The sequence below is a fragment of the Chanodichthys erythropterus genome, chromosome 24 (genome assembly GCF_024489055.1).
Source record: "Chanodichthys erythropterus isolate Z2021 chromosome 24, ASM2448905v1, whole genome shotgun sequence".
In the NCBI taxonomy this organism is placed as follows: domain Eukaryota; kingdom Metazoa; phylum Chordata; class Actinopteri; order Cypriniformes; family Xenocyprididae; genus Chanodichthys; species Chanodichthys erythropterus.
In genome coordinates, this window is record NC_090244.1 from 4,873,009 (window position 1) to 5,017,187 (window position 144,179).

The 144,179-nt window shown below is 38.5% G+C and overlaps 7 protein-coding genes across 13 annotated transcripts in view; 1 reads left to right on the forward strand and 6 right to left on the reverse strand.

Annotated features, from left to right (window-relative positions):
- The window catches only part of cat (catalase), a 9,352-nt gene extending 8,133 nt beyond the window's left edge, over positions 1-1,219 (reverse strand). Inside the window, exons 1-2 of the mRNA XM_067379459.1 lie at positions 1,014-1,219; positions 1-79 (exon numbers count right to left, since the gene is read on the reverse strand). The exon at positions 1-79 is cut by the window's left edge and continues 93 nt beyond it. Coding sequence (XP_067235560.1) covers positions 1-79; positions 1,014-1,076 — 142 coding nt within the window. The 5' untranslated portion in view covers positions 1,077-1,219. The remainder of the gene's footprint in view (positions 80-1,013) is intronic.
- A 2,238-nt stretch (positions 1,220-3,457) lies between these two features.
- syt12 (synaptotagmin XII) lies at positions 3,458-10,940 on the reverse strand. Its single transcript, XM_067380006.1, has 7 exons — positions 9,773-10,940; positions 9,488-9,681; positions 8,946-9,326; positions 7,108-7,323; positions 6,826-6,946; positions 6,522-6,655; positions 3,458-5,298 (listed from the first exon to the last, which is right to left on the reverse strand). The coding sequence occupies exons 1-7, from the start codon at positions 9,858-9,860 to the stop codon at positions 5,125-5,127; spliced, it is 1,308 nt and encodes a 435-aa protein (XP_067236107.1). The 5' UTR covers positions 9,861-10,940; the 3' UTR covers positions 3,458-5,124.
- Positions 10,941-17,090: 6,150 nt separating this feature from the next.
- On the reverse strand, positions 17,091-31,218 carry prc1a (protein regulator of cytokinesis 1a). Of its 4 annotated transcripts, none has more exons than XM_067379636.1 (15): positions 31,079-31,218; positions 27,095-27,227; positions 26,891-27,013; positions 26,546-26,779; positions 25,424-25,594; positions 24,922-25,071; positions 24,687-24,834; positions 23,030-23,166; positions 22,839-22,934; positions 22,607-22,753; positions 22,391-22,501; positions 21,418-21,516; positions 21,169-21,327; positions 21,047-21,072; positions 17,091-17,686 (listed from the first exon to the last, which is right to left on the reverse strand). In XM_067379636.1, exons 1-15 carry the CDS (start codon positions 31,087-31,089, stop codon positions 17,641-17,643), a joined length of 1,791 nt encoding a protein of 596 aa, XP_067235737.1. In that variant the 5' UTR covers positions 31,090-31,218; the 3' UTR covers positions 17,091-17,640. The 4 variants fall into 4 exon arrangements, with proteins under 4 accessions (XP_067235737.1, XP_067235739.1, XP_067235736.1 ...); XM_067379635.1 differs by having other exon boundaries at positions 17,093-17,686; positions 21,047-21,075; XM_067379639.1 differs by lacking the exon at positions 31,079-31,218 and adding an exon at positions 30,142-30,353 and having other exon boundaries at positions 17,093-17,686; positions 21,047-21,075.
- A 233-nt stretch (positions 31,219-31,451) lies between these two features.
- Positions 31,452-37,243, reverse strand: ubap1la (ubiquitin associated protein 1-like a). Of its 2 annotated transcripts, none has more exons than XM_067379641.1 (6): positions 36,878-37,243; positions 34,868-35,000; positions 34,115-34,777; positions 33,867-34,034; positions 33,686-33,787; positions 31,452-32,091 (listed from the first exon to the last, which is right to left on the reverse strand). In XM_067379641.1, exons 2-6 carry the CDS (start codon positions 34,997-34,999, stop codon positions 31,957-31,959), a joined length of 1,200 nt encoding a protein of 399 aa, XP_067235742.1. In that variant the 5' UTR covers position 35,000; positions 36,878-37,243; the 3' UTR covers positions 31,452-31,956. The 2 variants fall into 2 exon arrangements, with proteins under 2 accessions (XP_067235742.1, XP_067235741.1); XM_067379640.1 differs by having other exon boundaries at positions 31,453-32,091; positions 34,868-35,003.
- Positions 37,244-38,628: 1,385 nt separating this feature from the next.
- On the reverse strand, positions 38,629-87,884 carry peak1 (pseudopodium-enriched atypical kinase 1). The gene is made up of 5 exons (XM_067379634.1): positions 87,695-87,884; positions 51,309-54,554; positions 46,496-46,713; positions 42,886-43,619; positions 38,629-42,037 (listed from the first exon to the last, which is right to left on the reverse strand). The coding sequence occupies exons 2-5, from the start codon at positions 54,464-54,466 to the stop codon at positions 40,871-40,873; spliced, it is 5,277 nt and encodes a 1,758-aa protein (XP_067235735.1). The 5' UTR covers positions 54,467-54,554; positions 87,695-87,884; the 3' UTR covers positions 38,629-40,870.
- Positions 74,712-75,953, forward strand: LOC137015553 (E3 SUMO-protein ligase ZBED1-like). The gene is made up of 2 exons (XM_067380601.1): positions 74,712-75,169; positions 75,256-75,953. Exons 1-2 carry the CDS (start codon positions 74,732-74,734, stop codon positions 75,643-75,645), a joined length of 828 nt encoding a protein of 275 aa, XP_067236702.1. The 5' UTR covers positions 74,712-74,731; the 3' UTR covers positions 75,646-75,953.
- An 8,481-nt stretch (positions 87,885-96,365) lies between the features above and the next one.
- On the reverse strand, positions 96,366-103,773 carry hmg20a (high mobility group 20A). Of its 3 annotated transcripts, none has more exons than XM_067379524.1 (9): positions 103,457-103,773; positions 102,146-102,221; positions 101,856-102,065; positions 101,385-101,517; positions 101,140-101,177; positions 99,313-99,385; positions 98,553-98,768; positions 96,845-96,977; positions 96,366-96,771 (listed from the first exon to the last, which is right to left on the reverse strand). In XM_067379524.1, the coding sequence occupies exons 2-9, from the start codon at positions 102,209-102,211 to the stop codon at positions 96,768-96,770; spliced, it is 873 nt and encodes a 290-aa protein (XP_067235625.1). In that variant the 5' UTR covers positions 102,212-102,221; positions 103,457-103,773; the 3' UTR covers positions 96,366-96,767. The 3 variants fall into 3 exon arrangements, with proteins under 3 accessions (XP_067235625.1, XP_067235624.1, XP_067235623.1); XM_067379522.1 differs by having other exon boundaries at positions 96,368-96,771; positions 99,313-99,388; positions 103,457-103,769; XM_067379523.1 differs by having other exon boundaries at positions 96,367-96,977; positions 99,313-99,388; positions 103,457-103,770.
- Positions 103,774-144,179: the final 40,406 nt, after the last annotated feature.

Here is a 144,179-nt window from a genome sequence, read left to right on the forward strand (position 1 = left end):
GCCCACGCGGACCCGCCGTCATCGAGTTTAACTTGTCCCCAACGGGGACTCCGGCTCCAGTGGTCAGGACATCTGGCCGCTGAGAAGAAAAAAACCCAAAATGAGACAGAACAGTCAGGTAAAATTCAAATAAATCATTCTATTTATTAAACAAACACAAAAAATTTGTATTTTATGATTATTCAACCCTTTCAAATCATGTCAATAAATATTAATCTATTATTATATTGTATGAATACATTATATTATTCAGTATTTTATATTTAAATTGAATTAAAGGTGTGTCACTGAAGTAAACGAGTTTTATAAAGCCATTCTGGCCAACAATAAATATTATTTTATAGGCATTTGGGCTTAAAATGGTGATTAAATAACTATAACGTTATCTATCTACTTATCTGGGTAAAGTTAAACTATCGCAGAAGTAACTGAGCTTATCTATCGTGTTCTCGATAAATAAATAAAGGGAAAGGGGCCTATTTCGCATCCACAACATGACAGGCATTCTCAAATGCGATTCGCTGAGCGAGGTGTCAGTCATGCTATTGACCAATCGCGTTAGAGAGGAGTGGGATGGGGCAGGGGCTTGACCGTCTTCCGTTTAAATATGTCGTTGACCCACTTCAACTACGAAAACAGTTCACCTGAGAAATTATATAATAAACCTGATCTCTTTTGTGCATTCACAAATTCAAAACAATCCACCATGCAAAAAAATAAAACCGTAGGGGATGTTATTTTCAAGCAGCAACTGACTAGTGTTTTATGCAATTATATATAAAAATATTACAGCATCTACTGCATTCATGCGTGACAAGTGATAGATGTCATAAATGCGTTGTTTAGAAACGTTTTGCACATTAAAACCCGAAGATATAATCAAATCCTTTCGTGTTTGTGCATTACAGCCTTGCGACCTTTGGCACAATTTCTCACAGCGCAATACAGCATTAAAAGAAAGCCATTTAAATACACAATTTTCAACATAATATAGCATAAATTCTGCAGCAGACCTGAGAGCCTCGACCCTGCTTCCACAGTTTCATCTGATCCGTCGCCTTTTCTCTGTCTGCCATTATTCAGTTCTTCAGTGACACACAAAACGCGAAATAAAACTTTTGTGGATCCAAACCACTGAACTCGGGGTCTGTCTAAAGGGTTGTTATTTATTTAATCTGGTAATGCCCTGATCTTTGTACTTAAACTTGGACTCTTATGTGATCTTCATTTGTCTCCACCCAACTGATATCTGAATGGGCGGGGCGATTTGGCCCGAAAATTGTAGACCGAGCACGATGGGTCTACATAATAATTTTATTTTTTTAACTCTACAGTGTGTATTTTAGTTCAATGTTTATTAAATGTCATCGGTGTTAAGTTTCAGATGTAAAATATTCATCAGCAACGCAGACGAAGTGGTCACGGGAAATACGTTACTTTTCTCAGCGCTGACTATGATGGACCAATCGCAATTTCTGGGAATGTCATCGTTATGTCATTAGTACTTATTATTATTTTTTTTTTTTAAATGATAAAGATATGGCACCGTCAAAATAATCAAAAAGTGCGGGAATATAGTGACATTTAATGCAAGAAACTGCTGGTGAATAGGGTAAAACTTTTAACTAATAGATCACTGCTTTCCCCATTTATAATCACAGTACATAAAAGGGTTCGCCCAAAAATTACATTTCTGTCATTAATTACTCCTTCGTAAGACCTTCGTTCATCTTCAGAACACAAATTAAGATATTAGTGATAAAATCAGCTTTCTGACTCGTCCCTATAGCAATTTAATTACCACTTTCAAGCAACTAAAGACATATTTAAAACAGTTCATGTGACTACAGTGGTTCAACCTTAATGTTATGAAGTGACAAGAATACTTTTTGTGTGCCAAAAAACAAAATAACAACTTTATTCAATGGCCGATTTCAAAACACTGCTTCATGAAGCTTCGAAGCTTTACGAATCTTTTGAATCAGTTGTTCAGAGCGCGTATTGAAATTTCTAAACGTTTCAAAACACTTATGAGGGAAGCCTCGTTTACTGAAATCACGTGATTTTAGCAGTTTGATACTTGCTCCGAACCACTGATTCAAAACAAAAGATTCGTAAAGCTTTGAAGCTTCATGAAGCAGTGTTTTGAAATCGGCCATTGAATAAAGTTTTTTTTTTTTTTTGGCGCACAAAAAGTATTCTCGTCGCTTCATAACATTAAAGGGTTAGTTCACCCAAAAATGAAAATTCTGTCATACTCACCCTCATGCCGTTCCACACCTGTAAGACCTTCATTAATCTTCGGAACACAAATTGAGATATTTTTGTTGAAATCCGATGGCTCAGTGAGGCCTGCATAGGGAGAAACGGACACTTCCTCTATCAAGATCCATTAATGTACTAAAAAATATTTAAATCAGTTCACGTGAGTACAGTGGTTCAATATTAATATTATAAAGCGACGAGAATATTTTTGGAGCGCCAAAAAAACAAAATAACAACTTATATAGTGATGGCCGATTTCAAAACACTGCTTCAGCAAGCTTCGGAGCATAATGAATCAGTGTATCGAATCTGCTGTTCGGAGTGCCAAAGTCATGTGATTTCAGCAGTTTGACACGCGTTACGAATCATGATTCGATACACTGATTCATTTATGCTCCGAAGCTTCCTGAAGCAGTGTTTTGAAATCAGCCGTCACTAAATAAGTCGTTCTTTTGTCTTTTGGCACACCAAAAATATTCTCGTCGCTTTATAATATTAATATTGAACCACTGTACTCACATGAACTGATTTAAATATGTTTTTAGTACCTTTATGGATCTTGAGAGAGGAAATGTCATTGCTGTCAATAGAGGCTTCACTGAGCCATTGGATTTCAACTAAAATTTCTTAATTTGTGTTCTGAAGATTAAGGAAGGTCTTACAGGTGTGGAATGGCAAGAAGGTGAGTAATAAATGACAGAATTTTCATTTTTGGGTGAACTAATCCTTTAAGATAATTGTTTTATATTACCCTTTTTGTAATGGTGTTTAAATAAACAATTGGATTAAACGTGCACTCATTTCCAGATTAGAAATCACACATTTGACCGGTTCAAAATTCTTGATTCATTTTGTTGACATACTAAAGTTTTACAGAGTGGATTTTGAATATCTTTATCATCAGTCCATAAATCAGAAAATACTGTCAACAGCCAGAAAAACCACTATGCTTTTAGGAATAAATGTTGTGTGAAATAAATAGTTATGTGTTTATGTGTATTTGATGTTTTCTTTACACTAGTCTGAATGAAAAAAAGTTATAGAAGCAAAATTTACAAATAAAACATAATACAAATATACTTCTGTCACATCTCACAAGAAAACAACTGACTTCATATGAAACAAACCACATAAAGCATTTTTATTTAAACAATTCATTTGATTGCAGTATGTTCTACATTACATGTGCATGCATCATAAAGTTATGTTTTATCATTCTTTAAATCTAAAGTTCACCAACATCAGATGTACACTGCAAATGAGAATATTGCTTCTATTAGGGTGAATTTGGCACAGAATGAAGTTTAATGGTGACAAGCTTAAAATATTGTTAGTAGTAAAAATGAATCTCGGCATTTGCAGCACTTCATCAAATCAAATGATTTCACTGCAAGAAGCTCAAATCTGTTACTCATTCTACAAAACATTTCAGGTGTTTACGATGTAGGATGTGATTCACAGATTTTGGTGTGAAGTTTTTACATTCTGTCATCATAAAACTTTAATTATTGCGGCAGTTAAAACACTTACGAGAAAACTCAGAGAATGTGAAAGGAAATATATAGTACTTTATACATTTCCAGTTTGATTAATGTATTTTTTTTACGCAGTGTTGGGGTGATGCATTACAAAGTACAAAACTACAAAGTACATGTTCCTGTGATGAAATAACGTAAGGAATTACTATTTATTTTTCAGTAATCCCATAACAGTTACTGTTTTGTAGTTATTTGCGCTACATATATGATATTTATGTACTAAGGCTAATTTAACAACGATATTTAAGGTCCAACAACAAATATACTATTGATCAAAAAGCACTTTCTTTCATTTTGACATGCTAACCAACTGTGAGGATGGCAGAAAAGCATGGCTTTTTTTTTTTTTTCCGAAATGGGAAATACATTGTACTGTAATACGCATTAGTGTTATTAATTCAAACTTATGCCCTGACAAAAACTGCACTGAACAGCACAAGCAATCTGTTGAAAAACTTAACAAATTGGTCACATTAAACTAAGTTTGTATTTTAGAAGTTAATGACTGAATTAATTTATTAATTAATGCGTAATGTTATTACTGTTCAGAGTAACTAGAAAAGTAATCACAATGCAATACAAAACATAAGAGATAATTATTAAAATGCTTTTTTTTAGCAACTTCCCAAACTCTGATTTTGATTTTAAGTACTTGCACGCCAAAATAAATAATTACGGTTTGGTACTTTCATTAAATTTGGTTAACACGAATATCTTAAAATAAGCTGGACAACAAAATTTTAAAAAAGAAAAAGGAAAAAAACAGAGCACCTCAATGCTGCGTCTATGATACGTGATGTGGCTCAGTGGCGCCACTATTAGGCTAATAAGTGTCACTGCACTTGCCTGAGAAAAGGGACAGACAGTCCCAAGGTTGTTATGCCTTAAATTTGTTATTTTACAATGTTTAAGCAGAAAAATAAGCCCATTCAAACTACCAATAATAATAATAATAATAAATATTTATGGCCAAACAAATAATTTCTTATTCCTTTTTTTATGCTGTACGTTTGAGTACAACAGAATGTGGCTACTGCAATTTCCACCCAAAGGCTGCAGCATAAGACCAGCCACCCTGTTATCATATGTAGAAATGAAGTTAACCTGGATAAGAAAACCTGGATTTCAAAGACCCTTACAGATGAGACATCCTGAGCCGCCGATTTCTCTCTCTTTTTTCTCTTTAAAGATCCATCCACCCTCGGGACAGCTGTGACACAAAGATTTTCTCTTCATATTCAAACGTCTTTACTGTTAGGACAGTTAGACAGTAGGCACCATGCAGACAGGAGTCAGAGGTCAGGAGTCGGGACAGGAGAACTTAGGTCCTCCGGAGCGGGTGCCACATTGAAACTGGTTTCCGCAAAGTGGCCAGCATCTGGTTCCAGTGAGTTATTCCCATTCCACTGGCCTCTGGTCCGATGATCACATGACCCACGTTTTCACCACGGCCGTCCTCTGTGCTCTCAGCGACAGTCACTCTCAGAGAGAGATCCTGAAACACACAATCGACCTTACAAACTGAAGATAAATAAAAATATAGAATAATATAACAATAGAAAAATAGAACAATATAACCTATAGACAGATAGATAGTTAGATAGTACAGACAGACAGACAGACAGATAGATAGACAGATAGATAGGACAGACGGACAGATATATAGACAGGCAGATAGATAGTACAGACAGACAGACAGATGGACAGACAAATATATAGATAGACAGACAGACAGACAGATAGATAGATAGATAGATAGATAGATAGATAGATAGATAGTACAGACAGATGGACAGACAGATAGACAGACAGACAGATATATTGTCATGATCACAAGTTGGAGTGCCCTAGTTAGCCACTAGAGGGCACTCCAACCCGGACGATTGCTTCACCACTTTTGTACTTCATTTCCCATAAACCACTTCCCGGACTCATTATCCCATCATTGCATTCAGCTGTTTTGTGTTTAATCATTTGTGTCTGTCTATTTATATATACCCTGTTTGTTTCTGCTTTTGTGATTGTGGTTTCACTTAATGTCACCGGATTCTGTTGTTGTTTTCTTTGTTTTTGTATGGACAGTCCTATGGAGTTTGACCCTTGCCTGTCTTTGGATTTACGTTTTGGATTACCCCATTAAAGCTGCATATGGATCTTACTCTCTCGTCTCTGTGCCTTACGTGACATATATAGACAGATAGATAGATAGTACAGACAGACAGACAGATGGACAGACAGATAGATAGATAGTACAGACAGACAGACAGATATAGATAGATAGATAAATAGTACAGATCGACAGACAGACAGACAGATCGACAGATAGATAGATAGTACAGATCGACAGACAGATAGACAGACAGACAGACAGACAGATAGATAGATATAGATAGATAAATAGTACAGATCGACAGACAGACAGACAGATATAGATAGATAGATAGATACATAGATAGATACATAGATAGATAGTACAGATCGACATACAGACAGAGAGACAGATGGGCAGACAGACAGAAAAGACAGACAGACAGATAGTACAGACACAGACAGATAGACAGACAGACAGACAGACAGACAGATGGACAGACAGACACAGAAAGAGAGACAGATAGATAGTACAGACAGACACATATATATATATATATATATATATATATATATATATATATATATATATATAGACAGACAGACAGACAGACAGATCAGTGTTGTCACCTGCAGAACGATGGCTGGGACTGAGAAGATCATAGCCTCATTGAAGATTGGGTTGGTATCATCCCTTTTTATGGATGTCTTTTTTTTACTGATCTTCCTGCCGTCCTGGAGCAGGTACACCTTAACAAACGGATCTGTTCACGTGGAAAGTGACAACATTCAGTACATGTCTTTCACACAATATAATTTACCACAGTAGGAGATATTCCTGCATTCTGTTCCTGGAACAATATTCCTATTATCTAGTCATTGTTCTAGCCAGTAAGCAGTAATCAGTTGACACAGATGTTGCTCAGCTTCACACCTGCTGTGGTCTTTCCATTAGTCCAGACCAGGTTCTTGGCTTTGGCAATGACAACGGTGAGACGTTCTGCAGTCGGCAAATAACTGAGAGACAACAGGATCTCCCCGACAGCATCCACAGCCTGAGGAGAAGAAGTGAATCAGCTTTTTGTAGTACTTCTATGAACTGAACCCTCTGAACACAACTCATTCTTTCCATTTCTACATATAGGAGGACATTTATTGACTTTCATTTTTTCCAGTTCAGAGGTAGAATGACGCATCCAGACCAGGTGTGATGTACCTTGTTGATGTCCTGCAGGTAGAGCCAGGCGTTAAACGGCCGGAAGGTCAGGTCCAGATCCGACAGTTTAAGTTCTGCCACTCCAGCACTGATGTTCCGTTCGTCTGAATCGACAGCAAAGGTGGAGAATCGCAGACTGTTCTCATCCAGATTTACTGAATCCAAAGGAACAGAAAACCGCTCGTCAAACACCACAGTGAAGGCGTTTCTCTTGACCTGCAGAAGAGAATGACAGAAATAGATGTTTCAGTGACAATGATGATAGATAGATAAAAGAAAAGTTGGTGTTGATATGATAATTTCCTTTACATGATAATTCTACACTCTTTTTATGATCCTAAGAATTAAACTGGACGTTTTTGTAAACCAGGTGGGCTCCAGCAGGTCTGGAGTCCTGGCTGAGGGCCAGGGCGGTGCTGGAGGAATGGACCAGGCGGGCTCCAGCAGGTCTGGAGTCCTGGCTGAGGGCCAGGGCAGTGCTGGAGGAATGGACCAGGCAGGCTCCAGCAGGTCTGGAGTCCTGGCTGAGGGCCAGGGCAGTGCTGGAGGAATGGACCAGGCGGGCTCCAGCAGGTCTGGAGTCCTGGCTGAGGGCCAGGGCGGTGCTGGAGGAATGAACCAGGCAGGCTCCAGCAGGTCTGGAGTCCTGGGTCTGGAGTCCTGGCTGAGGGCCAGGGTGGTGCTGGAGGAATGGACCAGGCGGGCTCCAGCAGGTCTGGAGTCCTGGCTGAGGGCCAGGGCAGTGCTGGAGGAATGGACCAGGCAGGCTCCAGCAGGTCTGGAGTCCTGGCTGAGGGCCAGGGCAGTGCTGGAGGAATGGACCAGGCGGGCTCCAGCAGGTCTGGAGTCCTGGCTGAGGGCCAGGGCGGTGCTGGAGGAATGAACCAGGCAGGCTCCAGCAGGTCTGGAGTCCTGGCTGAGCGCCAGGGTGGTGCTGGAGGAATAGACCAGGCAGGTTCCAGCAGGTCTGGAGTCCTGGCTGAGGGCCAGGGCGGTGCTGGAGGAATGGACCAGGTGGGCTTCAGCAGGCTTAGGGATGGAGCTGGGAGCATGGGTGGAGCAAGCAGGGCAGGCAGCAAGGTCAGAACTGGCTTGGCAGAAAGCATGGGTGGAGCCAGTAGTGCAGACACCAAGGGCAGGGCCTGCTCGACAGGCATCAAGGGCGGCACAGGCAGGGCAAGGAGCTTTGGTGGCGCCGGCAGGGCAAGGACGGTCTGGCAAGCGAGAAACTCCACAAAAGCCTCAAAGGTCAGGTGGTCCAGCCCTCTCATTCTCCACCAGTTGAGGGGCACATCAAGGGCATAATTAAATAGGTCCTTGAGAGCCGCATCATTAAACCCCAGTCCCTCTGCAACACTGTTGAATTCCAGTGCAAACCTCCTTTTATTCATTCCCCCGTTGATGAAGGGAGCTCAAAGCCTTGAACTGGAGAATGTTGTCATAGAGAGGGCTGGAGAGGGTGGAAGCTGGTGGATGACACAAGCCCTTCTTCTGCTGAGTCCTCATAATGGCTGGATCATTCTGTCAGGTATGGGTGAGGGAAGGATGAGGGAGGACTCAATTGCAGGAGAAATAGGCTTTTTATTAATAATAAAAATGAAACAAAAACAAACAAAACTACCCCGAGAGGGAAAACAGACTTGACTTGACTAAAAGGAATCACAGAAGGGAAACATACGACAACAATCCAGCACAGGACTGCAAACACAAGGACAATAAATAGGAGAGCAAACAAGGCAGGTAATGAGGGAGAACAGGTGTCTAGCTGTTTAATATGAAAAGGGAAAGAAAAATCTATATTTTTCATGAAAAGACAGGTGTCTTATGATTTATAATACCTGTGTGGCTCCCAGACTGATCTGCTGAGGGACCAGAGTGACAGTGATGTAGCATCCGGGGAAGTTCTCCTCCTCCTTCTCCAGCAGGTCTTTACCCTGGTGCAGTGAGACGAGCAGAAGCGAAGCTCGAGTGTCCAGCTCCAGCGTGACCTCCAGCTGTCCCACCGTAAAGTCGTGCCCGAAGGTTTGAGCGACGGAAGAGATGGAACACAACGATTCAGAGGACATGGAACGATTCAGCGTACCTCCGCTCTGATCCAGCTCTCGGCTCATCAGCTCCAGCGTTCCGAGATCACGAAGACCATCTGGAGTGTCCAACAGCTGGAGACTCGGCTTTCGGCTCGCAGAGGATGCCCTCCGCTGGTTGGAAGCTGCAACACGCTGCATGAAAAACAGTAAGCATCATATTATAAAGACAATATTTTGTAAATTTAAATTTGTAATATTTTATAAATTATTATAATACTTTTTTATGATAAATTTTCCTTTCTCAGATCTGATGCAGACCCCTTGTAGACCCCAGTTTGAAAACCCCTGCTTACCTTTTGTCTGATCTCAGAGTGGGAGGAGCCATATTTCTCCTGCAGGTAGCGGAAGTGGAAGTTTGGGTATGGAGAGGGAGTCGGGAAGGAGCCGGATTTATATAACTTCCACAGATTCACTATAACCACAGCAAACAGAACCAGGAACCCAAACACATACAAACACACTTCCCAGCCAGGCGGGTTCAGCACCACTGACACACAAACACACACAAAACACAATCAGAAACTCACTTATGAGGGGCTCATATGAAATCAAGAGGCGTATGAATGATGACTGCTCACCGCTCATATGATATTCAGAAATATCCTGACCCTGTACAGACATAGTGCCACCTAAAACACACAGCAAACACATTCTTAAACATGGCATTTATACATTTACCATGGTATAGTTAACAGAATTATTGTTATTACAAACCATAATAACCCTTACAAATAATATACTGTGGTTGTACTATGGTAAAGTAATGGATTCCGGTGGTCAGACAATGGTACTATGGTATTTTTGAATTATAACCATATTCATCGTACACAATACCAAAGCCAGAAAACATGGTATCAACATGGCCCATGTCTAAATATCATTACTATGGTACATATGGCATATGTCAAAAACGTGGCTTCACCATTGTACCTATCCAAGTAATCATGGTTTTACTGTGGTAAATGCCCCCCAAAACATGGTATTACCAAGACGCATGTAAACAAATGTCCAGAAAAACATGGTTTTAACATTAAAATGCCACATAATTACTATGGTACATATCCAAAAATTCTATGGTTTTAACATATCCACATGTCCAATAAAAACATGGTAGTACCATGTCCAAAACATGGCTTCATCATCATACCTATCCAAGTAATCATAGTATTACTGTGGTAAATGCCGTCCAAAAACATGGTATTAATTTGATGCATGTAAACAAATGTCCAGAAAAACATGGTATTACTGAGGGAAATGCCCCAAAAAACATGGTATTATCATGGTGCATGTAAACAAATGTCCAGAAAAACATGGTATTACTGAGGGAAATGCCCCAAAAAACATGGTATTAACATGGTGCATTTAAACAAATGTCCAGAAAAACATTGTATTACTGTGGTAAATGCCCCAAAAATATGGTATTACCATGGTGCATTTAAACAAATGTCCAGAAAAACATTGTATTACTGTGGTAAATGCCCCAAAAATTTGGTATTACCATGGTGCATTTAAACAAATGTCCAAAAAACATGGTATTACTGTGGTAAATGCCCCAAAAACATGGTATTATTACCATGATGCAGTAAACAAATATCCAGAAAAACATGGTATTACTGTGGTAAATGCCCCCCAAAAACATGGTATTACCATGGTGCATTTAAACAAATGTCCAGAAAACATGGTATTACTGTGGTAAATAACCCAAAAACATGGTATTATTACCATGATGCATGTAAACAAATGTCCAGAAAACATGGTATTACTGTGGTAAATGCCCCAAAAACATGGTATTATTACCATGATGCAGTAAACAAATATCCAGAAAAACATGGTATTACTGTGGTAAATGCCCCCCAAAAACATGGTATTACCATGGTGCATTTAAACAAATGTCCAGAAAACATGGTATTACTGTGGTAAATAACCCAAAAACATGGTATTATTACCATGATGCATGTAAACAAATGTCCAGAAAAACATGGTATTACTGTGGTAAATGCCCCCCAAAAACATGGTATTACCATGGTGCATTTCAAGAAATGTCCAGAAAAACATGGTATTACTGTGGTAAATGCCCCCCAAAAACATGGTATTACCATGGTGCATTTAAACAAATGTCCAGAAAAACATGGTATTACCATGGTGCATTTAAACAAATGTCCAGAAAAACATGGTATTACTGTGGGAAATGCCTCAAAAACATGGTATTACTATGGTGCATGTAAACAAATATCCCAAAAAACATGGTATTAACATGGTGCATGTAAACAAAAGTTTAGAAAACCATGGTATTACTATAGTAAATACCCCCAAAAACATGGTATTGCCATGTTACATGTATACATTTTTATTATTATTTATAAATTGAACATATAACTAAATATATTAGTATTATGTGTATTACTGTGATACTTTTGGCAAGTGGCATAATTACATGCTTTCAGAATCGTTCTCTCATTTTACTTTAATTTCTGTGACAGTGGTGGTTAATTGCAAGTTACCACAGTTTGCAATTACTATGGTGTTTTTGACAGAAGCTATGGATGTTACTGTGGTAAATTGTTAAAAGGGTACTGAAGCATCAGCGATCCAATCTTTCAAACCTGGGAAAGACACCTGAATCATGAAAAAAAGTCAAGTTAGATATAAAAAGAGAGAAAGTGAGAGGCGTATGCTGTGAGTCACGCCGAGACTTGTGGGTAATGAGATGAAGGGAGCAGCGGGAGCTGAGGAAGACTCCTGCAGAAGATTATGACAACGGGCCAATTAAAGCATCTGAGACCCGAGCGCTCATGCTCTCAACCGCAGGGTTATGAGAGCTGGGATTCGGAAACAGAATATCTAATGAATATGTGTTGAAGTCGCACTGTCAGGAATGTCAGCAGCTCTATGTAAGTGTGTGTGTTTGTGTAACAGCCCACGCTCAGTCTGTGATGACTACAGGAGCACAGATGGACACACACACACACTCTTGGAACAGTGATACTGTCTGGATGCTGAAGCCAATATCCCAAAATAATTTCCCAAATGGCACATTCACTTGAGCTGTAAACCTTCATCTTGATAAACAATGAATCATGGAGCAGAAATCCCAAGCTTGCTTTCTTCAGTTCACTTTGGCTTCTTTCTTGTCAGGTTGTGTAGAAAAGTGATGATCGCTTCTCTTGCCTTTTATGAGGACGCCATTAGTGAAATAAGATTGAAGTGGTTGCGTAGAGATTAACGTCTTTATCTTACAGACCTAAAGGTCTAGGTTTAAAGGGATAGTTCAGCCAATAATTTATTCAGCCTCATGCAGTGTTATTTTAGTATTATTTACATATTTATTAAAATCCTCAATTAACTTTTATTTGTATTGACCAATCATGATGCAATAAGAACAAATCGAGAAAAATGTAATAGTAACCACAGCTTTAAAGGATTAGTTCACTTTCAAATTAAAATTTCCTGATAATTTACTCACCCCCATGTCATCCAAGATGTCTTTCTTTCTTCAGTCGAAAGTTGCAGTGCCGCTTCAAAGGGCTTTAAACGATACCAGACGAGGAATAAGAGTCTTATCTAGAGAAACCAATTTCTGTTGATGTGAAAAATCATGCAGATTTAGCAATATGGCGGGTGTATGATGTATATTACGATATTATGATGAACTATATGCCTTTCTCCACCGACGTTCTGAGTTGTTCAAAGTGTTTGTAAGGATACTAGTTTGTTAGAAGGCAGCTGTCTGACTAGCAACTGTTTGATAACGTAGTCAAGCTAAAGGCTAATTATATTTATATACTAATTACAGTTATGTGTCCGACATTGTAAAGAGCGATACCATTGTGCAGCGTTTACCTCAGTAAGTTGACCGAGTGGATCTCTGAGCTTGCGTGACTGAGTGGAGGCGGAGCTAATTAGCATATTCATAGATTCGTGTATATTAAATGAAGCAAGGGTGTAGAGTTACATTCAAGCTGTTTAAACTCTTAAATGCTGTTTCGCCAATCATTCGTACATATTCGAGTCTTTATCAACCCGGATCTATATCTAACACGGAAGGATCTCTACCTGTCGCGATAATAAAAAACTCCTCTGATATTAGAGTAACAATTACAGAAGAATAAAATAAATCATATTTTGTTACCTTTTGGAGCTTGAAAGGGTTCAGTTTGAGCAGATTTTTTCATCATCACTGTCTTCGTCAGAGCTCATTTCCCAGTAAATTCAGCAAATAATAGGCTAGTTTTATGTTTGAGGGCACGAATATGAGCCCATTCGCGATCTCAAACATATTCTCAAAACTTTTTGCTTATTCTTTCGTTTCTTGTCTGAATGAATTGTCACTTCATTGTTGTGTATCAGACATTGCCACCTTGTGGAATAAAGGTAAATTGCACTTATTCCATCTAAAATTCAATTATTGTTGTGCAGAAAAAATATACTTACACTGATGCAAGTATATTTTTTTACAAAAAATGAGTACAAAAATAGGCATTCTTTTTTTATAATTTTATGATTTTTTTCTTGTTATATTCTTTATATTGAGGAATACCAAGAAGGTTGATGTCTAACTTTAAAAATGAAAGAGGAGGAGGGTATTGAATGACGTCCCGGGTCACTAAAGACCCGAGGTATGCATTTAAGTGTTAAGGCATGACAATTTTTTTTTTTTTTTCACAGGAAAACCGTTTATCGTTTTGTTAATCATATATATTCAATTTATGCCATTCGTTGTTTAATGGAAAAAGAGGACATTTTGTGTAGGTCTACTAAGGAAAAAAGAAAAAAATCAGAGAAAATAATGACATGATTTTGGGTGAATTATCCCTTTAAAGATCTCTATCTTTCATAAACCCCTAAAGTCACAGTTAATATTCTGTAAAGAGCATCTAAACTGATTCTAAAAAGCTTTAAAAAACAAATTGATTTTCTTCTGAAAGCCACTCCACTAACAAGGACTGAAATTCCAGGAGGCCCAAACCATCCGCGGCCAGCGAAACTAAATCACTAGAGCTAATCAAGATGCTTTAAACGATCCTGTGGCACTAATCATTCAGATATGATTGTTTTCCAGCGGACAGCGCTGCATTCAGAGCGGATGAAATAGTGTCGGTGATCAGAAGCGTGCTGCGGGCGGATGGAGGGGCTCGAGTCTGCACTGTCAGCTACTCTCGTGCAGGACTGAAGGAAGCGAACACTAATAAATCAACCGTCCTTTTAATCTCCAGAATGACTCATTATAATAACACTTTCACTGAAACACGAGAAGCTGCCCGCAGGATAACCTCTCTGGAGAAAGGACCCACACACCTTACAACTCCACCAAAACAACTGACACAAAATATGAACAACGACAAACCACAATAGACACGTTAACTAGAGACTAAAGACGTACAAAACACCTCAGACACACAAAAATGACGCACAACAGACACAAAAGTGTCCAAAAACACTCACAAAAGACATGGCACATTCAGCACAAAACAAACATTTCATTTCGCAGCTGTTTTACAGGGGCTGCAGTGTGTTTTATTTGCCCCTTGGGTGTTAAATTAATGCCCCCATCAGAGGAGGGTCCATCATGATCACCATAACAACCACCCGCGGGCACGCGCACTGCATCAGCACGTGAACGGTGCCGAACTTCGAGTTCCACATCGAAGCGAAACCAACAGGCAGAAATAGGCAACATGACAATAATTCAGCACATGTGTGTCTGAAATACATAAAGCACACTAATAAATTAGATATGCATATAGGATAACTCATTGTGCAGCATATGCACGTGAAATATGAGCGCTCATGTGTTCTTACCTTCAGCAGTGTCTGTTTCTCCCTCTCCTGCTCGCGCACACTTTCATCCATCAATTAACGCGCATTACAGCATCAGACGCACGTGCAGGATTCGATCACATCTGACGCGCGCGCGTTTAGATCAGATCTGAACTGAAGTGTGTCTGGGTTTTCCTCTGCGCATGATGAAGATCTGAATGCAGGAGTCCCACCCCTGCAATGCAACTTCAGCACCAACACACACGCACGCGCAATAATAGAAAATGAAGGGGGCTAGTTGTCACACTGAAATATTCTCAGGGACGACACTAGTGTCTTGGCTGCAAAAAGAGCTAGTGAACATTTCCACCATTATTACCCAAGAAAAAGACACAGCTCATTGAACAAACGTCAGCGGCACTACACGGGGTAGGAACCTGCCATTAAACAAATGATTATACTTAAACAGCAAATGTGTCATAATACAAAAAAAACATGGAAAACATTATTTTGGCAATCAAATATTGCAATTAATAAGTACAATATTTATATAAACAATATATTTGTCCTTAGAACAGCTCTTCTTTAGCACTCTACCTTCATTTGATATAGTGGTATTTTATTTTGTTGGACAAAATTAGCGAAAATGTTTTAATTTATATCGCGAGTTCGGACAGAACGATAGATAGATGATTATAAACACATTCGTGTGCTATGGTATTTTAATTGGTACTCTAGGCCTACTTCTATAGTATTTGAGTGTCTCACACGCCCCCAGTGGCCATAAATAAGAACAACATCAACAAGTTGAAGAAAACAGTAAAACTATTTGCGTTGAAAGTTTACGATAATAAATGACAACAAGCACCAGTTTGCAACAATAAGCACCACCGGAAGTCTTTAAGGTGTTGTGCCGTAAGACCTTCGTTCATCTTCGGAACACAAATTAAGACATTTTAGTTGAAATCCGATGGCTCAGTGAGGACATTTCCTCTCTCAAGATCCATTAAAGTACTAAAAACATATTTAAATCAGGTCAATATTAATATTATAAAGCGACGAGAATATTTTTGGTGCGCCAAAAAAACAAAATAACGACTTATATAGTGATGGCCGATTAAAAAAAACCTGCTTCAGTAATCATGATTCGGATCGCATGTCAAACCGCCAAACTGCTGAAATCACGTGACTTTGGCGCTCCGAACAGCTGATTCGACACAAAAGATTCATAACGCTCTGATGCTTCCTGAAGCAGTGTTTTGAAATCGGCCATCACTAAATTGTTTTGGGGTTTTTTTGGCGCACCAAAAATATTCTCATCGCTTTATAATATTAATATTGAACCACTGGACTCACATGAACTAATTAAAATTTGTTTTTAGTACATTTATGGATCTTGAGAGAGGAAATGTCATTGCTGTCAATAGAGGCCTCACTGAGCCATCGGATTTCAACAAAAATATCTTAATTTGTGTTCCGAAGATGAACGAAGGTCTTACAGGTGTGGAACGGCGTGAGTAATAAATTACATTATTTTCATTTTTGGGTGAACTAACTCTTTAAGATTAGGCAATCAGCGACATCAACGAGGGGGTAATAATATGGCAGGGGGTCGAAATTCGGCACAACACCTGCATCCAAGACCAAGCCTGCATCTCAATGTATTCTAAATAGTATGTTACATTAGTAAAATTAAATACTATTTAGGGTGGATATATGCACATCGGGATGCAGAGCAAGTCCTATATCTGTTTGAATGGCGAAATCCTGAAATCTCAGAAACTGCTTGGCAAACTCACAATTAAATAATATATTTTAAATCAGCAACAAAATCTGACAAACTATCCCATAAATGTTGTTTCATATGCTCAAATAGTGTTAAAAGCGCTTTCCAGGCTAGACGAGCCAAATGCACATGCAGTCCTATAGCGCGAGTCTCAGATTTAGCAAAGCTTCTAACGGCCGCTGCAGTGACGCAATGACTTTATCAATCAGCGATTGGCTCTTTAAGACGGCGGGACATATTCCGCCGTATTGCACATTGCAGTTTCTTCGATTCATAACTAATAGGAGTGAACCGCCTTTGTATCTCTACATGGCTCTGCTTTATAGTCGGTCAGAAGATGTCCCACTACCATAATTCAAAATAATATTCTCCCATTTAAAATTATTATTTTTTTATTGTGTATCTTCAGTTCAACAGCTATTTAAGTTACTCTTCAGGTATAAATTATGAATAACAGACTTCCAAATGCGAGGTGTCCCCATGAAAAACATTTATTTACAGGATGCCAACTACAGTTAGCAGCAATTTTAGGAGTAATGCCAAGTAACTTAGTGTTGCTGTGCAATTACAGAAAATGAAGTCTAAAATGCCATCGTGATGTTAGTGTATAAAAGATAAAATCCATCTCAGAGCCCTAAGATCAGTGTTAAGAGAGTTTTTATAAAAACTGCAATAGTCAAACTCAGACAGAAAATCATTTGTTTGAAACTCAAAAGGAAAATTAAATAAAGGGAAAAAACAAGAGAAAAATTGTAAAAAAGCAGATAAAATATTTACAATTCTGCAACAAAGTCACAATGATTTACATTCAATATCTCCATAAAAGCTCTTTTGTCTTCATTTATGCCCATCAGTTCAGTCGAGCTGCTTCGATCCTCTGCGTTCAGTGTGTGATGGTGGAGTTCAGAACTCCAGTCTTGACGTTGGATTTAGCATTTGAGAGCTCCCGCTGTTGGCAAAAAACGCAAATCATTATTTTCTTATTTAATTCACGCGCCCTCATAATCTTTAATCAATATAACTTTCCCTCCCTCTTGCATCGACATCCTTTTCTTTGATGATGCGTTTACTGTCATGAGGGCGGGGCAACCTGTCACTCACATGAGATCCACCAACAGCAAACCACAACCATTCAATCTATTCCTGATGGACAAATCAAGTACTATCCTACTTTTTTTTTTTTTAATTTGAGAAACTGTTTCACCCAGATATCCGTCACAATACAGGGAAGAAAAGAATTTTGCAACTTTCGTTTCATGCCAGCTCTAAAGAGTTGAAGGAATAGTGATTGTTAAATAATTCAACATTCTTCCCAGCAAACCTGTAAATCCAGGAAACTAAGCTTAACAGAAAATACACATTTCAAATCTTTAAAGACCCAATGAAATGATCTTGACAACATTCAGCTTTTTAACCTGTTAACTGTCACCCACCTTGTCCTTTTTGAGCATATACAGGTGCTGGTCATATAATTAGAATATCGTGAAAAAGTTCATTTTTTTATTGTAAATTATTGAAACTTTCATTTACACTAGATTCCTTACATGTAAAGTAAAACATTTCAAAAGTTTTTTTTTTTTGGTTTAAATTTGTTGATTAGAGCGTACAGCTAATGAAAGTCCAAAATCCAGTATCTCAAAATATTAGAATATTTACATTTGAGTTTCATTAAATGACCATCCCTACAGTATAAATTCCGGGTATCTCTTGTTCTTTGAAACCACACTAATGGGGAAGACTGCTGACTTGACAATGGTCCAGGAGACAATCATTGACACCCTCCACAAAGAGAGTAAGTCACAGAAGGTCATTACTGAATGTGGTGGCTGTTTACAGAGTGATGTATCAAAGCTTATTAAATGCAAAGTTGACTAGAAGGAAGAAATTGGGTAGGCAAAGGTGCACGAGCAACAGGGATGACCACAAGCTTGAGAATACTGTCAAGTAAAGCCGATTCAGACACTTGGGAGAGCTTCACAATGAGTCGAATGAAGCTGGGGTCAGCGCATCAAGAGTCACCACACTCAGACATCTTCAGGAAAAGGACTAACAAGCCACTTCTGAAACAGAAATAACGTCCTGGGCTAAGGAGAAAAGAACTGGACAGTGAACAGTGGTCGAAAGTCCTCTTTTCATATAAAAGTAAATTTTGCATTTCATGTTGAAATCATGGTCCCAGAGTCTGAAGGAAGACTGGAGAGGCACAGAATCCAAGCAGCTTGGAGTCTAGTGTGAAGTTTCTGAAGTCAGTAATGATTTGGGGGGCCGTGACATCTGCTGGTGTTGGTCCATTGTGTTTTATCAAGTGCAAAGTCAATGCAGCCATCTTCCAGGAGATTTTGGAGCACTTTATGCTTCCATCTGCTGACAAGCTTTATGGAGATACTGATTTCCTTTTCCAGCAGGACTTTAGCACCTACCCACAGTGCAAAATCCACTTCCAAGTGGTTTGCTGACCATGATATTACTGTGTTTTATTGGCCAGCCAACATGCCTGACCCCTGAATCTATGGGATATTTTCAAGAGAAAGATGAGAAACAGTCGATCCAACAATATACAGATGATCTGAAGGCTCAATAGTGCCTCAGCAGTGCCACAGGCTGATCACTTCCATGCCACACTTCACTGATGCTGTAATTTGTGCTAGGAGCAAGTCATTTGCTGTAATATGTGCTGCCGACCAAGTATTGAGTGCACAAATGAACATACTTTAAAGAACTTGAACTTTTCTGTTTTGAAAATCCATTTTTTGATTGATCTTAGGAAATATTCTAATATTTTGAGATACTGGATTTTGGACTTTCATGAGCTGTACGCTCTAATCATCAAAAAAAAAAAAAAAAAAAAATTTGAAATGTTTTACTTTACATGTAGGGAATCTAGAATATATCAAAGTTTCATTTTTAAAAATAATTTACAATAAAAAAAAACTTTTTCTCAATATTCTAATGATGACCAGCACCTGTATTTGAAATTAAATGGTTGTAATTCATGCATTTTTTACAGAAGACACTCAACAGATTAATCGTAAACGTGAAAGCCTTCTGAAAGTGTATAAAAAAAAAAAAAAAAAAGGTAATACATTTAGTTTTTTTGTAAGTCCCTAAACATTTTCATTTTATACAAAACATAAATTTTTACAAAACAATTTAGACTAAAACTGCTAGAAAATAAAAGGCATAAATCTAACCAAGCAGTTGATGAAATTTGAAGTAACTATCAAAAATTTGACACTTGGCGCACTTTTTATTTAACGCATTTTCTCATATCACATATTTTAGCAATCATCATAAATTAGATATCATTCAAAAGCTTACAAACTCAATACATCCTATGCAAACTGTTTTGAAATTGGACATTCTGTTACCATGGAAATGGTATACTCATTTCTTTTAGCAGGCTCCTCCCCTAGTGGGCAGTGTCAGGTTTTCATATTACAAACTAGTTTATATTTAAAACTTTTTCGAATCTTGACAAAACACATCATCGGAAAGGTCTGAGTCACAAGGTTCCATATTTGGTGATTGTTTTGTGATAGAAGTGATATTTGGATAGAAATATCAGTATTTTTTACAGGAGAGTACATAAAAAAAAAAAAGACCCCCGTGGATATTTTTGGTACAACGCCTAAACAAAATCTAATGGGAACTTACATTTTTGTGATATCAACTTCAAATTTGGAACACAACTTAAGAGTAAATTATTTTTGATAAAATAAATATTTGATATAAAATATAAAATTTTTAGTACAGTACATTTGATTTACAGTAAATACAAACTTCCATAACTTTTTCATACTTTTATTTTTTATTCACTTCAGGAATAATCTGCTGAGTGTCTTCTTAAAAACAAGACTAACCATATGTCTATATTCCACAGCATTCTTGAATTACAACCATTTAGGTTTGGACAGTGCATTTTCATGTCTATGCTCAAAAAGGGGCTGACAGTTAAAGTACTGTTTTCATGGTAACCCAACATCTAATTTCAAGCTTGAACGATACCCAATTTATGATGATTACTAAAATATGTGACAGGGAAAAAAGGCAATAAAGCACTCCACATCACCGGCTACCAGGTCACTGACAGGTCACTTAACAGGATAAACCACATGAATGCCACAAAACTTCAAATTTCATGAGGTCTTTAAAAACAGCTGATTGGATTTCAGTTGTGCTTGTCATTCTCCAAGTGCTCACTTCACTGTTAGAAGCTGAAAGCGCACACAGACCCTCCTCTGTTAGTCGGGTTAGGTGAGAAGAGTGTGTGTTAGTGTGATGGACAGTGAATGTTCTTAGACATACAGACCTGGACGCTGCAGTGGATTCAGAATCCTTCTATAACAGAAGGCAGAATAAGCACACAGGGATCACTCGATTACATCTGCTGCCTGTGTGTCTAGACTGCTAACGGTAAGATAATGAACTTACTGCAAACTCTGAGTAGGAGGAGGCCACGGACGTGATGGAGTAGTTTCTGTGAGGGCTGGCGGTCATCGTGCGCAAAGCTCCGCTCAGATGAGAAATATTTTCCTTATTCCTCTCCAGACCACGGGGGGTTCGGCCACGAGCAGGTGTTCGCGCACCCAACTAGTGGAGAAGCAGTTTACAATTTTATTGACGATAATAGAAATGAAAGTATAATATATTTATACAGTGCTTAAAAACAGCATAACTCACCTTGCTAGAGGAAAGGGGCGGTCTCATTGAAGGGGTGGAGCATATGGAACGGAGTGTCGTGTTGGGGGTGGAGCTACACATGCTGGAGGTGGAGATCAGCTAAAAAAAAAACAAAAAAAAAAAACATAAATGGTGTGCTTTTTTAAAAAAAAAAAATGAAAATCAAAAGCACAACAGATTTTTGATCAATTTTTAAATATTGTGTAATATTGTATAATTATAATGAAATTATAAACTTTAAATATATATATTTTTATATTTATAATGCATATATAATTTATCTATAAAATAGTTTATTACTGTAATATTTTAAATTAATCTTTTTAATGTGTATTTATTATATGCATATTTTACAAAAAATACAGAAATACATCAATTTTAAACATTGGATAATATTATATACATATTTATGTATATAAAATATATTGTATATATAATTTTATAATAAAATATATGTAAAATGACAAATTTTCTGTATTAAAACATTTATAATGGATATATTGAGCTATAAAATATTAACTGTAATATTATTAAATTATTAAAATGTTAATATTAAATTCTTATTTTAATATATATTATGTATTAATATTTTAATAAATTAATACTATAATATTATATTACATTCTAGTAAATTAAAGTAATATATTACATTTAAATTAATATAAATAAGTATGCATACACGCAAAAAAAGATATATATATAGTAAAATAAAATACAGGAATATTATAAATAATCAATTAATTTCAGTAATTTTATGTATGCATTTAGTGTACATTTGATATTATGAAATTATTTTGTAATATATTACATATTTATTTTATCTGCATTATATCTAGTATTAGTTTCCCTACTATTGATATTAGCATTAGGGGAAATTATAAATGTACATTTTTTTAATAACTATAGAAGCATTTAAATTTAACATTTGATAAACTTAATCTGTCATCAATTGGTACACATATTCCATCAGTACCTTGCGTGTTTTGCTAGGTGTCGGGGTTCCGGCGATTCTCCTCTTGGTTGGGGTTCTGATGACGGTGCCGTACAGCAGATCTTCCTCCGTCTGCTTTAATTTCTTCATTTGCTGCAAAGTACAAACATCATGTCAGAATGATCCAGAACTTCTGAGTAATTATAGATCAAATTAACAATGTCAGGAGGAGTAATTTCAAGAAGAAACCATTCATACCCGTTCCTGTTTTTCTCTCTCTTTCTCCATACGGTGTTGATCCCACTGGTCTTCCACATACTGCAGGAACGCCTGTCCGTTCACACGGAACTCCTTACAGTGCGCCGCTTCCCACTGGTCAATCTGAGACTTCAGACTCTTCTCCAGCTGAACAATCAAACAAAACAAGGACATATTAGCATACAAGCCATTCCAGTCAAACATCAGAGTTTACTTAAAGAGCAGCTCAAACCTTCGGCAAACTCTTCTGCAGGTCGACTCTCTGTTTCTCCTCCTTCAGCAGGTTTCCTCCTCTGTTGTTAAAGCGAGACGGGTCTGTGGCTTTTTTCTGGAGAAAGACGAGCAATCATAATCAGATTTAATTTCAGAAGGCTTTTTAATAGGTTTAGGAATCTTTTCAGAAGATTTCCTGTGATTCCTCACCTCCAGCTCCTGATAGAGAGTCCAGTTGCTGCTCCAGGTGGAAACGGCGTCGTACAGCTCACCATGTTCTGTGTAATCATGCTTCAGTCGTTCCAACTCCAGCTCATGTTCACGCAACACCTCCTCGTCCAGATCGTCTAACAGCACAAAACAACATCAAACATCATCCAGTCTCTGTGTACCTAACACATTACAAGCTACAGCTAAATCCCAATTAACATAAAACCTTTACTATTCAGATTAAAGCATTAGTTCACCCAAAAATGAAATTTCTGTAATTAATTACTCACCCTCATGTCGTTCAACACCCGTAAGACCTTCGTTCATCTTCAGAACACAAATTAAGATATTTTTGATGAAATCCAAGGGTATCTGAACCACAACATAGGCAGAAATGTCACTTTTCAAGGTCCAGAAAAGTAGTAAAGACGCAGTTAAAATAGTCAACGTGACCACAGTGGTTCAACCCTAATGTTATGAAGCGACGAGAATACTTTGTGCGCAAAAGCAAAAAAAAAAAAAACTACTTTATTCAACAATTTTTCTCTTCCCTGTCAGTCACCTACACAGTTGACAAAGTAAACACAGTGCAGCGTTTCAGTTTACATTAGAACGCCGGCTCAGTATCGTCCAACACTGTTCAAGTGAGCAGCACAAGGTTTGCGTGCGATTCAGCCGGCCAATAATGAATCGCCGTTCTGATGTAGAACACAGAAGCACTGAACTGCATTTACACCATAAACGCTCTAAGAGACTGACAGAAAAGAGAAGAAATTGTTAAATCAAGTTATTTTTGTTTTGTTTTTGCAGACAAAAAGTATTTGTCACTTAATAACATTAAGGTTGAACCACTGCAGTCACATGAACTTTTTATCAATGTCTTTACTTCTTTTCTGGACCTCAAAAAGTGCAAGTGATGTTGCTACCTATGTGTGGTTCAGAAACCATCGTATTTCATCAAAAATATCTTAATTTGTGTTCTGAAGATGAATGAAGGTCTTACAGGTGTGAAACGGCATTAGAGAGTGTTAAAAGACAGAAATGTCATTTTTGGGTGAACTAACCCTTTGAAGTCGGCATGAAACGGACGTTTTTTTTTTTTGTTTTTTAAAGAAGAAAAAAAATTAGAGGGCGGGACTTGATTTTGTCCATTTAAAATTGATTAGATGGTTGTTGGTTTGCTATTGGTGGAGCTCATGTGAGTGACAGGTTGCCCCGCCCTCATGCCAGTAAACACCAGAGAAGAGATACAAGAGGGAGGGGAAGTTATTTTGATTAAAGATTACAAGGGCACATGAATTAAAAAAAAAGTAATGTGCACGGATAAATCATTTATAATAAATAACGCAATATTCCATAAACATTTTTTGATTTAATGGTGACTAAGATTAGGTTGGTCTCAAATTTCATACTATTTGCTTTCAAAGTACACATCCATGTTTTCGGGCTGATATTATCCACAAATTCTTTTGCTACACAATTGTATGCATGAGTGCAATGTGGTCTCAACATAAAATTTTAATAATCCCCCTCGATATCATCTTACTACATTCTCAAGTATGTACTTTCCCACCAGCAGCACAGCAGGTACTTTTTGTACTCTGAAGTATGCTAATTGGGATTCAGCCAAGTTCTTGAAAACGAGCCGTTAGCATACCACTGTGATAAGGAACGAAGGCTTGTCTCTGCTCCGGGCTGTAGTAACATTTCTCCCAAAACTTGACGATCTCTGATCGGATTGTGCGAATAACACGCTCAATGTTTTTCTTCTTCAGCTCCTCCAATCGCTGAAGCTCTGCCTGCAGCTGTGACACAGTGAGAAAGTGTTTTATAATTCCAGCAGAAGCTCAAGACGAAACAACATGACCTACTTTGGTGACATGTGTACTTACTGCGTTCAGTCTGCTCTTTGTGCTAGTGCGGCTGTTTTGCATCAGACCCTCTCTTTCTTCCACAGGAATCTGCAACATCTCCCACAATTCCTCAATACGGCTATGGATGGACACACACAGTGCTTCACTTTCAGCTTTACGGCTCTCCAGCTGAAATACAACACACACACACACACACCATTAACCAGTGACATTTCACCTACTGACACTGAAAACCAAACATTGGCATAATAAGGTTCCCTTTATTTTAAGGTGTCCTTGTATTTATACATTTAAATACGGTGTAAAATTAATTAACAACATATACATTTACTTAACAGTAGGGTTAGGATTAGATGCATATATTATGCATAATTTACTGTTAATACTTTATAGTAAGTACATGTAACATTATAAATGTCTTTGCGGTTACTTTTGGTCAATTTAATGCATCCTTGCTGAATAAAAATGCAAATAAATAATTCATAGGAACGGCTGAATGAATTGTGTGAAGAGTGTGTACCTGCCGCAGTAACACTTTAAGTGAGCTGATGTTTTCCACAGAGAGGCAGAAAGCGTCTTCATCCTCACACACAGCGTCCTTCTCAAAGGTTGTGTCAGGATGCTGCTCCAAATCCTCCATCAACACTGTGATCTGGCGCTTCATTTCCACAAACTCGGCATGACGACGCTCCTGTAAACACACACAAGCACACTTCCTGTAACCATTCTGGATATATTTTCACATTCAGAGAGGCAAACTACCAGTATACACTAGCGGACAAAAGTTTGGAATAAATATGATTTTTGAATATATGTAACTCCCGTGACGCAAATCTGAATTTTCAGCATTACTTCAGTGTCACATTATCCTCCAGAAATCCTTCAAATATGCTGATTTGGTCCTCATTTGTCATCAATTATTATTAAAGTGGACCTATAATGCCCCTTTCACAAGATGTAATATCAGTCTCTGGTGTCTCCAGAATGTGTCTGTGAAGTTTCAGCTCAAAATCCCCCACAGATAATTTATTATAGCTTGTCAAATTTGCCCCTATTTGGGTGTGAGCAAAACACGCCATTTTTGTGTGTGTCCCTTTAAATGCAAATGAGCTGCTGCTCCCGCCCCCTTTCCAGAAGAGGGCGGAGCTTTAACAGCTCAACAACAACAAAGCTGGAGAATCTCACACAGACAAAATGAGGATTGTCAGTAACGGTGTTCAGCCTTACATTGATCAAACCGCCATATTCCAGAAGCCAGTCATTATAGTTAATAAAGTTATATATATATATATATATATATATTTATTTTTTTTGTACAAAAATGCATCGCTTCGCTTCACAAGGCCTTTATTAACCCCTTGAGCCGTATGGATTACTTTTATGATTGATGGATGTATTTTTTTGGGCTTCAAAATATTGAGCCCCAATTACTGCCATTATAAAGCTTGAATATTTTTAAATAGGTCTCAGATTGTGTACGTCTCAAAGAAGATAGTTATAAACACCTAGGATTGCTTGAGGGTGAGTAAATCATGGGATAATTTTCATTTTTGTGTGAACTATCCCTGTAATATTGTGTATTACATACCACTTCACATACTAAAAAAAAAAAACAGTATAAAGTGCTACTCAGCTATTTTACCTTCTCCTGGTTGCGGGCGTTGATGTGTTCCCTGTAGTTCTGCAGCTGCTGTTGTGACGGCACTCGTTCAGGATGGATGGGGAAGAGGTCATCACACAGGACATCACACAGATCTTGATCCTGCTGAATCAGAGACTTCAGCTCGCTCTGACGCCCACTCTTCTCCTTCAGCATCATCTTGACCTGCGTACGGAGATCCTTCTCCAACTGCAGCATCGTAAGACCGTCTTCCTCCTGCCAAACATGCAAAATCTCCAATCTGATTGACTGGCTTTACAGAGCATCTGGGAGTTTGAGGGCACCGGTTTTTACCCAAGACTTCATGCTGACAAACAAAACACTCACCTGACACTCCTGCACCTGAAGTTCATCACACAGGCTGGCCACCTCTTTCCTGCATGCTTCAATACTGCTCATCAAGCGTTTCTTCAAGCCCTCCTCCTCTGCGATCATCATGTCCAGCAGGTTCTGAAATCACAATGAAGATTTCACATTGAATCGGTGTCGTCACTCTCCAGTCGATGAGAACCTCACATGACCCGAACTGACCTTGATGTGCATGTGAACAGCGTCCGTGCGCTGCAGCCTCTGGTCCTCTGGGATGCCGATCTCCTCCCAGATGTCCTTCAGCTCACCAAGAGCATTGTTGAGATATGAGACAGACTGTGCAGCGTGGATCTCACTGAAATCACACACATTCAGATTTACACAACTACGTCCTGTTATCTTAGATGCCATTTAAAGGGTCGGATGTCAGACAAATGTAATACCGTAAAAACTTGAGTCTTATTCTTATGGATGAATAAATGATCAAATCAACAGCATTACTCTGCTATTATACTTATTAAATTTATGTACTGCTATTGGAAAAGGGCTTGTTCAGATTATTTATAAAAAAACAATTTGTATTAGTAAATGATCACTAAAAATGTGCAACATTATTGATTGCTGACTGTATTATTGATTAATATTTTCCCCCCAATAAGAGCAGAATTATAATTTGTATCAATAACTGATCTTTAAGAATGTGCAGCATTATATATTGCTGCATAATTATTGATTATCATTGCTATTACAAGAAAAAGGCTTCACAGGGTTTATAAATTAGCAGAATAATCATTTTTATTAATAAATTACCATTAAAATGCACAGCATTATCGGTCTTTGTCAGGTGACGTCACACTCGTGAAAACCGAAGTGCATTATGGGTGTCGCCGCCATTTGTGAGGTATCCAAACAATCTCTGTATCAGTGTAGAGTTGTTTCTTCTTTGGCTTCTTTTCATTGTAAAAATGGCACACTTTTGTTGTGTGAAAAGCTACAATAATATGTCCCACGATAGAAAAATGTCAAAAACTTTACTACGAGATTAGATTTAGTCGGTTTCCTACTTGAAAAAAGGCTGTACGGAGAGTATGTAGAGGCAGTAACAGAGGCGCCGGATCGCATGGGTTGCCGCGGTGAGACGCAAAACATCACTTTCGTCAATATATCTCCATTCACGTATGCTTGCTCATTTTCACAATGGTGAGTTAGAGATTTCTGTTTTCTAAAGTAGCAAACGTTATAGCAACGCATTGTTTGGATTTTATGTGCTATGAAACAATAGTCAATTTAAACTGAATCCCTTTACTTGAATATGTCTACATTTTTTTTTCTTAATTTTGCTAAGGCATTTTTATTTGATATACTTAAGGTACGACATTTTTGCTCTGTATCCATATGCTGATTCTAATTTTCTGACTACTTTTTACAGCGGTGGTCTTATGTTATGTAGCTAAAAACCTTCTGATTTCATTGCAGATCAGCCTGCTTAAAGATTATGGAGACTGACCCAACTGGACACCATCCCTCCCTACATTAAGGCCACATCAGCATTAAACACAGGCTGTGTCTCAATCAGCTCCCTAGTTCAGTAGTTAGGGAACTGATCAGGAGAGCTCAGAGCTGATTGAGATGCACACACAGACACTAAGTAAGGAAAAACAATGCAGTCAGCTACTTGGGTAAAGTTGGTTTTATATTCGCACATTCAGACTTCTGATAAATTCAGACTTTCCAATAAATATGCAATAAATTAACGTTTGCGAATTTTAAGCAGCGACATGATATTGACAACCGACGATTGTCAACTTACTACATTTTTCACAGTCGATCAAAATAGGCAAGTATTGTTTAATGGCATATTTACTTGTGAATGTCCAATGTAGTGTGATTAACAAGGCTATTGAATACGGATGTCCGAATTTGTGAATATAAAACCAACTTTACCCAAGTCAGTCAGCTGACACTATGGTCCATCAGGCTGGAGAAAGTGATCATCTTCACACTGAGAAGATGCAGGAGGCTGGAGGAGATGGTGATCTGCATGTGCAGAAGTAAACCGACTTGATATGTACAGGATGTCTGATGTTTGTTTTGGAGATGATGATGTTAATGTACTATACGTGTCTGCCAAACCTGGGAACCTTTATGGCGTTATTACAATTATTATTATTTTTTTTTTGGTGCCTCTGATTCCAGACGCAACAAATACAAATTTCAAATGCTTTTGTGAACCTTAATGTACCTCAGATTTGATCTGCCTGCACAACACTTCTCATGTTTCCCCTGAGACCGTATACAGAACATTCAATGAAACTGTTGTTTCATATGTGTCATATCTATATGCAAACCTGAAGCTTTCAGCTGTATGGGCAGACAGAGATGATTTGCACAGAAATATGTCTCCTTTGTTTAAATACAGAGTAGCAGAGATTATTGACTGTTTTGAGATTTTCACAGAGAAACCATCCAATCTGACAGCGCATGTTTGAATCTTTTGTAGAATTGTAGTGTAAAAATGTACTTATGCTTTATCCAGTCTTGCATGAACAATAAAGCATGCATAATTACATTTTTCATGCTGATTTGTAGATTTATTTTATGAGTTCACAGGTATATGCACTTATAGTATTAACAGGATAATTACTAATATACACAATCTGTAAACCAGATATTTAACTTGCACGACATATCTTTGTTTTTATTATTATGAAGGCCTTTTGAAGAAAAAAAAAAAAAAAAAAGACCCATAATGTCATTGACCCAGACAGCACAGAGGTAGATGGAGGACAATAATTTACAAATTATTTTGGCTCTAAAAGGTATACTATATCAGAATGTACTATAATAAAATACACTATTAAATTCTACATACATCTCTGATGATGCCTTGTTTATTGGAACAATGTCTATCGTGTTAAATACTGGTTTATGTACTTAATGCAATAAAGAAAAAAATGCATGAAAAAGGGGTAGTATTAGTTCAAAATTCTTCCTGATGACAACACTAAACCATCCTTAATCAGGCACTTATGATATACAGTTAACACAACATCATCATCATTATCGTTTACTACTGTGTTATCGCAGTCCTTCCTTCAGAATATAAATAAATCCTGCACCCAGCGATTAGTGAAATGTTGTGGGTTTCGAGATATTTATAGTTTTTAAATTGTTCACGTATATGCGTTTATACCATAAACAAGATAGTTTACAATATTTAAGTATGATGATTTAGGTAGCAATGCGGGGTCAGCAGCAGTCCAACTTACTGCAGTCAGTTCGTACTGATCTGTTATGAATGGATGACGATTTCTCCAAATAACGGTCCCTGGCATCTTTGGTGAGTTTATCGCGATATGACATTTTAACATTTTTCTTGTGCTTCTTCATTTTTGCGAGTTATTTGCTTGTTATCTCAACTCGCGTAATCTCTTTCATTATCACAGTCAGCAGGGATACCACAAATATGGCGCCGCGGTGACGTCACACACAACAAAATCACGTGTCTGACAAAGACCGATTGAGTGCGGTCTAAATTATTGAACAATAAAATCATTATTCAATAATGTCAGAATTATTGATTATCATCAGAATTATTACAATGTTTATAAATATAAGCAGAATAATCACTTTTATTTATAAATCATCATTAAAAATGTGTATCATTATTGATTGCCATCAGAATTATTGAACATTAAAATCATTACATTTTCCAATAATATCAGATTTATTTATTATCATTGCTAATGATGGAAAAGAGCTTTACAATGATTATAAATAAGGAGAATAATGTGACATTATTGATTGCGGTCTGTATTGCCGAATAATAAAATCATAATTTCCAATAATAGCATAATTATTAGCATTGCTATTACTAAAAAGGCTTTTTTGATTTGACTAAAAAAAGCTTTATTGATTGTTGTAAGTTATATTATTGAATAATGAAATGATTATATTTTCCAATATCATCAGAATTACTGCTAATACTGAAAAGGACGTTAAAATACGCAGTATTTTCATAAATGACATGCTAATGCTATATCCATTTGTAATTTTAAATCAAACTAAAATCACTCAAATATAGATACTTTTGCCGGAATTATGACTTTCAGTAAAACATTAGCATCGGAAACTAAAGCTAAAACACAACACACGGTTATACTAATCTCCATATAAACACATCCAGCTTCAAATTCTCGCTCTTACCTCTTCCTCATCCTGTCCTTCGCCGCAGATCTCCGATGAGATTTATTCGATCGATAAATTATATTTTGACACTTCTTAACTTTGTTTTACGCTTAATTTCACGATCTATCCGACGCTGGGTTTGAACCGCTGACTAAAAATTCAAACGCCGCACCGATACGCCTCTGCTCTCTGATTGGTCGAGACCAAGCGAGACAACTACGTCATATGAATATTCCAGCACACTGATTGGCTGACAGTTCAAGCCAGCTGACTGACCAGTTAAACCAGAAGTACTGATGAATGACGCTGTTGATTTCAGAACCTTTAATCAGCAGAAGTGAATGTAATCAAACCGTGATTATTGATTAATAAGTGATACTATTTGATAACGTTTATTTTATTAAATTTTTAACATGTAGAATACAATCATGAAACTAATCTATTGATGCAGAATAAAAGACAATAGAGTGTTTAATTAACTGTCCCAGCTCTTCTCAAAATATGTAGTGATTAATCTTCATGATGAACTCGAGCTATGGTTCTCATCATCTAGGCGATTAATATTTGCTACAGTTAAACACGTGACATTGACATAATAAACAATAAGCATTAAACAGGATCTCTTCTCCATGAAAGACTGAAGTATTAAAGCTGCAAAGAATTCATTCTTTCAGATAAATCTGTATGTATTTATACATTAATTTATGGAGCTGAAGATAGAGATTCATTAATTCATTAATGTATTTAAAGACTGATTCACATGTAGCTGGTGATTCATTTACAGTTTCATTTTTGGTGATGAGGAGTCATTAGAATTTGTTCATTCCATCATTCATGCTGAAGCTCTGGGTTATTTCATTCATGGAGGTGGCGATTTGTTCACATCTTGTGGTTTCTCAGCCGCTCCGGGTCATGAGCTCCTCCAGGGCTCTCTCTTTATGGTTCTCATGCACCAGCAGAACTTCTTTAATAGTGCTCTGCTGGAAACCCATCTCACAGAACTGAGCCAGCAGAAACAGGAACTCTGAAGCCTGAGAAAAGAAAAAAAAAAGTCAAGTTTTACAGTTACTATATCAGGTTGGTGAATTTGATCTGCTAAATACTGGTTTGAGGGGTGTTTTGTGTGCTAGTTGCTGATTGATTGAGTGTTTATAGCACTAAATACTGGTTTGAGGGGTGTTTTGTGTGCTAAATGCCGATTTATTGAGAGTTTATAGCATTAAACACTGGTTTGAGGGGTGTTTCGTGTGCTGGATGCCGATTAGATGAGTGTTTAGAGCACTAAATACTGGTTTGAAGGGTGTTTCGTGTGCTGGATGCCGATTAGATGAGTGTTTAGAGCACTAAACACTGGTTGGAGGGGTGTTTCGTGTGCTGGATGCCGATTGAGTGTTCAGAGCACTAAATACTGGTTTTAGGGGTGTTTTGTGCGCTGGATGCCAATTGATTGTTTATAGCACTAAATACTGGTTTGAGGGGTGTTTTGTGTGCTAGTTGCTGATTGATTGAGTGTTTATAGCACTAAATACTGGTTTGAGGGGTGTTTTGTGTGCTGGATGCCAATTGATTGTTTATAGCACTAAATACTGGTTTGAGGGGTGTTTTGTGTGCTAAATGCCGATTTATTGAGAGTTTATAGCATTAAACACTGGTTTGAGGGGTGTTTCGTGTGCTGGATGCCGATTAGATGAGTGTTTAGAGCACTAAACACTGGTTGGAGGGGTGTTTCGTGTGCTGGATGCCGATTGAGTGTTCAGAGCACTAAATACTGGTTTTAGGGGTGTTTTGTGCGCTGGATGCCAATTGATTGAGTGTTTATAGTGCTAAATACTGGTTTGAGGGGTGTTTTGTGTGCTAGTTGCTGATTGATTGAGTCTTTATAGCACTAAATACTGGTTTGAGGGGTGTTTTGTGAGCTGGATGCCAATTGATTGTTAAAGCACTAAATACTGGTTTGAGGGGTGTTTTGTGTGCTAGTTGCTGATTGATTGAGTGTTTATAGCACTAAATACTGGTTTGAGGGGTGTTTTGTGTGCTAGTTGCTGATTGATTGAGTGTTTATAGCACTAAATACTGGTTTGAGGGGCGTTTTGTGTGCTGGATGCCAATTGATTGTTTATAGCACTAAATACTGGTTTGAGGGGTGTTTTGTGTGCTAGTTGCTGATTGATTGAGTGTTTATAGCACTAAATACTGGTTTGAGGGTGTTTTGTGTGCTAGATGCTGATTAGATGAGTGTTTATAGCACTAAATACTGGTTTGAGGGGTGTTTTGTGTGCTAGATGCTGATTAGATGAGTGTTTATAGCACTAAATACTGGTTTGAGGGGTGTTTTGTGTGCTAGTTGCTGATTGATTGAGTGTTTATAGCACTAAATACTGGTTTGAGGGCTTTTGTGTGCTAGATGCTGATTAGATGAGTGTTTATAGCACTAAACACTGGTTTGAGGGGTGTTTTGTGTGCTGGAAGCTGATTAGATGAGTGTTTAGAGCACTAAATACTGGTTTGAGGGGTGTTTTGTGCCCTGAATGCCAATTGGTTGAGTGTTTGGAGCGCTATATGCTCATTTGAGGGGTGTTTTGTGTGCTGGATGCAGATTGGCTGAGTGTTTTTTCCAGGTCTCACTTTGCTCTCACAGTTCTGGAACATCTCCAAAGCTTCTTCCACCTGAGTCTTCTCATAACCCAGCCGACAGAGACGATCACATGAAGTCAGGTAACTCAAAATCTGGAGGAAATAAATAAAGCATTAAAGACAGAATGTGTTTTTATATTGTGTGCGTTTGCGTGCAGTGTGTGTGTGTTACCTGATCAAGGCTCTTGGGTCCTGTCCTCTGCAGTGCTAGTATGGCAGTGCGCATTGTGTATCCTTGTTGTGTAACGGCTTCAAGAAGATCCCTTTCCTCTTGACTCAAAGCACACAGCAAGTCCGCTGGAGCGTCCTGCAGCCCTGCAGACGTCCGTGGGCGCACACCCTAAAACGCACCAGTAGCAACACATCAGCTCAACAATAATCCTAAATAAAATTTATGGATCAACGGCGTGTGTATATTACATTTGAGGCGGGTTTCTGAGGCCTGGCTGAGGGTAGCGGTCCTGCGGACGAGGGTCTCTGCTGTAGGAGGGTAAGTGAGTTCCGCCGCCCGCTGTTTCTCATTACGACAGGTTTCCTGCGGGGGGCTCTGGAGCCGTGAGGACTGCCCTGCGGCGTCTGGCTGAGGGCACAGGGGACAGGCTTCCGTATGTCTTTTAGAGAGGAGGCGGAGCTTGGTCGGGCCTTGTGGATTGGAGGGGCGCAGGAAGGGGCGGGGCGAGGGGTGGAGACTCGGTGGGTCTGACGAACAGAACATCGCAGGCACTGCGAGCCGGAGCTCTTCGGTCTTTCTTTGCAACGAGCATCATCCTCCTCAGTAGACGAGCTCTCGTCATCGGAGCCACCCTCGGAATCCGTATCTGCGATGAGGAACTGGACCGCTCGCAGTGGGCGGGGCCTATGTGAGTCAGCAGCGCTGAGGCTTAAGCTGCGGGGACGTGGGCCCAGTTCCCAAAATTCTGCACTTCTGATGCGCACCATACGGCTCTGCTGTGGGCTGCTGAACATCAGCCAAAATGGTGGGCAAGTGGGGGACACACTCGGGGGCGCTTTTTTGGCCTTCCTGTTCTTCCGCTGCTGTTCTCCCAATACAGCCATGATCCGTTTCTCCAGAGTGAATGAATACTGCCGAATAGGACAACATGTGAGCATTAAGAGAAAGAAGATCCTACAGATTGTAAAGCATTATTTATGAGTCTTATGTTGCATTCTTACCTTTGTTTCACGCAGTATTTGAACACAATCTGGGATCTTTACTTCAGGAGCTGTGACCGGCTCTTTCTGACCCAACTGTATCTCCACAGAGTCCAGCGCGACTTTAAACGGAACCTCATCCAGACTACACATTCTGCTGACATGCACAAACAGTTTATATTTATTTAAATCAGTACCTCAGTGTAGTTCATTTATACCAACCCTCAGTATTTTTGTTACTCAATATTTCTATCAATGGCATATTTTTGCCTCTTTGTCGCCATCTCTGTTTGAAACCTGCAATTGCAGTTATTTGTGGAATTATCATCTTTACGTGGGTTGTGTATTGGCATGAGCTGAATGTTTGTTCAGTCACCACACCGGTGGATACTGTACAGGTATTTTTACAGATTGTAGTCTTGGAAGTATGACCAAAATAAGAAAATGTCATATGAACAGGAACAAATCTGTCACTTTTTAGACTGAGAACTGAAAAAAAAAACATTACAATAAATCATGCTACCAATGCTGATTAAATCTAACAATCGCTTAGCTAGGATCACGTCAAATTATTATTATTGTTATACTTTGTTCTCAAATTGTTAACAAAATCAGCATTGCGTGACGTGTATTTAGTGTGTATTAGCATTACATGTAGATTTCTGTAGTCTAATCTCTAACGTTAATTTGTCATACCATACGCCATCAGAATGATACATTTAATTATTCCAGCTGCTGTGAGAAAAGGCTATAAATGATCCGACACCTGCAGTATCCTCACATGACATAGCTGGGACTCCTTCTTTATGTAAACAGACGTGACGTAATGATGCAAAGACGAATGGCTGCATGCTCAAAATTCCTGTGCCAGTACCACTCGAATTATAAAACATTATTACAAGCTTACCGTTGTGAATCGGGCTAAGGTAAGGAAATAGTTTTGAACACTGCCACAAATTGATTTTGGATAATTTTTAACCAAGAAAGCCTGCAACTTTGAGCATAAAGATCCTATGTTTTTTATGAGCGCTATTACAAATGATTAATAACCTATTATGGAAACACCATTAATCTAGCATGGAAAAGTGTTAGCTTTGAACACATTAAATTAATGTATCCAACAATAGGAGCTTTTGGCTGCCTCAAACCGTCATGAAAAAACAATTAAAATCATACAATGTCATAATAATAATACCAGTGTTAGGTAAGTTACTCTAAAAAAGTAATTAATTACTAGCTACTAATTACATCTTCAACAGTTTTGTTAGATTAATTACTCTGTCTAAAATGCATTGCATTATTTATTGCTAATTATTTTATGAATTCCATATCAACATCGAGCAGTTGAACAATACGAGGACAGACATAAAACTTCTCTTTTAATTTTCAAACAAACAAACAAACAAAAAATGCTTGGACTGAACAAAGCATTTAAAGGGGGAAGGTTACATTAAAAGCATTAAATATGTTAAATACACTATTGTTTTATATAGACTATATTTAAAGTATTACATCAAAAGTAACTAATTGAATTGCAGAAATTATTAGAGTAATCCCTTACTTTATTTTAGTAAAAATGGCAGTAATTACTTAGTAATGCATTACACCCAACATTGAATACTACTAATAATATGATACTCACTTCACTTCATTTTAGTAAAAACTTAAAATAGTAGCTAAAAAAAATAATGTTTATCATTTTATTTAAATGTATATATTTATAATAAAATAATTTAAGATTTTGATATGAAATACTACTACTAACAGTTAATTAAAAGTTTTATAAAATTACATAACTTAAATGACAAAAACTTATAATTTAAGATTTTGCAATGTAATAATGATAAAATGATGCTCAATCACTGTAGTAAAACCTTTTATATTATTAACTAATTTAAATGACAAAAATATATAATTTAACCATATATTATTATATATAATTATTTAACAATCATAATGTTTTGTCCAATGCAACCAACTGTAATCTGTATATTAGTATTGATTACAGGACATTAAATGAAAGCGTCTTACCTGCAGTGTTTGTAAGTGTGTGTGAGTTGAAGGATGTGTGTATCGTATGTTCCTCGGTTGCACAGTGTACTAATCAGGTTCACGTGTGCATAATAACAGAAGCACGATGTCCCTGATGAATCAACACAGGCTTACACATACAAACAGCATCAGGCTTACACACTGACTCACACAATAATCCTTTCATATCCTGTTGGGACAAACACACATCATCATCGTGTTCCTTTCCATTTCTCACATGATGTGCTAAAGATACTAAGAGGTTTTAAACTCTTTCTCCAATAGATACCAGGAACCGTGATGCTGTTTATGCAATATGTTATCAGAAGTGTGAAGATTCTCAATGCGGTATTGTAGTGTTTGTTGTTTACTCGACGTGAATCTGAAAAAGGCATCAGGAGATGACGCACACTTCATGAGCTTGAAGTGTTGGGCTATATGTACAAACAGGGATGGTTTATGTGGTTTGTGTCGCCCTCTACTGGCCCTAAACTAAAACAGCAGGATTATTTTGTTTTCTGACAAGTATGACGGTCATTTGCAGTTCCCAGTGCATTAAAACAAAAAAAGTTATACGTATGTTTAGTAAATTTGATAAAAGTAGGCTACTATAAAACATATAGCATTTATAATGAATAACAAGAAAGTAGTCTTTCTATAAAACCACACAAGTCTTGTTTAAAAACATATTCATAGTTTTATTATGAGCAGTTAACTCAGTAATGTAGCGCTAAATACCATGAGATATGCAGTTGTAGGTAAAAAGCAGTTCTGTGAAATCATCACTGGCAATAAACATTTGTAAATAACAGTAAATACATGATTTCAGTGAAATGAAGTGAATGAAACTGATAAAATGGTGGTGGATGAGCAAAAACACACACTTGCACACACTCTTCCGGTTACAGACATATGCTGATACTTTCACGCTCTCTCTCAAGTTCTTTCTGTGACACAGAATTGTGCCCGTAATGCTAAAATGAATTTAAACTACACTCAAAATTATTATATACAAATATAAATCAATACAACATATTGCTACGGTGTGACCCGCAAACATTCAGCGCGACACACACCTAAATCTCTTTCTCACACACACACAATATTCCTGTTTCTCTCTAATGGAACTGATGGAACTATAACTGCTGCTTTGGAAATGGAAAATGGGAGCAAACCAATGTTCCCGCCCTAGTTTGTGATTGACAGAGACTCTATCCAATGACCTCACACGAACCGTTTCTCATGCACTATCAATCATTAAATCCCTTTCTGGCAATCCCTTTCTTTCATCTAAACATGTAAATGAAATAAAAATAGAAACAGGGAACCGTGACAATATCTGCATCCCAATTTGCATACCATGCTATAAATATTACCCACAATTCAATTGTACTACAGAAGAGGGCTTGTAACAGATCTTCAACTTTTTTTGTAAAAGTGAAAAATGATAAAAACCAAAGTTGCCACAACAATTTAAATACATGTGACAGTAATAATGAATTAGCAAGATGTTAACGCTTCCATACTGCGTTAATATTATATAACTGCAATATTAGCATACTACATACTCAAAGTATATACTTTCCCATAACTGCTTAAGTACATACCTGTAGTACACAGAAGTAAGCAAACTGGGATGCAGCCTGTGTATGCGTAACACACTTCACTCTAATGTCGTCTCTACATTGCCATTGCCTGAAACACACGCACGCCTCAAAATAACACTACAACAAGGACAAAATGCTGAAGAATGTGCCGTCCCTGGTTCAAACTAATGATTCACACACACAATCAAATATTCTCACATATGCCTTGCTGGGGGTCTGATCCCAGATCTCGCATTCTCATCAATTATGTGCCGTACAGGAACAGGAAGATAAAGAATAACTGCATGCTGAGAATATCAAGTGCGATAAATATATCTAAAATACTGTAACAAATGTTAACACTTACTTTTAATGATTGCACATATATCCGCATAGCAATATTCGGTTCGTAATTCTGTAAGGTCAGGGTTAGATTAATCCTTATATGTCTCAAAAGCAGTTCAGAGACTTTTCTCCAAGTGTGAACGCAACGATCAGAATCTGGAGTGACTCTAGTTTGATTAAAGCGAGTTCGGTGCCGATCTCTGTGATTGGAAATGCTTGAGAGCCAAAGTACTGCTAAAGAGCCAAACTGCATTTGATTTTAGATACATAAGGACACTTTCTTTATGAGGGAGAATATTAATATCTGTTCTTTGAATATGTAAAATGCAAAAATATGTTTAGTCTGAGTGTTTAGTCTTTGGTAAACTATACAGTGCTGCTCTTGTTGTGGTAGAAAAATATCCAATCTGTACTCTCGAACTAATCTGTATGATATATCAGGATCTGATAAAAACATATTCAATTGAAATGACTGAATAAAGATGATGTTTTTCCCTCTTTCCATGAATCTATCTCTCTCTCTCTATATATACATACATACACAGACACAGAGTAAGGCATGTTAGACTAAAATTCATTCATTCAGTGACCTAATGGAGGACCCTTAGGCTACGTTCACACTGCGAGCCATAATGCTCAATTGAGCCTTCACCGGGAGTTTGATTGACAAGCGATCTAACCAATCATAACGCTGAATCTGCCATTTTGTCTGATAGAGCAGTCAGGAGTTAGAAGATTAACCTCGGTGGACTTGAACTTGAAAAATGGTGTGTACTGACGTCTTTCCGTGTTTTAAACAACATACCTTCTGATGTTCATTCATGTTTATTTGATGCTATAAATGAACTAGTAGGAAGAGATGATCGGATCATGAGCCGCTTGAGCTGAGACGCTACAGTGATCTGTCACGACACATAAAAAAAAAGACACAAATTGTTCGAATTTCTTAAAAAACTACACAGTTTTAAAGCTGGGACTTTAATATCATAAGTAACCTGCTCTGTCTGTCGTGTTGTCAGTGTCCTCTTTGCTCCGCAATGTATTTTTCACTCTGTGTGGCGTGACAGTGCCATGGCTTGTCGGACAAAGCAACAGCAACTAAGGGGGGCGGGTCTTCGCGAAGGGTCAATTCCGGTGGTTGCTTTGATGGTTTTTTTTTTTTTTTGTATAGCTGTTCACATTGTTGTTTTAAATGTGGCCAAAATCAGATTTCCAGTGTGAACAGATCATGGTAGTGAACTGACCTGCATAAGCAAAAGAACAATACAAACGGGGTTGTTACCACAAAATCCACAGAATTGCTTCTCAAAACTAGTCCAAAACTAGCCCAACCGCATTCCGTGGGGTATCCCGGTAAATATTGTGTTAGTGCCGTCGCTTCAACCCACGGAGGCAACAGTGAAAAAGTAACCCAATTCTGCATGAAAATCATGGCAACACACACAGCACGCTGACATACGGAAGTAAACACGGAGGGGATTAAAGTAAACGACTATGTGTTTATTTATAGTGTGATCTGCCATGTGGTTTCTACTGTACACACTGTCATGAGAAAAACGGATATGAGTCACATGTGGGCAAGAAAACATTTGGGCCACATTTACCTGCAGTGTGAACGTAGCCTTATTTTAGGGGCTCCTTAGACAAACTCCAATACGTGATGATTACATAATAATAATCCAATAGTTTCATGAGTTAGTGGAATCATAAATCATGATGCAGCTGATGTTGGATCAGTGGTTTCCTGCTGATTTACAGCAGAATGAAAAGCATAACTAAACACACTGGCAGAAAACCCACAACACGCTCACACATACAAACACGTCATGCAGTTTCACTTTGTTTAAAAAAGCAGCTCTATAAATGTGCCATTATCTGTGGAGTTAAATATGACTTCACTTTGTCACTTTTCATCCTGTAAACGGTTTGATCGAACTCTCTGCATGGTATTAAAAGTAAAGCAAACCCAAACACATTCACTAACAAGAGTCAACTGATACGGTTTCCTCAAATAAAATTACACGTCTGTACAGCGCACATGTGTAAAGCCTCATTGCCGTGATCAGATAAGCACACCCTGTGGCTGCTGCAGGATCTTGATAACTCTGCTGAGAGATTCGGTGGTGGCAAAGGCCAGATACTGACAGCACAACCAGTCCTCCAAACTCACGCCACAGCCGGAGTCCAAAGAACGTTCGGCGAACTTGATCATCATAAGCGTTCGCTTCAGGTCCAGCCAGTTCTGCAGGACGGTGTGGCGCTGGACTGTCCCGACAGCAGGGTTTAGTGAATTAAACAGATCCTCTCGCGGGCCCCACAGCAAACACTGCAAACACGCCCGGGCGTCCGCCATCTGGATGCGCTCAGAAGGATTGGGGTTGAGCAGCAATGTGGCGAGCTGCTGAAGGCCGTTAGAGTAGAGAGAGCGCAGAGGCAGCTGGGGCAAGTCAGAGCTGCAGTATTCCCTCTCCTTTAGCGCTGGACTTTCCTCGAACGGATTGGGTCGATGCAGCATCTCGTAGATCAGTATGCCGGTCTGGAATTCATCGCACTTGCGGTACTGAGTGGCAGTGAGGAGCTCAGGTGCCAGACGGGACTGGTCTCGAAGCGAAGCAGGTTCCAGCACCACGTTCTTGAGTTTAGCCTGAGAGAAGTTGCTGATGATGAGGCGGGCGGGGCAAGCGGAAGCCGTGGCGGAGGAAGGTCCGGACGCGGCGTTGTTGTTCGGTTCCAGCAGCTCCAGGTTCCAAGGGTTCCCGGGCTGACAGTGCACCAGGAGGAGGTTCTCGAGCCGTAGGTCGCAGTGCGTGACATGGTAGGGTTTCATGTGCTCCAGTCCCGCACACAACTGCAGCAGCAGCAGACACACCTGCCGTTCGTACAGCTCAGGGTTTCGCGTGTGCCGCTCCACACCCTCGCGTACGAAATCCGCCACCGTCTGGAACGGCACCTCACGAGTGATCACCACAACACGGCTGCAGAGTTTCCCACCCGGACCTGCCGCATCTCTCTCATCCTCCTTGTCTCCTTTTCCCACTTCTCCTCCTTCCATACCACCTCGCTCATCTTCTCTATCCTCCTCTTGCTCCCAAGGCAACAGACGGGCTGGAACGTCTGCCAGGAAGTGCCCACAGTCCTGCTGTATATTGAAGTGCACAGCGATACTCTGCCGTACTGCCAGGCTGTGAAAAAACTGTTGCTGAGTCTCCTTCACCACACCCCGACAGATCTGAGATCAGACAGAAAGAGAAAATCAAAGGATTAGTTCAATTCAGAATTTTCTGATAATTTACTCACCCCCATGTCTTCCAAGATGTCTTTCTTTCTTTAGTTGAAAAGAAATTAAGCTTTTTGAGGAAAACATGCCAGAATTGTTCTCCATATAGTGGACTTTAATGGGGACTAACGGGTTGAATGTTCAAAATGCAGTTTCAGTGCAGCTTCAAAGGGCTCTACACGATCCCAGATGAGGAATAAAGGTCTTATCTAGTGAAACGATCGGTCATTTTAAAACCACAAACGCTCGTCTTGCACTAGCTCTGCGATGCGCCACTCATTACATAATCACGTTGGAAAGGTCACGTGTGAGGTAGGCGGAAGTACCGCGGTCTCATTTTAGCCTCCACCTTCAAAATTGTCCGACATCGTTGTTTTACTTTTTTTTGTAAAGGCCTTTTGACTTCCGCCTACATCACATGTGACCTTTCCAACATGATAACGGAATGCGTGGTTTGTGGTTAAAAAGTATTAAATTGTTTAGAAAACAATTGTTTTGCTAGATAAGACCCTTATTCGTTCGCTGGGATCATGTAGAGCCCTTTGCAGCTGCACTGAAACTGCAATTTGGACCTTCAACCCGTTGGTAACCATTGAAGTCCACTATATTTAGAAAAGTCCTGGAATGTTTTCCTCAAAAACCTTAATTTATTTTCGAGACATGGGGGTGAGTAAATTATCATTAAATTTTAATTCTGAAGTTAACTAATCCTTTAAAGGATTATGCTTATATAGATAGCTAATCAGTTCATCCATTTATCAGACATGCCACAGTAAATATGTGTAAGACTGAGCTTTCACCTTGACAGCGTAGTTCACCAGAGGTTCTCTGGCGAAAGATGCGGTGTAGTACACGGCATCTCCAGCCTCGCAGCAGGGTTTTCCCGCAGTCAGCCGGAAGTGAGACCAGCTGTCCGTCCCGAAGCGCAGATGATCTTTCTGTCCAGCCATGAATCGATCTTCACATCTTGTTGCCAACTTGCGAAGGGTGTCCGTGTGGAGGCCTCGGATCCTCCCGACCACTTCCTCCCAGCTCTCCATGCCTCTATATGGCACCTGCTTCTGGCCTTTGGCGGGTCTCCCAGCCCCTCGCGTTCGGGCGGTCAGACTCTCTGTACTGCGGTAGCCTCGGCGGTCACATCCCTGCATGGAGCTGCTGTTGGAAAGGCAAGACAGGCTCCGCCCACCCACGGGACGCTCCAGGGAGTCTCCGGATTCATCAGGATGTCGTGCCTCTGAACTTAGAGAGGAGCTCTGACTGGCCGTGTCCCATGTGGACTCGAGATCGTAGAGTGGATTGGCGACGCTCAGACTGGTCCCGCCAGGTTTGGCCTCTCCTTTGGGTCGCGGGGCAGTGAGTTCTCTACCTAGAGCGGATGGCTCTGTTTGAGTACGTGGGACTGACTTTTTGGGCAGGGGAGGAGGGGTGGATTTATTCGTGGGTTCGGTGACCTCTGGGTCAGACATTAAAGTGTCATCAGATGCTTTAGGGTGTCTAGGATGTTTCAAAGGGATCATGTTGGCCCTGGATTGACCTGTAGAGTGAGAGATGAGGAATCTCAGTTTCTTTGAAGTTATATCGTATATATATATATATGAAGGAAAAGCTTATTTGAAATGCTTGTTAACTGGTACATTATTGGATTCCCTTTAAAAGCTATTAACATTGTCTAACCTTGATCCTGTCATTAAATGTTCCCTTTTACCATATCTTCATCTGCAGGAAGAACGGTCTTAAAGCATTTCACACATGCCCCATCCGCAGGGATGTGGGATATGAGTTAGGAATTATTTAACAGCGTGAAACCTCATCTAACATTCCTCACTAATCTGCTTTAATCTCCCAATAATCAGACTGGGGCTTCCTCTGAGGCCCTTTCACCAGGACAGGGATTTTTGTAGGTCACGTCTATAAAACGATCAAAGAGCCAGTGGTACAAAATTAGAGACAGCACTTTAGCCCCTTGGAGACCCGTTCTGTTATGCAGTTCAGAGGTTCATAAGCCTTAGTCATCAGCTCAGCAATGCTATATTGTGAGATATCAGAGGTCAACAGAATAAAGAGGGAAGGAGCAACCACACTCTCTCGGGACGGCTGAAAATTCATTATTTTTTCTAATATACTGTGTGGATCCAATGAACTTTGTCTGATAATCTGTCAATCACTCAAAGCTGTGGTCATTAAAGTCACAAAAACACTTTTGGCAGAAATTCCCCTACAAACCTGACTTAAGTGAAACTGTCATGTAGTGTAGATGGAGATCGTTTCTGAAACAGCAGTGTAGATAAGGATAATTTTCATTTTAAAATGCCATTTTAACACGAAAAGGCACTAGTGTAAACAGGGCCTAACACTTGGGATTAAGCTCTTTAATGTTCCACTAACCTGCTGCGTGGCAGTAATCAGACAAGACTCCAGACAATGCCTTCAATATGCTTTAATCGCAGCCGTGAGGATCTCAGACCAATTTCAGAGAAAATCCCCAGAGAAAGAGGGTATGACAGTTTTTATAAAAAAGGAACATGGTAAAGGTAACATGATTCATTACATAATTTTCCTCCAACCTGATTGGTTCTACATATGTATAATTCTTTGTTACTAGGTTTGGCTATAATGAGACACACAACACACCCTTTGAATCATGCTTTTGAATTATTGTCATCGTTATTGAACACCCAAAGCAATTAAAGCTGCAAAAATAGCTGTTCTTACTTAAAGTTGTCTTGTTTCTAGTCCACATATCTTAAAGTTCTTAAATAAAGACGCATTTTCTTTCTAACCCTAACTAAAAATTAATTTCTTGGTTTTAGGAAAAATAAGTTGTTCTTTAAAACAAGCAAAATAATCTGCCAATGGGGTAAGCAAAATAATATTATTTTAAACCAAAAATAAGATATAATCTTGTTTTCAGTTTGGATTAAGATTATTTTGCTTACCCCATTGGCAGATTATTTTGCTTGTTTTAACGAAAAACTAACTTAATTTTGACTTATTTTTCCTAAAACCAAGAAATGAATTTTTACTTGTCAAGAAAATGCTTCTTGATCTAAGAATTTTTAGGTATTTGGACTGGAAACAAGACAAAATTTCAAAGTAAGAACAGCAATTTTTGCAGTATAAGCAAACTTTTGTACCGAATGCAATAGGTCTTCTGAATAAGGGGTAGGAAATGTGAATATTTTTAGCTTTTGAAGTGGATGTTGTGTATTGTTATATGTATTGTGATTGTATGGCAAGGCCAAAGACCAATTTTCAGCCAAGGCTGAACAATAAAGTAGTAAAGTAAACTAACTAACTAACTAACAAGGTAGGGGCAAGGTAGAGGTTGGACATACATATCAAAACTGGACACCTTTCTAGTTTTATTTCTCCTTTTGTTATTTTCAGACACACAGTAATTCTGGCCCAAGTGTTAGAGACATTCAGTATCAAAACATGTATACATGTTATCCCTGTAAGGAAAGAAATGTTAGTTATGATTAATTATAATTAAAGTTAAAATTTCTTCCACAAACTGAATCCCTGATTTCCACACAGTGACTACTGCCAGCTTGAGAGAATATTACTGCATCTTCTCATCTAACGTCTTCATTAAACCTCACATGATTACATGGAGAACCAGTAAAAAGTATTTTTTGAGGTAATTTTCAGGGTATTATGTTTTTAATTGTTGCAATGGCCAATATTAGAAGAAGGACTTATTTTTTTCAATTCTAACAGTATATTATATCTTTATGTCAGGATACAAACATTAATATTTTCTGTAGATTATAGCGTTTTAATGTCTGAAGCATTTTTAAATTCGAGGTCTTCTAGGAGCATTAATATAAACACTTAAAGCAACAGGAAAACAGTAATACATTCATATCAGTTGTCAGCCATAACATAAATATAATTATAGAATTTCTGTCATGCTTGAGTCAAGTTTGAGACCACAATGAAAACTGAGTTTTAAAATCTATTTCAAAATTATAAATAAGCATGCATTAGAATTTTAAACGTTTTAAAACAAAAAGTTAAAACATAAAATATGAAATATTTAAGATTTTGCACTTTTTCTAGGACATATTGTTGTAATTTATATTTCCTGCTAGCAAAACTACATATTCATGCAAATAAAACAAAGCCTTAATAAAAAGAGCAAAGAAAAGCAGAGAAAGAGACCGAGCCATACCTCCTTTCACTGCACAAACTTCAGAGAGACTCAATCAGCAAAATGATTTCAAATTGAGAGATTGAGAAGTGATCTTATTTATGGGTCCAGAAATGCTCTTGCACACACTGCTGCCATGACAACCTAAATATATCAACTTGAGCCGGCCAAATCAGGTCAGAACCTCCCGCTGCTGGCCCAAATAAATGGACAGAGCACACAAAGTGACCCATCAAATGTGTGTGTGTTTGACTTACCCAGGTTGGTGTACGTGGCCCTGCAGCTGCTGGACGCAGGAGAGTGTGAGATGGTGTGAGCGATTCCCTCTTCCTCTCGCTCTGCCTGGCTGCTGCTGTTTGAGGTGGGCGACACTGGGGGCGGACAGGAGGCAGGCGGCTCACGCAGGGGCGACAGCTCCAGCTTAGCAGGAAGAGAGGTGGCTGATGAGAGCTCAGTATCCTGAACTGGAAGCTGACTGCATAAAAGAGAGACAAACAACGACTGAGAATTATTCCAGCCCAAAGATTTCCAACCTAAACAGCAAGGATTTAGAAATTGAGGATGTGGCTTATTTTACAAAGCTTATTTTGGAACTACCTCTTTTTCTTTTCTTTTTTTAAAGGGATAGTTCACTCAAAATAAAAATGCTGCCATTATTTACTCACCATGATTTTGTTTCAAACCCATTCGACTATAAATAATGTTTATTTCTCACTAAAATCTATCATATGGCTGCTTAAGACTTGGTACAAGTCATATGGACCACTTCTATGACACTTTTATGGTGCTCTTGCACCATTTTTAAGCTTGAAAAAGCAAAATAAATAAATAAAAAATAAAGGCATACAGGTTTGGAAAGTCATGTGAGTGAGTAAATAATGAGATGACTAATGATTAAAGGGTTAGTTCACCCACAAATTAAATTTCTGTCATTAAGTATTCAGCCTCATGTCCTTCCGAACCCGTAAGACCTTCGTTCATCTTCAGAAGGTAGTAAAACTAGATCTCTTTTATTGAATCCAAAAGGTTTTAATTATACTTTGATACATATAAAAGGTATTTTAATGTCAAAAGGTCATTCGGTTTAACCATCCAAAGGCAAACACAGCCATTTAATTTGTGATTAAAATATCTTAAAATGTAATAAATATATATATTTTTTATTCTGGCATGATTTTATATCATCATATATCAACATAGTGCAAAATGGTATTAAAATTATGTGTAGAAGTTATATGAGAAAGAATGTCTGGAAAAATGAATTTCATTGATGTTATTTGGAGTAACCAATATAAAGGGACCATTTTGGATCAAGTCATGCGGTCAATATCATGTGACAGGATGTGACATCATTCAGACACCTGCAAAGAACCACATGGTCATGATGCAAAATAACTAACTCTCTTTTAACTATTTGATAAATTTATGTATTCACTTGATCATACGCATGTCCCGAAACATCAGGTCATTCGGTACAACCGCTATAAAACATGGAAAATGTTGTAATATTTTAAAAACCTTTACTAAATATAAAATGTTTGATTGTCCTTTTGTTAGCTAGCTAGATATCAGCCTGTCAGCACTGTTTTAAAATGTCGTCATTCGGTATAACCAAGAGTGTCATTTGGTAAAACCGAAATTTTGGTTAAACTTTTGGTGACAAATTTTGTCCACCTTGTAAAAAAAAATGACAAATGCAGAGTTAATTGATTATAAAAAAAACACAATCTCGTTGTTAACACTTAATAAAACTTCAAAATTAATTATATCTCCATTTTATTTATTTATTTATTTTTACATTTTTAAAAACTTTATTTGTCAATGACCCTTTCTGAAAATGAAAGAGGTGGGTTTGTAATGACATGAGGGTGAGTAAATATTGAAAGATTTCATTTTTGGGTGAACTAACCCTGTAAGAATGAATAATTGTGTGAGACAGGGTTCCCACTATTTCATGAACAGCAGATTCAAGGACTTTTTAAAGCACCGTTTATTTTATATCAAGCACCTATCAAATTCACATCACATACAGAGCGTCATGAAAGACTTCTTAGAGTACTTAACATTTTAATTCCTCTTATTGCATTTGCATCCATTTTAACTCGGAAGAGGTACAGAATCATTTGTACATTAATTTGGGAAATAAATTAAAACCATTTGCTGCTTTCTTATCCCTAATGATAACAGGTATTCCATACTAGTTTTGGTTTTCATTTTTTATGAATCACTACTTGAGTAAAAAACATTATAATATAGAGAGAATATTATAAAAATACATTTTGCAATTGAGTAAAAAAAAAAAGTATTGTATGGATCGAAATTGTGGCTTAAAGTTGGAATATATACAACATATTATAGATATAAGCTTGCAATTCTGAATAAAGAAAGTCAGAATTGAGAGATGTAAATGAGCACTTCCTAGAAAAAAAAAATCTGAATGGCAATTTATATATCACAATTCTGACTTTATAAGACACAACTGTGGCTTTATAATCATGCAATTTTGACTTTTTAAAGGGTTAGTTCACTCAGAAATTATTCACCTTCAAGTTGTTCCAAACCTGTTTGAATTTCATTGTTCTGTTGAACACAAAGAAAGATATTTGGAAAAATGTCAATAACCAAATAGATCTCGCCCCCCATTGACTACCATAGCAATTATTTTTCCTACTATGGTAGTCAGTGGGGGGTGGGGGGGATATCTGTTTGGTTCCAAAACAAATATACTAGGACTAAGAGGGGTGTGTTATAATTTTCACAAAATTTATTTCAAATTTAATTCACTCACTTTCAAGGACCAATACATGTGTCTGAAATCCAAGTACTTTCAAGGCGCGTGGGAACCCTGGTGAGAGTGCTTTAGTTAAAGATTTAATTTTAATTAGCATGGTGGGATCCATCTATACTGGACTAATCAAACAAAATACAGCCGTCCAAACTATCCCTCCTAAATAACCGGTCCAGGAACACTAAATGGGAGGAATCTTCTGCAGGCAGAGCATGTCTGGACATATAAAAACATTCTGTTCCATTAAGGTATGACACCCTCAAAATTCTATTGTACGAAAGGTGTTCTCTCAAAAAATGAAGATAAAATTCTTAAATCTTGAAACACCAGTGCAAAAATGTATTGTAAACACACAAGGGAAGATATCACTGCAAAAAAAAGTGTTTTTCTTCAAGTGATAGCGTATCTGTGTCTCTCAGTGAGAAAGAACCTGAATCAACGTGTCTGAACTATATCTTTCTCTTACTGAGGCAGATAACGCTCTGCAAACACACACACACACACACACACACACACACACACACACACACACACACACACACACACACACACACACACACACACACACACACACACACACACACACACACACACACACACACACACACACACACAGCAGCTGAAACAAACACCCAGCTAAGAGCTTCAGTAAAGTGTTGGTCTGTTTAAAGGAATTTGAGGAAGTAATGCTTACCCACCATATTGGCTCACACAATCACCCATTTGATAAGGTCAGAGACAATGAAAGTTAAAATCAGAAACAGGAATTCCTTGCTTTCAAATACTTAATAGACAAAACTCTCTTGGATTCTGTTTTTCTTATTCCTCCTCCCTCTGCTGTATCATTCGGTATGAATATTTCCTCTACATGATTAACCCTTAACAGACATCTACCTGTGGTTGTTCATCAGCTCACAACTGTGACATATCAGGATCAAAGTCCTTCGCTTCTGCAGATCACACACACACACTCAGGTATGACTAAAATAACAGGAAGCGTTAGGAAATCACATACTATTACTATGACGAAAAATAATAATTAAATATGACCTGAAGACAGAATGATTAGAAATCAAAACTTACCATTAAACTACAATTCCAATTAAATGCAAAAAAAATAATAGAATAAGTTCTTAGAAGTCAAGTTAAACATATCTCTTTCCTTCTGTTTTTAGTTACCTTAGCAAGGTAGCCTGCTAAGCTAACATACCCTAACTACTACACATAATCAAAGCTTTTGTTTAGCATTTGTGATCTCAGTGTTTGATGTTAAACCCAAATCCTAATTTCTTGCCATTTGAATCATATTTAAATACTATAATTATGATATAGGATACATGTTCATTATTATTTTTTTTTATACCATCACTCCTTGAAGTACCCCAAAACATATGTATATACTTAAAGCTGCAGTCCGTAAGTTTTGCCTCTTTGTCACCATCTCTATTTGAAACCTGCAATTGCAGCTATTTGCAGAATTATTTTACGTGGGTTGTGCATCGACACGTTTCCTCGGCACGGATGAATCGAATGTTTTGAGGAGTAGGCTGTACTTCAGAATTACAGATACTACCTCCAGGAAGTATGACCAAAATAATTAGTTTCACCAGAAAATGTCATCTGAACAAGTAAGTAACATATCTGCCAATTTTGTTCTGACCAACTGAGAAAAAAAAGGCCTTCAAATGATCAGCCACATGCAGCGACTGGGACTCCTTCTTTATGTATACAGACATGACATAATTTCCTGCGGAAACCTACCAGTACCAGTCAAGTTAAAAAACATTATTACAAGCTTACCGTTGTTAATCAAGCTAAGGTAAGGAGATCGTTTTGAACAATGGCTGGTTATGTACTTGCTCAATAACTGATTTTGAATAATTTTTAACCAAAAAAGATACGGACTGCAGCTTTGAATATTGTTTTATCATAAATGCTAATGTCTCATTTAAACCTTTACAAGTACTGAATTGAAGAAAAATATGCTATACTGTATTTTCAGTTTTGACATACTGTGACTATATAAAACGCTATCAGCTACAATAGTATAATGTGAAAGCTTTTCTACCAGGCATTACAAAAAGCTACCAATAGGGGCACACATTTATTACTAGGGTGTCTCAAAAACTATTCTGCTTTTTATCTGGGATGAATATGAAGGCCATGAAAGGAAACACATACTAAGAAATACAGCAAAATAAGGACATAGAAAAGACCATAGTATATGTTTTTAAATTAAAAAGCTAAGAGAAAGAGGGTATTGACAGTGAAAGTTAGCTTACTTCATGACTTTGCTAATGAGAATGCTGGCTCTGCTTTTGGGTGGAGTCGACAGACTGGAAGCTGCACCTTCTGCTACGATACCCTCTTTGTGCTCCTCAACTCGAAGCTCCCCCTCCTCTCCACCGGTGACACTCTCTGATTTGTAGGTGAATATGATCGTGGGTTTCTGGTGTGGGTCATCTGTCTTGGACTCTGAAAACCAGTGCTGTCTCTGTAAAGGTGGAGGAGGCAGTACAGTGATGACAGTCCCATCCAATCCCAACAACTTCCCTTTTTCCTTCTCTCGCTCCATTTTCTCTTTCTGTTCATCCTCGTCTTTCCGCCGGCGGAAGAAACTTTTGAAGGATATCCAACGCTTGGGCTTGTTTCCATCAGTCGAACGCCTGCCTTCCGCACCCGGACTGGTCTCTCCATCAGTAGGTTTGGCCCCAGCTGGTCTGGTCCAGTTGCTGAAGTGCCTTTGGAGCAGGTTGGTTGAGTGGTAAGGAGAGGAGCTAGACCGGGCTGGGGGAAATGGGGCACTAGGTTCAGATTTGGGGCTTGTGGGCGGAACAGCAGCAGAGGCACTCTGAGATTTGGGAAGGAGTTTATGTGGTGTGTCTTTGTGAGGTTCTGCAGAACAGTGGAGTGATTTAGGTCGGGTAAGAGTATCTCTGGAAGCATCCGGTGGCAGCGAGTAAAGCTCCTCAGCACTGTAGGTCTTACTCTGGCCAGCAGGGGAGTCTGGAGGAGAAGGTGGCGGCTGAATGGAGGCCACAATCTGAGACAGAACAGCACTTGCTTTCTCTCTTTGACCTGTACTTCCACTTGGTGTGACTTGGTAATCTCTACTGCCCTCTGGCTGTTGCTCACTGCTGGGATTACGAATATGTTCCAGGCTGCTGTGGGGCAAAACAGCAGGTTTAGGGCTTAAGCTACCTGCAGGAAGGACTGAGACACCTGTTGTAGTCCTGGATTTACCGTCGTTTACAGTCTGTCCAGATACTGCTGTGGTCCTCAGTTCCCCAGTAACAGTTATATCTGTTGTGTGCTTCAACTGAGGAGGTGTCTGCTCAGATGGAGAGGGCTGGGAACTTTCAGAAGATCCTATCTCCTCATATGTGTGGCTGGCCACTCGCTCTCCGGACCCAGGCTTGGAATGCGGCAGCTCACCATTGAGCCCCAGGAAACTCTTGTAAACAGCCAGGTTATCATAAGCACTGGGATTAATCACTATGGGAACCTTTACGGCTTTTTTTGAGCTGCGTGCATATGCAGGCTCATCACGAATGATGATGGGAAACGGGGGCATGCCGGCATTGTTGTAGCTGTTGAACTTGATCTCAGATAAGTTGGGCGATTTAGTCGGGACTGTACGGGCAGAGCCAAAGCCTGTAGTTGGAGATGTGGGAGCTGATTTGTGATTGATGAGTCTTGGAGCGGCACCGCCGCATGTAAAATCAACTTTGGGGATCTTCTGTCGAGGGCTGGTGCAAGATGTCCACACTTCTTGGTAACGGATACTGCCGGGTTTTGTGCGGAAACAGCCAGGGGCTGCAGAGGCAGAACCTGTAGGAGACTGAGGCATCAGTGGAGATAATGAAATGGAGGGAGATGCCACAGGTGAGATGGGAGATCTAGGGGACTGAGGGGAGGTGGGTGAGACAGGACAGGGGTCAGCAGAGGGGCAGAGCGCAACGTTGTGCCCACTTGACTTTGGAGTGCTTTCACTCAAGTGACTGTGATCATCTTTAGTGGCCATAGAGGCAGACACATCCACCACTGTATAGGGCTTACAGATAGGAGCCTTCTCAAGATTAACTACTCGATAAGGCTTGGCCTGCTCCTCAGTTGGGCTGAAGCTGATTGTGATTGGCTGGCCTGGAAGAGCTTGTGGGAGAGCCCCACCCTCTCTCTGACTGTCATCTTGTTCTTCCAGTCGGATGGCTAGAACAGCTTTATGAGTTTCACTGGATTTAGGCGAACTCAGTCCTCTGGCTGAAGGTTCTTTACCTGGTGTGAAAGGAAGACCATTTCTCTGGTCACCAGTGCCCCTACTGCTGCCAGCGCAGGATTCTTCGGGCAGAGAAGCCAAGGACTCGGGTGAGGTGGTGGACTCAGAAGTGGACAGAAAGCCACTACCCTGGTGGTCAGAGGCATATGACAGAAGAGCAGGTGCTCCATTTGTGTCAACAGATGGGTATCCATTGAGAATCTCATCATAGCTATCATCATAATCCACTGCACAGAACCGTTGCAGTGAACGGTTACGTAGAGGCACTGTATTCCACTTCTTCCCTAAAGCAAAGGGAACCGGGGATAGTGTGGCTGCACGGAAATTGGCGAAACGAGGTTGACCCCGCATTCGTATCCCCATTGCTAGCAACTCCTCGTCGCTTTCATCCCAACTGTCATGCTCTCCATCATCATCCTCATCACCACTCTCCTCCTCCTCATCGTCACCATCGCTGGAGAATTCTGGATAACAAAACCGTCCTCCCTCAGAGCTGATAACCTCTGCACTGTCACTGAGGGAAACACGTTTCATTGCTCCTCTACCACCACTCCCAGCGTGGAGACAGCTTGACGGTAGAAGGCCCCTCTCTAATGAGCGCCGGTATGAGCTACAGATCCGGCCAAAGAAGTCATCTCTACTTGAACTTGGAGAAGATCCCAGACCAGCAATCTCTTTCAGCACGTCCGTCAGTCCATTGTTGCTGCTAGTTGGCTGTGGGGAGATTGCGCCATATGCCTCTGTCTGCCCAACCAAATCCTCTCCTTGATTGTTGTTTGTTCCTGCAGGTCTCTGGCTATTCAGGCTGTTGTGGTTCCACACAGTGAAAGGTGAGCTCTTAGTGACCTGCGCTCCCTCTGCAAGCCTTGGCACATTTCCTTCAGAGTCTAGACCTGGTGGAGAGCATGGCAGCATCATGGTTGGCTTTACTGCAATAGTAGGTTTCTTGGCAACAGGTGGGCGGACCTGCCCTGCACGGGATGAGGAAATGCTCCTCTGGCTGTTTGTAAGTTTGGCATTGACGTTCGTCTTGCTCTCATTGGCTTGCTCTGGAGGCCGGTGTAGGCTCTTAGGCTTAAAGCAATTTTTGCACTCCCCTGGTTTCCATACATGTTCAGTGAAGGTGTTGCATGCAGACATGACTGCAGGGCAGTGCTGCAGCATCAGTGGACAGGAAAACCCTCCATCACACACACAAACTGCAGGCTGAACTTTACACCCACACACAGTTTATAAACTGTGCTGCCAGTACCTGCAAAGAAAGAATAACAGAGTCAGTCAGGGTTATTTCGATACCAAGTGTAATCACTGTTTTCATCTCACATGTAGGCAGCTGAATGAGGCACTCATTACTCTTTCCAGCAGGGGTCAGAGTTTTACTCTTAACATGATTTTCTAGTGTCCTCTTTTACACACATACACAAACACAGGCTGCCAGACTCTCACAGCTTTATTTTTGGATCACAACGCAGCGCTGAGCAGTTGCAGGTAAACATCATGCCTTGTGACATACTGACAGCACATACACAGACACAGTCAAACTTGAACACCTATACTTTAACTGTAATCCAAAACAAACCCTGCCCTGTAATCTGTAAATCTTTTTACAAGTGTGGGACATTCTAACAAGTCAGTTTAAAGAGGTTTTACTATATTTATGAAGACATTCTCAGACATCAGGACCTCAAAAGTAATGAAACAATTACACCTGTTGAATTTTGTCCAATTTCTCCCAACATTTAAAACACTTCAATTGCCCAAACCCCTCACACCAAATGAGATGTGGTAAGATTCTAGGGACAAGCAGTTTGTTTGTCCACACCAGATGTGACGCGACTACGAGACATGACAAAATCAATCAAAAAGCAAATCAGTTTAAACATTATTTAAAAGTACATCCTGAGTGATTAAAACAATCTTTGTCATAATACACTTGTTTGTCCACAATGAGTTGACAGTTTGAATGTTCTTGTGCCCATTTTTTTCACGATCCAAGGTGAATTATCCATGGTTACTTTCAGTACAGCCACAAAGCTGAGAACAAAAAATGATATTCAATTGGACATTAGATGCTTTAGTGCTATATTAGATGCTATAGTTTGTGTTGTTCTAGTGTTGTTGGCTAGTTAGGACAAAAAAAAAAAAAAAACTTTTTTTTTTTTTTTTTTTTTTACACGTGTCGCGGCATCGCGGTGGGTCTGGTTAGGACACAGTGTTGCACAAATATCCCACCTACACATGACAGCAATTTTTTTTTTTTTTTGTTTTTTTTTTTTACACGTGTCGCGGCATCGCGGTGGGTCTGGTTAGGACACAGTGTTGCACAAATATCCCACCTACACATGACAGCAATTTTATCAAACTCAGCTGGGGGAAAAAAACAAGCAGAGACCTAGTTTTTAGGGACTATTCACCTTATTTTTAACGTAAGAGCAGGTGTGGCCATTTGTAAGTTGAATGTGCAAGGCTTACACTTCCAGTTATTTTATCTCTACAAAAACAGTCCGCTATGCTGCTTTATATTGCAAACTGGTATTTATACTATTATTTTAATTTATTATCATATTCATAAACACTTTTAGCACACATTGTTTTACCATTTACTGCACTTTGTTATTCTTCTAGTTTCCTCTAGCGGCTAATGAATCAGAATCATTTAAAGAAAATTGCTTACTATCGTGTTGCAAAATACGGTGATAGGTAGGATTAGGGTAGTGGCTCTGTTTTTTATGTGTGTTATATGTGATACAGTCAGGAACATAAATGAATGAAAAGATGAGTGCTGGCAAGGTTTTACAAACTCTTAATTTGTGCCCTAATGCTTGACACTTGTTCAGTGCAAAGACTCTCAAATGAGGGTCACAGTGGTCAGATCTTCAGGGTTAAAATAACCAAAAACCGCAAAAGAACATGAATCAACAGAGAAAAATTATCTAACAGAGGATCTACTGTTCGCTTTTTAAAATTCCTGATATAAATCAAAGGCAGAACTAAGCTACTCGCTGCACAATACTGAATAGGACCTTTATGGCTGTACTTTTATAATAAGTCTGGCATTACATTTAAAAGGTTAAGAAAACAATTAAACAAAGTGCCCATCAATTACTTCATATGTAATTGTGTCTGTACCTGCCTTCTAGACGCAAAACAGAGAATTAGTATTGATTATTCATACTAAAACAGATTTACTGTTTGGAAAATGTGGGTTTGGACTTGCTACAACTAAAAAGCTATAAAATCTATAAAACCTCATTAGCTTTAAATCTATTAAAACATAATAAATATCCCTTTACAGACCAGCTAATTGCATCAGGATTTAGGAACACAGAGAAACCCACTCTAATCTCTCTCTCACACACACACACACACACACACACACACACACACACACACACACACACACACACACACACACACACACACACACACACACACACACACACACACACACACACACACACACACACACACACACACTAACCCAGCTGTATGTTTCTCCTATTTCTTTGACCGCTGGAATACTGAGGGTTAACAGAGCTCCTTCCTATTGTCATGTCTGTATGAGTGAGTGAGTGAGTGTCTAGGGGCAGATATATTTTTGTGCTCTCTGCTAAATCCATCTGCAGACTGAGAACAACATTCCATTGCACAACATCTGAGATTAATGAGAGAGAGACAGACATAGAGAGAGACAGGAAGCAAGACAGGGAGAGACAGCGTTCTCAGGAGGATGCAGTAGCTCGTGCGTTAATGAAGCTCTTTATGGCTTTCAGACAGATGGAGAAACATCTCTCTACCCTTCATTTCCCTCCACAGAGTTCATGTCACTTCTACTATCTTCCACCACTATTCTTTTTTCAGGATTTGTTGACTTAAGTCTGCACTCGTAGCTTTATTAAAAACCAAACAAACAATACTTAGCCTCCAAGTAAAATATAAAACGAGGTAAAGAATGAAACAAAATCCTGTTACAAATACATATAACCAAACTAAGATGCTTTGTAATTGTCTCGGTCAAATTTGGCTCCACAGTACTGGTAGGATGGGATATATTTTCTGAACCACCAACTGTACTAAGGAAGTTAGCAGAAAACATCTAAGCTAGAAGAACTAGTCTTGTCCGAACAGGGCTGGACAATGTGTGCACAGTCACACCAGATGTCCTTAGCACAGAATCAAACAGGCAGATGTGATGTTTTTTAGAGATGTGCTTTGGGACAGTGCCAGGAAATATGGCACTGCTGTCTAGCTGAGGAACATGCTGCCACATTCGCAAAAAAAAAAAAAAAAAAAAAAAGACAAAATCAGTGTGGTTTATTCATGAAATTCTCCTCCTGACAGCAGACAGAGGCAGGAACCAGGCACAATTTTGAGAAGAAACTTAAGGCTGCTGCTTCTGTAGGCCAGAGCTTGAGAATCTTTTAAAGTGTCTTTGCTGTTAAAGATCTGAAAGCATTGAAACATTATTCTTCAATCCCAGAAGGGTTGATTGATAAACCACCATGACTGAGCTCTCGAGTAAAGGAACGCAACACCAGGTTAATACAGGGGACTAGATCTGCAAGTCGCTTTGAATAAAATATGACACCTTTGAACAAATATATGACAAAACAGTAATGAGCCTCTCTTTCTCAGTACAATCTCAGTTTGTTGTTCTCTGACTCCTTCACAGAGTCACTCTCATGTTTCGCATACCTGAGTGATGACATCACTCCAACCACTCGGATCTAAACTCCACCCTCACACTCTCTCCAGAGCCGCCAGTGTGTGTGACGCTCAGTGACTGAGATGTGCAGGGTGTTCAGTGTGTAGGTATGATCCGATTGATCTAGAACAGATAGTTACAGCAGAGAACCTATAGAGTTACAGACGTAAAGTTATAGCAGACTGAACAGATATAAACTGACAGCAGATAGACAGGTATATAAGGGTAGAGAAGACTGAGCAGTTATATAGCAAAAGAAGCTAGAGCAAATGTAGAGTTAGAGCAGAGAGAGAAGGTATATAGCAGCTTATGTATGTGTAGAATTAGAGTGGCTAGAGCAGGTATAGTTATAGAAAATAGAGCAGATATAGATTCAGCAATTAAAGATGATTTGGGGCTAAAAAAGCAGGTATGGGGTTATAGAATAAGCAATTACAAGTTATAAAGTCAGAATTGCGAGTTATAAAGTCACAATCACGAGTTATAAAGTCAGAATTGCAATATATAAACATGCAATTCAGTTAAAGTCAGAATTGCGATATAAAGTCACAATCGTGAGATATAATGTCAGAATTGAGTTATAAAGTCAGAATTGCGAGTTAGTCAGAATTGTGAGATATAATGTCAGAATTGAGTTATAAAGTCACAATTGCGAGATATAAAGTCAGAATTGAGTTATAAAGTCACAATTGAGTTATAAAGTCACAATTGCGAGTTAGTCAGAATTGTGAGATATAATGTCAGAATTGAGTTATAAAGTCACAATTGCGAGTTATAGTCAGAATTGCGAAATATAAAGTCAGAATTACGAGATATAAAGTCAGAATTGAGTTTTAAAGTTACAATCGCAAGTTATAAAGTCAGAATCGCGAGTTATAAAGTCAGAATTGTGTGATATAAACTCGCAATTGTGTTATAAAGTCAGAATTGCGATATAAAGTCACAATCGTGAGTTATGAAGTCAGAATTGTGTGTTATAAACACGTCTTTTTTCCCCTCAGAATTGGACTTTATAACTCTCAATTGCAAGTTTATATCTCACAATTCTAAGATAAAAAAATCTAAATTGTGAGATAAATTATCTTTTAAATGGTTTTATTCCTTGATGGAATCAAACTTCCATAAGAAACACCATAAACTGTGCTAGAAAAACAAGCTGTTATAAAATCTGTGTATTATTGTGTCTTTGACAAAAATACATATTTATAGGCACTACACAAATAGACAATTACATCAACAGATCTAGAAAGAGAACCAAACAACTAATTATTTTTGATCCACAACCAATGGAATCGTGTTGCTCGTGAACAACAAGATGAATGTTCACTGTGCTAGTATAAAACTGATTGGAAACGACTCAACACCACTGGCAGTTCTTGTTGGGTTACCATGACAACCTAAAAGCTCATGCACACAGACCTGAAATGCAGGTTCCAAAATTACTCTTCTTCACAACTTGGAGGGAAAAAAAGGAAAAAAAATTCTCAGCGCTAAGAGCGCTTACCACAGCAGCTTTAAGATCATTAAAATCATTTGACCCAAACCCCTGAGCCCGAGATCCGTTACTCATCTGCCCACATTCCAATAAACCTTTGACCCAGAGTTGCTCCAAACCTCAGAACCAGCCTGACCCGGTGGATCAAGTACATTTTACAGCTTCATGAACACAGCTGGCACCTGTCTAAAATAATCAGCACCTGATAAAAGATGATTCATCTTCATCATTGTCCGCTATGAAGGCTGAACAGCACTCACGGGCTTTTAAACAACAAATGCATGAATGGGCAACAAAGAAACAGTTGGGGAGAAAGTACTTATAACACAATCTCCTAAACAAATTAGCTTGGGAAACCCGAGTCTTTGGAAAGCTAAGAGGAAAAGACATTAGGGTAAGATCCATTATAACATTAGAAGCTCTTTACTTGGCTTGCAGTCTCTCTGCCTGCATTTAAATGATGTTTAAATGAATCCTCTGGTACGGGATGTTACTCAGTGACCAATGGGATCTTCAGAGTGATGTTCTTGGACAATAGAAACCATTATCTATCAGTATAATGTAAAGTGCCATGTGGAGTCTTTACGTTCCTTCATTCTGAACTGATGGCTGCTGGTGGATGGCTCCCTGTTGTCTGATTGAATCGGTGCAGAGATGAGTGCATGCATATAGTGCCCCACTGAGAGAAATGCATCATGGGATCTAAAGGTTTCATGCAGTGCATGTGCATTTCAAATTTCTCCTGGGTTTTTAACGTTCAAGACAGTGAAACTTTTCTGAAATATCCTGGGCATAAAAACGTGACATTAACCCTTATGTTTGTTTTGAATACACAATCAGGATGTTGGGGTCTCCAAAGATTTATAAATCACAAGCACAATTTACTAAATGGTGTGCTCGATTTACTGATTCGTTCCCTCGATTTATAAATCGCACGCACGATTTACTATTTAGTTCCCTTGAATTATAAATGGTGCGCTCGTTTTACTGATTCATTCCCTCGATTTATAAATGGTGCGCTCGATTTACTAGTTTGTTCCCTCGATTTATAAATGGTGTGCTCGATTTACTGATTCGTCCCCTTGATATATAAATTGTGCGCTCGATTTACTAGTTTGTTCCCTCGATTTATAAATGGTGTGCTCGATTTACTGATTCGTCCCCTTGATTTATAAATTGTGCGCTCGATTTACTAGTTTGTTCCCTCGATTTATAAATGGTGTGCTCGATTTACTGATTCGTCCCCTTGATTTATAAATTGTTTGCTCGATTTTCTATTTCGTTCCCTCAAATTTTAAATGGTGTGCTCGATTTACTGATTCGTTCCCTCGATTTATAAACTGTGCGCTCGATTTACTGTTTCGTTCCCTCGAATTATAAATTGTGTGCTCGATTTACTATTTCATTCCCTCTAGTTTATAAATGGTGTTATCGATTTACTGATTCCTTCCCTCGAATTATAAATCATGCGCTCGATTTACTGTTTCGTTCCCTCGATTTACAAATCGGGCGCACAATTTACTGATACTTTCCCTCGAATTATATATCATTTGCATGATTGACTGACTTGTTCCCATGATTTACTATTTCGTACCCTTGATTTACAAATTGCGGGCATGATTTACTGATTCATTTCCTTGATTTATAAATCATAAACATGATTTACTGATTCGTTCCCTCAATGTATAAATTGTGTGCATGATTGACTGATTTTGTTCCCTCAATTTGCTAAATCGTGTGCACGATTTACTATTTTGTTCCCTTGATTTATAAATCGTGCACGATTTACTGATTCGTTCCCTCGATTTATAAATCATGTACATGATTTACTGACTTGTTCCCATGATTTACTATTTCCTACCCTTGATTTACAAATTGCGGGCATGATTTACTGATTCATTTCTTTGATTTATAAATCATACACATGATTTACTGATTCGTTCCCTTGATTTATAAATCATAAACATGATTTACTGATTCGTTCCCTCAATGTATAAATTGTGCGCATGATTGACTGATTTCTTTCCCTCAATTTGCTAAATTGTGTGCACGATTTACTATTTTGTTCCCTTGATTTATAAATCGTGCACGATTTACTGATTCACAGCAGGTGCAAATGCACGTATCCGATTCACATCAGATTTATTTCCACATATGAATGAGGCCTGAAACCAATCAGAGAATGTCGGAATCCATGCGCTTTTTTCCTGCTTAGACGTTCGTATCCAATCTGTGCCACATGGGTACCATGCAGTGTAATGCGGCCCAAGTCTGCTTAGGTCTGTCTGTTCTGTGCAAATGGTATTGATGACTCATACTGCACTACACAGATTTTTGTCCAATCAAATTGGCTCTGGAATGAGTATGTCCCTCTCACTAAAACCACCTGTAACTGACTACCAAGATTAAAAAAAAAAAACATAAATGTGGGTAGTTGAACACATTATAGACTGAACTCTTATTTCAAAAGTGCAAGAAATATCCTGTTTATATCCTGTCTCCTTAAACGATTTATTGATCACCTTTGTCCTGTAAGATTGTGTAATATAAGCAACTGCCAAGTCAATTTTCTTGTAATCAGATCTAACAACGCTTGAATGCACACCTCACAGATTTTCCCGAACACAAATAAGAGGGGCGATCAGCCTGAATCCCAAAGGAAACAAAAGCATGTTTAACAGAATGGTCTGAGAAAAATATGCTCAGTCCGACTCATGCAGATGAACTATTGTGCTCGTGTGTGTCATGAAAGGGGTGACAGATTCCCTCAGTGAGCTGAATACAGGATCAAAGCTTTACTCTAATCACACAGTGAATAATAATGAGAAACTGATCTGCAGCGCACACACACGCGCACGCGCTGGCATCCCCCGGCAGTGTGCATGCAGATTCCATATGGGAGCGTTACATAACCGACTCATCTTCACTACACAATAGATTCATCGAATTCTTTTATTCCTTCCATCACTACAGTCTCTCACTCTCTCAGCAGGTAATCGATTCCACATATGTTCGAGAAACCCATGGCTGAAATAATTCAGTTGAGGTTCACTGAAGAGCTAAACATGTTTAATGCAACTAGGACAGGAAATTCATGAATATGGCACACAGATAATACAACCACACACACAAACAGCTGCTCCAAATCACTGAGACGAGCAACAATACGGGTCTGTTCCAAAAGCTAGTGAGGTACATCCTCATATTGAATGATTTGGAACTCTCTTTATAGGCAGCAACTTTATATGGCACACTATGGGCCTTGATATACTCAGCAAAGTTCTTTGCTTAGGGATAAAAAGAAGTTCGAAATACCTGAGCAGTGATATACTGGAACATCCCAACGCCACCCACACTGCTGAGAGCTTTTAGATGAATATGTAGACATAAACGGTGCACTTTCCTCTCAATAACAAAATTCACACACAACAAAAATGGCAGCAGTAAGAAAAAAAAACAGTTAAGAAAGCGTGAGATCATATGTGGATATGTTTGTAAGAGCTCTGCAATTCAGCACTCAAATCAAGTACAGTCACGTCATGTTTATTTATTCAGCACTCAAATAGATTGCTTTAGCAAGCCACATCAGATCTACAGTATCCACCTAATTTTGCAATGCAGAACTGTTTTCTGTGAATGTATATATCAAGAAGTAAATCAGTGCATAAAAAAGGTCAAATGATTTGTGCTGCAAACCAGTGTGTTTATAATTATGACAATACATTAAAATAATATGGAATTAAATATCAGTTTGCAATATCATCGAGTTGTTTTGTACAGCTAAAAATAATTGGAAGCGAATTACACCGGAAGCCAGACACATTAAAAATTACAAATGCACATTAAAAATAAGACTATTTAAACATGAAAAAACAGTGTTGGTGTCATTTTCAATTAGAATTATCAACTTCAATTTCTAGCTCTTCTGTGTATTCATGTTTTTACTTGTGTCTGACCTTGACGGACTCAATGGTTTGAAGGTGTTTTACCAACTGGAATGAACTTTTCTGGAAAGTTTGCTTTGGAAAAGCTGTTTCGCACACCCAAAACAAACAATCTTCGTTTTGGCCTGATTTTGTGTGATGCTTGTCATTTAAAAAAAAAAAGCACACAAATAGGTTAAAAAAAAAAAAGTTGAAATTAAAAATGGAACATTTTTATTTTTATCAGTATTTTTTTGCATTAAATAAATTTTAAGTATACATTTCTCCCATTTTGTCCACCATCTTGGCTCGCCGCAATGCATTTTGGGTTTAAATTGGCTAAGGATTCATGCAAAAAAATCAAACAGCTAGACAGAGTGCAAAAGAATAGAATCGAATGCAGGGATTTGTATTGCGATTGCCTTTTTTAAACCTGACACACCATCTAAAAAAACCCCCACAAAGATGGTATGATGCAACAGTTCTCCATATGAATGCGTATGGCTGTAGTAGTGGTGATATAACATATATACAAGAAAATATCTATATACTAGTGTACGATCACTGTGTGATTAGAACGTTCAGTGCAGTGCATCACGTGATCAATTGCCAAATTCAAATGTGCGCGTCCATCTCTAAACCAGAGATGGACGCGCGCAGCACTTTTCATATATCACATGCAGTGTTTTCAACCACATAATGTTTATTTTAGGTTTCGGATGTTTAAATACATATAAGATGTTGTGAATCCAACAGAACCTGCGGCACAAACTAACATGGCGACGCCCATAACGTGTATAGCTCAACTAAAGCAATCATTATAAAAGTTGTTTAAACAGCAAAACACATCCACTTTCACATATTTGACAATCGGAATATCATATATTTCATGTTATAGTTAACAAATTAGGGTCGTAACGATATATCTGTATGACGATATATCACGGTATGAACACGTACGATTATCATATCATGTACATTTGCTTATTTTCGGTATTGTAAAAAAATATATAATAAGACGCAGAATTTCACTTGCGCATAGACAACAACTTTCCACTTGCTCCACACCCACACATACAGCAGACAATGTCAGAGACAGAAGTTGCTACCTCTAATCTCTATGCCCCGTTGAAAAATAAGTTACAATTTGCATTATGGGAATACTTTAGATATAGAAAAACAAACGCGGGGCTGTCCTCGAGTGTATATCCAAAAACAATGCGGGCGCAAAGTAGGCCTAAGTTACCTGCAAAAGGAGGAAACGCATCGAACATGTTCACCTATATTCGAGAACACCATCAGTGTAGATACAGGTATGTTCCGTTTATAACTTAGGTCGTATGATGTGATGGAGAGGGAATCCCGGAATCCAGTCATGAAAATGGAATGTACAGTATAACGCAGCAATATCAGGTAAAAACGCGCGATTTGTTGGACTGATGAATAAAACGTACTATAAATCAAATGGCCTAGGTGGGCTCTGTGAATATTAAAGCGCAAAAAGACGGCTGTATAAATATATCTGTTTGTTTTGCGTGTCTGCCTGTGTGAATGAGCTGCGCTGTTTCCTGTACTACATACTTAAGTATGCGCGACGCTCTTATTGTTTTTTCAGGGTTTGAAGTCTCGTTATCCGAGGACATGAACACAAACATATCCAAGGTTGCTCTGAGATAGCGCTTAATGAGCATTTCATCATTTTATTTGAGAAAAACCATTGTCAAATACACTGAAACTCAAAGCTCTTCACTACATCCCGTCAAAATAAAAGATCGCTTTTTAACCCGAAGTTTTTAACTCGAAACTGAAATTTATTATAATTTTTAAATAGAATGTACTTCTCAAAATAATAAAAAAGTTAATTTCATTTACATCATTTTTGATAATATTTGTATTAAAAAATAAAAGCCAGAAGAATGAAGTCAAAGCAGAAATTCTGAATTTTAATTATTAATAAAAGATCTTCTAATCCATAATCATTTATAAAATGTATTTGATTGTTTTTGATTATTGAAATCTGAATAAAGAAAACAAACATTTTAATTAATTTATTGGTCATTTTAATTGATGGTATAAATAATAATTGATTGTTTAATACCGTATACCGTAATACCGTGATATTTACTCAGACGGTTATCATACAGTTGAAATCTCATACCGTTACGACCCTATAACAAATTAGCGAATATTTTGAATAAAAAAGGAAAACTGAAATAAAAGCAGATCATCAGTCATACAGCGCTGCGTCACCATGGAAACAATAAAGTGATACGTTCTAAATAACGGTCGCCTTGAAAAACTCACGCTGGGGGGTCAGCCAGAATATTTTAAACTTACGTGCGAAAGGGTTATTTTATTTCCCAACTAATGACTCATCCGGGCTTTCCAATAGGTTACACGTGAGGGGAATAAAAGGGGCGTGGCATCGCGAGTGCCAAATTAACTTCTTTTCCGTCGCTTATTGCGCTTAAATGGTCAAATACAAAATTGCCAAAACTTAAAAGCCATGTTTATTTGTCTGTTTATTCTATTGTATTTATTTGTGATATCATTTGCAATTTGTTTATTTGTTCTTATTATATTACTGTTTACTTGTCTTTTTTTGTAAATGTAGTTCAACGACTCAAATTAAGCCCGCCTGTGCTGTGCTGTGTGTGAGGTATTACGACAAAAGTTATCAAAAAATTATGAGATGATAAATTATCTGTATGGCGGTATATATGGCAGTTTTCCCAGTGGTATCAGAAATGGCATCGAATGTCGATATTTTTCAAGTTGGAAATTCCAGTATTGTGACTAGTAACACTAGTTGGTTGTTGGGATGACTAGTTGAGCAGTCAAACACTGTGAAATATAAGCATGAAAAACAAGCATGCATTCCATGGAAGAAAATAGGTTGTATGGACTTGCAAAGACCGGAGGACAGTGAGTAAATTATGAATTTTTAAATGTATTTTTTTAATTTGGGTGAACTATCCCATCTTCTAATGCAATGCATGATTCTTCATGTTATTCTAAAGTGCATGTTATTCTGAAGGAAAAATCTAAATGTAATAAGTTTCATTGCTTCTGAAAAGACCTTTTCTTTCTGCTGATGTAACTCTGCAGAGAGGCACAGAAAAATATTATCATCTAATAATATTATAGTCTGCTTTGTCTTGCTACCAAGGTTTCTTTCACAAACCGCTTATATCGTCCTTGCCTCTGTGATATTGACTTGCTTGGGGATTGCAAGCACTATTCTTCGTAAAGCTGCTTTAGAATGATTTGCATTAAAAATGAAAAGCACTATACAAACAATTTTGAATTTAACCGCAATGCTTTTCATGATCAAATCCCGATGCATTTGATCAAGTCCCACCCTTCATTATTTCCCACTAACTATTCAGTTCGACTCGGAAATGAGTCACATTATGGATGTCGCCGTTTCTGTTATGAAAATATTAAGAATAAGAGAGTGATTTTCCAGTAGGAGAGGGAGAGGCTGATATAGGCATAATTTCCAGCATCCTCTTGCACAGCTGCAACAACAGGCCACCCTGAACAGGGCAGGACAGAGCAGGACTGGGTAAGTCGGATGACACAAAAAGCCTTCAGGATTACACCGGGCCCCTGGGGGCCACCATGGCCTGTGATCTTCCTGCACACATTAAGCCGGTCAAAGCAGCTGTCCTGAGGAAATACTGTGAGAATTCAAACACACACACACACACACACACACAGAGGCTTTGAACTCGGCCTGTATGTTTCATCAAGTAATCAATACCTGAACCACAACAGACCCGAAACTCTAGTCTCACAACCGTTTACTGTCGGCACTGATCCAGCTTATTCCAGCCAATATGTGCCCTCTTAAATCAGGAAGTTAATGGGATAGTAGCCAAAAAGCCTGTTCACGCCAAAATAACTATAACTATATTGGCGTTCATGCTAATGGGCGATAACTTTTAATGATTATTTTGATTAGATTAGTTGGCGGATCATTTATTGGAGTAATCTGATTAAAAAGCCTTTCCTTTTTCTATTTTATTGACAAAACACACTATTCCACATCTTGTCCAATGTTGTCCTTCAAACTCTTTACAGTTACCACTCTCATAAAATCATTGAATTACATGTTAACTTTGAAACCTAAATTTAACATCCAACAACAGATATTTCAGCAAAATGAATATTTTTTCGCTGAATATTATTAGTCTCGCTCCCTATTGCGTCCCGACTCCCATCTGTTTGAAGTTTAACGCAGACTGTCAGGACGAACCTCCATGCAAAATGGAAATACTCGTGTGAATTTGTAACACATACAGATAAGAATTAAACAGCATACGCATTTGTCGAAACGCCTGATAAGGCAAGCCATGTAAAACATTGTGCTAATGTATTAGCTTGGAGCTAAAAAGAAAGAATTCTCATGTTTTGGGCAGCTTGGATCACGTCACAGCAGCTCGCTCTGTTTCCTCCACTATTTTTAGATGCATTTTGTCCATAGAAATGTTATTCAGTGCTGTAATTTGATGCGAGCTGGTGGACATTTTCCGTGCACGGTGGGCAGACGCGATTAATCGATAACGACATTGGTTGTCGTTGATTCTCATTATCGATTTTATCGATTAGCTGTTGCAGCCCTAGCGATAATGTTCTGTTTGTTATATGTTGTTTTTAATTGTTTATCAAGTAATTCCAACAATATTGTTCCTCTGCAGTGTGGACATCAATAATTAGAGCAATTATTAAAACTTTATTGTTATAGTTATCATCCTTGTGTGAATGGGCCTTAAAAGTACACATGAAATCAAAATTGACCTTATTTACTTTGTTAGTGCATATTACCAAAGTCCCTTTAAGACAAGTAATTTCACTCGGCGGCCATCTTTGAAATGCCTCTCAGGCATCCTGGGCATCATGCCCTATCTCTTTGAATGGGGAAACATCAAATTCTCCAAAACTGTTCGCCAACCTTACAATTACATTTCATATTTGAAATCACCAATGAATTCTGACAACAGCTGTCTTATAAATGTTTTATCCAAACGCTCGAATCAGGACAAAAAAAAATGTATTTTTTAGGCTGGATCAAGCTAATGCGCATGCGCAGACCTACATACGAGTCTCTTCTGCCATATTTCAGAAGCGCGCGTCTGACTGTTTCTATAGAAACCGACGCTTCTAACGGCTGCTGCAGTGATGCGATGACTTTACCAGTCGGTGATTGGCTCTTATTTAGAAGGCGGGACTTATTCCGCCATATTGCGCGTTACACTTTCTCCCATTCATAATAATACGAGTGACACATCTTGTGTAATTCTATAGTCTTTGATATTACTAGTCTTGTGGTAAACAATTAATCCGTGCAAGTTAAAACATAGAAAAGATTGTTTGGCGTTCCTTCTCTGGTAGCGTCAGTTTGACGGCTTGGGTTGAAAACGCATAAACCACTCCTCTGCAACCGTTAGTCTGCTATGAGCGAGAGACGGAGAGGAGGAGCGCTAAAGTAAAACCCTGCCCTGTATTCAATATTTCATTTCACTTGGAAATACGTCACAACACTGGAGAAAAGTCGTTTGCAACTTCCGGTTCACGAGGTCTTTAAAACTACCAAGCTTTTAGATTTTTAGGAATGCGATAACCATAACCAATAAACAGGTTATTTAATTACAATATCAATACTATTTGTCTAAATAAATTAAAAAGAAAATACTAAAAACTAAAAAAGTGATAGTGAATAACAGGGCTTGACATTAACTTTTTTTGCTCACCAGTCACTGTGGCTGGTGATGTTCCAAAGTTACTAGCCACTCAGCATTTTCACTGGCCACAATTTTGACATTGATACCATGGGGAAAAACTGCCATATAGATATTTTTAATATTACCTCATAATTTGGCAGCAGGTATATTAGGCTGCTGTCACTTTAAGATCTGACGCACCAATACATTATGCGGTTACACATGCGTTTTCTTTCTCAGCTGTTTATGTTCACTTAAAACATAACTGACTGTGAATGTCAATACTCTTCAGCAATTTTGTGTGTATTTGACTGTTTAAGCGCATTAAGCAGCTAAAAGGAACTTAGTTTAGTACTGAGAGTTGGCTTTATGTGCGCACTTTGGGTGTGAGAACAAGTACTGTGGGAATGAGTCAAATTATGCACAATACTCCCAATCCCACGCCGAAATTAAAGCCCTGTAACACCAACGATATTCATCTGGAGCAAAGTAAACGAGGGAGTGATGGGAGGCGGGTTTGTGTGTCACTCGCTGTCGGAGAGAAAAAGCGCAGCTGGTATTGTGTATCTATTCTGAGGAAAATGAGTATTTCAAATATTTCAGTATCAATATGTATCATATCGGACTATAAATAAAAAATGTATATATTATACATAAAATTCAACAAACCAAAGTTGCTAGCAGGAGTGATTGCATTACACGCCACTGCTGAAATACACCCGCATTAAAAAATAATATGTACAAAAATAAAGTGAATTCAGACATAACATTCCAGTATGAAAAACGGATGTTGATTTTGAGATCTGCTGGAGATTATATTTAACAACATAATTAAATTATTAGAGTTTTTAAAGATGAACTTTAAGTCAGCATTAGATGATGACAAATAAGGTAAATGAGCATAAAAATCCATTAACCTTTTTTTTTTTTTTTTTTACATAACATTTTATCAACAGGTTCATCTGAAATTGATCATATCACAATACCAAATAAGCAAATGCCATATTGGTGCAGCGTTATCCTATCTGATGTTGTAGTTGTGTGATTTTTCTGTGGTTTCCCTGGACGACCAATAAAGTCAAGCCCCTCGAACCGACACAAACTGCTCTAATCCGAACCGTAAACTTCCCCTCCTCCTTTCAAAGCAGACCTTACAAACACACTCAAAGAGATGCACACTAACTATAATACGAAGAAGAAATCCTGCTGTGTTTGGGACAAGCTGTTCTGTTTAAAGAACAACTGAAACGTGATTCACACATATACACAGATGTTTGTGCATTTCGCTAACCTTTGTGTGAGTGTTCATAGCATGTTCTCATGCCACGGCACATTCCAACCGTGTCTAAGACTAAACAGCAGCTACGGTGATAAAAACCAGAGGAATTCAGTGCTGTCACACACTCAAGTGCGTGTGTGAGAGAGAGAGGTCTTTGCAAGGGCATCATTTTATTTGCAGTAATTGGTTTTTGAGTGCCATTTGGCTGATTCAATGAACGTTTTTAACCATTTCTCAACCATTCGATGCAGATTTAATACAGAGATCAGCCGTTTTTTGGGTTCAGTGTGCTCACAGGATGTGGCTTTGAGAAAACAGGGATCTCATTCCTGCATTCCTCTGTCCCCATAATGGCCTCACTATCGGCCAATCAGCATCCAGAACCAATTATGGCATTATGACCTCAAAATCTCCCTGGAGATAAACAGAAAAGCAAGACAAAGACAAGCAAGTCCATATTTTCACATGTAGGGAAGTACCTCTGCTAGACACCTAAACAACGCAGGCACAATTCTATATAAGGCGTCTTCCATTGGGCTGAGTCACTGTTAGTGCTTTATAAGGGAACAGGGCTAATATTTACACTAGAGAGGTCAGAGAATGTGTGTGTTTGTGCTACAACTGTTTATATGAGCACCAACACACACACACACACCCATTAGAATAATCATTTCCTATGGGAGTAAACATAGGGTGGGGGTTCTGACATCACTTCCTGTTGGGGTGAACGACAGGAAGTCCCTGTGGGTTAAATTAACAAGCTTGAGAATACTAGCTGCTTACTGCACAGCTTTTTTAAAAAGTGCATTAGTATGCCATGGTATTTCACATTACCTCAGTGTTTAATTTAAACGTAGAGTCGGATTAGTATCTTGGAAAAAAAGTTGCTTCTCCAATTCTGGAAATGGAGGATGACATTGTGGGATACAGTATCTCATGAGTGTTGTATACTGCACATCATCCAGGTAATTTATGCTTACAGAAAATAGAAATGGTAGTATGCCGAAAATGGCCGAAAATATGCAGGAACGCAAATCCTTATCCATCGGATTGTGTTACTGTAGAGGTAATGAACCTCAAGAACTCAAGGGGGCAATAGAGTTACCTTGAAATGCATCTTTCTGCATCCATTTCATGCACACAACATGGAAACGCTATAAGTAAACATGTGTAACTAGATATAATGTGATTCTGTTCGAACGGTTGCAAAAAGAAAAAAGCTGACCATAGAAGAAAAGAGTCACGCTATGTACTTGCGTAGAGCAGACTAGGGACTTCAGATTTTTTTAAAGTCGACATTTATGATTAAATTTGAATCGACGTCGACTGTTCGCCGATGATGTCAATAATAATAAAAAAAAAACCTCGAGTTGAGACTTGAACGCGGATTGCCTTGCGCACAGCTATGGCATATAACACATATTTTTGTTCGTTCTATATCAAATACAGATTTAGCACAGTAAATATTATAATTATATGAATTCATTAGTGAAAGAGCGATTGCATGTAAATTAATTCTACCTGGCAGCGTCTCTCTAATAATAGTAACTAAAACCCAGAGCTGCATTATTAAGAAATATATGCTACAGCTACAGTTGTCAAAAGTACCGACTTTGAAATTTTAAAAATGTGACACTTTGAGCGGATTTGTAAACACCTCTGATTGGACATTGTAATGACGCGCTCAATGATCAACGCTTCAAAAACATGTTGTAAATAGACATCAATGACGCTCTTTACCGATACACACAGTAGCATTTGAAAGCAGGCATCTGTTAGCGGACTGGTCTGCTGATAGTCGCCTGCTTTCAAAGCACTTTCAAACACTTCCGTGTGCTTTCATACGCTCTTGTGCATTGATCACTGTAGCCAATCACAGACATATCTGATGAGCGTGTGAACACAAATGCCAATCAAAGGTGTTTACGAATCCGCTCAACAGCGCTCAAAGCGTCACATTTTTAAAATTTCAGTACCGACTTGGTATCAAAGCTGGTACTTTTGACAACACTAATGGTCATACAGATAAGAGATAAGACATCATTCAAAACAGTAAAGGGTCTACTTTTACTTGTTTAAACTCACAATAAAAACAAAACATTGAGCTTTTGTAAAATAAAGAAAACAAACAGCTTTCTGCTGTCATGCTTTCCTTTCCGTGAAGCTTGTGGAGCACGTCACAAAAATTAATCACAAAATATAGGTATAGGCAAGCGTATAAGCGTATAGGTTAGCAAGCTCTTGCGTGCCATCTCAACTCTTGTTTTAGTTTAGTGCATAGATTGCCCCTTCTTCTTCTGCTCTTTTTCCTGTGGTAGTTAGCAAACAGCGCTGCATTGCCGCGCACCCCCTTCTGGATTGGAGTGTGGATCGCTTGTGACTGACTGTATTCGTCACCTGACTGTGTGTCATTAGTAGGGGTGTAACGGTACTAGGGCTGCACGATATATCGAAAAGTTATCGTTATCGCGATAATAGTATATGCGATATCCGTATCGCAGAGAGGTGCGATAAATAATTTAAAAAAAAAATGTGCCAAGCATTTGTGCGTTGCATGCATAGGCTGTTTATCCAAATTGACCAATCAGATGGGGCCTTACTATCCTTATACCCGCCTACCCAGTAAGAGGAACCAAGTGGATCAGAGCGCTCAGAGCAGATGGTGGAAAATTAAAACTAATGGCGGGAGTTGAGACGAGCGAGGAAAATAATGACAGCGAAGAACTTGTGGCTAAAAAGAACTGTACGTCTGAAATATGGCAATATTTTGGCTTCGAGAGAGGAGACGTGTCACAAATGCAGGTACTGTGTAAGTCATGCCGAACAATTGTGGCCACGTCGAGAGGAAATACAACTAATCTCCACAGTCACCTGGAACACAACCACAGGGAGCTGTATAATGACTTCAAAAGTAAGCGCAAAACTGCTAAAGAAATGCCAAGTAAAAAAAACAGAGTCACACAGACAAGCATTGATCAAAGTTTTGCAAATGTAACTCCTTATGAAAAAACGTCGAAACGCCACAGGGAATTAACAGAAGCTGTCACGCGTTTTTTAGCTAAAGACATGATGCCCGTTAACACCGTGAGCAGAGAAGGCTTTGTGAGTCTAATTAACAAATTGGACCGGAGATATCAGCTGCCATCGAGAAATTTCTTTTCTCAAGTCGCAATTCCACAGATGTACGACACATGCGTAAAGACAGTGAGCACCGAGCTGCGTCAAGTGGACTTCTACGCTAGCACCACTGACCTGTGGTCCAGTCGTACGACTGAGCCCTACACGAGCTTTACCGTTCACTTTCTTACTCAAGACTTTGAATTAAAAGCACGTTGTCTGGGTGTTGTATATTTCCCCGAATCCCACACCAGTGAAAACATAGCCCATGGACTGCGGGAAGTTTTAGCCAGCTGGAACTTAAAAGAAGAGAATCAAGTGTCCATTACTACAGACAACGGCGCTAATGTGGTGAAAGCTACCGAAGTTAACAATTGGGTCCGACTACAATGCTTTGGTCACCGCTTGCATTTGGCCATCGGTGAGTATTTGTTTATATTTGCAATAATTAAATGAAAACAGAAAAAGGTATAGTTATTTGTATTGTATAGTTGAATGTAGTATATAGGCATGGTATTTTAGATTATATTTCGGTAACACTTTAGAATAATGGTCTTTAGTTAACATTGCTTAACTACATTAGTTAACATGAACTAATAATGAACTGCACTTATAAAGCATTTATTTATCTTTGTTAATGTTAATTTCAACATTTACTAATACATCTTGTTAACATTAGTTAATGCACTGTGAACCAACATGAACAAACCATGAGCAGCTGTATTTTTATTAACTAACGTTAACAAAGATGAACAAATTCAGTAACAAATGAACTGCTCACGGTTAGTTCATGTTAGTTAATACATTGACCATTATTCTAAAGTGTTACCAATATTTCTTTTTTATAATATAATATTTAAGAAAATGTTTATTTAGGAAATATATAGTAAATTGTAGCTGACTGTTTTCTATCTCAAATTCTGTTATATAAAATTGTAATTATAATATTGCCATGTTATTTAACCCTGTATGTTCTTGTTATGTTTTGTCTTCTCTCTTCAGAAAATGCTGTTAAAGGTGATGAGCGCATTACTCGAGCTGTTGGTCTTTGCAAAAGATTAGTGGGACATTTCTCCCACAGCTGGAAGGAGAAGATGGCCCTGAAAAATGCACAAAAAGAGCACAACCTCCCGGAACACTTCCTCATCACAGAATGCCCTACAAGGTGGGGTTCGAGACAGAAAATGATTCAGACAGTTCTGGAGCAGCAGCGGGCCATAAGCGATGTCCTGTCAGCAAACAGAAAGTCAAGACATTTGGTTCCTTCTTGGCAGGACCTAGATGTACTTGAGTCTATAAACCAGGCATTGCAGCCTCTGCAAGAATTTACAGATGCTCTGTCAGGTGAAAGTTACGTAAGCGTTTCGTATGTGAAACCTGTACTTCACTTGATGAACACCTCAGTTCTTGCTGCAAAGGAAGAAGACAATGATTTAACAAAGTCTATAAAGATGAAGATTCTGGACTACATGAACAGTAAGTACGACAACCCAGCAACTCAAGAACTTCTGGACATGACCTCTTTTATGGACCCCAGATTCAAAGTCGGCTACATCAGCAGTGACAAGGTGTCAGACATCAGTGCCAGGGTGATGTCTGAAATTGAAGCAACTGTGTCAAAGGTAAATGTTTATATGACAATAGTAAGTTATAATAATGCACTATTACTAGATTTGATTGCAATATTTACTTTATTTCTCTATTTTAGGAGCAAAGCCTAAGTAATCAAGATCACCAGGGCATGGGTCCATCAGATGTCATCCCAAAGAAGGCCAAAAAATCTCTGGGCAGTTTCTTCAAGACATCCCCAGCTCCATCATCTATGGTACCATCGCACGCTGTGGAGGCGGAACTGAACAGCTACTTGGTGTCTCCCACCATAGACAGTGAGATGGACCCTCTCACTTGGTGGAGACTCCATCAGGTCAACTTCCCACACCTGAGTAAACTAGCCAGAAAGTATCTCTGTATACCTGCAACTAGTTCACCTTCAGAGAGACTTTTTAGTACAGCAGGAAATGTTGTGACATGCCAACGCACATGTTTAAAACCTACCAAGGTCAATATGCTAGTTTTCCTGGCAAAAAACCTGAAATAAAATTCCTTTCACTGTTAAGCACATATGGCATTGCATTGTCCTGAAATATGTGTTAATACTTAATTATTTTATTCTTGTGGATGTTGACGATGTTAGTATTTCCACTAAATACAAATTTATTTAAGGCCTGTACACTTTGTTTAATAGTATATTTTTATTTAAAAAAACAGGCAAGAAAGAGAATATTTTGTTAAAATGCTCTTTTTTTTTGTTTCAACATGCTCTTGATGATTGCATGGTTACATGTGAATAAAAAACTAATGTTTGAGAGTAATGCACTTTTTTTGTGTTTGCAGGTCTATGGTAACGGCAAACCAGAAATCAGAATATGTGCTGAGGTTTTCAGTCATTCATAGTGTTTTAAAGTCTAAACGTTTGCACCTTGACAGTTAAAAAAAAAAAAAAAAACAATTTAAAAAAAAAAGCCAGATGGGGACTGTTTAATTGCCTTTGTTCACAGTGCATTTAATTAGATCAGAAGATTATCTATTACCTGTTTGTTTTAGTATGATCATTACATTACAATTTTTTAAATAGCTAATAAATCTAGCATTTCTCTAGGGAAATGTGATATCGCAAGAAATATCGTTATCGCAATATTCAACAACAATATTGCATATCGCACATTTTCCCAATATCGTGCAGCCCTAAACGGTACACGTATTCGTACTGAACCGTCACAGTTAGGGACAAATACATGTACCGTTACACCCCTACTAATGACATTTCAAAACACTCACAATAGAGACACGATGTCAGTAAACTTATTCTAAGCAAATCGACAAATTAGAAAAATTAGTACTTACCAATGCTTACTTCACGTGTAAATCAGTCGTCTTTGCGTGTTTATAAACAACTCTGTATTACACTAACAAAGTCTGCCTGATGGCCAAATTGGGAATAGAAAGCCTTCAAAAATACACTGCAAATACGGAAAAACTAGAATGAAAAGGAAAAAAGCTGGCCCTGAGAGTGTGTTTCAGGCTGAAAGCTTCATGCACAGCTCAAAACCCTTTGTTCAGTTATGTATGAGTGTGTGTTAATGGGCAGGCAATTATGCAACCTTGATGGGAAACTTTAGAGTGAACGAGTGGTAGCACTAGAGCTCTAAAATATCAGCATTAACACAATTTCAGCCTACACGGCTCTCAATGCCAACCTCAAACCACCTCCACTCTTTCTTTCTTGCAGTCTGTCTCACTTTCCTTTGGCTCCTCACATTCCCTCTGAACGCCCGTGGGCTGTATCTCTCTCTCACTCATGCTTGTTTGATAACGTCTTCTCTTACTTTTATCCTAAGGTGGTTTTGTAAAGATCTAAAGTTTTTTTTTTTTTTTCCAGCAGATAGTTTGTATAAAATCCAGTTCATTCATTTCACTTCCTGACCCTCATGCCAAGCCAAATGCAGTTCAGGGTGGCCTGAGTCTGGAAACTTATAAAAGTCTCTGCATGCAGCCTGAGACGGCAGACAAGATTTCAGCAGCTGATTTGAAGCAGAGCAGGGGTGGGGCTAATGTGCTGTGGGTGTGGCCTAGAGAGTGGGCGGAGCAGGCAAGACCTCAACACAAAAAGAACCCATGTGAGAACCGAGCCAATTCCAGCAAATTCCTATTCAATGACAGCAAGGACGAACCATCTCCATGACAATTAGGGCAAATCAGGGCAGTCTGTCTGGAGGAAACATGTTTTTGATATCAGGATTTCCAAAGGGATCACTTAAAGAGAAGCATGCTGTCATCATGATGGAGAAGACGTCTCGGCGATGACATCATGTATGATATCACCCTCTATTATTAAGCCTAATATTCCCTCTGTGGATAAGCAGATCATAAAACATGCCAGTAAATCACATTTAGGTCCTGAGGTGCTACGACAGGCAGATGGTGCACGTTATCCGCTGAAAGACACACAAGCAGATCCTGGATCAGTATGTCTGTTTGACTCAGAGTTTCAAGTCAACATCAAATGAAAACCCATCATGGAGTTCAGAAAGGGTTTTTGGAGACGATTTTTGCGGACCCTGCCAGGATTATCTGCACTTCACTCAGAGTAGCCTTGAGCTAACTGGCACCTTTTGTTGCTATGGGAACTGCTGATGCTGTTGTCATGATGTCACTATGACTGAAACTCAAAATTCTATGACATATGACCCCATCATCACCGCGGAGATAACCATGTGCTTCAATGAATCCCAATTCACATGCTTTTACATACTAAGGATGTGCATGAGTAATCAACTAGTAAAAACACCATTCAAACTGCAGAAACTGATTTTCCTCGGTACCTTTGCCTGCTGCAGGCAACAAAAGTACTTTCCTACTGAATCCTTCTCCTAAATCTTGCTGTTACAAGTGAATATATTGGATGGGACCCAATTGCAATGCTAAAGAGATGCTGTGTGCTTCCAAGTAGCAATATTTAGATTTTTATTGGTATATTCGCTTCTTATTGGAGTCATGCATCTACAGTATGAAATTAACACCCGTAACCAGCCAAATGCGGGTACTTTTTAAACAGCCGCAGGTATTTTTGATCATCTACCCTCTCAGACTGACATTTAACAAGAAATGCAAATTGCTTAAATACGAAGATGTGCATCTAAAGAATTACATATTGCAGAACAGACAAAATGAAAGCTTTCAATAAGCATGACTGGCTGTTTGTTCAAGAAGGACTCTAAAAAGAGGTATAGAAGATGGCATTGACTTTGGCATACCTTTTTTATTTTGAATAATAATAGGGCTGGACAATAATATCAACATATTTTTAAACATTTCCGATTTTTCAATATAGTTACATCACAGCTGTCAGAAAGAGCAGAAATGGTGCATGTACACCAAAGCGTTTCAGCGGTGGCGTCTCAGCTGAAAAAGGCTTGCTTTGAGCGCTTGAAAGTGTTTTGGTAGCGCAGGGGGTTTTTTTTCCAGTTAGGATGCTTTGCTTGCAATGATATTGAAAATCTGCGGAAGTGTTACTAGTATCTCGTTTGTTTCTGTATTGTTTCTATCTAAAAATGGCAATACAATGTGAAGTATTTGCTCTGGCGCATGTTTTAAATAATTTTGTTTTATGCTTGTTTTCATCTGTTGACGTTGTACAAGAAGAATGTGGCGGTTGATCAGTGTTGTATTTGTCCTGCCCCTCCTCCACTGTGATTGGATGGTTGGGTAAAAAATGAGTAGTGATGAGTGCAGCGTATTACCCAAAGTTGAACATTCTTCAACTCGTCGACCGGTAAAAAATGCAGAGTCCTCAGCGCTTCAGCATGAAATTGGCACTCATTATGCTCACCAGCAACGTGTTTCTCTTTTTTCTGTTTTCTGCAGCAACTCTGAGCACTTTTCATATTCTTTATCTTGGCTGAAACACTTTTGTTTCAATCCATAAGAATAATATAATCAGCCTATGTTATAGTTCAAAGATATTAATATTAATAAGGTGAGTCAGAGAGTCTTATGTTTATTTGACGGTGATTTCACATTTCTTGATTGTATGAAGGCTATATACAAAAAAAAGGTGAACATTGATTTATTAGTACCGTTTTTATTTCTAAAATATTATATAGGTTTCATAGACTTGGCAAAGAAGTTCGTAGGTACAGACATCCGTTGTGGGCGTTCTTGGCAATTTTTCTGAGGCTTTTATATTGTTCATATGGATAACTGATAACTGTTATAGGTTTATACAATGATTTAGTCATGCAAAAAGTTAATATTAGTTGTATAATTAAAGGGATCGTTCACCCAAAAATTAATTCCCCCTCATGTCATTCCAAACCTGTATCGTTCATCTTCCTACTATGGAAGTCAATGGCTACCATCAACTGTCTGGTTACCAACATTTTTTAAAATATAGGGCCCTATGAAATCCGTTTTATTTTTTCCCAAATTCCGTTTTAATTTTTCTGGATTCCGTTTTTTTTTCAGTTTTATTTATTTTTTGACTCCATTTTAATGGTTAAATAAAATTTTAGTAATCAAAAAGCATGTCTAATTAATTGAAATAATGAATCTTGTCCAATTTACCAACAATTTAATAAAAGTTTAACAAAAAAAAAAAAAACATTTTTTTTTTGGGGCCCTATGATAAACGTTTTTCTTTTATTTTTACCAAATTCTGTTTTCTGGATTCCATTTCAATGGTTTAATTCCATTTTAAAATTGCTAAAGAGGATGTTTTGTTTTATACATTTTTGCAATATTACTTGAAACTGTCTTTACTAACTGATAAAAGACTATTTATTAGGTGCACTGAAAGGAATAATATTAATATACATCATCTGTGCACGAGGTAGGGCCTTAAAAACATCAGCCAATCGTTTATGCGATTGGCCCTCTGGCTTGTCAATCACTGCCGTGAAGTTCCTTGTGAGAGACGTGCGCGGATTGGCCCTCTGGCTTGTCAAACAGTGCCATGACGTTCCTTGTGAGAGATGTGCACGACTGCGCGCTCCAGTAACTTTCCACACTCCACAGGCGCCGCATGCAATGTTTTTGTCAGGAGACAGGAGTAACAACTGCAGATTATGAGTTACCTGCGGTGAGTCCGACATAATGAATCCACTAACACGACACAGCGAATGCCGGTGGTAAACACTCGTGTTCCAATACGAGTGTTTACGAGTTTTGGGAGGCGTTCCTTCGAAGGAGGGGGGTTGTTCTTACGCATGCGCTCATTTAAAAAACTCACTAACAGTCTTTGGTTTCTCAGTCGACAAAAAGATCCTCTTTAGCACCTTTAATAATCAAAAGGCATGTCTAATTAATTGAATTCTTAAAAACAACAATATTTATTAATTAAAAAATATATTTTTATGATTTTTTTTTCTCAGAAGTTCTGTTGTGTATTTAAATTTGTCCAGCAATCAAATGAACGCATACCATTTAATTAATCTTTTTTTTATCATGAAATTAAACTTTTTTTGTGCTGCACAACAGAGATTTACTGTTAAAATTAAAATATGAAAGAAACACTCCAAAATTAATTTAACAATAAATTATTAAAATATATTTATCTAAATTCTACTGTACAACAGTAATATGTTTCTGTCAAGTTAAATCGAACTTTTATTTTGACGGTTTGCCTAGAGCTTTGTGTTTATGACAGTAGTTTTCTCAAACGAAGCGGTTAAATGCTGATGAAGTGACTTTCAGAGCAGCTCTGGAGATGAATTTGTGCGTTCATATATAGAGAACGAAATCACAGCGAGCGTCGCAAGTGCTTCAGCAAGAGTGTGTGTGAGGTAAATGAAACTGCGCTTCCACATCATTCATTTCAGAGGCACACAGGCATGCAGGATTCATGTTTAAATAGTCTTTTTGCGGTTTAATATTCACAGACACTAGTCTATATCGTGATTTAATTTAAATGTACTGACCTGCTTTTAATTCATTCATCAAAAATTTGACAAATTCCGTGACATTCTGCGTTATATAGTACATTCCGTTTCTATGAATGGATTCCGCGATTGCGTGATCGCGGAAATTATAGGGCGCTAAAAATATCTTCTTTTGTGTTTAACATAAAGAAACTCTTGAAAGAACAACTTGAGGGTAAGTTATAAAATTTTCATTTTTGTTTTGGGGATTTTTGAAAGCAAGAATACATCTTACGTAAATGCCCCTTAAAAATGCATCTTATCAATAAGGTGCAAACCAGCCATTCTTCTTTAAAGGGACAGTTCACCCAAAAATAAAATTCTGTCATAATTTGTCATTCCAAACATGTATTGTTCATCTTCAAAACACAAATGAAGACATTTTCATTGAAACCTGAGAGATGTAAAATAAATATCAAATTAATATCTTCATTTTTGTTCCAAAAATGAATCTGAGTCGTATGGGTTTGGAATGACATAATGGTGAGTTAATGATGACAGAATTTCCATTTCTGGATAAACTGTTACTTTAATACCAATTTGTCGACTAGATGTTCAGGCATTATTGACTTGTTTACACTGAAAATATGTAGTTTTGCTCATCTCTTGCATTATCCGATAAAGCACTAAATAATGTTACTATCATCTCTAAAGCGGCAGAGCTAATGTGCACAAATGAAATACAGCCCTGCGCAATAAAGCTTCATTGAACTTGAACTTGCGAGACAGTCAAACCACTCTGGGAGTGTTTGGGCACAGGGCTAGTAGAGGTGTATATTTAAACCTGTCTGGCTGAAACTAGAGCTTATGTGTGTCTCATACCAAACACCTGAGGCAAAATGCTCCCATAGCTCTCTGTCTGTCTGTCCGACTCACGCCAGCTACATAACACAGACTTATCACACAACAAACAACTTCTGTGTCATCGAGTGTGTCACACACTCACACCACCTGTTATTTTACAAATGCACTAATGCCATTTTCACACGCAACTGCACAGAGGTGAATGACCGTCAGCTTGGTATTTGTGCGTTAGTATTTTGTTTGTGTACTGCATGCGTGTGTTTGGATTATATGATAGCACTGATATGTTTGAATGGTATGTCTGTAATGACTCACACACATCAAACAGACATCTGACCAAAGCCTGGTTCATACTGACAGGGATTAAATCGCTGGAGACTGACAAATCACTTTGGGTTTTTTTTGGTTCTTGACCATCAAATCCAATTGACCTTAAAGGGTTAGTCCACCCAAAAATGAAAATAATGTCATTAATTAATCACCCTCATGTCATTCCACAGATGTTCATATTCTGAACACAAATTAAGATATTTTTGATGAAATCCAAGAGGTATCTGACATGTCCATAGACAGCAATTTAACCACCACATAAGATCCAGAAAGGTACTAAAGATATCGTTAAAATAGTCGACGTGACTGCAGTGGTTCAACCTTAATTTTGACGTTCAAAACCCATAAGACTTTCGTTCATCCAAGATCCAAGTCTTCTGAATAGACTCAATCGCTTTATATGATGAACAGATTTAATTTAGGCTTTTATTCACATATAAACATTGATCAGCTAACATAGAGAACTCAAATTTGGTAAACGGAAGCTCAAGTATGCTTGCTTGACATGCAAGAACCAATGAGGTTTATTCTCACGCCTCAAGCAGCACTTTCGAGATTCTGCAAGAACCAATTAGGTTGGTTCTCGTGCGTCGAGCAAGTTTGGTTGAGCTTCTGTTTATTTGAGTGTTCTATGCATGTTCGCTGACCAAACACTGGCCATTGAAAACATTAACGAAGGTCAATGTCAGACAATGACAACTTATATTTTTTGATATTACTGGCTGATTTTGCCACTTAGTATTCAAATTATGTGCCATAACAGCAGCTTTCTAACCACAAATTTGGCAAAAAAAAGGAGGTTTGTATGTGTCTGACAGTTCATTTAAGCTTGTTGGACAAAATGACAGATGGCAACAAGGCTTCTCGGTGCAACGATTTGATTGGCTATTTAGCCTGTCACTCATTTATCTGTCGTAAGGTCAAGTGTCACTGTTTGAACTTCTATAGTACATCACCACTTTGTTGCCGTCAGTGTGAACGGCCATAACGGGTTAGGTTAACGTAGCCAGAGTTGAGAGGAAGGGATGATTTTGTCTGGTTAATCTGATCTTTGCTCAAAACCCTGTTCTCAGTCAGGTGCTGATCTGATTCAGTGTCCTCACTCTGTGAACATAATCACATACTCGCACATACGCTCCTCCCCAGGGTGCTCATCACACCTGTTTCCTAGAGCTCAAATCCTTCCCTAACCAAATCACAGCCCTCTGACAACTATTCACCAGAACACAAAACTCGCTGAAAGTCAGGAAGTCTTTTTTTTTCACTATTGTGATGTATATCCGAGTGAAACGGATTCTCGAACAAGAAAAAAATAAGCGGGACTTGATTGTGTCCTTTGGGAAATGATAGGTTGGTTGGGTTTTGATGAAATATTATGAGGGCACATGCATTTAAAAAATGATGTGCACATAATAATTCCTAGATTCCTTAATTTGCACTGAAACTCAAGTACAGAACCATGAGAAGAGGACATTGGTCAGCCCTAATAAGCACGACCTCAGTCTCATCACTGTTTAAGCACAGAAAATTGAGCCATCCATGATTTTATTTCGTAGATACATCTAGTGACCTCACTCTGACCATGTTTACAGTGAATATAGATTTGTGTCATCGGCATAAAAGTGAACTTGATACCCAAATTTTGTAAGAGTTGACCAAGCGGGAATAAATAAAAGACTAAAAAGTAAAGGTCCTAAAATTGAGCCCTGAGGGATGCCAGTAGAAACTGACCCAATATCAGACATGCATATAAGACAGTGCCGGAAATACCAAAAAAGCGATTCGGTAAAAGAGTATGATCTACTGTGTCGAAAGTGGCACTAATGTCTAAGAGAATAAGAATCAGATGCCAAAATTAAGTTGTTCATCACAGTGCTATGAAATTTTCGAAAACCAGAATGAAAGGGTTAGTTCACCCAAAAATTAAAACTACTACTAAAAATATATTTGAAACAGTTTGAGTGAGTTCAGTGGTTTTATATTAATATTATAAAGCGACAAGAATACTATTTGTGCGGCAAAAAAACCAACAATATTTAGTGATGGGTCGATTTCAAAACACTGCTTCATGAAGCTTCTGAGCTTTATGAATCTTTTGTTTCAAATCAGTGATTCGGATCTCCTATCAAACGGCTAAACTGCTGAAATCACGTGACTTTGGCGCTCCGATCCACTGATTCGATTCGTAAAGCTCTGAAGCAGTGTTTTGAAATCTCTCATCACTAGATATTGTTGAAAAGTCTTTATTTAGTTTTTTTGGCGCACAAAAATAATAATTAAGATAATTAATATATTAAAATAATTAATAATAATATTAAGATAGAACCACCGAACTCACATGAACTGATTTAAATATATTTTTAGTACCTTTATTGATCTTGAGAGTTTGAATGGCTTTGCTCTCAATAAAGGGCTCACTGAGCCATCGGATTTTATCAACAATATCTTAATTTGTGTTCCGAAGATGAACAAAGGTCTTACGGGTGTGGAACAACATGAGGGTGAGTAATTAATGACATTATTTTCATTTTTTGGGTAAACTAACCCTTGAAGTTGCTCAAAAAGATTACCAACAGAAAGATGATTATGCAAAGGTAAAACTCAAGTATGCAAGTTTTCTCATAGGCCAATAATTCATTTACTGCAATATTTCATAAAAAAATAAGAATTGTCCATTTTGACTTTAAAACCTCTGGATTTCTCTGGAATTCACAATGGAAACCACCGTTTCAATGAACTACTACAGAATCCATTAAAAACTTATCATAATCTTAACTTGTCATAATCTCATTATGCTAATATATACACTCCTGGGGGGAACAAACTGGGCCAAGCCAAAAATGGCAAAACATTTAGTGGTCTTTTAAGGGTCTTAACCATTTTAATCTCAAATCACTGGTCAGGAAATTAGCAAGAATTGCACAAATACTGTAGATAAAGCAAGCTGGCACTGAATAATCTTCTTACAAGAAGAGTCAGTGTTGTTCCACTCAGTGTTAAAGGCTTTATAGTGTTCATGAGTAGATGAAAAATGTCTCTCAGTCAGTTCATCCGAGTTTAATGCGAGACCAAATATTCACTGTAGGGTTCAAAACATGAGCCTGATGGACTTGTTCTCAAGACACTTCTTGGTTGTCTTTGTATTTAGGCAGGATCATTGTCATCCTCTTTAGATAACTTTTCATTTGTGGGAAGCAAGCCATCCTGCAATACCCTCTTGTACTCCAAAGCATCAAATGACTTTTCACAGTGAAGTATCTCACCAATGCCAGCAGCTAAAAAGGCTCCGCACACAATGACACTCTTCCTCCATGCTTCAGTGTGGTAGAGATGCATTTATTATTAAATTTCTCAGCAGATTTTCAAAGACATCGCTCAGGAGAATCACCATCCAACTCGTGTTTCATTGTGATTCATCACTCCACAAAACTCCCCATATTCTCCCAAAACTTCATTCTGTCTTTGATGTTTTTCTGAGACAGCAGTGGCTTTTGAAGTAATGCATTTGCTTAAATTTAGCTAAGTTCTTAATTTCATGGTCAAGACAATTAAACGCTTAGTGTTTAGCCATTTTGGGCTTGGCCTTTCTTTCATAAATAAAAATAAAATAAACTGTATCCAAGGGCAAGTCTATTAATTTTGGAACTCTGACACTATAGGCGCAATAAGGTCTTCTGTTAAAGATGCAATATGTAGGATTTTCTGTCCGCTAGAGGCCTATTCAAAACAAAGGAACAGCTTGATGAGTTTGAGCGCGGAATCTTGGGACATCCAATGGAAATAAATCAGGATAGGACTCGGCAAGAAATCATGTTCATGGATGCGATTATTAACATTACTGTAGTATGAAGCAGAGCAGGAGCGAGTGTTGTGGAGCTGAACGAGGAGCTGGAGCGATTGCGCAACACATGCCTCACAAGCAGCGGGACTTTTATTATGACACAGTCGCCGGCGCTGCTACCACTTTTCCAGTCATGAGTACGAGGTAACGCAGCTCTGTTTATCATATTAGATACATTTGAGTGTGTTGAAAATGATGTTATAACGTTACTCTGAGCGTTCTGTGAGACACTGTTACACACTGCAGTAAGATAGATTGATTTAAGAATATCATATTAAATATTGGATGGTTTGTGTTGATAAATGGCATGCATTTAATTTTAAAACGTACAGTATGATGGAGAAAATTCTGTATTACTGTTACTAAAAATAAAGCTGCATCTGATTATGCTATGTTAGCTACTTGACAAAATAGTGTTTTTTCTGAGGTGTGGTAAAGCATGGTACTCACAAAAAAATCAAGAAAATTAGATTTAAATAATAAGACTAAACGTGTTGAGTTATATAACAATAATTAGTTTATAATTATATCAAAACAGTTGCTCCCTTGTCTATTAAAACGTGTAATATATTAAAGCGTTTTTGGTGTTTCCATGGTTTCTACGAAATAAAACCGTAAACCGAGGGTAACGCGGGTATGACAGGCGACTCCTCACGCGTCCTGGAGCCTAGATTAATATTGCAATTTTCTCACGTTTTACAAATAGTTGGAAACATTTATGATATTGTAAGTACTCAAGTGACAAAAATATAACACTGGCCTAGTGGTTTTTGGATATTTTACTTCAAAATTTGTACATATTGCACCTTTAATTGGCTGATTTGAGCAAATATTGGTCGATAACAATAACTAATGCTAATAATAACAACTCAATAACTGTAACTATGGTTACCATGGTAAAGGCCAAGCTCTCAAAACCAAAACCCAAAATGAAACCCATATGATTCATGCCTCTCAAGCTCCCTTTTCACTGTCTGTGACCTCTGGATAAGACTTCTGCAATTCCTGTTTATCATCTGTCATAAGAGGTGAAAAAGCAGCCTTATTAATAACCACATATGAATTATACAGGTATAATCTTTGAGCTTTAATTGATATATACTTATTTAAAAACTAGTTGGCAGTGAATGTAAAAAGCTAAATCATCCCTAATGTAAAAATCCTGTATCACATTGACAACTCAAAACATACAGATATATGACATACACGTTTCTGAAACATATTTTCTTTATAGTTACTAAAGTGAAAGCTGATATCAAAACTGATCACACATACACACACAAGCATCCTGACAGAAACACTGAGGAATTCTCCAGAACCGGCGTCAGATCTCATCAGGTTTTCCAGAGAAAAATTAAACTTTATCTCCTCACAGAAATGATTTAGCAGGAATGACACTTTATAATTTCCTCACAATAATCACTCTTGAAGCTGTTTACACACCTCAATCAGACATAAAACGCGCAATGACTCAGTTTAACCGTTAAAATACCACAGCACAAACGTTTCATGGCCTTTCTGAATTGTTTAACTCGTTAAACCGACAATAAACTGGTTGAAAAATCACAGCTGCGCGTCTCCGTCACGCGTCTCTCGCGTTTCGCGACTAAATATGCGCCATTCGCTCGAGCTGATGCGTCTCGCGGAGCGCCGCGTGGATCTTTCTGTGAAACTCCGTACGAACTTTCTGCTCTTACCTTCAGCGAACGACAACGCTCTCCTCACGAACCCGTGTGCGCCATCGTAATCCAAATATCGCGGAACTGTCGTTAAACTGAACGTGGGCTCTGATGGATATTTTGTTGGGGAGAAATGTGTGATCACGCGTCCGTGATCCGCCGCTCCGTTAACGGCTCGAGCCCTACTGAACGGGGACGCGCAGAGGGCAGGGCGCTGTGGACGCGCACTTCGTGTTGGAATGTCGGAAACGCGCTTTTGCTCCCAGACAGTTTTGTTGTGATTTTCATTTGAGACTGGAAGGACATTAATAATAATACTGCCTAAAATGAACCCGTATTATATTTTGAGACAAACAAACTTAAGTTTCAAATGATAAGGTATTATTTTTTAAATCATTTTCGTAGAAACTATATTATCATGATTAGTACAGTATCAAAGCGTGCATACTCAGAAATGCGTAAGTAAAACATTTAATTTGTTAATACAGGTCCAGTTTTGCATAAACCGTGCACATATCTATCTGTGTTGCCATAAAAGTAAATTTTGCCGCGAAACGTTTGCGCGCAAACTATTAACCCCGCCCACATTTTCACCACTTTTCTTCTACTCAACTTTGGAAAGCTAAGGGGGCACAATTTTACAAAGTAGGGCCACACTTTTCATATGTAAAGTAGCCTATATTGCCAACATATATGGTACATTTTTCATTTTTTTAACACATTTTCTTTTAGGTTATATACAAATAAGCTCTAAGACCAACAAAAATGTATGTTTCGCATTTTATTCATTAAGATCATTTGAATAATGAATAATAACTTTGATGAATTTTGAAGCCTAGAAAGTAAACAAGTAAATGCAGGCTATAAACAAACTAGCTAACACCATGGCCACACAAACTTTATTTAAAAAACATTTTCCCTGAAAGTTTGGGTTATAATAGTTTAAAAGAGTGCAATTATAAACACAAAGAGGCTGTAAAAGTAGATGAATTTATCTATTCAGTGTGATCATGTTTAAAGGGTTAGTTCACCCAAAAATGAAAAAATGTAATTTATTACTCAGCCTCATGCCGTTCCACACCAATAAGACCTTCGTTAATCTTCGAAACACAAATTAAGATATTTAAGTTGAAATCCGATAGCTCCGTCAGGTTTGCATAGCCAGCAATGACATTTCCTCTCTCAAGATCCATTAATGTACTAAAAACATATTTAAATCGGTTCATGTGAGTACAGTGGTTCAATTTTAATATTATAAAGCAACGAGAATATTTTTGGAGCGCCAAAAAAACAAAATGACAACTTATTTAATGATGGCCGATTTCAAAACACTGCTTCAGGAAGCTTCAGAGCGTTGTCATGATTCGGATCGCGTGTCAAACTGCCAAACTGCTGAAATCACGTGACTTTGGTGCTTTGAACAGCTAATTCGACACGTTGATTCATTATGCTCCGAAGCTTCATGAAGCAGTTTTGAAATCGGCCATCACTATATAAGTCGTTATTTTGTTTTTTTTTGGCGCACCAAAAATATTCTCGTCGCTTTATAATATTAATATTGAACCACTGTACTCACATGAACTGATTTAAATATGTTTTTTGAGAGAGGAAATGTCATTGCTCCCTATAGAGGCCTCACGGAGCCATCGGATTTCAACAAAAATATCTTAATTTGTGCTCTGGAGATTAATGAACGGCATCAGGGTGAGTGATAAATGACGTTATTTTCATTTTTCTCTTTAATGTCTCAGATAACCTCTGTAGTCCTATTTAGCAACTTGTTAGCAGCTGATAAAACTTGTTAGCAAGTACAAGCTTTTAAAAATCATAAGGGTGTAATTAGCATTTTACATTAAAGCATTTTATGTTGTAGAATAAAACATAAAAATATCATGAGTTTGTTAACCTCAGACCTTATTTCGGGCATTTAACCAAAAACCCATTTAAAAAAAAAAGCTAAATGCTAAAATGCTAACTTGTTTACAAGTTTTAGCCAACAAACATATATAATCACTAGCTTTCTGCTAGATACGCCTACTACAAATAGTAAAACAGTGTAAAGCACAATTAATTAAATACTTTAAGACATAGGAAAGTACAACATGACTGAAAAACCACGTTGTCATCTCTTTCACTTAATGACATCAGTTAATGAAGAGCACATGCTTATGAAGTGAATGACAATGTATGAGAACATCCATGTGATTCAGAGATTGAGGCCCTGAATCCTCCTACAGAGACTGAATGAGTCTGTGAAATCTAAATAGTTTCACAACAGATCTTTAAAAATGCTTTCAGCCTTAATTTGAGCATTACAGTGTTTTGAAAAGTGTATTATGGTTTGTTTTAATATCTATGGAGAACATCAGAAAACACATTTGCAGTAATGGAAACCCAATGGAAGCAATCAAAGTATCTTTGTTTTAGAATCCTCAGTGTAATCTCATTGCATCTCTGTTGAGAACTAATCCTGCTATTCAAAACCAATCAAAAATGAAATTAAACTCTCCATGTTTTTACTATTTTTACAGCGCTTATTTGGCCATTATGGAGCTTGACAGATGCTGGATGTTATCATTGTTGTAAAAAAGGGGAGTGTGAACATTCTGCATAACATTCTTCTTTTGTGTCATATAGAAGAAAGAAAGGCATGAATTATTCCTCAAAGCCGATAGCTATTTTTTTTTTCATTTGCGTCAGCTGAAACTCATGCATAAACCATCACTACAATATTAATCTAATCCATATCTGACCATAGCTCTTCATGAAATATCTCAATGCAATTTGAGACATATTTTTTTCCCTCTATGATACAGCAACCATATTTAGGGCAGAATATTGAAGAATGAGAATGACAGAAGTAGACCGTCATCAGCCGGGGATATGCAGGAAAATCCTATTCCCTCATGACAGGACAAAGCTGATTCAGAGAAAGTGTTGCTGAGCTCATTGTGTGGGTTATTGGTTTGTGTGAGTCTATTGTCTGCGGGTTCAGGGTGGATATTCAGTATAAGAGACAGGAAATGAGCTCCACATCTCATGACTCACACACACCACATCCTAATCCTGATGGAACTCCTCTCCTCTTCTCTTCCTCTCTCTCCTCCTCTCGTCTCCTTCTTTCTCCTTCTCTCTCCTCCTCTCTTCCTCTCTCATCTGGGTTTATTCATTTTGACTGTAAAAACCCTTTTCCAAACTTGAGTGTAATGGTATGCTGTTGGATTGTAAAGAATTGATGTTTGTGGGTTCAAATTCTGTATGTGGCAAGGATTTGTATAAGAGTTGTGTGTAAAAGCCTTTAACAAGAAATCTTTGAATAATAAGTGTGACACTCCATGGCGAAGTTAATCTTGATGTCAATGAAAAACCAGAATTTGTACAAGTCACCATTGGTCAAAAAAACTGGGGATTTACAGTGGAGAGTGTTGCATGGTGCCATCGCAGTTAATGCATTTGTTTCTTTGATAAATTCTGATATATCACTGAAAATTGTCCTTTTTGTTTGCATAAAGTGACTCTTTTTCATGCTTTCATGCACTGTGAGAGGTTCAAACATTTATTTGATATCTTAAAGAAGATTTTTAATTCTTTTGATGTGACCTTTTCAATAAAAATGTTTATTTGTGGTTTTAGATATGTGAACAAATGTCGGCAAAAGTCTCAATTGTTGAACTTCTTATTAGGTCAAGCAAAAATGATGATTGATGTTACAAGAAAATAAAAAGTTGAGCAAAATGTTTGTAGCAGCTTAGAAGTTGTTTTTGTTAAATGAGTAAAATGTAGGATTTCGATTGACTATCATTATAGATTAATGCATGATCTTGTATCCTTTGAAGCAAAGTGGGATTCTTTGTGAAATTGTTGAAGAAGAGTTGTATTTTTCTTTTTTGTTGAGTTGATTTTTTATTGAATTTTAAAGCCCTAGAACCAGTTTTTACAAGATGTAATATAAGTCTAAGGTGTCCCCTGAATGTGTCTGTGAAGTTTCAGCTCAGAATACCCCATAGATTTTTTTAAATAAATTTTTTTAACTGCCTATTTTGGGGCATCATTAAATATGCGCCGATTCAGGCTGCGGCCCCTTTAAATCAGGCGCTCCCTGACTAAAAATATCATGTTATCATGGATCATGTCAGTTATTATTGCTCCATCTGACATTTTTCGCTATTGTTCTTGCTTGCTTACCTAGTCTGATGATTCAGCTGTGCACAGATCCAGATGTTAATACTGGCTTGTCTAATGCCTTGAACATGGGCTGGCATATGCAAATATTGGGGGCGTACATATTAATGATCCCGACTGTTACGTAACAGTCAGAGTTATGTTGAGATTCGCCTGTTCTTATGAGGTCTTTTAAACAAATGAGATTTATATAAGGAGGAAACAATGGAGTTTGAGACTCACTGTATGCCATTTCCATGTACTGAACTCTTGTTATTCAACTATGCCAAGATAAATTCAATTTTTGATTCTAGGACACCTTTAAGATTTAATTAGTGTTTGGTCATTTGTTGTATGGGTTTTGGAATAAATTGTAATAAAAGGGGTTTTGAAAATCAAATCTCTCATCTCCTGTCATCTCCACTCCTCTCTCAACTCCTTCTTTCTCCTCTCCTCTCTGTCTCTCTCTTCCTCTCTCCTTTTCTTCTCTCTCCCCTCCACTCCTCTCCTTCTCAATTCAATTCAGTTCAATTCAATTGAGCTTTATTGGCATGACTGTGGTATGGTACAATGTTGCCAAAGCAATAAACATGTAATAGGTTATACAGGTATAGATTGATAATTAAATAAAAGGAAGGAGAGAAAAAGAAATATACATGCATGGTTATATTGTATATGTTATCATTTATAATTTAACAAGTGGTTAAAAAACAAAAACACACACAAAAAAACATGGTAAATAAATACAGAAAGCAGTAATGAGACTGAAAAGAAAAAAAAAATGAAAAAGAAGAGGGTTCATTCTTTGTCCTTCTCTCTCCCCTCCACTCCTCCTCTCTTCCTGTCCTCTCCTCCTCTCTCATCTCCTGTCCTCCTCTCTCCTCCTCTCTTCCTCCTTTCTCCTCTTCTTATCTCTCTAATATGTTGTTTCTCCCATTTGAGGAAATGAAAAACATCTCTAGGGCAAAGGGAGTCTCCTTTTATGATATGATTATGAGTTCTTGCATCCAGCTGAATCCCTGAACACAAACAGCAGGGCTCAGATCAGCCGTCTCTCTTCGCTTTGGGCAAAAGAGAGAGAAAGAGGAACAATTCCATGCTTTGTAAACATGAGAAAAGTTCACCTAAAATGGCAATTCTGTCCTCATTTAGCTAGTCAATGTCATGTTGTTCCAAACTTGGATTACTTTCTTTCTTCTGTGGAACACAAAAACACTATATTCATGTTTTTTTCCTCCATGCAATTTCAATGAAATGGACTGGAGCTAAAAAAAAAAAGCACCATAAAATATCAGTAGTCCTTACAACTATATTCAAAGTCATATGATAACATTGTTGAAACTGTACTTCATTTTTTAATGATAATCACTGAGTGAGTCAGTGAGTTGAACTTGAGAACCCAATGTTTGAATCACTGACATGATCCAATTCAAAAGAATGAGCCGTTCACAATCGGACATGTAAAAATGACTTCAAAATGTAATTTGTGGTGCACACAAGAAAGTATGAGTTTTGAACACCATGAGGTTGGGTAATTATCACAGTTTTTATTTTTTGAGTGAACCATGTTTAAATAATTCCCTCCCTTTTTACACAGTGAAGGATATAAGGTTTAAAAGGAAGTTAGGTCATCTGACCCTCCTGTGCCATGGATGCTGTACACTCCACTCCTGACGGATGACAGGAAGTCCTGCTGTCTGACAGGAAATAGACATGACAACAGAAAGGAAATTACACATGTCCCGGAGTCCCATGCAGCTGTAGCCAATCTCCTCTCTATATAAGTGCAGTAACAAGGACTCAAATATTATTTGGACACTAAATTCACACCTACAAATCAGGGTTATCATAGTTACCTAATACCTAAAACTGAAACCATAAAACAGTTTCTTTACAAAAAACAAAACAAAAAAACAGCGGGACACTTGGCACTCTTTTATTCATTGCCTTTTTTTTCCTATCACATATTTGAGTAATGATCATAAATTAGGTATCATTAGAAAGCTTAAAAGCTCAAAATTCGCCCTGAGAAAAATTGGACATTGCTTTACCATGGAAACGGTTGCTTTAAATATTCTAGCGGGCTCCTCCCCCTAGTGGGCGGTGTCATGTTTCATATTAAAAAATTAATTTTAACAAATCTTTTCTAATCTTGACACATATTGTCGGAAAGGTCTGAGACTCAAGGTTCCATATTTGGTGACTGTTTTGTGATAGAAGTGATATTGTGACAGAAATGTGTTCATTTGTCACAGGAGAATGCAACCAAAAATTTTGATATAGAGCCTAAACAAAATCTCATGGGAACTTTAATTTTTGTGATATCAACTTCAAATTTGGAACACAACTTGGTTAGACATATGGTTTTGATTCTATTGCAATTTTAGACTAAAAATTATTTTATAATACAGGTGCTGGTCATTTAATTAGAATATCGTGAAAAAGTTCATTTTTTTTATTGTAAATTATTTTAAAAAATGATACTTTCATTTATACTAGATTCCCTACATGTAAAGTAAAACATTTCAAAAGTTTTTTTTTTTTTTTTTTTAATTTGTTGATTAGAGCGTACAGCTCATAAAAGTCCAAAATCCAGTATCTCAAAATATTAGAATATTTACATTTGAATTTCATTAAATGCCCATCCCTACAGTATAAATTCTGGGTATCTCTTGTTCTTTGAAACCACACTAATGGGGAAGACTGCTGACTTGGCAATGGTCAAGGAGACAATCATTGACAGCCTCCACAAACAGAGTAAGTCACAGAAGGTCATTACTGAATGGGGATGTATCAAAGCATATTAAATGCAAAGTTGACTGGAAGCAAGAAATTGGGTAGGCAAAGGTGCACAAGCAACAGGGATGACCACAAGCTTGAGAATACTGTCAAGTAAAGCCGATTCAAACACTTGGGAGAGCTTCACAATGAGTCGAATGAAGCCGGAGTCAGCGCATCAAGAGTCACCACACTCAGACATCTTCAGGAAAAGGACTACCAAACCACTTCTGAAACAGAAACAACGTCAGAAGCATCTTACCTGGGCTAAGGAGAAAAGAACTGGACAGTGAACAGTGGTCGAAAGTCCATTTCATGTTGAAATCATGGTCCCAGAGTCTGAAGGAAGACTGGAGAGGCACAGAATCCAAGCTGCTTGAAGTCTAGTGGGAAGTTTCTGAAGTCAGTAATGATTTGGGGGGCCGTGACATCTGCTGGTGTTGGTCCATTGTGTTTTATCAAGTGCAAAGTCAATGCAGCCATCTTCCAGGAGATTTTGGAGCACTTTATGCTTCCATCTGCTGACAAGATTTATGGAGATGCTGATTTCCTTTTCCAGCAGGACTTTAGCACCTGCCCACAGTGCAAAAACCACTTCCAAGTGGTTTGCCGACCATGATATTACTGTGTTTTATTGGCCAGCCAACATGCCTGACCCCTGAATCTATGGGATATTTTCAAGAGAAAGATGAGAAACAGTCGATCCAACAATATACAGATGATCTGAAGGCTCAATAGTGCCTCAGCAGTGCCACAGGCTGATCACTTCCATGCCACACTTCACTGATGCTGTAATTTGTGCTAGGAGCAAGTCATTTGCTGTAATATGTGCTGCCGACCAAGTATTGAGTGCACAAATGAACATACTTTAAAGAACTTGAACTTTTCTGTTTTGAAAATCCATTTTTTGATTGATCTTAGGAAATATTCTAATATTTTGAGATACTGGATTTTGGACTTTCATGAGCTGTATGCTCTAATCATCAAAATAAAAAAAAAAACTTTTGAAATGATTTACTTTACATGTAGGGAATCTAGAATATATGAAAGTTTCATTTTTAAAAATAATTTACAATAAAAAAAAATCAACTTTTTCATGATATTCTAATTATATGACCAGCACCTGTATATATATTTTATGTAAAAAAAACTGTTTAGTACAGTGCATTACAGTAAACGTCTATAACATTTTTACACTTTCATCAAATGTTAATTTAGTTTAACTTGATGCACTAAAATAACTAAAACTAAAATGAATAAAAACTATTAAATAACAAAATCACACAACAAAATTACAAATTAAAATGATAAAAAACTGATTCAAAACATTAATAAGTATCTCAATGATACTAAAAATCACTGCTACAAATGTGTGAATGTCATTCAATTAATTAAATCAATAGTCCAAATAGAAACTGTAAAGCCTGAATTAAAACTGGCTTTTTTCAGAAGTTTTCTCTCTTTTACATCCCTCTTGCAGTCTTCCATTTAATAAAAACACCAGAGTCGCCGTTTTTCACCCCAGACATTGGGTTTATTAATATAAAAACCTTTAATTAATTCACACCTGCTTAAGCCCAACTGGGTTACAGCTGTTCAGTACCAGCCTTCCGGAGCTTTCCAGTTCAGCAAACTGTCTGTCCTGAGAACTCTGACACTGCCGTCTCTAGCGCTCCATCCCAGAAGGAACAAAAACTAATTAATTAATAGCAACCATCTAGCAAATGAGTTGGAGGAGAGAGAGAGAGAATCAGACACTCAATGTCTTCATACATTTGCTTTATTGAATTCTTCAAATGTCAAGAACATAGAGGGAATTCAGCACAAAGACACCAGCTGCAGACGAACCTGCCTCTCTTCACACAAACACAACATCGCACTTACTTCTTACATAATATGAAAGAAATTACAAGTATAAAATTCAGCTTAAAATCAAAATAACATGTACACATGCAGATGAAACCACAACCTTTCTAAAATAATGAAATGCATGGCAAATATGAACTGCTAAATAAAAAAATAAAAATTAGCAGATAAAAACAGCATTGTAAAAAAATAAATAGGAAACAACTGAATAATTGTTTGACACAAAAAACGTGGTCATTTCAGGATAGGAGGAGGGGCTACTGCGTGAGAGGGCGGAGCCTCACAATTACCTGCAGGTGAATCAGAGCAGTGTGTTATCGCACACGTCACATTAAAATCAAGAATACTGTGGTGCGCAGCTACCTGTCAAGGCGGTTGACCACGTCCCTGACGGTGCTGATCAGGTGCTGGTTCTCCTGTGGGCTCGACAGGATGATGCTGTGAAGCTTCTTCATGTAGGAGTCGATGGAATTGAGTGTGGGCGTCTCTCCGCTGCCTGCAGGAACATGGGAAAGTCAGTCAGGAAATGTTTATCTTTCACACAATGGTAACAGCTGAAACATCCTTCGCTCAAATAAGCTTGTTTGGGAATAAAACAAAGCAAGTTATATGTTATATGAACATTTTTTTAAATTGAAAACATTTTATTTAAAAGGAAAACTCATTTTCCAACTCTCCTAGAGTTAAACAGTTGAGTTTTACCGCTTTCGAATCCATTCAGCTGATCTCCGGTTCTGGCGGTAGCACTTTTAGCATAGCTTAGCATAGTTCATTGAATCTGATTAGACCGTTAGCATCTCGCTCAAAAATGACCAAAGAGTTTCTATGTTTTTCCTATTTAAAACTTGACTCTTCTGTAGTTTCATCGTGTACTAAGACCGACGGAAAATGAAAAGTTGCGATTTCCTAAAATCATTGCGCCTGCTGCACCCATGGTACGGCAGCAAAGTTCCTTGATTATTACGCCGGAAAGAGAGTATAGTTCCTAGCCATATCAGCCTAGAAAATCACAACTTTTCATTTTCCGTCGGTCTTAGTACACGATTTAACTACAGAAGAGTCAAGTTTTAAATAGGAAAAACATAGAAACTCTTTGGTCATTTTTGAGCGAGATGCTAACGGTCTAATCAGATTCAATGAACTATGCTAAGCTATGCTAAAAGTGGTACCGCCAGACCTGGAGATCGGCTGAATGGATTCGAAAACGGTAAAACTCAACTGTTTAACTCTAGGGGAGATGGAAAATAAGCCTATTTTAAAAAAAGTGGAGTGTTCCTTTAAGCCTTCTATTCATCAAAAATGTTTTCAACATGTTTATTGAGCAGCAAATCGGCATATTAGAATGATTTCTGAAGGATCATGTGACACTGAAGACTGGAGTAATGATGAAAATGAAAGGTAATATTTATCTAAATATATGAATCATTGAACTAAATTAAACAAAATTGCCTAAAATGAATCAGACTGCTTAAAGGGATAGTTCACCCAAAAATTAAAATGACCCCATGATTTACTCACCCTCAAGCCATCCTAGGTGTATATGACTATCTTCTTTCAGAAAAAAACAATCAGAGATATATTTTAAAATATCCTGGCTCTTCCAAGCTTTATAATGGTAGAGAATGGGGAGGGCAGATTGTGAAGTCCAAAAATATTAATTCATCTATTATAAAAAATAATCCACACGGCTCCAGGTGGTTAATAAAGACCTTCTGAAGCGAAGAGATGCGTTTTCGTAAGAAAAATATCCATATTTAAAAATGCATAAATTCAAATAACTAGCTTCCAGATGGATGAATGCATTTTTTGGGGTTCAAAATCTGCCCCCCCTTCACTGCCATTATAAAGCTTTGAAGAGCCAAGAGATTTTAAAAACATATCTCTGATTGTGTTCGTGTGAAAGAAGATAGTCATATACACCTAGGATGGCTTGAGGGTGAGTAAATCATGGGATAATTTTCATTTTTGCGTGAACTAACCCTTTAAATGAACCCAGCTGGCTGGAGGTTTTTGCAGTGAACTCTGGGAGTTCAGTCGTGTGTGTGTGTGTGTGTGTGTGTGAGCATCTCACCGGGCAGGGGGACGGTAGAGAAGCTGTGTGTGAGGGCCGAGCGCAGGGTGTCCAGGTGCTGCTGCAAGAGGCTGTTTCGAGTGCGTTCCTGCAGCACGTCTCCTTCCAGACGCTCCACGGCGGAGCGCATGCTCTCCACGTGCTTCTGCAGCGCTGCGTTACGCTCCTCATATTCCATATTCGTCTTTCTCAGCTGCCGCATTTCAGCCTCACGCGCTGTAACAAACACACACGCTCAGTGAAACATGTTGAGACATGCTCAATGAAACAAGTTGTACACTAATGGCACAGTAAGTGATTTCTGAGAAATGCTGTTGAAAGTGGACTGGCCTGAGCAGCACAACACACTTGTAGCCAATCAGCAGATCACTCATGATGGGGGAGGAGAGAGAGTGAACAAGAGGGAGATTTGAAGAAAGAGAGATGGCCGAGAGACATTACAAAAGAGAAAATCTGAAAAGGAATATCACTGGTTATGATCAATCAAGAGCTTCAGGACTCGAGTTAATATTAGAAAAGCTTTCCAGAGCTGGAGAGAGTGAAGCGGGAAGGTCTGAAAACAGGCACAAATGTTGTGTTGTTTCTGCCCCATACATGAGTAACACTGGTTTGGCTGTTTCACTGAAGCGAAACACCTTTTTGCATTATTTAAGGGTGGAGCAGTGAAGGGAGGGGTGTGTTTGTTTGGGGTAATTTCTCAGAAATCACGTACTGCACCTTTAAAGACAGACTGACACATTGAACAGCACTCTGCTCTCACCTTTACTGTGATTGAGAAACTCTTCAGTGAAGATGGGAATATCAAACACAGAGCGATCCTTTATCTCCAGATCCTTCTGAGAGACAGACAGAACGTTTGAGTGCTCAGACTGTCATAATAGAATTACAATAGCCGTCAAAATGATTTATATATCCTTCACCCTTTCCAAATTTATTAAATATTTTGGCTAAATTGGTCATATTCTGGCTACCAATAACATATTTAACACGTTTTATCCAATAAGGATTTCGACACCTTTTTTTTATTTTCAAGTTGTTTGTAATTTTTGGATAATTTGAGTTTAGCCTATTAAATATTTTATAAAAAAATAGGAATATAAGTTTGGAAACATTACTATTTTTAACGTTTTTGAAAGAAGTCTTTTCAGCTCTTCAAGGCTGCATTTATTTGATCAAAAATACAGAAAAACATTAATATTGTGAAATATTATTAAAATTATTGTTTTCTATTTTAACATACTTTAAAATATAATTTATTCCTGTGATCAAAGCTGAATTTTCAGCATCATTACTCCAGTCTTCAGTGTCACATGATCCTTCAGAAATCATTCTAATATGATGATTTATTAAATAGTTGTGCTGCTTAATATTTTTTATAACCTGCGATACTGATTTTTTTTCAGTATTCTTTGATAAATTAAGAGTAAAAAAATTGTTTAAATAGAAATCTTTTGTAACAATATGCACTACCGTTCAAAATTTTATGGTCAGTAATTGTTTTCTTTCTTTTTTTTTGAAAGAAATTAATACTTTTATTTGGCAAGAATGTGTTAAATTGATAAAAAAAAAAAAGAGAAAAAGTGATAGTAAAGACTTATATTGTTAGAAAAGATTTCTATTTTGAATAAATGCTGTTCTTGTGTGCTAAATAAGTGCTAAACTTTTTATTCATCAATGAATCCTGAAAAAATAAATAAAAAATACTAAGCAGCACAACCGTTTCCAACTTTGATAATAACTGAGCATCAAATCATAATATTAAAATGATTTCTGAAAGATCATGTGACACTGAAGACTGGAGTAATGATGCTGAAAATTCAGCTTTGATCACAGGAATAAATTATATTTTAAAGTATATTAAAATAGAAAACCATGATTTTAAATTGCAATAATATTTCACATTATTACTGTTTTTTCTGCATTTTTGATCAAATAAATGCAGGCTTGATGAGGAAAAGCGACTTCTCTCTAAACCATTAAAAATACTAATGTTTCCTCACTTTTGACCGGTACTGTATATACATATATATATATATATACATATATATATATATATATATATATATATATATATATATATCAATTTCCAATGACTTTTTTTTATTATTTTCTGTGGCCTTTCCAGTCATTTTGCAGCAGTTTGTGACTACTTGATTATTTCATTAAAATCCCTTTATAAAAATTGTAGCAAATTAAATATTTTAGTATCATTTTTATTATATTTTCTTTTTAATAAACAAAAAATTACATTACTTTTCTATTCTTTTCTAAATATTGGATAAGTTTACTGTATAAAAATAGCAAATGAAATAGTTTAGGATAATAATAAAAGACTATAAAAACAGATGTTGACTAAAGAGTTTTCCTTGAATTTCCCAGGGCTTTTTGGGATTTTATTGCCATTAGTTTTCCATTCTTGTACGATTATTGGATAATTCCATAAAAAATAATTACATAAAAACAGCATATTAAATATTTTAAAATGGATTTTGATTAAAGAGTTTTCCATGACTGAAAACCACAATTTTCTGTTAATTCCAGCTGTTCCATAACATGAAAAATGTGGGTCCTGTCGTTGATATTTTACCTCATGAAGGGATTCACCAGGTGCCTGCCGCCCAGCATCTGATGACAAAAGCAAGAGAGAGAAATTTTAGTTTGGACAAGTGATTTGTGATGCACAAGATTTTGTCAGTCTCTCTCAACTGTGAAATCTCACTGGTCCAAAATCCTGCTCCACATTAGCTTTATAGTAAACATCAAATGTTTTCCGATTGGCTGTGGCTGTCACTTCATTGCAGGAATGCCAAAAGTTAATTTTGGATTTCGTACCTCCTCTGTGTCTCTTTCCTTTTTGTTTCTCTTGCACTTTCCTGCTGAAGTGTTTATAGGCTTCAGTCTTCTGATACTGCTCCAGTTCCCTCATATAACGCTCTTTATCTCTATCCGCTTCATCCAGATACCGCTGAGACAGAGAGAGACAGAGAGCGATGTCAGATGTCTCTGTAGAGGTTTTAATCTTGATTAAAGATGATCTATAATGCCCCTTTTCACAATAAGTCTCTGGTGTCTCCAGAATGTGTGTGTGAAGTTTCAGCTCAAAATCCCCCACAGATCATTTATTATAGCGTGTCAAATTTGCCCCTATTTGGGTGTGAGCAAAAACACGCCGTTTTTGTGTGTCCCTTTAAATGCAAATGAGCTGCTACTCCCCGCCCCCTTTCCAGAAGAGGGCGGAGCTTAAACAAGCATTGAAAGTGTAAAAAAGCTCTTTAAGGTTTACGGCACTATGTGTTTCCTGACCTGTTTCTCTTCCGGGGGCAGTTTGCTCCACTCGTTCCCGAGCATCCTGGTGATCTCTGGGAAAGGCACGTCTGGTCTTTCCGCCCTCAGCTGCTCGCGGCGCTCGTTCATGAAGCGCACGTATCCTGTTAACGGGGCTTTGGGGGCGTTACTGTCCTTCAGAGGCTTCTTCCTCCTCCTGCCTTTGGTCCAGCTGCTCCTGCGAGGTTTCTGCCAAAAACACCATTTCACACGACCACATTAACCTGTGCAGCGACAGCCCGGGCTCAGCGATCACATGATCTGCTCACCTCCTCTCCGTTACGCTGGCTGCTGTTGTCTGTGTTGCCCCCCGGTGACCCGCTCTGCTCCTCCATGACCTCTGACCTTAAGTGTCACATACAGCAGTGATGTAAAAAGAGAAGATGACTGAACTCAGCATTTAAAAATAATTCTGAGCTACTGTGATAAAACTCAAAACATCAAGTATAAAATTTGATGAATTATATTTCATTTATTTTATATATATATATATATATATATAATGTGTGTTTATATCATTTTTTTTTTTAATTATTAATCTTATACTCACAAATATACGGAAGAGGATTAGGGCCAAGCAATAATAAAAAAAATAAAACCATCTCGAGATTAAAGTTGTTAAATTTCGAGAACAAACTCGTTCAATTTCGAGAAAAAATTCGAGATAAAATGTTGAGAGTAAACTCATTAAATTACGAGAAAAAACTCGTTAAATGACAAGAAGAAATTTGTTAAACTATGAGAAAAATGTTAAATTTAGAGAAAAAAGTCGAGAGAAAATGTTGAAAATAAAATTATTTAAATAAAAATTACGAATTTGTTCTCATAATTTAACGACTTTTTTCTCGCAATTTAATGACTTTATTCTCAACATTTTATTTTGACTTTTTTCTCGAAACTTTATTTTTTTATTATTGCTTAATCCTCTTCCGTACAAACAATATTTAAACAAATACATATATAAACATATTTTTAAAAATAAAATAAATATACATATATATATATATATATATAAAAGAATAAAATGTGTAAACATATATTATATATTAATACATTTTCTTAATTACCACTAACACACATACACACACATAAAATATAAAATAAAATGAATAAATAATACATATAATAAAATACATTAAAACGTATATAATATATAAAAAATATATAAAAAGTAAAATAAATATACATTTAAATAAAATAATTAATATATAATTTTCAGTCTTATTACCACTAACAAACACACACATATACATAACATATATATATATATATAAAATGTGTGTGTGTATATATATATATATATATATATATATATATATATATATATATATATATATATATATATATATGCATGTATGTGTGTGTGTGTATATTTATATATATATATATATATATATATATATATATATTTATATAATTATTTGAAGTATGGTTATAGCATTCATTTAGTAGCATTACCATCTGATTACCATTATTTTACTATAGTACAGCCACGGTACTTTACATAATGTTGTTACAGAATATGAATTTAACAGATGCATTAGAATCACGCAAAACCCGACAAACATCAATCGTCTCACCTGTCTTTTGTTCTGAAGCTGGAATCGTGTGAAAAAGTGCGTCTTTAATGTGTTTTTCGCGCTATTTTTTCAGGAATTTTAGAGAGAAAAATATTTCGAGTCAAAACAATACACGAAGCCGGCTGACGTCATCACGCGGCGACAGGAAGCAGGACGACTCCGTCATGCGCTCTCAGCCCTGCCAGCCAGATCCCAAACTTCATCCTCATCATCATCCTCTCCGCATAAGTGAAATATTTACTGCGTTAAAATCCTCAGTAAACGCGCTTTATTGTGTTGTCTGACACAACGGAGCGCTGCTGGAGTGTAAACGGGTTACGAGAGATTAGTGGTGTTTTGCTGCCCTCCGCTGGCCAGAAGCTGCAAGTGCAACTGATGTAATGGCGGCGCTCCTCTCTTATATTTTCATGAGGAAAAGGTTCTAATACACAACAACATGAAAATAAAAATGTGTATTGAATTAATATTATTTGTTCACATATTGTCTATACAGTTCGGCCACGTAGCATATTTTTTATGTTTATGTTTTTTTAAAACACACTTTTTTAAATTCAATAATTTTCATTTAAATCATTAATTATTAAACTTGTATTTTCTGTTTTTTTTCGTCATATGGTGTAATGCAAAACAAATAAAATAAATAAAAAGTAATAAACCATGCCGTTTTCCCTTCACCATGTGACTATGAATGTCACATCTGACCAATCCAAAACGACTTTCCTACACGTCGCCCCGCCCACTTTGTAACATCAAGTTTTGTCAGTTGACGCTCTACCGGTTTAAATTCTATGCCGCACTGCCATCTACTGGCCATAAGCTGCATGTTCACTGATAATATTTTAGACTGTTCTGCATTATAACTCATATATAGATAGTAAATAAGTAAATAAATGATTTGAAATCTTTTTCCAGTTTTGTATTTACTGGATGTGCTGCTCAGCAAACCTGACAGTTGATCACGGCACACTCTCTGACTCTCTAAAGTAACCTGAAGGTGTGAATTACAGTCGACTGTGTGTGTGACAATTCATGTTTCCATAAACACTTTCCTTTGTGTCAGAAAGAATTACAGACAGTCTGACAATGTGCTGAAGGCTGTAATTAATCCAGGTGGTTTGAGGGATCAATTTCATGTCCACATGAATGATGTGAGAGTGACAGACGGTGTTTCTGCCACTCAGGCCTCGGGGCTCGGGAAATGTGAGCACCATTTCATGAAGTTAATGAGGTGACCCTTTGCCTGGATGGGGTGTTTTTGTTGTTCATTATTAGTTTGGAGGAATACGGCTGCGTTTGTAGCCAAGCTTCTGGAACGGTTTGCCTTCAGGATTGCATTGAGTGAACCATCACAGAACCAGAACTGTTGATACAATGTTTAAATAACAGTATTCTTATTAATAATATAAACATATCAAATTAAATAAAAATAAGTAGTGAAATATAATAATTGTAATAATAATAATTTTATAATTAAATTAATATGAAAATGAAATAATTAAAATATTTAATAATGATGATTATTATCATTACCTTCATAAATTTATCATTATATTAATAATAAATTAAAATGAAAATTAAATAAAAATAACACTTAAAATATTACATAGTAATAACTTAATTTTCGAATGAAATGAAATGAAAATATTTAATAATAATAATTACGATTATTATTTTTATTATTATTATTTATTAAAATAAAATGAAAATGAAATAAAAAACTAAAATGTAATAATAATAATAATTTAATATTCAAATAAAATGAAATGAAAATGAAATAATTAAAATATTTAATAATAATGATGATTACTTGATCATTATTATCATAAATTTATTATTAAATGAATAATAAAATAAAATGAAAAATGAACTTTATAAAAAAAATCACACTTAAAATATTAATAATAATATTAAATATTAAAATGAAAATGAAATAAAATAAAAAATAACACTTAAATAATAATAATAATAATACATGAATACAAAAAATTAAATGAAAATTAAATAAAAATGAGACTTAAATATTAAAATAATAATAATAACAACAACTTAATATTCAAATGAAATGAAAATTAAATAAAATAATTCTAATAATAATTATTATATTTAATAATACTACTATTAATAATAATTTTATCATTGAATTATTTTTAAAATAAAATGAAAATTAAATAAAAAACGTACACATTTAATAATAATAATAATAATAATAATAATAATAATAATTTAATATTCAAATGAAATGAAAATTAAATAAACAGTAGGCTAATTTAAAAAATGTATGAAAAATAGCTATAATAATAATGAAAAATAAAAGAGGTTAGGCAGTCCTAACTATGCACGGTTATATGGTTGATTGATTTTCTTTATTATTTATTTTTTGCATTTAGCTTTTGTTTGTTTTTTTCTCAACCCTTTCAAAACAGACCCAAGGCCCTCTTTGGGGTCATGACCCCACGGTACAGAACTAAATGACCAGTAGGGGACAGTAGTGAGCTGGTTGACAAATAATCACATAAACGCTACATGAAGAATAAATCACTTTATTGATCAGTTAATGCAATTTCAGGAGTTATCAGCTTGCAATATCATTAATTTGAAGTCTGCTGATGATAACTTGTTAAAGTGTCACAGAAGTTTTACACAATATAAATTGATATGATTTGATTATTGTTATTTTGCCATTTAGCGACTCGCAGCGGATCAATGGCAGAGATTGTGCGCGTCCCTGGAGTCGCCCTGCATGAGATGCCTGATGGATTACAAAATGCCGTCGCTGTGAAATTTGGTAACTCAATCCATAATTTGTGTGTTTGTGAACATCTAAAAATCAACTCTCCAGCTTTTCATGTAGCTAAACTCCAGAAAAACAGAGTTTACCCAAAAACGAAACATGTTTATGTCGTTCTAAACCACTAAGACTTTATTTGGGTGAACTCTTCATTCGCTCATAACAAATGCAGCACAGTTGTGTAGGTATTCCTTGTCAGGATGAGCAGAAGTGGGTCAGAACCTCTCTCTGTGATGTGTGTATCTCTCTTTACCCATGATCCTGACAGCTCTTTGACAGCAGTTTGAGTCTGTTGGTTCACGCTGAGCCGAAAGACTGTCTGCCTCTGTTTAATGTGTGTTCGGTTTCACCTTGTAGCTCTAGCAAATACACTAACCTTGAGCTCAAGAAACATAAAAAGATGTTTCCTCTTAGCTGGGAATATAATTTTCTAATAGATTGAGTTTTTTTTCTTCCAAGAATCCTTGGGTATTAAATTAAATTTCTTAGCTAACCTTTATAGAACATTAAGGGTTAAGAAATAAATAAGATTTTATTTTTTATCCTCCATTTTGTGTTTATTCCCCTATACTAACGAAAATATTCTACTGGTTCAATCCAAAACTTCACAACGCGGCCACTAATTTGAGTACATAAACCCCACCTGGAGAAGTTTGTCACGTCTTCAGAATTATAAACCACCAATCGAAGACGTTATTGACATTATGACCAATTCCGATGGTTTATTCATCAATGAAGATGATATTTTGGAGCACATCACAGCAGGAGCTGAAAGTCTCAGAGGTCAATGTTGCTGAAAGGACACAGATGTGCTTCATATGAACATGAGCAGTGAGCACATCAGACGCTCTTGATCCCCATAATGAACGCTCTAATGGAAAAAACATCATATATAATCTTTTTAATCTCATATCTGGACACATTTTGAGTATAATTTTGCAAAAGCGGGGCCCTGACACAGTACTGTAATTAACCTGGGACAAAGAAGGCAAGGTGCTTAATTAAATCTTAATATTTTTATGCACTTAGAGACTGTTTACTTTCTCAGAAACAGAAACAAGGGACAAACATTAAAATGTCTCCGGTAATGCTGAAACTGATTAATTTTGTTGGGGGTTTATGAAGATTGCATCTATAGAAGACCTTAATGCTCTTTGTGTGTCGTACCCTCGTTTACTGGGATCAGAAGTGATGTGGTTCTTGGAAAAGCCATTAGGGTTTTTTGGAAATGCTCTTTTAAATTTGTCTTTCTTTACAGAGGGAGGATTTTCAGTAGTTGCTAAGACAAGGAGAAGCAACATTGAGCACAGTTGTGATTGAGTCATAATTTTGACAAATGTGTTCTAAAATGATGTACACTTGTGACTCCAGTCATGTCAGTGGTCTAAAAAGATGATTTATTCTGCTTTTGAGTTGGTCAGCCCTAATGGTTTGCGCAATGTTGACAACAAACAACTATACTGCTTTGTCTAACTCAACGGATGAACACTTTGCAGTAATATGGAGTCCCTAAAGGGACATGGTGAAGGAAAAAATATATTTCAATGCTTTCTTTGCATTCATTCGAGAAACTTTGTAAAATTTCATGGGAGAATGCAAGTATTTTGTGAGCGAATGCAAAGTTTCTTGGTGGAACGCAAATATTTTGCAATGAATGCAAAGTTTCTTGGTGGAACGCAAATATTTAGCGAGAGAACGCAAAGTTTCTTAGGGGAACGCAAACATTTTGCAACAAATGCAAAATGTTTCTTGGGGGAACGCAGATATTTTGCAATGAATGCAAAGTTTCTTGGTGGAACGCAAATATTTTGCAACGAACGAAAAGTTTCTTGGTGGAACACAAATATTTTGCAATGAATGCAAAGTTTCTTGGGGGAACACATATTTAGCGAGAGAAAGCAAAGTTTCTTAGGGGAACGCAAACATTTTGTAACAAATGCAAAATGTTTCTTGGGGGAACGCAGATATTTTCCAACGAACGAAAAGTTTCTTGGTGGAACGCAAATATTTTGCAACAAATGCAAAGTTTCTTGGTGGAACGCAAATATTTTGCAATGAACGCAAAGTTTCTTGATGGAACGCAAATATTTTGCAATGAATGCAAAGTTTCTTGGGGGAACGCAAATATTTAGCGAGAAAACGCAAAGTTTCTTAGGGGAACGCAAACATTTTGCAACAAATGCAAAGTTTCTTGGTGGAACGCAAATATTTTGCAACGAACAAAGTTTCTTGGTGGAACGCAAATATTTTGCAACAAATGCAAAGTTTCTTGATGGAACGCAAATATTTTGCAACAAATGCAAAGTTTCTTGGTGGAACGCAAATATTTTGCAACGAACGCAAAGTTTCTTGGTGGAACGCAAATATTTTGCAATGAATGCAAAGTTTCTTGGGGGAACGCAAATATTTTGTGAGCGAATGAAAAGTTTCTTGGGGGAACGCAAATATTTTGCAATAAATGCAAAGTTTCTTGGTGGAACGCAAATATTTTGCAATAAATGCAAAGTTTCTTGGTGGAATGCAAATATTTTGCAACGAACGCAAAGTTTCTTGGTGGAACGCAAATATTTTGCAACAAACCGAAGTTTCTTGGTGGAACGCAAATATTTTGCAACAAACCGAAGTTTCTTGGTGGAACGCAAATATTTTGCAACAAATGCAAAGTTTCTTGGTGGAACGCAAATATTTTGCAACAAACCGAAGTTTCTTGGTGGAACGCAAATATTTTGCAACAAACCGAAGTTTCTTGGTGGAACGCAAATATTTTGCAACAAACCGAAGTGTCTTGGTGGAACGCAAATATTTTGCAATAAATGCAAAGTTTCTTGGGTGAATGCAAATATTTAGCGAGAGAACGCAAAGTTTCTTAGGGGAACGCAAACATTTTGCAACAAATGCAAAATGTTTCTTGGGGGAATGCAGATATTTTGAAATGAATGCAAAGTTTCTTGGTGGAACGCAAATATTTTGCAACGAACAAAGTTTCTTGGTGGAACGCAAATATTTTGCAACAAATGCAAAGTTTCTTGATGGAACGCAAATATTTTGCAACAAATGCAAAGTTTCTTGGTGGAACGCAAATATTTTGCAACGAACGCAAAGTTTCTTGGTGGAACGCAAATATTTTGCAATGAATGCAAAGTTTCTTGGGGGAACGCAAATATTTTGTGAGCGAATGAAAAGTTTCTTGGGGGAACGCAAATATTTTGCAATAAATGCAAAGTTTCTTGGTGGAACGCAAATATTTTGCAATAAATGCAAAGTTTCTTGGTGGAACGCAAATATTTTGCAGTGAATGCAAAGTTTCTTGGTGGAACGCAAATATTTTGCAATGAATGCAACGTTTCTTGGTGGAATGCAAATATTTTGCAACAAACCGAAGTTTCTTGGTGGAACGCAAATATTTTGCAACAAACCGAAGTTTCTTGGTGGAACGCAAATATTTTGCAACAAATGCAAAGTTTCTTGGTGGAACGCAAACATTTTGCAACAAATGCAAAGTTTCTTGGTGGAACGCAAATATTTTGCAACAAATGCAAAGTTTCTTGGTGGAACGCAAACATTTTGCAACAAATGCAAAGTTTCTTGGTGGAACGCAAATATTTTGCAACAAATGCAAAGTTTCTTGGGGGAACGCAAATATTTTGCAACGAAAACAAAGTTTCTTGGTGGAACGCAAATATTTTGCAACAAATGCAAAGTTTCTTGGGGGAACGCAAATATTTTGCAACGAACACAAAGTTTCTTGGTGGAACGCAAATATTTTGCAACGAAAGCAAAGTTTCTTGGTGGAACGCAAATATTTTGCAACAAATGCAAAGTTTCTCGGGGGAACGCAAATATTTTGCAATGAATGACAAGTTTCTTCGTGGAACGCAAATATTTTGCAATGAATGTAAAGTATCTTGGTGAAACGCAAATATTTTGCAACAAATGCAAAGTTTCTTGGGGGAACGCAAATATTTTGCAATGAATGAAAAGTTTCTTGGGGGAACGCAAATATTTTGCAACGAAAGCGAAATTTCTTGGTGGAACGCAAATATTTTGCAATGAATGTAAAGTATCTTGGTGGAACTCAAATATTTTGCAATGAATGCAACGTTTCTTGGTGGAACTCAAATATTTTGCAATGAACGCAAAGTTTCTTGGTGGAACGCAAATATTTTGCAACGAATGCAAATATTTTGCATGCAAACGCAAAGTTTCTTGGTGAAACGCAAACATTTTGCAACGAATGCAATGTTTCTTGGGGGAATGCAAATATTTTGCGAGTGAACGCAAAGTTTCTTGAGGGAACTCAAACATTATGCGAGTGAACGCAAAGTTTCTCGGGGGAATGCAAATATTTTGCAATGAACAACATTTCCTTGGGGAATGCAAACATTTTGTGAGTGAAAGCAAAATTTCTTGGGGAAGCGCAAACATTTTGCGAGTGAACGCAAATTTTCTTGGTGGAACACAAACATTTTGCGAGCAAACGCAAAGTTTCTTTTGGGGGAACACAAAGATTTTGCGACCGAACGCAAAGTTTCTTGAAAGGTAAAGTATAATTTTTGGAATATTATATTAGTACTAGTCTGTGCCACCTCAAATGCTTTGGGTTAGCACATTGCTAAGCAGTTGCTAAAGTGGTTGCTAAAAATATTCGTAGCACAAAAATGTAATACTTAGTTTGGTCATACCTTTATTAATCGTCGTAAGCACCACTAAATAAGTAAGTGCACCCGTAAGTTAGCATTTCAAAACACAGTGGTGAGATGATATGATCTGCCTTTAGCATTTAGCGCATTCATGTTAACTTGGAGAATGAGACACAGTTATGCAAATGTGTATAAATATATTGTGCATGAACGGCATGAAAAGTTTCTGCAAAAAGTGTGTCATCCACTTTCTCGCCACCAGGAAGTCCCAGCTGCCTACCAGATGGCAGAATTTGCCTGGAAAATATTTACCCTTCCTCTCGTCTTGCTAGAACATTTGCCAAATGACACGTGCCTGAGAACTTGTTTAACAAGTGGAGTGCGGAGAGAACACGAGATAGAAAGACAGACAGACAGACAGACAGACAGAGATCCAGAGTTTTGCTTCAGTGTGATATTGATCTGTAGCTCTGACACTTTAGTGTGAAGAATGACCCTTCTAGGGCATTGTGAAAGTGTGTGCGTATGTGTGTTAAAGTGCTATGGTCCCTTTTATGGATGGGGAAACAGCTTTCAGAATCAGTCATGCTTCATACAGTTGTGCTTGGGTCACCTTTAAGACCAGAAACACACTTACTTATTATTTAATTTATTGTTTACATAGTTTTTGAATAGGAATATACTCTATTCCTGATAAATTTAACCCACAATATGACTGACTTTGATTTGATTATTTGAAACAATAGTAACACTTTAAAGGGTTAGTTCACCCAAAAATGAAAATTCTGCCATTTATTACTCACCCTCATGTCGCTCCACACCTGTTAGACCTTTGTTCATAATCAGAGCATACATTAAGATATTTTTGATGAAATAAATTCATACAGGTGTGAAACAACTTGAGGGTGAGTAAATGCTGACAGAATTTCCCTTTAAGGGCTGTTCAGACCAAGGACAGAAAGTGCGCGCTGCAGTTTTGTCGTCTGCCACTTTACAGGTGCTGGTCATATAATTAGAATATTGTGAAAAAGTTCATTTTTTTTATTGTAAATTATTTTTAAAAATGAAACTTTCATATATTCTAGATTCCCTATATGTAAAGTAAATCATTTCAAAAGTTTTTTTTATTTTTTTTTATTTTGATGATTAGAGCATACAGCTCATGAAAGTCCAAAATCCAGTTTCTCAAAATATTAGAATATTTCATAAGATCGATCAAAAAATGGATTTTCAAAACAGAAAAGTTCAAGTTCTTTAAAGTATGTTCATTTGTGCACTCAATACTTGGTCGGCAGCACATATTACAGCAAATGACTTGCTCCTAGAACAAATTACAGCATCAGTGAAGTGTGGCATGGAAGTGATCAGCCTGAGGCACTGCTGAGGCACTACTGAGCCTTCAGATCATCTGTATATTGTTGGATCGACTGTTTCTCATCTTTCTCTTGAAAATATCCCATAGATTTAGGGGTCAGGCATGTTGGCTGGCCAATAAAACACAGTAATATCATGGTCAGCAAACCACTTGGAAATGTTTTTTGCACTGTGGGCAGGTGCTAAAGTCCTGCTGGAAAAGGAAATCAGCATCTCCATAAAGCTTGTCAGCAGATGGAAGCATAAAGTGCTCCAAAATCTCCTGGAAGATGGCTGCATTGACTTTGCACTTGATAAAACACAATGGACCAAATCATTACTGACTTCAGAAACTTCCCACTAGACTTCAAGCAGCTTGGATTCTGTGCCTCTCCAGTCTTCCTTCAGACTCTGGGACCATGATTTCAACATGAAATGGACTTTCGACCACTGTTCACTGTCCAGTTCTTTTTCTCCTTAGCCCAGGTAAGATGCTTCTGACGTTGTTTCTGTTTCAGAAGTGGCTTGGTAGTCCTTTTCCTGAAGATGTCTGAGTGTGGTGACTCTTGATGCGCTGACTCCGGCTTCATTTGACTCATTGTGAAGCTCTCCCAAGTGTTTGAATCGGCTTTACTTGACAGTATTCTCAAGCTTGCGGTCATCCCTGTTGCTTGTGCACCTTTGCCTACCCAAATTCTTCCTTCCAGTCAACTTTGCATTTAATATGCTTTGATACATCACTCTGTAAACAGCCACCACATTCAGTAATGACCATCTGTGACTTACTCTCTTTGTGGAGGGTGTCAATGATTGTCTCCTGGACCATTGTCAAGTCAGCAGTCTTCCCCATTAGTGTGGTTTCAAAGAACAAGAGATACCCGGAATTTATACTGTAGGGATGGTCATTTAATGAAATTCAAATGTAAATATTCTAATATTTTCATTAGCTGTACGCTCTAATCAACAAATTAAAAAAAAAAACAACTTTTGAAATGTTTTACTTTACATGTAGAGAATCTAGTATAAATGTAAGTTTCATTTTTTAAAATAATTTACATAAAAAAAATGAACTTTTTCACGATATTCTAATTATATGACAAGCACCTGTAAATGTTCAAGCTCTTTAAAGTCAGGTGGATTCTGATTGGTTGTTACTGTTTTTATCGCTCATCAGCTAGAAACATTCATTCTGAAAGTGATTCCAACGATTCACATTGTCACATCCTGTGACAGTTGAGCAAAAAATTGATGGCGTCTGAAAGCTGTGGTTGGTGATTCCAATTCATTTTTGAAATATGATCATTTACCCAATCACTGTCGTAACTTGTTTTCATGACATATTTATTTAAACACATATTAAGATATCACTAACAGGTAAAATAAATATAATGAATACATAAGCTAATATACTGTATATATTTAGTGAAACGCTCCCCTCTAGAGTTCATTTCTCTAGTGAACTAACATGCTGTGGACACTAAATGACTGACCTGAAGTAAATGCAATGCTATGTAAGATATTTTTCTCAAGCAGTTTTATTGATGTCTTTCTGAGGTTGAAACACTAGTTGAGAGATTACACGTAAATATATATAAGCATAGATCGTCTGTTCTTCTTCTTCTTCTGTGATTTTTCCTGTTGTGGCGGTTAGCAAACAGTGTTGCATTACCATGCATGCCCCCTTCTGGATTGGAGTGTGGATCGCCTGTGACCGACTGTATTCGTCGTCTGAATGTATGCATCCGTACCATGACGGTTCAGGACGAATACATGTATCATTACACCCCTACTTGTAGTAATTAAATATTTTAATGCCGTAGATCATTAAAACGTTACAAAGAACGAGATGGGGGTGTCCAAACTCGGTCCTGGAGGGCCACTATCCTGCAGAGTTCAGCTCCAACTTACCTCAACACACCTGCCTGAAAGTTTCTAGTATGCCTAATTAGACCTTGATTAGCTGGTTCAGATGTGTTTAATTGGGGTTGGAGCTAAACTATGCACAGTGGCCCTCCAGGACCGTGCTATGGACACCCCTGCCTTAGATCGTTAAACTGTTACTCTGCCGAACACACGTCACTCAAATAAAATTTGCGGATTAGAAATGTATAGTATAGGCCTAATGTATGGAAGTGGGCTGCTTACATTGCATGGTCCATTGAAAAAGTTCCTGATTATTCACACAGAATGTCACACAGCAGAAGTTAAAAAACACTGCGGATGGCGTTTCTCAATGCATTTAAAGCTCTCAGGCTGTGATGAGGCGTGACTCTCAAGAAGTCCCTCGCTGAGGAATCAGCTTCTCTCGAAAGCACGACATTCACTTAAGAACAACATCAAGAGCAACTCAGAGGACATTCAGTGCGGAACATCTGCCAGTTCATTTATCTAGGGTTCAGTAAGCTTTGTTAGTGCTGAGCTGTTTGTTCATTCCTCCAGGGCCGTGAGAGTGTTTGTGTTGACCCCTGCGAGGGAAATTTCCCCCCTAATTAATCTGTTTTAATTGTCGGTTCCTCATTGTCTGCGTCAATGTTAATCCTTGAGTCTAATCCGCGGACACACACGCGCTCATTTCCCGTCTCTCCGTGGCTCAGGAACTTTTGGGGAACGTGATAAGTGTTAGTTTCATCTCTAATGAAGCCAGAAACACTATCCGCTGTTAGCTTTACTGAGAGCCATTAAAACAAACACAGCAGAGAGGAATGAAGTGGCCAGGACAAACCTTCCCCCCCTTGAGAAACGTGCTGCTGTATAATCACATTTCCAGGCTGTTAATTGAAAAGCAGAGTGTTAATCTTCCTTTTCTGAAGCGCTCATAATTACCGCAGCTCAGCGCCGTCTCCAAGATTAAAGTCATCTGAAAATCTCCCTCACCTTCATGAAAGGGCAGAAACAGATGCTCACTTTCTCATAGACTGTGTGTGGTAGTAGAGCATAGCTAGACAACTTATTCTGGCCAAGACATAAAAGAGCCACTGACATGCAAAATTGATAGTTTACTTTTACAATTTTACATGTTAAAGTTCAAAATCATTTGCAATTTCAAGGCACACATTAAAGGCCCATTCACAACAAGAACGATGACTATATTAGCCTCCTCACCAACGGTATTGTTCAGTTTATTATAAGCAAATTCTGCAGTTATGTCGTATTCTGCTGCTTTAAAAGCAGGGTGGATTCTGATTGGTTGTCAGTGTTTTTATTGTTCATCAGCTGGAGAAAATCGCTGTGAAAATTGTGGAGTGGACCCAGTGTTGCCAAGACTGCAGTTTTCACGCAGAATTGGGCTTTTTTAACACTGTTGCCGCGGGTTGTTTTTTATGTCCGCAGGTTGAAGCAACCCCAAATAACATGATATTTAGCCCCTGAAATGCGAATTTTACCAGGGGAACCCTGCCAAAAACGCGGATTTTACCCCCTGAAACGCTATTGGGCTAGTTTTGAGTAGTAATTGGGCGGGTTTTGTTGTGAAAACCTGGCAACTCTGAGTGGACCAAAGTCCCTTTCAAGCAAAGGCTGCATCTGAAAACCTAGGTAGCTGTCTTGCTGCCTCGCTGCCTTACAAGAGAATGACTTGTACGGCAGCGTTTGTGCATGAAGGCACCTCACGAAAACTGAGCAACAAATGCAACTTTCGGACGCCATCTTTATTTTTCTAGCTTAACTGTCACAGAATGGGAAGGACAGGATTGTGGGATATCAAAGGCAGCTAAGGATACATCTATGCTTCCTTCAAAAATCGATCTGAGGAAGGTATCTCATGAGACAGGAAGTGAAGCTAACATTGGATTCGGACATGCCTTGATGCCTTACTACCTTGAAATGTGTCCTCAGAAGGCAGCATTTTCCAGTTTTTGGACGCAGCCATAGTCTGTTCACTCAGCTGCCATATTTGCAACACCTCCAGGCACTGCGGGCAGCTATTTCAGGCATCCAAGACCACATCCTATCTATTTGAATGAGGGAATCCTGAAATTTCAAAAACTGCTTGGCGAACTCACAATTAAATAACATATTTCAAATCAGCAACAAAACTGACATGAACTGTCCAATAAATGTTGTTTCCTATGCTCCAATAGCATTAAAAAAAGCTTATTTTTCAGGCTAGACGAGCCAATGCGCGTGAACGCAAGGGTCTCGAGATGTGTTTTTGAGACATGATGCAATAACGAACAAATAAAACAGTTGCCATGCCAACTTGCTATTGTAAACAGAAGCTTGCAACGCTTGCCCTGCATCCGAGTTACTTCTTATTTGTCCACTGTTTTGGTACTGACATTGATGAGTGGCGCTGCGTATAAAAGTTGAAATTCTTTTAACATGGCATTGCATCTTAAAAACGCAATATCAAAACGAGCATAACAGTCACACACAATTGTCTACCATGGAAAACCATGGAAAAGTAGCTATGGGAACCAGTGCCTCTAATGGCAGCTGCAGTGATGCAACGACTTTATCAATCAGCGATTGGCTCTTTAACTTAAAAGGCGGGACCTATTCCGCCATGTTGCGTGCTGCAGTTACTCCAATTCATAACTAATAGGGATGAACCGTCTTTCTATATCTATAGTCTTTGAGTGGACTCTGCTATTCTTTTACATTTAGCTTTAAAAAGGGCTCTATGACTATGTCAGTCGATAGAGATTTCTCTACATAGTATATCTGTATGTAAATGAAGGACTCCTTAAACACTATAGAGCAGCAAAGAAACATGGATTAATGAGAAGAGCGTGATTAAAAGCACAATAAACTGCGACAGAGAACTGAATTCGGTACTGACAGGTGGCTTTCTGTGGCGCACATCCGAATTCACTGTGTGGTGAATTCACTTTTGCAGCTTATTGCACTTGAACAGTCAAATACACACATTTATGTGTCAAATGCCCGTATTGGTGAGTATTCACGTAAACACAGCCAGTTATGTCTAAAGTGAAAGTAAACAGTTGGGTGAAATTATCATTATATTGGATCCATGCATAAGGTCTTAAAGTGACAGCAGCCTGTCATTGATGTTAATCAAACAACAAAAGAAAATCATTCACTGAATGACTGAATATGTTCCATGGCTTTATTAAGAATCTGTGTATATGTAATTCATACAGTACAGTTCATATTATGAAGCAAAAACACTGTGTTTAATACTTTTTGGTGTTATAAATTGGTTTAAAAATCAACTTCTCCCTTAATCCAATCTACCAGGAATCATACTCATAATGAGTACTGAATACTTCATATTCATTAAAGTAATTCTTTAAAAACTAAATCTTTGTTTATCATTATTTCAAAGAGGACTGAGATGGGTTTTAAACATGTTTTGAAAGGAGAGAGTAGTTCGCAATACACTGCAGTAGCTTGCAAAATTCCTTATATTTATTTAAACAGCAACATTCAGTCATAAGACAATATAAAAATGCCTAAAGTAATCCTGCTGTATATATAGCCTAAATAAAATTTCATAAAATTTTAAAGCTATGGGTAAACAATCCAGGTGTGTCGTGTTTATTTGTTCTCTGCATATTTAATATATAGATTTTGTTTTCAGGGGTTCTTGTTTAAATAACTAATATGCTGATAAATGGGACCTTTGTGTAAAGTGTTAGCGATATTATTTTCTTGCACCAGGTGGAGCTCTGAAAATGAAGAAATCTCTTCATAAAACATTTATTTTACTTCAGCTTTATGAATTTGTACTGTAATAAATGAGATGCTAATTTATGCATGGTGAGACAACATGGCGGTGAGTCATTGGAGAATCATGTAAACAGTAGCATCTCCTGCCGCACTGGGCTGCTGTCAGTCACACACGGAGCTGCTGGATCAATATATCGCCCTAACGGAACTCCAGGGAGTTTAACTGACAGAAATGATGCCTGCAACTGAACTCAGAGGGAGTGCCAGAACTCTCTGCATCTCATTCAAGAACTCGACATGGTTCTAGAATTCTCTCTGAATAATTATTATACATTTTTTAGGCATCAATAAATCAATAATGTATCAAACTCTCAGCTAGGGTGTTCTGGGGGGTTACCAGGGTGTTGCTATGCATGTTTTTTAGTCTGTTGCTGTGTGGTTGTTTACTAATCAAAAAAAGTCTTAGTTTTTAAATATCAATAGGAAATTCACTAAATATGTCTTGATTTTATGACAGGTTCAGACGATCTGGAGCTGGGGTTATGTTAATCTTCCAGTTACCAGCTTTAACCGCCACACCAGCCAGATGTGCTCAGTCTGAGCTGTGTTGCAGATTTGTTTTCAGAGCAAAAACCCATGTGGAACACAAGTTTGTCCTGACTGACCTCTACACATGCTGATTTCATGTGTTAAATTGCCACTCTTCTGCTTGAGTGTGTTTGTGCTAATTATATACAGGGCGAGTGATAATTTAGTACAATAATAATTACATGTAACACTTATATTAATAGAATGCATACACACTAATTGCCAGTAATGTCTATTTTTATACTCACAACGAAGTTCTTTTTCGTTCTTCGTTTAGGGGTAAAGTTCTAAACGCGTGAGCAGCGATATACTGTTATCGAACATCTGACGCTGCCCACACTGCTGAGAGTGACATTTAGATGAATATGTAAATATGTTGTGCGTGCTTTCCTCTCAGTAACCAAATAAACACAAGCATTTTTAATATAAAGCATAAGAAAAGCATTTGATCATAACAACATGAGTATGTAAGCATGAGCTCTGCAAATTAGCACTTCAGTAAAGTCCCCTCACGTTTATTTATATGGCATTTTATTCAGTAGATTGCTTAGGCCTAACTACGGTGGCCCAGTAGTGCACAACACAACGAAATCGAGCCACAACACAACAAAATAAAGCCACAACACAATGGAATAAAGCCACAACAAAACGGAAATGCTCCTAACCACTAGGGTGCTCTCAGAGCTCGGTATTGTTAGTATTCCTTGCCAATGAGTCGGCAGTGATATGAATACCACGATTAGTTTCAACAGTATATAACCACTGTATATCAACATGAAATATTAATTCAAAATCACTTGAGTGCACAATAGCTTCATATATATACCTGTGAATGATCTGAAGTGCTACCACGGCGAATGATGAAGGGAATGTCTGACAATTCCACCAAGTGGTTAAAACGTATAATTTGTATTCATTAAAATTACTTTTAACATTTAAAAACAGACATGTTCAAATTACAAAGCTTGTCAGTCTTACCAACAGGAAGTTGGAATTTGAACATGTCTGTTTTTAAATGTTAAACAAAGTCATTGTAATGAATACAAATTATACGTTTTAACCACTTGGTGGAATTGTCAGACGTTCCCTTCATCTGTGGTAGCGAGTCAAATCAATCACAGGTATAAATATGAAGCTATTGTGCACTCAAGTGATTTTGAATTAATATTTCATGTCGATATACAGTGGTTATATACTTAAAACTAATCATGGTATTAATATCTTTGTAAAACTGTCGACTTTATAGAACATTGGCAAGGAATACTAATATTAACGAGAGAGCCCCCTAGTGGTCGGGAGCATTTCCGTTGTGCTGTGGCTTTATTCCGTTGTGTTGTGGCTTTATTCCGTTGTGTTGTGGCTTTATTCCGTTGTGTTGTGGCTTTATTCCGTTGTGTTGTGGCTTTATTCCGTTGTGTTTTGGCTTTATTTCGTTGTGTTGTGGCTTTATTTCGTTGTGTTGTGGCTTTATTCCGTTGTGTTTTGGCTTTATTTCGTTGTGTTGTGGCTTTATTTCATTGTGTTGTGGCTTTATTTCGTTGTGTTGTGGCTTTATTTTGTTGTGTTGTGGCTTTATTTCGTTGTGTTGTGGCTTTATTCCGTTGTGTTGTGGCTTGTTTCCATTGTGTTGTGGCTTTATTTCGTTGTGTTGTGGCTTTATTTCGTTGTGTTGTGGCTTTATTTTGTTGTGTTGTGGCTTTATTTCGTTGTGTTGTGGCTTTATTCCGTTGTGTTGTGGCTTTATTCCGTTGTGTTGTGGCTTGTTTCCATTGTGTTGTGGCTTTATTTCGTTGTGTTGTGGCTTTATTTCGTTGTGTTGTGGCTTTATTCCGATGTGTTGTGGCTTGTTTCCATTGTGTTGTGGCTTTATTCCATTGTGTTGTGGCTTTATTTCGTTGTGTTGTGGCTTTATTTCGTTGTGTTGTGGCTTTATTCCGTTGTGTTGTGGCTTTATTCCGTTGTGTTGTGGCTTGTTTCCATTGTGTTGTGGCTTTATTCCATTGTGTTGTGGCTTTATTTCGTTGTGTTGTGGCTTTATTCCATTGTGTTGTGGCTTTATTCCATTGTGTTGTGGCTTTATTCCATTGTGTTGTGGCTTTATTTCGTTGTGTTGTGGCTTTATTTCGTTGTGTTGTGGCTTTATTCCGTTGTTGTGGCTTTATTTCGTTGTGTTGTGGCTTTATTTTGTTGTGTTGTGGCTTTATTCCATTGTGTTGTGGCTTTATTTCGTTGTGTTGTGACTTTATTCCATTGTTGTGGCTTTATTTCGTTGTGTTGTGGCTTTATTTCGTTGTGTTGTGGCTTTATTTCGTTGTGTTGTGGCTTTATTTCGTTGTGTTGTGGCTTTATTCCGTTGTGTTGTGGCTTTATTTCGTTGTGTTGTGGCTTTATTCCGTTGTGTTGTGGCTTTATTTCGTTGTGTTGTGGCTTTATTCCGTTGTGTTGTGGCTTTATTTCGTTGTGTTGTGGCTTTATTCCGTTGTGTTGTGGCTTTATTTCGTTGTGTTGTGGCTTTATTCCGTTGTGTTGTGGCTTTATTTCGTTGTGTTGTGGCTTTATTCCGTTGTGTTGTGGCTTTATTTCGTTGTGTTGTGGCTTTATTTCGTTGTGTTGTGGCTTTATTTCGTTGTGTTGTGGCTTTATTTCGTTGTGTTGTGGCTTTATTCCGTTGTGTTGTGGCTTTATTTCGTTGTGTTGTGGCTTTATTCCGTTGTGTTGTGGCTTTATTCCGTTGTGTTGTGGCTTGTTTCCATTGTGTTGTGGCTTTATTCCATTGTGTTGTGGCTTTATTTCGTTGTGTTGTGGCTTTATTTTGTTGTGTTGTGGCTTTATTTCGTTGTGTTGTGGCTTTATTCCGTTGTGTTGTGGCTTTATTCCGTTGTGTTGTGGCTTTATTTCGTTGTGTTGTGGCTTTATTCCGTTGTGTTGTGGCTTTATTTCGTTGTGTTGTGGCTTTATTCCGTTGTGTTGTGGCTTGTTTCCATTGTGTTGTGGCTTTATTCCATTGTGTTGTGGCTTTATTCCATTGTGTTGTGGCTTTATTTCGTTGTGTTGTGGCTTTATTTCGTTGTGTTGTGGCTTTATTCCGATGTGTTGTGGCTTTATTTTGTTGTGTTGTGGCTTTATTTCGTTGTGTTGTGGCTTTATTTCGTTGTGTTGTGGCTTTATTTCATTGTGTTGTGGCTTGTTTCCATTGTGTTGTGGCTTTATTTCATTGTGTTGTGGCTTTATTTCGTTGTGTTGTGGCTTTATTCCGTTGTGTTGTGGCTTTATTTCGTTGTGTTGTGGCTTGTTTCCATTGTGTTGTGGCTTTATTTCATTGTGTTGTGGCTTTATTTCGTTGTGTTGTGGCTTTATTCCGTTGTGTTGTGGCTTTATTCCGTTGTGTTGTGGCTTGTTTCCATTGTGTTGTGGCTTTATTCCATTGTGTTGTGGCTTTATTTCGTTGTGTTGTGGCTTTATTCCATTGTGTTGTGGCTTTATTCCATTGTGTTGTGGCTTTATTTCGTTGTGTTGTGGCTTTATTTCGTTGTGTTGTGGCTTTATTTCGTTGTGTTGTGGCTTTATTTTGTTGTGTTGTGGCTTTATTCCATTGTGTTGTGGCTTTATTTCGTTGTGTTGTGGCTTTATTTCGTTGTGTTGTGGCTTTATTTCGTTGTGTTGTGGCTTTATTTTGTTGTGTTGTGGCTTTATTCCGTTGTGTTGTGGCTTTATTTCGTTGTGTTGTGGCTTTATTCCGTTGTGTTGTGGCTTTATTCCGTTGTGTTGTGGCTTTATTTCATTGTGTTGTGGCTTTATTTCGTTGTGTTGTGGCTTTATTTCGTTGTGTTGTGGTTTGTTTCCGTTGTGTTATGAACTTATGTTTGTTTTTTTAATTTTGTTGTGTTGTACACTACTGGGCCACCGTACCTAACAGCTTTACAGTATGAAACATGAAAAACAGTGTCTCATCTTACCTCAACAAACTCAACAGACGAAAATTAGTCAGAGAAGAGTTCCGCGTAAAAGATGGGCGCACACCTCCTATTACATCATGGACCAATGGTAGTACAAAGGTGTTTTGCAGCTGGAGTGAACTTTTCCTGAGTTCGCTTTGGCAAGTCGTTTCGAACTCCCAAAGCGAAAAATGGGCTGATTTTGTTTGAAATTACGTCACATCAGTTCATTCTTCGATTTCATTTGAAGTACATCAGGGCTTTAACCGAAGCAAGTTTCTGCAGTATCATTAGCACTGCTGAATGAATCTAGGCTTGTTCGAGATGCATCAGAGCTGCGCAGACAGATCGGCGTATTACGTCAAAGTACCGCAAGAGTGTTTAGAGAGCATATGACTCCTTAGGCTTTTAATTTGCTCTCACTGTACTTTGATATTGTACGCCGAACGGTCTGCGCAGTGCCGATGCATCTCGAACAAGCCTATTGTTTTTGAGCGAATCGTTTAAATGAATGATTCAAATGACTCAGTCATTAAAACTCTAGTAAACTTGGTGCTGTATATCATCAAAAATGTGAATAGAATATTTGCATTCACCAAGAAGGATTTTTTTTGATAATTGTGGCTTCATCATTATCAAAAAGCCATTGGTGAAATGTTGAGTTATTTTAAGCATGTGCATGACTTGTGTGTGACATGCGCCATAGTATTATGATGACCCATGTTCAGTTCATTTTATTGATTATAAAAGATTGGATATCAGTCTAGGTGCTGAGCTTGATTAAGAGAACAGTAACAGAACATGCATGTTTTGATGAGAATCACAGCCAAAACGCTGCCCAGCAAATTGGTGGAAATGTTTGGAGCATCTGGGATCATCTGAAGTGGAGGAACGTTTGGAGCTCTTGATTGCTGATTAGGGAGCGGGAGAGAGAGATCAGAGAGTGTGTGCCGTGGCCATGTGTCTCGCACTGCTGTAATTAGCAGCTGTGTCACAGAGCTCAGGTGCTGCGGAAAGGTGCCAGAACCCCCTCAACCGCACCGGCCAGAGGTCCAGCTCTGCGGCTTCAGATAGACAGAGACCGTGATCACTCCAGCAAATTATGAGCTCCAGAGCCCATCATTTACAAATCTGCCTGAACTGGACTATAGTTCCAGCTTCCTCTACACCTTAACAAAACCATCTTCAACCTGTCTACGCTCGTCTTAGGGTACGTTTACATGACAACGATGTACTAAAAACGGAAAAGGCTTTCCTTTGCGTTTTTGAAAAAGTAGAGACGACGACGTTGTCAAAATAATCCCTGTTCACACGGATCCGCGAAAACGACCAGAGTTGCCAGGTTTTCACACCAAAACTGCTACTCAAAACTAGCCCAGTTGCATTTCAGAGGAGGTCCTCAGGTTAAAAATTGCATTCCAGCGTTTTTGATTAGGTTCCCCTGGTAAAATTCGTATCATGTTATTTGGGGTCGCTTCAACCTGTGGACATGGAAAAACAACCCGCAGCAACAGTGTTAAAGTAGCACAATGCGCGTGGCAAAACTGAAAATGACTATAAACGCTGTATTCTGCTGCCAGGCCAGTAGTTGGCACTGTCACTTCGTAAAGAAACACTACGCGCCTATAGACTGAACACGTAATGACGTCATTGTTTTCACAAATCCGTTTTTATAGTTTACGCTGAGATGATAACCGTATCGCTTTCAAAAACTTTTCGAAAACCCACTTTTCAGGCCCCCAAAACACAGTTGTCATGTAAATGAACACCCAAAACACATAAAAAGTTTTTCATTTTTAGGGGCCAAGCACTGAAGGTGCGTAGGCACCTATTGAATCTGATGACATTCCTATTATTATTATTATTATTACGTTTCTTCTGCTCAGTTAGTCGATCGCAGCCCATAGAAACGCTTATGGGATAGTTATGAAATTTGGCACACAGATAGAGGACAGTCTGAACTGTGTCCATAGCAAATTTAGAGATTCTAACTCAATCCCTCTAGCACCACCAGCTGTCCAAAGTTGCACTCACGTTTATGCTAATAACGTAAGAGCTAGAAACAAAATTCTTTTTTCCTCTGATTCCTTGACATTTTTTCCACTATTTTGAATTTTCTGAAACTCCTCCTAGGCTGTTCAACCTGGTTGGAAATTGAACCAGGTCATCTTCAGACCATGCCGACAAAAATGTATGGAATTCAAGTCGATTTCTTAAACCTTTTTTGAAAAACGCGCAAATGAATTTTATGTAGTGCTTGTGAAAATAGACATAATGCTGTATCTCGGCAACACTTTATCATATTCTGACCAAACTTGGTACATGTCGTCACAAGCATGACCAGAGGCTACATGCAGTTTCGACACAGCGCAACCTACTGGTCTTGTTAGATTCAGGGCGTCATGCATTTTTCCCATTTTGGCCCTCGGCCATTTTGAATTTTGTGCTAAAATGCTGTATCGTTATGAACTTTGGTATGGGTCATCAGCACGATGCCTTGAAGGAGCCTTCAGACCTTTTTTTGCTTGCAGCTATATTTAGTTGAAAATGGTGTTGTGTAAACGGCCCCTTATGGTTTACTGCACTTGCCAGATGAAGATCAGTTTAAACCTGATAAGACCAGAAAACCATATTAAGCTGGTTAAAAAATGTTCAGCTTGCAGCAAAAAGAAAATCAGAAATGATTCAATTGCTGATTTCAATGTTTAGATTAGACTTATATTGTTCTTAATGTCAGCTAATTATAATCAATATTAGGGCTGCACAATTTGGGGGGAAATTTGCCATTTTTTCTGATAAAAATTGTGATTACCATTTAAAATTCGATTTAAAATTATTATTATTACATAAAAAAAACTAAATAAAAACAGATTATTAAATATTTCATTATAGAATAAAAAAGTATTTAGGTATAAAGTATAAAAATATAATAATATTTTATTTTACATTAAAAACTGTAAAATTACAATACTAATATTTATGGCTGCCTTAATTCCTTCATTTTCAAACCTTAAACCATCAAGGAAAAGGAGGGAGCCCTTTAAGTTTGACAAATTGACATTCAACATTGAATTCATTGACATTGACTTCAAATTGACATATTTTTTATGGAATATTGCAGTATTTATTATAAATGATTTATTTAAAAAAAGGAATGCATATGCCCTCATAATCTTTAATCAAAATATTTTAATAGAATAGCAGATAATTAGCTGCTCATGTGGAAGACAACAGTGCAGCGCATATACTTATTTAATTTAATCACAGCTTTTGCAGTTTAATAATGGCAGTAAGCCATATCACGATTTTGGTTTTATTTTGATTAATCATGCAGCCCTAATTAAACACAAAAATACCCTAAAAATACCTGTAGCATGTTTACAAGTGAATAGAGACATTATTTAGCCCATACTGCCTTTTGACAAGGCCTCCCTACAGTGGATTTTGCAAGACTTGACTAACATGGAGACATTTTTCATTCTTTCTACAAAAGTATAGCTAGGTCAGAAATACACACATACAAGTCTGTCTATAATACATCAGGATGTTTTTAGCAGGCTTAGGCATGTAGGGCCACTGACTCTTATCGATCGACAGAAGATATTTGGGTATTTTGTGCTTCGATTTGGGCTGAGATAACAGGAAGTTCAGAGTACTGCCGTAGGACATTAAAGGAACCTCTCCACCCCCAGACTGGCTCGTGGCCCTTTTGGAGGTTACAGCAGTCATTGATTTAATAAAAAAAGGAGATGCTGCTCTCTGGAGAAACACTTGAAGCTTTTAAGCAGTCGAGAATCGGATTCTGCATTTTTTAGCCTGAAAGTTAATCGATATATGCATTTAGATTCATCACTCAAGAGTCCAGAACTAACAGCAGACATTTGGGTCAAACAGAGAAAAAGTTTTTATTAGGGCTGCATGAGGATTCAAAGTCCTCTCTCTCTAAGTTTAGGTTCAATGTAAGTCCATGTTCTATTTGATATACCATTTGTCTAGTTAAATACATATGGGAGCAGTGTTGGTAACAGGTTACTCAAGTAACTTGAGTTACGTAATCAGATTACTTTTTCAAGTAACTAGTAAAGTAATGCATTACTTTTTCAATTTACAACAAAATATCTAAGTTACTTTTTCACACATATTGACTGACAGCTCTCCTGCCCCCATGTTGCCGAGGTGTTGTGTGCGCTGAGTAAATATGAAGTTTATGTAGTTATTGTAATTACCGTCATGTGTCAGACGTTGTAAAAAACACATCATCATTCTGATACATCGACTTGTAGATGACCACTCTACCTCTTCTTCTGAATCAGTTTCTGGTTCAAACATATATGGCTGAATTAAATATTTCTAGCCATTGTGAAGCATTTACTACAGTTGACCGAGTAGATCTCTGAGCTGGTGTGAGTGAGGGGATGCGGGGACTAATTTACATATTAATGGATCAGCAAGGGTGTAGAGTTCCCATTCAGTCGGTCACGTTCGACGTACGTCGGACAGACCGACGAATAGGAATCTCGCTAGAGAGGCCAATCTACTTCGAGTGTAACTAAACGTGCCAATGCACATTGGCATGCAATCATATGCATCAGCTGCTCGCCTCGCAGCGCGGGTATATAATGAGCAGCAGGTGCGTTGCATCTTCAGCTTTTCGCTTCGGAGCCGAACGGTGTTTGTTCCTGTTCTCTGCAAGCGAGTGTCTGCTAGAAGACGAGTCAAGCTTTTGGTTGAACTTCTCTTTTTTTTTCCGAGTGCGGGCGAACAGCACAGCAGCGGGGTCGACGTTCTCTCTTTTTCTGTTTCGTTTGCCGTTTTTGAGCAAATAGCTGTTTGACAGCGTCAGAAGGCTGTTCTCACGGCCGGTACGGTGCGCTTTTGAGCGCTGAAAAGCCGTTTTTACGGCTGGTAAGAGTGAGCGCCTTCAAAGAGAGAGAAAGCACATGACAGGCTGCACACAATCCCTGTCTGTGTTGCGGTGGCCGTTCCCCTGCGTGCTTCAGCACTTCTAAAAGAGTAAAGTCCCTGAAAGAGCTTACACAAGTAGATTCGCGTCTTTTTAAAGACGACATCCTACTTGTGTTTCTGGATGCGATCGTTCCTGTCCTCACTGACGGCCACGATCACCGTTTCGCATGTCTGGGCGCGTGCTGAAATGATGTTCGTGGGTGTTCATGTTTTCATATGGGAACATGATCACGTCGACACGCCGGTCGTGACTCTTCTTTCTCCGGGAAGCTTGAGTCCCCTCTGTTGTTGGCCAGCTGCCGCTTGTGTGTAAAAGCACAGCCGCGGCTCTGCCCGACACTCTGGGAGACCGCGGAGATCAGCGAGAGCAAACCTCTCGCTCCTCTGCGTGTCGTGTGCCGTCGAGCTGCCGGGCTGCAGCGCGGGTTGTCACGGCAACCCAGCGCTCGCTCGGCGCTCTAGATGCGCGGTTCCCTTGCGTAATCTCCATTGTAGCGCCCTCTCTGGTGCACCAGAAGAGGTCTACTTTGCTGATATGGCTTGGGTGACATGAGGTTGAGGGGTTCCTTCGGGGAACCAACCCCCTAGGGCCCCTCCCTCTCTAGCGCATTGCAAGCTGTGCAGTTTCTGGATTGGATTGCTGGTCCTTTTCATAGGGGAACCTAGCATTTCATTCAGAGCTCCAGCTGAGGGACAGACGTCGATTGCAGCATCGGAGAGAGTGCTGTTATGCTCTGGAAATGAGGGTGACGCTGCCCACTGTAATGGTGTGTGCTTATGCTGACTCAGATTCAGAGTTTACAGCCATGCTTTCCTGGGTCTTCCAGATGTGCATGGAAAACTTGGCAGTATGGGGGTATATTGGTGCCATAAATATGGAATGCCAAAGGTGCCAATCTGCATAAGTTTTTCCTCTCTCACTACCCTCTTGGATGGGGTGGCTGTACACAGACCACACCCACCCTGCATGTGAGGCCAAGGCACTCTTTTTGCATGAGGGTAGTTCTGTGCTGGGGTTGAGCTGCGCTTGTTGACTAACCGTGATCAAAGTCACGGCGCAGGCCCTCAGCCAGACGATGTCCACCTCCGTGGTCCAGAAGTGCCCCCTGGCTTACCTTGTGAGGTGTGAGAGGTTGTCAAGCTAAATGCTTTCTCAATGCTCCCATCTTACGAGGTGGCCTTTCGGTGACACTGTCGAGGACTGAGCCCAGCGGTTCTCCTCAGTTAGTAGCGGATAGGGGAGCTTCCCATGACAAACCATTGAGTTCCTCTTGGGCCGCCCCTCAGTCTGCTCGTCGCCAAGGGTGTCGTCCCCTGCAAGAAACTCCGGCCCAGCAGGCTCTGCTGTATCCATTGCGGGGAGATGACGCCTCCCGTCTCTGCAGCTGTTTAACTGGTTGGTGAGAATCACCCCTGAGACGGGCGACCCAGAGATGGGTGGGGCTGCTCTTCCACCCCTGGAGGAGGGCCAGGTGGTAAATCCTTTATTGGGTTTGTTTCTGTTCCGCCACTGACCCAAGAGGCAGCGGTACCCAAATTTTAAAGAGCAGTTCCTCCATTTCCAGGTCTGAAGAGGGTTTGGAGAGCAGTGGGAGGAGAAAAACCTCACCACTCTCATCCCCCTCTTCTGTCGCCAGTGGACAGCAGCGAGCAGCGGGCAGCCAAAGCCTCGACTGCTCCCTCTGTCCATCCGTGGAGCCAGGTAAGTGTTGCCTAGCACACTGTGACGCCGCTTCGGGCCGCCTCACAAAGAGAGCCCCCCGAGCCGCGTCCCTGCGTTCCACCTCGCTGCCCTGCTGCGGGTACACCGGTGGTCCCTTTGGTCCTGCTTGTACGGTCTCTGCGAGCCGGGTTAGCGCTCCCCAGTCCGTCTCGCTGGCTCCTTCGGACCATCAGGGTCGGCTTTGCGATTCAGTTCGCCCGGCTCCCCCCCCCCAAGTTCAGGGACGTCCTCTTCACTACAGTGAAAGATGCCGATGCCCCTGTCCTGCGTGCGGAGATCGCAGTCCTACTGGCGAAGGACGCGATAGAGCCGGTCCCTCCAGCCGATTTGAGGTCGGGGTTCTACAGCCCCTACTTCATTGTACCCAGGAAAAGCGGCGGGTTACGACCGATCTTGGACCTGCGAGTTTTGAATCGGAGCCTCCACAAGCTACCATTCAAAATGCTCACGCAGAAACGCATTTTCGAGTGCATCCGTCCCCGAGATTGGTTTGCAGCGATTGACCTGAAGGACGCGTACTTCCATGTTTCAATTCTTCCGCGACACAGGCCATTCCTGAGATTCGCGTTCGAAGGTTGAGCATATCAGTACAGAGTCCTACCCTTCGGGCTGGCCCTGTCTCCCCGCGTCTTCACGAAAGTCGTGGAGGGAGCCCTTGTTCCCATGAGAGAACGGGGTGTTCGCATTCTCAACTATCTCGACGACTGGCTCATTCTAGCACAGTCCCGGGATCAGTTGTGCAAACACAGGGATTTGGTGCTCAGACACCTCAGCCAGTTGGGGCTTCAGGTCAACTGGGAAAAGAGCAAACTCGCCCCGGTGCAGAGGATCTCTTTTCTCGGTATGGAGTTGGATTCGGTCGAGCAGATAGCACGCCTCACAGAGGAACGTGCTCGGTCAGTGTTGAACTGCCTGAATACATTCAATGGCAGGACAGCGGTCCCACTGAAGTTCTTTCAGAGGCTCCTGGGGCATATGGCGGCTGCTGCGGCTGTAACACCACTCGGTCTGCTTCATATGAGACCGCTTCAGCACTGGCTTCATGGCCGAGTCCCGAGATGGGCGTGGCAGCGCGGCACATTCCGGGTGCCAATCACTCAGGAGTGCCGCCGAACCTTCAGTCCGTGGTCGGACCCCTTGTTTCTTCGGGCAGGAGTGCCCCTAGAACAGGTGTCCCGGCATGCTGTGGTGTTCACAGATGCTTCTGCCACCGGCTGGGGTGCCACGTAATACGGGCATGCAGTCTCAGGGGTTTGGACGGGACCCCATCTGCATTGGCACATCAATTGCCTCGAGTTGCTGGCAGTACGCCTTGCTCTGAGCCGCCTCAAAGGCCTGCTTCAGGGCAAGCATGTACTGGTCCGTATGGACAACACTGCGACCGTTGCGTACATCAACCGTCAAGGTGGTCTACGCTCCCGTCGCATGTCACAACTCGCCCGCCATCTCCTCCTGTGGAGTCGGAAGCATCTGAGGTCGCTTCGCGCCATTCATGTCTCCGGTGTGCTCAACCGTGTGGCCGACGAGCTATCACGAGCTGCGCTGCCAGGAGAGTGGCGACTCCACCCCCAGGTGGTTCAGCTGATCTGGAGAGAATTCGGAAAGGCTCAGGTAGACCTGTTTGCCTCACCAGAAACCTCCCTCTGCCAGTTGTTTTACTCTCTGACCGAGGGGACACTCGGGACAGATGCACTGGCTCACAGCTGGCCCCGGGGCCTGCGCAAATATGCGTTTCCCCCAGTGAGCCTACTTGCACAGACCCTGTGCAAAGTCAGGGAGGACGAGGAGCAGGTCTTGTTAGTTGCGCCTTACTGGCCCAACCGGACCTGGTTCCCAGAACTCTCACTCCTCGCGACAGCCCCTCCCTGGCCCATCCCTCTGAGGAAAGACCTTCTTTCTCAGAGACGGGGCACTCTTTGGCACCCGCGTCCAGACCTCTGGAAACTCCATGTCTGGTCCCTTGGACGGGATGCGGAGGTTCTAGGTGACTTACCCCCTGAGGTACTTAACACCATCACTTCGGCACGTGCACGGTCTACGAGACGTGCTTACGCCTCCAAAGTGGAACCTGTTCGTCGAGTGGTGCTCTTCTCGCCGGGAAGACCCCCGAAGATGCTCGATCAGAGTCGTGCTTTCCTTCTTGCAGTAGGGTTGGAGCGTAGGCTGTCCCCCTCCACCCTCAAAAGTCCATACTGCTGCTATATCCGCTTACCACGACCACTTAGATGGCAAATCTGTTGGTCAGCACGACCTGGTCATCAGGTTCCTTAGGGGGCGAGACGGTTAAATCCTTCTCGTCCCCTCTCCATACCCTCTTGGGACCTCACTCTGGTGCTGAGAGCACTTCAGATTGCTCCCTTTGAGCCTTTGCTGTCAGTAGACTTAAAGATTCTGTCTATGAAGACTTTGCTGCTGGTGGCATTGGCCTCCATCAAGAGGGTAGGGGACCTGCAGTCATTTTCGGTCGACGAATCGTGCCTGGAGTTCGGGCCGGGTGATAGCCACGTGGTACTAAGACCCCGGCCTGGCTATGTGCCCAAGGTTCCTACCAGTCCCTTCAGGGACCAGGTGGTGAGCCTGCAAGCGCTGCCCTCGGAGGAGGCAGACCCAGCCCTGGCTTTACTCTGTCCAGTCCGCGCTTTGCGACTGTACATAGACAGAACCTAAAGCCTCAGGACCTCAGACCAGCTCTTGTCTGTTATGGAGGCCAGCAGAAGGGAAAGGCTGTCTCCAAGCAGAGGATGGCCCACTGGATAGTGGATGCCATCGCCCTGGCTTACCAAGCTCAGGGTGTGCCCTGCCCGCTCAGGTTGCATGCTCACTCCACGAGAGGTGTCGCATCCTCCTGGGCGCTGGCTCGTGGCGCCTCGCTGACAGACATTTGTAGAGCTGCGGGCTGGGCGACACCTAACACGTTCGCTAGATACTTTAGCCTTCGTGTCGAGCCGGTCTCCTCCCATGTTCTCGCCACAGGTCAGAGGCACGGAGAGGCCCCGGCTTAGTGTCGGCTTGCTGCGCTACATGCGCTTCTTTTCTCCAGAGAGTCCCTACAAGGCAGACCCTGTCGAGTCCTCCGATATCCCTTCGGCAGCCGACGTGGCGGAGCGTCTGGCGCCAGGCCTATACTCCGTTGTATCCTTGAGAACCGGGTTTAGGCTGGGTTCCATATGTGTGACCCTACGGGGATCCCATATGGTTGGTTCCACGGTTGCTCCTAAACGAAGCCCGTGTCTTTCCCTCTGGGAGAACCTACCCTTCATCGGGTTGGAGTCACCCCAGCTCTTCCATATGTAGCACAGCCCTACAGGGTTAGTCCATATGTACTTCTCCACATAACTCCTTCGGGGAAGGATGTGGCTTCCGCAGCGTTCCATTCCCAGCGAAGGGTACGCTTTCCCAGCGTTATCCAATAGTCTCACTGAATGGGTTTTGGGGAACAGCAGTGATCGACTCTCTCTGTGTTAGCCCTGTCCCACCATCCTCAGGCAAGGGGGTTCAGGTGGCTTGCAACAGAGCGCTGGAAGGGGGCAGCTCCTGTGGCGCTTTGGTAGGGATTCCTATTCGTCGGTCTGTCCGACGTACGTCGAACGTGACCGACTGAATGGGAACTTCTCGGTTACAAAGGTAACCCTCGTTCCCTGAAGGAGGGAACGGAGACGTACGTCCCGTCGCCACAGTCGCTGTACCCCGCTGATGCTGCCGCCTATCCGGTTCGGCTCCTCAGCGAAAACCTGAAGATGCAACGCACCTGCTGCTCATTATATACCCGCGCTGCGAGGCGAGCAGCTGATGCATATGATTGCATGCCAATGTGCATTGGCTCGTTTAGTTACACTCGAAGTAGATTGGCCTCTCTAGCGAGATTCCTATTCGTCGGTCTGTCCGACGTACGTCTCCGTTCCCTCCTTCAGGGAACGAGGGTTACCTTTGTAACCGAGACGTTACATTTAAGCTATTTTAAGGCATGAAGAAATTATTTTCACAGGTATAAAACATTTAAATATATAATTTTGCTTTTTAATTAAGCTAATACCCTAAATAGTATTTTTATTGTGTTTAGAAGTAAATATAGACATTATTCAAAAATATGTTCTAAGAATATTTTGCTAATGTTCCAAATAGTTAAGAACCATATTTCTGAATGTTCTCTAAAAACATTTTTTTCTTGGATATGTGAAAGTTAAACAACCTGGTCTCATGACGAAAACGTACCCGTGGGCACGTTTTCGCAAGTCGCGAAATACGTACCAATGAGTACATATCGCTGCAGTTTTGCTGCGAAATGTCCACTGAGTGGCGCTAAAAGCGTGTTCCTTTTTTTTTTTTTTTTGCCGGAGCAGATAATAGGGTGAATGCGGTCCGTCTTTATGACGTTGTTTTTTAGACGAATCGCCGCGGTTCTTGATTTGACATTTGCGCTCCGTTGCGTTTTAAAATAACTTCCCACTGACACTACGCCTAAATCTACCCAATGGCGTTAACAAAAGCAAACGTGACGTAAGAAGTGTCCGCGATCCGTTTTTCAGCTCGTTTAGATCTTTCTTTGAGTCAGTCGCCTTTCGCTGGATTCGGACCCAGGCGGGCGGGGGGGGTGGGGGAGTCGACTACTCGTCGTAAGTCCAACTCCGTATCGGCTGAGCTACCGAGCAAGCTTGGTTATGGCCAAAAAAAACGAAACGCATAGAGCCGGAAAGTCCAAAGTACATTAGTTTACAAATCGGGCACTCCGGTAAGAAGTTGTGACATGATATTGTCATCTGAATGATATTGAATCTGATCCCGGCCGTCATCGAAACCGTGTGTGAAAATGAGAAAAAGCGCTTAACGACCTTTTACCGGCCTCTAGCGTTCGTTTCTGTCAGAAACTGCAGCGAGACGTACTCGTTGGTACGTAATTTTGTGTCTCGCGAAAACGTGCCCACGGGTACAGTACGTCTCTCCTATGAGACCAGGTTGAAGTTAAAGCAACATGAACATTCCAATTGATAATTTTGCAAACATTGTGGGAACGTTACTTTTGAATGTTCTAAAAACATTCAGGAAAAAGTAGTAACATTTAAAAAATGATAGATTAACATCCAACTAAAGTATTTCACTTTTGAGAACTTTGAATGATACTTGAAGACTGTTTGTTCAGAAACTTGCCAGATATTGCTTGCTCTTCAGTTGGGTTCTTATAGCATACGATATTTAATAATATACATAAATCACTTATTTCTCTAAAGTAACACCGTAACCGTGACACCAGCCCATAAAGTACATTATTCAATGTCATATTATAGTATTTTATTTATTTTTGTACTGTTGATTATTTCTTTTTTCTCCTCCAAAAAAAGCCCCTGGGCTGCATATGATGAATTAGTTGAGTCCACAAAATATAACATATAGTTTCATATTCTAGTTGTCTGGAAGTCTGAGTTATATAGACTTTTTCCTATTTAAAGCAGATGGTTGGTGTAAATCTGGACACTAATCATGCCACTCTGCGATCTGATTAGTTCAGGTGTCAGTAGTTATTGATTAACATTCACGATGACATTTTATTTAGAGTGTGTTGACTAACAGTATTTACAGTGTTGAAGGAATGAATTTGATTGGACCGTGACCACTGACCGTAAAGAGCTCTCAGGACAGATGCTGGTTGTGTGTGTGTCCGTTGAGATCATTCTGGTCACGGCTGATGCTGCAGTCTTGCATGATCCGCTTGTAAATCACATGGACACTGAAAGATTAAACATGATGGTGTGTGTGTGCCACTGCAATAAATGTCAAAGTGTGAGTCAGATGCGATGCTGTTTTAGTCTAATGGTAAAGGACGTGGCGGCTGATGGAATGGTTGCGGGTTTATTTCCAGGTGTGGATGACCCTGATCTGTTCCAGGAGTCTGGGATTGAATAGTTTAAGAGCTGATTGCTCTTGCACACAACAGTAAATGTAGGAGTGAGAGTAATATGGGAGCCGCGGCAAAGGTTGTATGTTCAATTCCAGAATTTACTGACCTGGAAACTGAATTTAGACACTAAAGGGGCAATTCACTTAGAATGAATTGCTCCTGCTGATAGCGCTGTCTGTGATGTCTTAGCATGCAATTCACTGAAGGAATTATGCAAATCAAAAAACTGTTGAACTCCATTGACACACACCGCTGTTCCTCAGCTTTCAGGCCACACCTTTTTTCCACAGGGTTCAATGGTGTGATTTTAAACCTATTTTTATGTTTAAAGGTGCCATTGAACGTTTTTTTACAATATGTAATATAAGTCTAAGGTGTCCCCTGAATGTGTCTGAAGTTTCAACTCAAAATACCAAATAGATTTTTTTATATACATTTTTTTAACTGCCTATTTTGGGGCATCATTAACTATGCACCGATTCAGGGCTGCGGCCCCTTTAAATCTCATGCTCCCTGCCCTGCCCATCGAGCTCGCGACTCTGTAATACAGTGCATTTACAAAATTCACACAGCTAATATAACCCTCAAATAGATCTTTACAAGATGTTCGTCATGCATACTGCATGCATGCTTACATTTGTTTACATTTGATTCTGAACGAGTTTGATAGTACTCCGTGGCTAAAGCTAACATTACACACTGTTGGAGAGATTTATAAAGAATGAAGTTGTGTTTATGAATTATACAGACTGCAAGTGAAAATAGTGACAGCTCTTGTCTCTGTGAATACAGTAAGAAACGATGGTAACTTTAATCACATTTAACAGTACATTAGCAACATGATAACGAAACATTTAGAAAAACAATTAACAAATATCACTAAAAATATCATGATATCATGAATCATGTCAGTTATTATTGCTCCATCTGCCATTTTTCGCTGTTGTTCTTGCTTGCTTACCTAGTCTGATTATTCAGCTGTGCACAGATCCAGACGTTACTGACTGCCCTTGTCTAATGCCTTTCATAATGTTGGGAACAAGGGCTGGCATATGCAAATATTTGGGGCATATACCCCAACTGTTACATAACAGTCGGTGTTATGTTGAGATTCGCCTGTTCTTCTGAGGTCTTTTAAACAAATGAGATTTATATAAGAAGGAGGAAACAATGGAGTTTGAAACTCACTGTATGTCTTTTCCATGTACTGAACTCTTGTTATTCAACTATGCCAAGGTAAATTCAATTTTTAATTCTAGCGCACCTTTAAATGTATGATAACATATCCATTATAATAAAAAAATATAGCTGCAAGCAGCAATTAAGGGGCCAAACTCAACAGAAGCAAGCATAGAAGCAAGCAGAAAACTGCGAAAATGAGTAAATAAAGACATTTAGAGATGATTAGTAAGCAAAAAGGTTAAAAACCCTTAAAGTTGTAATTAGATATAATTGCTTATAATATAATTTCATTATAATTTTTTACCAAGTTTCAGAACGATATGTCAATGTGTTCAGAAAATATAGCAATATGCAAAACCTTTGCAGTTGCAGCTTTGGATCTTTTTTGACAATTTTAATTAAAATGACGGCCTCATTTTTCATGGTACACCAATGTCATATAGCAACTAAAACAAAGACACTGCATGTCAACTTTCAAGTCAATCAGACCAACAGTACTGTAGTTAGAGCCAATTTCATGTTTTGTTCAATTATAGTGCCACCAAGTCCCACCACTTTTGGTACAAAAGTTATTAGCATAAATGTAAGTGAAAATTTGGACAGTTGGTGGCGCTAGACGGATTGAACTAGAGACTCCAAAATTGGTGTGGTTAATGCTGGGACTCATCTCTAACAGTGTGCTGAAGAAGAAGAACACTAACGATTACATTAGGTGCCATCGCTCCCTCAGTGCTTGGCCCCTAATAATAATAATAATAATAATAATAATAATCACAAAAGTTTTGGGTCAGTACGTTTTTTAATAGCTGGATTTATTTGATCAAAGATACAGTAAAAACAGTAATATTGTGAAATATTAGTACAATTTAAAACCTGATTTCTAATTGAATATACTGTCAAATGTAATTTATTCCTGCGATCAAAGCTGAATTTTCAGCATCATTACTCCAGTCTTCAGTGTCACATGATCCTTCAGAAATCATTCTAATATGCTGATTTGCTGCTCAAGAAACATTTCTGATTATAATCAATGTTGGAAACAGTTGTGCTGCTTCATATTTTTGTGGAAACTGCTTTTTACAGGATTCATTCATGTACGGAAAGTTTAAAAGAAAAGCACTTATTTGAAATAGAAAACTTTTGTAATATTATAAATGCCTTTAATGTGAATATAATAGGTCCTTTTTAAATAAAAATATTAATTTCTTACCTACTCTAAAGTTTTGATCTGTATATACTTGCACAAAGTACTAGAGAATAATTGTTCTTTTTGGAACTAAGAAAGAACTAAAAAGCCTTTTGGTTTTAATTAGAACCTCTATTTTTACCAGTGAAGGTGATGTGATAATATGCAAAACTTCAGAGTTTCATGCTGTTTTTGATGAAATGTAGCTCTTTTTTTCTCTTTCTGTGACAGTGGTAATTAAGAGCTCTCTGAAGCCTGAGGATTTATACAGTATGTCATTCTGCAGTGAAAGTAGCTGACAACCCTTTTATAGATGGAGACCTGAACTGAAACTTCCTTAGATCATCAGCTACACTGTAAAAAAGGGAATTACATTAGTAAGAAATTCAAATTACTTTGAAACCACATACACATGAAACCAAAAACATATATTAGACCCGAATGTTGTCCCAAACAAGCAATTTCATATAGCAGAATATCACTGAAGTTATATTTATTTATTATATTTATTATATTTATTGTCAATAAATCCAAAACAAAAAAGCTAAATTAGACATTTTGCATTTCTTTAATTAACATAATTGTAATTAATTTCTATGTTCATTTAATATAATATACAATTTAGTCATTTTATGAAGCCGTTTTCTTTGTAGCGACTACCAGGTAGGTTTGTGAAGGCATTTGGTTCCCTCAAACCTGACACACACACACACACACACACACACACACACACACACACACACACACACACACACACACACATACATATACAGAGGCCTTTCTTTTTAAACAGATGTCTTTTCTACCTTCACACACACACTCTCACACACCAGTGTGATATATGAGGAACAGAGCTATCATTCTGGCAGGCTACGCACCCACAATTTAATTGGAAAACATGGCTCATCATTTAAACGAGACATTCGTATGGTTTCGTCCGAACGACAATAAATCACTATAACTGTCCCATTTTCAGCTCTATCCATTTTTAAAATGTGTCACGTCTGCACAGGTCTCGGCGGTCTCGGCCCCTCCAGCGATATGAAGATCCCATCACACGAAATCCATTAACCCTGCACATGCTCAGCTTTGAGCCTGACAGAAGAATATCAGGAGTGATTGAGAGTGCAATGGCGGCGTAAAGAACAGCTGAAAGGTACAATCTCTCCAATGATTCAATCAAATCAATTCACAAAAATTCATACTTGGAAATTTCAAGTGCCCCTATTGTGCTTTTTCATGCATGACAAATGGAGTAATTGTCTCCTAAAAGAAAGAACTGATTCTGAACAAGTCTTACTTCCTGCTCGAAATTGTAGGTTTGTTACAAATTTGCATACCTATGGTCTTCATTAGCTGCCCGCGAACAATATCTATTTCAATAGATACAATAAAACTAACGTCATCGTCACTGTGTGTGATCCAGCTGAAGTTCAGATATGGTAATGGGTGTTTCGTTTCCGACACGCACTGTAAGCAGTCGACCAATCACAACAGACTGGGCTGTCTGACCAATCAGAGCAGAGGAGGCTCTGGAAAGTGAGACTGAATCTTTGATTGAACCGTTTCAGACATTGAGAAAAGAGTTAATGCTACACAATGTATATTATGAGAAAATTTGTGTTATTTGACCTTGTATGCATGTAAACCTGTTGTAGGAGACTCCAAAACAACATTAGGAGCCTTTAAAATAGAATAACAGAGGCACTTTAAAGGGATAGTTGACCAAAAATTAAAATGAACCCATGATTTACTCGTCAGCTTTTTTTCGGCCGATTCTGAATGTTGTATCGCTGTCGGTCAGTCGGGCCATCTGATCATTCTGATTGTCTGTTCACATACTGCCACCTGCTGGTTTGAAAAGGCATTACGCGGAACAGACATGCTACTTGGCCGTCGGCTGTTTAGCGTTGGTTTGGTGTGTCAGGCCAACTTTGGACACAGACGCTGCCGACATGAGCCAACCCCGCAGTCTGCTTTCGTCGCCACTAGTTCGTCGGCTTTGTATGTTATGGCCTTTACAAAAAAAGGTTTGTTTTCGATTTGACTTACATGATTTAAAACCTGACATCTTATTTTTTTTTTTTGACATAAGTTTAATTTTTCTGTGATTAGTATTCACTAAGTTACAGTTCATTTTCTGAGAACTATCAGATTGGACTTCGTTCAGAGGGAGATGAGAGATCACGCATCATGTTAGTTTTCTTTATTTTACAAAAAGCTCAACATTGTGTTTTTACTCTGGGTGTACACAAATAAAAGAAGACATTCTATAGTTTCAATTGATATATTACTTATGTCTCTATGACAAAAAATGAGTATTTTAAGTCTTATTTTAAGTCTGTTTTGCTGCAATGTGAAAAAAACCCTGCAAAACGCGCCGGCGCGTTTTCAGACCTCAGAGTGTTAACACTGACGCGATGTAATATCGTAAGCTTACATGCCTCTTGCGGTTCAAACAAATAGTGCTCGGCGACAAACTCAAGCTCCTCTTATCTTATATATCAAAATCCTCCAACATTTCACTTTAAAAATGATCATTCTAGACTTATAATTCGTGACCGGTGTTTTGTTTTGCTCTCTCCTCTGCGCTTCCGCGTTCGTCATGTGTCGTGTCATTGGTCACTCTTTTGCCGTAAATCGATGAGTACGTTCGTCTGTCGGAAGCTAGTTATTATAGTTAATAAAGTTTTAAGGCAAGACACCCCAGGTGAATAGGGTAAAAAAATTAACTAATAGATATCACCATACTACTGATTACATTAAAAATTGCAAACATTTTTTGTATTACAAATTTTCTAAGTTTAAATATGCAAATGAGGCATTATCTAATTAAATATGTGCTAATTTGCATACATTTCCAGAACAAAAATCGGAATATTGGATGACGTCAGGTTCAAAGTTCTCATTTAATTTTTTGGACATATTAAATTCAAAGGTTTTTACAGAGGGAATTTTGGATATCTCTTTTTATCACTCCATAAATCAGAAAATACTATCAACAACCAGAAAAAAAAATATTTTCACCATTTTTTTAGGAATAAAATGTTGTATAAAATCAGGCAAATTATATATAAACAAATCCCTCTGTAAAAACCTTCAGAATATAGATAGGAATAAAACTGTAAAGTTTGGTGTATAGAAGTTGCTGAAGTGGAGATTTCTGACTCATTTTGAGAAAACAGCCTTTAAAGATATATAATCTATAGATGCAAATAAATAATGTGCTATAAAACATACACTTAAAAGTGTATTTTAGATGTTTTCTTTCCACCAGTCTGAAAAAACACTTTATAAAAAGCCAAAAATCTCAAAATTGACAGGTGCCTGAAAAAACAGTGTTTGTGCCTGTAGTGTCTCCCCTTAAATATGGATGTTTTTCTTACAAAAAACCATCGATTCTCTTCAGAAGGCCTTTATTAACCCTCTGGAGCCATGTGGATTACTTTCATAATGGATGAATGCACTTTTTTTGGGCTCCAAAATCTGCCCCCCATTCACTACCATTATAAAGCTTGGAAGAGCCAGGATATTAATATAACTACAATTGTGTTTGTGTGAAAGAAGATAGTCATGCACACCTAGGATGGCTTGAGGGTGAGTAAATCATGGGGTAATTTGCATTTTTTGGGTGAACTAACCCTTTAAATGATTAATTATTCAGTTCATAGAAAGTCAGTGCAGGCATATTTTAGTTTGGCTTTTAGGCAGATTGAGTTGTAAAAGTATTTTTAGATTTTTTGACCAAATCATGACCTGAATCAAATCAAATCATGAAGTTCATAAAGCTTCCAACTCCATTACAGTATAAAGGTGTTCTTCCTGTCAGGAAATGAACCCAGGTTATTTTAGTTTTAATGTGTTTGACGTGTAAAATCACCAGAGGAAATTGAATCTTACTCTCCTCTGTTGTATTTTCAGCTCTGCCGCATTGTTTCCTAATTATCTCTGTTTTAGTATTTGGATCTGATGAAAGCCTGAGGCAAAAATAAAATAATCAGTAGCATGTTTACTACAGAAGAGGAGATTTAAAACAACAAAACAAAACAAAAAACCCCTGAAAATATTATTAACACATTGTGTGGTAAATAATATTCAACCGGAAATGTAAATAACAGGCTGCTCTGATGATTGATAGTGTTGTCCAAAAATATCACAGCACTGGAATGCTTCTATTTCGCCTTTTTTCTAATTCAATACATTTTATATATATATATATATATATATATATATATATATATATATATATATATATATATATATATATATATATATATCACATTTAACCTAAAAATAAACAGATGTATATATATTAGTATAAATATATTAGCATACACACACACAAATCGTTATATTATCATCATAACATTCTCAGTTGAACTGAAAAAAATACACGACATTCATATTGTATTATTTTTAGGTTTTTAATCACAGTTGCAGCTGCATAAACTCTTAAAAATTTAAATATAAATCATAATATTTCTTTCTTTTAAAAATGTTAAAATCCTCTCAGTTTATTTTCTGGTTTAAATTTGATTTTAAGTCACAGGTTTTAAGTTTCCCTCAGACTTTTGAACCCCATTCTATATAAATCCATAAAATACAATAGTTAATTTGGTGAAATAAGAAAGGAAATCACTCAAATCCCCATATAGATATAAATGTTTTACATCGGCTAAGAAATTTAAGAGATGACAGAACATATTTTATGAAATACATGTCTGTAAATGCATTAGTTTAATGTTAATACAATAAAACCAAAGGTTTTGTACAGACTTGAGAGCACGAGACACTGAACATCATACATATTTGCATATGAAAACTGATTTTTCAGACTGAACTCTGACACGCTTGACACACGTGCTTGATTCTTCCTCCTGAGGCCGAGATATTGAGCACATTAGCTTCTGCAAGCACTCTGAATGCGTTGTGCTTTAAACACAGCTTGTTGCTATGACTACAGGTTGCCTTCCAGCTTTTCAGACGTGCACCTTTCAACCTACTGAAACCCACCGCATCACATCAGAGATAAACTTTGTATCATAGCTGAACTGATCAGCTTCTTTTAGGCCAAATGTTCTCTGGCTGTAATCTCGAGGGGGTGTATTTCAATCCCACGGCTCATGACTGCTGCCCTCTTCAGGCCAAAACATACTCACTGGGTTTGCAGTGCTGCCACATCTGCGGTTCAAAAGCAGCCCAGTGCCCAGAGAGAGCATCTGAGGACATCACGATGAACAGCTGAGGTCAGGTTTCTTAAAAAAAGAATAACTAGAACAACACAAACCTTAAATAAAGCAGCTCATATGCGCGTTTCTGCTGAGGCACAATGAATGACCAACTGGCCCTGAAGTTGGCTGATTGGTTAAAGGCAAATTCTGGGTTCAGTTTCTCTCAATGTTGATTACAACATACATACATATATATATATATATATACAGTAAAGTCCAAAAGTTTAGAACCACTAAGATTTTTAATGTTTTTAAAAGAAGTTTCGTCTGCTCACCAATACATTTATTTAATTAAAAATACAAATAATACTAAAAACAGTAATATTGTGAAATATTATTACAATTTAAAATAACTGTTTTCTATTTGAATATATTTGACAAAGTAATTTATTCCTGTGATGCAAAGCTGAATTTTCAGCATCATTACTCCAGTCTTCAGTGTCACATGATCCTTCAGAAATCGTCTCGGTTACGTATGTAACCCTCGTTCCCTGAAGGAGGGAACGGAGACGTACGTCAGTAGTGACCGACGAATTGGGATATCGCTAGAGAGCCCCTATCAGCTTCGAGAGAACTAAAACAAGCCAATGGAATTGGCGTGCGATATTTGCATAATGCGCACCTCCCCTAACAGGTGGATATAAAAAGGGGGGCAGATGCAATCGCACTCTGTTTTTCGCTGAGGAGACAACCGGTGTCCGCACTGCAGCGAGGGTACAGAAACTGTGGCGACGGGACGTACGTCTCCGTTCCCTCCTTCAGGGAACGAGGGTTACATACGTAACCGAGACGTTCCCTTTCAGTCGGTCACTTTCGACGTACGTCAGTAGTGACCGACGAATTGGGATCCCAACTAAAACGCCACAGTTACGAAACCCCTTCCAGTGCCCAGCGCAGGCTCTAGCCGCCCGTCGCACCAAGGGGACGGAGAAGGGGGCGAGCTTACGCCGGGAAGTCTACTGCTGTTCCGATATACCCACTAAGTAAACTAGACTACACTGGGGAAGCGAACCCGTAAGGAACGCTGCGGAACCACTACCTACCCAGAGGGGAAGGAATTTACATGGAAAACATATGGACTGGCCCGCAGGGCAGAACGCATATGAGTCCCTGGGATGGCTCCACCTGAGTAGGGGGAGACTCATCTGACAGGAGAAAGCAGAAGCTCTGCTAAGGGAAAGACACGGGCTCACCGTAGGGAGTAACCGTGGACAATACACATATGGAATCACTCACGTAGAGGGATTGCAACATATGGAACCCAACCAACAGACAACATCGAAGATGGATGTTGGTCTGGCATCAGACACTCCGCAATGCCCGAGCCGAAGGTGGAGGTGGAGGAACTCGACAGGGTTCACCGAACGGGGAACACGACTGGAGTCAACAGATGCACATATCCTGCCCAGGGGGCGGGAGTGGCATTGCAAGCCGACACGAGCACAGGTTCAACGCATCTACCGGCTGGTGGAAGCAAGTACACGGGAAGAACCAGCTTACACGTAAGCTAAAATCCCTAGCAAACGTGTTGGGTGTCGCCCAGCCCACAGCTCTACAATCTGTCAGCGAGGCGCCATGAGCCAGCGCCCAGGAAGAGGCCACTCAGGT

Excerpts from the sequence above, each read along its gene's own strand:
- LOC137015553 (XM_067380601.1), top strand. The coding sequence starts at position 74,732 with ATGATTCAGACAGTTCTGGAGCAGCAGCGGGCCATAAGCGATGTCCTG. Across the intron at positions 75,170-75,255 it reads TTGAAGCAACTGTGTCAAAG|GAGCAAAGCCTAAGTAATCA; the intron begins GTAAATGTTTAT and ends TCTCTATTTTAG.
- hmg20a (XM_067379523.1), bottom strand. The coding sequence starts at position 102,211 with ATGGAGGAGCAGAGCGGGTCACCGGGGGGCAACACAGACAACAGCAGC. Across the intron at positions 98,769-99,312 it reads GTTTCTCAATCACAGTAAAG|CGCGTGAGGCTGAAATGCGG; the intron begins GTGAGAGCAGAG and ends TGTTTGTTACAG. Across the intron at positions 96,978-98,552 it reads CTCTACCGTCCCCCTGCCCG|GCAGCGGAGAGACGCCCACA; the intron begins GTGAGATGCTCA and ends ATGTTCCTGCAG.
- syt12 (XM_067380006.1), bottom strand. The coding sequence starts at position 9,860 with ATGCCATGTTTAAGAATGTGTTTGCTGTGTGTTTTAGGTGGCACTATG. Across the intron at positions 6,947-7,107 it reads ACCTGCAGGACATCAACAAG|GCTGTGGATGCTGTCGGGGA; the intron begins GTACATCACACC and ends TCTTCTCCTCAG. Across the intron at positions 5,299-6,521 it reads TCCCAGCCATCGTTCTGCAG|GATCTCTCTCTGAGAGTGAC; the intron begins GTGACAACACTG and ends TGTGTGTTTCAG.
- peak1 (XM_067379634.1), bottom strand. The coding sequence starts at position 54,466 with ATGCTGCAGCACTGCCCTGCAGTCATGTCTGCATGCAACACCTTCACT. Across the intron at positions 46,714-51,308 it reads CTCATTAGCAAAGTCATGAA|TCAGCTTCCAGTTCAGGATA; the intron begins GTAAGCTAACTT and ends TCTTTTATGCAG. Across the intron at positions 43,620-46,495 it reads GGCCACGTACACCAACCTGG|GTCAATCCAGGGCCAACATG; the intron begins GTAAGTCAAACA and ends CTCACTCTACAG.
- ubap1la (XM_067379641.1), bottom strand. The coding sequence starts at position 34,999 with ATGTGTAGTCTGGATGAGGTTCCGTTTAAAGTCGCGCTGGACTCTGTG. Across the intron at positions 34,035-34,114 it reads CTCAGAAACCCGCCTCAAAT|GGTGTGCGCCCACGGACGTC; the intron begins GTAATATACACA and ends GGTGCGTTTTAG. Across the intron at positions 33,788-33,866 it reads GACCCAAGAGCCTTGATCAG|ATTTTGAGTTACCTGACTTC; the intron begins GTAACACACACA and ends TATTTCCTCCAG.
- prc1a (XM_067379635.1), bottom strand. Across the intron at positions 27,014-27,094 it reads CTGTTCACATGCACATCAAG|AACCTGCTGGACATGATGAT; the intron begins GTCAGTTCGGGT and ends TTGTGATTTCAG. Across the intron at positions 25,072-25,423 it reads TTAAAGTGTTACTGCGGCAG|CTGGAGAGCCGTAAAGCTGA; the intron begins GTACACACTCTT and ends GTTGTATTTCAG.